This window comes from Triticum aestivum, chromosome 3A (genome assembly GCF_018294505.1).
Source record: "Triticum aestivum cultivar Chinese Spring chromosome 3A, IWGSC CS RefSeq v2.1, whole genome shotgun sequence".
Taxonomy (NCBI): Eukaryota; Viridiplantae; Streptophyta; class Magnoliopsida; order Poales; family Poaceae; genus Triticum; species Triticum aestivum.
In genome coordinates, this window is record NC_057800.1 from 649,939,403 (window position 1) to 650,082,392 (window position 142,990).

The window sequence follows — 142,990 nt, forward strand, 5'->3', positions numbered from 1 at the left end:
ACCCATGTAGCTCGCTACTTTATATTAGGGTGAAGTGCACCATATGTCTCTAAATTGTTTGGTGTTTTCTTTCTTTCTTTTGAGAAACTGATAGGAGTGCTACTTTATCATTTAGATGGAAGAAATGAATATGTATAAGAAGCCACTTCTTTTTATGGGAACGTGGCCATACACATCAAGAAACTAATAACAGAAATACCCACCATCGGCTACGCACTACCAAGAGCTAAAGCGTGATGGTTGATATCTTCAAAAGACAACACATCCACCTTGAGGCGCGTTAACAAGGTTCCATTGAAAATTCTCTAGTTTCCTTTTCTCCAGATGTTCCATAAGGTATGGAAAAAACTTCCACCTAGTCGCTTTTTAGTGCCCTTCACCTCAGAAGCAATTATATTGCCCCACCACTCCAAGACTATGTGTGCGCTCAAAAGGTAGATGGACAAGGGGATAGCCTCACCCAAAAAGTTCTTTACATGGGTTTAGACGACCACAGAGAAGGGGCAGCCCTTGAAAATATGGGCCATAGTTTTCGGTGCTAGTAGGAATAGCTAGCATCTGGAGTCATAGGACCATCGTTAAACATGAACTGGTATTCTATCTTTGATAACCAACCAGGAAAGGACTTGAATTTAGACCATATGTTTAATTGTTTATAGTGCCACAATTATATCTTGAAACTTTGAAAATCGGCATCCAAATCCCAAAAGTGCAATTAATGAGTATTCTAGGTCCAAATGTTTCTCCTATACAGGTTTTCTACCCTATATGGTGCTTCCTCTCTTCTACGAAGTTATTACCCCCAAATGTAGAGGTTTGTAGGCAATCAACAATTTCCCTCAAGTGGATGGCGTTAGGATTTATCGAACTAGTAGGAGTTCTTGACAATAGCCAATGATCAATATCTTCACACAACTACAATACTTGTCTTAGTCCCCAATGAAACTAATAGGACTGTCGGTCTCACTAGCCTTGCTAGTTACAAGGATTAACATAACTTGTGGTAGGAAGTGATAATTGCAACAATGAAAAAAATAACGGTTCAGATTGTAAACAAGAAATAAAAAGAGTGAACGAGGTTGAAAGCAATAAGGATGAATGGATCTGTATCCATAATTTCACTAGTGGCATCTCTCCATAAAACATAGCGTGAGTGTGGTGAACAAATTACAATTGCGTGTCAATTAAATTGCAGCTTTTATAACTGTGACTATACATGACATGATTACATATAGGCATGTCCGTACATCTATAAACTATAATATAATTGCATCTTTAGGTAATACGCCACCCATGACCACTATACAACATGCATCTCAAAGGTACCAAGTAAAACAAAGCATTGCTTTAAGCATGATGACATGATATAGATAATATTTTGTTACCCCTAGCTCCTCACATGTACAACCACTCAACTCTACTTTTATCCTTAGTGGCAATAATACAATACAATACAAGTAGTTTCCACTTTCTATCACCATGGTTGATTATTTGCAAGATTAAACTCATCTAACATACACAACTCCATCTTGGAGATCGCTCATCTAAACATGGTCAGTGCAAGAACAATAGACCGGAGAGAAGATATACCAATAAATTATGCATCAAAGAACTCAAAAGAATCAGCGAATAAAACATGTACAAGTCTCATCATAAAGTGATAATTCATCAGACTGCAACAAACACATCATAAAATTTCATCACATGGATCACAATCATGCAGGGAAACTCATGTGATCATTGTATTGAACAACAAAGGGAAGATTTCCATCTAGCTACTATTATGGGCGGATAGTCCAAGAAGGACTACTCACACATGGACATGGTGGCAGCAATGTTTTTGCAGGTGATCTCCGTGATGGATTTCTCCTCCTGCAAAGTACTGTAAAAGGCCTCCAAATTGGGTCTTTGTCTCAACAGAGAGGTGGCGGCGACGAAAAAGTCCTTGATAAATAAAATCAATGTTTTTGGTCAAATATAAGGCAAGGCGCGGGGAGGCAGTGGAAAGGCGTAGCAGGGGGTCAGTTGGCCCCACCACACGCCCTGGGCTGAGCTAACGAGCTACATGGAGCTCACAATCCCCCTAGGTGGGCTCAGGTGCCTCTGGCTTCGTCCTGTCTAGAAACTTCTCGTCATTTTTTTCAATTTTCTAGTCCTCGAAAAATTAATTTCATTGAGAAGTCCAAGAAAAGCAAAAAACAACAACTCACACTTGGAACTGAATTAATAGGTAGGTCCAGAAAAATGATAAAAATAGATGCCAAAACTATACAATTGCGATATGAACATAGTATGAAAAAAATAGATTCGCCTAGGACATACATCTTGAGAGTTAACCGCTGAAACTTCGGACAATGGGGGCTTGGTGGCATAATTCTCTCCAAATTTGTGTTTCTGCCATATCCATCTTGAGTAATGTATGTTACATCTAATGAAGCCCAACAAATAATTTGGCCTTTGTTTCTTCTATCCTCACCTTTGTGCGTTCTTCCTCATCGAGGAATCAACCTAGTGATTGGCTTTCCATTATAATGTTTTTCATATGTACATAGTTAACAAAGCAAGCCTAAGCTAGGGATGGCTCGTCGGCATGCGCTACAGATACAACTAGCTTCCATTCCAGTGAGATGTGGCTCTGCACTCTCCACATCCCATCGTCAATATTAATCAGACACCATCATTAAAAAAATCCCAAAAGAAAAGGAAAATAAAATCCAGTCCCTGGGAGTTCTTCATCTTCTCCATCCCAAACATGTAGATGGAGGACCTATATTGCCTCATCGGAGTTCCGCGCCGTCACCGGAACAAGAAATTAGCATCCATGTAGGAAGCTAGGAAGTCATTGACCTTTGTAGGGAAAAGTTAACGACGTCAATCCCAAAGGGTCCATAGCTTGGAGAAGAAGACGAAGTTCAGTTGATCACACCTAGACGTTTGCCCAAGTTGATGTGATAACTAAAATGACATCATTGTAGACGAAGCACCACATGGCCGATGAAGGCACATCCAACTCCCTGTAGGATAGATGGAAATGCAAGCATGCACACTAGATCTTATTGTTAGATTCTAAGGCGCACGCACCACCGAAGATGAAGGAGCCGAATGAGGTTTGATTGAGCAATACCACCACCACCGTAAGGGCGAAAGTGATGGACATCCAATCATACATGTCCAATCGGATCAGGTCCGGCGAGGTACGCACCGCTGGGGCCAAAGAAGAAGACGGAGAAACCATTATTTAACTCCACCGCCTCTACCGTGGGAAGGGCCAAAGCGGCAGACATGCAACAATATGGCATCATCCCTAGTCCTTGCTGGGAATGGGTGCAACAGGCTATGTGGAGAAACGAAAGCGGCATTGATGCTATGTGGTCACCCAAAGCGCGACAATGGCCAATTTTCCTCTAGATAGCATCACTGGTGGCTTGGATGCGTCGTCCAAGGCGGCTTGGGAGGCGATATGCTTCCTTGGGCCCTTTGATGTCCAGACGGCTGAAGATGGCAATGCGATTTAGTTGGATCCAAGGAGGCTTGGTTAAAGAGATTGTGGCGGCTGAGGTAAATGGGGGTGCAATGTGAGGAGCGGGGATGGTGCGGCTAAGGTTTGTGGTGCGAAATGGCGGTGGTAGTTGTTGACGTTGTGCTGGAGCGAGTTGTTCACCTCGCCTTTATCTGTTCTTTTTTTTCTATTCTTCTAAGTTTCGGCTAGTGCATCTTCAATGTTTTGACGCTTTGGATCGAGTTGTTGCATATGCTGCATGTAATTGCTATCAGCTTAATATATATTACCCTTTAACAATAAAAAATCAATGGAGTTTGGATGGTTTTCACATATAAATTATAATATTATACTCCCTCCGATACGAATTAATTGACGGAGCCTCTATACAATGACCAGAGTGAGTAACATATTAGACATAACGGGTGACACCAACTAGCTAAGTATCACTTTTATTGTGTCGTGCCCGTTTTGTTCTATCTCATACACAAGTCTAGGCCTCCTTTGGTTTAGAGGAATGTTATAGGAATTTCATAGAATATGATTTCTATAGAAAAAAATTCCTTTCGAGCCCTAGACTTGTGTATCCTATTCTTATGGAGGAATTTTTCCTATCCTTCATATTTCATAGGAAAATAAACATTAGGCTAGGCTTGATGGAAAAAAAATCATATGACGTGAATCAAAGGGCAACTACTTTCCTATTCCTACTCATAGAATTTAAGATACATATCATCTCATTTTCTATGATTTTTCTATTTTTCCCCTATTTTTTTCCTATTTTTCTATTTCTCCCCTATGAACCAAAGGAGGCCCTAATTCGTCCGTTTTCTTCCAAAAGTTCATCCAATGTTTATCCCACGACGATACCCTGAATACGACATGTTGTCCTTGCATTTGTGTCGCCGACTAGACTTTTTCCTTTTAGAACTGACATGGGTCACCAACAAGGCAACCAGGAAGCCGCAAGCTCACTTGGCGGTGGCTTCGCTAGCTAACGAGGACGTCGTCGCCCGCTAGAGTCAGATTTTTATAGATTTTTATATGGACGTGTGAATGGGATAACGGGACGGGGTAATGCTCTGCAGGTTTGGTCTGGGCGGGTCAAGAGCAATAGTCGCAGCGCCTGTCGATCAACAAAGAAAATACCTGTATGAACGGGTAGTGCTGAGCAGGTTTGGTCTGGATGGGTCTGCGTTTGTAATGTGTTTCACAAAAAAATCCAAAAGGTTTTAATAATTACCCAATGTATGAAATGTTGGATCATTCGCTGTTCTGTCAGCACTTTGTGTATGCTGAGGAATATTTTCTGAAGCACCACCACACATAAGGTAGGTGTTAAACGCGCCTCACGATTCTCCTCAAATGCAATTTTTTTCGCGGGAACTCCTCAAATGCATATCACTCTCTTTGTTTCTAAATATAAGCCCTTTTGAAGATTTCAATATGCACTACATACAGATGTATCTAGACATATTTTTAAAGTGTAGATTTACTTGTTTTGCTTCATACGTAGTCCATACTCCATATTGTCATCTCTAAAAGGTCTTAGGGCATCTTCAGCCGCGCCCCAGGAAGGCCTCCCCAGGCGATTTTTTCGCGCCGGCGCCAAAAAAACGGCCCAGTCGCGCCCCCAGGAGTCCGATTTTCGCTGGCCTGAGCCAAAAACAGTGCCGGCGGACCCTGGCTGAACCCGGCGCGCTGGGGGGCGCCCGGGGGCGCCGGGGCGAACTGTTTTGGCGCGAAACAGCCGCGGGCCCGCCGCGTTAGCGACACGGCGCCTCGTCTTCCCCCAACGGCCTCGGTTCTCGCGGGGAATCAATGGCAAGGCTGCCGCCGATCAGCCTTACCATTGATTCCTCACGGGCGGCGCGTCACGGGACGACGCGCCGACGCCTCCCCTCCCTCGCACGCGTACACACGGGTGCGGCGCGTTATACAGCGGGTGGCCTGCACTCGCCTGTGCCCACACCAGCCCCGCCCCTCGCCGCCGCCCAGCTCCTCCCTCTCCCTACCTCTCCCGAGCGCCGCCGCCCAGCCCCTCCCTCTATCTCTCTACCTCTCCCGAGCCCGTCGCCATGGCGGAACGCTACCCCGGAGACGAGGCGGCGGCCAACGGCTTCGGCCGCCGTTCGCTCCGACAGGAGTCCTGGCTCCTGTTCCAGGCGAACATCCCGGCGCCGCAGGACATGCGCGCCGGGTCGACGGGGTGAAGGCTCAGCGCCGGGGGAGTGCCCATTCCCCCGTTGCCCGATGCCGTGGCGAAGCCGAAGTACTTCGCCGAGGAAGTCGAGGTCGTGCGCGCCTCCCTCACCGACGCCCAACTCTCCCTCCCCCAGTACGCCGCCGACAACCACGCGGCTTGGGCGGCGTATTTCGAGCGCCGCCAGCAGCAGCGCTTGGCGTCCACCAACAGCGCGCCGGTGGTCGGCTGCCGGCAGAACAGCGAGGGGCACCACCTGTGGTGGGGCGTCCCCGGCCGCACACTCGAGGGCATGCTGACGTACCTCGAGGGCGGCAACGACCCGCCGTTGGCGTACCCGGCGAGGGCGGCCGCCCCGGCGCAACACCGACACGCCGGGCCATGGGCGCCAAGGAGGTTCGGGTCCTCCTCCTCTTCTTCCTCCTCCCGATCTTCATCGCACTCCTCCGGCACTCCGGCCCTGCTCGGCGTCAAGGCCGAGCCCGCGGCGGAGACGCCGCTCGGCCGGCGCACTCGCAGCGCCGGCATCGTCATCAACGAGGGCGGCCGGCGCGCCTACTCGTCGGCTCCTCCTCCACGCTTCGTCAAGCCAAAGACGGAGCCGGGGCTCGCGCCGGTAAAGACGGAGCCAGGGCTCGCGCCGGTGAAGGAGCCGGGGCTCGCGCCGGTGACGACGGAGCTCGACGACGACGACGCGGCCCTGGAATGGGCGCGCAGGGACTCCATAGCGATGGAGAAGGAGCGCCTGAAGAAGGCGAAGGAGCGCCAGCGCGCCGCCCTGCTTCGCTTCGCGGAGCGTCGACGCGGCCGCGACGAAGGCGGAGTCGTCGTCATCTGCGACAGCGACGACGACGACGACGATGCGCCGCCACTAGTCCGCCATGGCGACGCCGGGCAGGGGTCCAGTAGGGGCGCCCGCGTCAAGGAGGAGAAGGCCGACGACGACGATGGCGGCGACGGCGGCGACTTCAGCCAGTTTTTCCTTTAGATTAGTTTATGTATATGTGCCATGTAATGAAAATCCGCGAACTTCGCCGAAATGTGCCGAAATTTATCGTGTTTGGCCAAATTTTATTGTGTTTAAGCCGAACTTCGCCGAACTTCTTTTATTTTAAAACGTGCCCGGGGGCGGCCCTGCGGCCGGCGGCTGGGGACCAACTCGCCCCCAGACCCAATTTTCGCGCCGGCTCACCCCCACGCGGCGATTTTAGGCGCCCTCTAGGGGGCCAACGGCTGGAGATGCCCTTATACCCCTCCGTCGCATATTGTAAGACGTTTAGTGTCAAAGACCGCCTTACATTATGGGAGAGAAGGAGTATTTAGAAACGGAGGAAATATTATTCATAACTCTCGATACAATTCGAATAACAGTACCTGTACAAATATTATATTTACTGCATCTCAGAAAACATGCCAAACTGCTTCAAGTTTATGCTTTTACTTTAGCTTAGTCGGCTGGTTTTCTTTCTTCTTGGAATCGCTCGACTAATTTGATTTTGTAGGTTAATTTGACTTGATGGTGCTCGTCGAATACTAGGTCTTCATTTTAGGAAACAAAACATAATATAATATTCATTGGTTGTACTCTCTTCGGTAATGCCCTATCATCTAAACCTTCGTGGTATCTGGATGTTGTTCGCACTCTCTTCGGTAACAGCGGTCCTTTTGCCGTTCCTTTGTTGAAGGTGGTATCTGGATGTTGTTCACACTCTCTTCGGTAATGCCGTATCATCTAAACCTTCGTGGTTGGATCAAACAACGATAAGGGTGACACTCATAAGACTCCTTTGTTGTTGTTTTTCTGTTCTTTTAAATAACTGGTGCATTTTCGATATCTCAACCAACTCTCGACATTTTACCCCCGCAAAAGGCCGCCCATATTATTGTGACCGCTGGATATGCATATCAAGTAATCTCGTGACTCCCCCTACCCCCTCTCGCGACCGGGTCGTCCCCTCGGGCGACCGGCCGCGCCACCGTCCCCCTTCCTAGGGCTCCCCCCCCCCACTCTTCCCGCACCGTCGCCGACGTGCGGCGACGGCCCCCTACTTTTCCCCTCTCGGAGGTGCTCCTGCGTGGGGCGACGCGGCTCTGGGTGGTGCTTCTAGGCGACGACGGTCCAACGCGGTGGTGGGACGTCTTGGCGCTGGCGAGGGTGGTCTACAGTGCGACCGTTGGCGGCGGGGCTATGCGGAGGCGCGGGCTGGCGGCGCCCGCTCGGCGCAGACTTGGGCCCCATCTGGGCCAGGGCGCCCTGGCGGCTCTTCTGTCGATGGCGTAGCCCCTCGAGGTGGAGGTGGTGGGTCAGGATTCTGGGTGGTGGTGGCGCTATCGCCGGCTTGCTGCAGCGTGGCGGCGGAGGTTTTGCGGTCCTGATCTGGGCCTGGCCGGGCCCGGGAGGGCTGGTGTGCCCCTGCTGCCGCGTTCGGCCAGCTACCGCGACGACGCCGGAGGCAGTGACTTCCCGCATGACGACGGTGGAAGCAGTACCCTCCCGCACGGGCTCGGCGATGCTGCCCTCGATTCCTTGCGCTCCCATATTCCGTCCTCTAGGCCTTGCGATGGTGATATCAGTGAGACGACGAGGGTGGCATCAAGAACCGTGGTGGCCATGTTGGTGGGTGGCAAGCTGGATAGAAGGCTACGAATCGTGTGGGTAGTGGTTTTTTTGCGGTTGGGAGAAATCCTTGAAGGTCGTCGAATGTACTCATTCCTCACTCTCCTTCACGTGCCGGGAGAAATCCTAGGACATATCCGGGCACCAGTGTTGTTGTCGTCACATCTTTTGTTGAAGGTGTTTCTTGGTACGCGGCGTTTCAAAGTACTATGAGTACGGTTGGACGACTCCGGTGGGCGCAGCGGTGGCGAGGCATCTGTGTTTCGTTGAGCTGCCGTTGTTGGCATTAGTTTCTCTTTTCTTTTGAGTTTGATGTGCTGTTTACCCAAGTAGATGTTTTATGTGTGGTTGCTATATTAATATAGCAAGACGTAAGCCTGTTCCGAGTATTTTACCCCGCAAAATGAAAACTCTTGACATTTTGTTGCTGCACAGTTCGTGCGTACTTGACACCAGCTTGCAAGTCAGCCTGATGTTACCGCATCCATTTCAAATTGCTCGAGATTCTAGCTTTATTCTAAGCCAAGCACATCCTAAACCATCGAAAAAGTGAATGAAGAAAACCATAAAAAAAGGTCGAAATAGACATTGTAGCGTTCACATGCAGATAATCCACGTGTTTATATGTCCTCTCCTCTACCTCCAGCCCGACGACTCGAAATGGAGAACCGGACACGCTGTGTGCGTCGGATTGCTAAGCTTGTCTCAATCTATTGCCGGCCTCAAACATCTGTGCAATTTCTTGTTCTTTGATTTGGACGGCCAGCATGGCCGAATGGAATTTCCAGTGAATGGATAAGGAAATAGCTGACGCTGCTTCCTTCAGATCGAAAAAGGACGTCCCAACTTATTTTGCGCCTTCTACGCATCTCCAAAGCGAACCCGTAAACCATCAACATCTATTCAGATTGTGATGTCCGAACCATGGAAGACATTCAACGTGGTTTTGTATCGATCCACAGGGCGGTCCGGACGTGATTCCTTCCGCAAATTAGAGGCAAAGTGGGCGAGGTTTGTGGGAGTCCGCACACCCGAAACGTAGGACTCCGACAACTCCAGCCCACCCAATCCCCCCTTCCGGTCCCATTTTCGGACGCCCGCAACCAACACCTACACGCCCGCTCGCCTTTTATGACGAAACTGTCCACCCTGGGGCCGTTTCTACCCAGGTTTACTTCGCCCCCAATCGACGACCTCCATGGCAGACACCACGCCCGATAGGTGTTCGGTCAAATGCCATTGAGCTTATTTTCAAATGCTATGTCGCTTTTTAGAGTTCGAAGGATGGTGAGCTACTCAACCATGGAGGATGAGTTGTTGTGCGATTCATGGTTGCCATATCTGCGGATTTCGTAGGCAGGAGCAGAGAGGGGGAGGGGGGGGGGAGGGCTTCTGGGAGCAAGCGCATGAAAAATTTCACGCACGAAAGCACATTGCACCTTGCGACATGTATATCAGTCAACCACACAACGTGAAGTCATTGTCGTATCGCTGGCACGCTATCCAGATTAGCGTCACCATGTTTTGCGACATGGTTCGTCAGCTCGAGGCAAGGTGGCCATTGCACGCGGCAGAAGGCGAGATCGTAAGTTTTACTTCCTCTTGCCCAACTTGTTGATTGGTTCATTCACTCAATATTGGCCTACACATTATATGTAGCCGGCATACGCTGCAGTGGTGTACCACAGGACAGTGTGACGGGTATATACGTACACACACTCTTGGATGAAACCGAAGGGGCAGCATGTGTGGGACAACATGATCCATTGATGGAAAACTTGTTGGCCATCTGGTTAATGTGGTCGAATTTGAGATATTGTTGTACGAGACTTAATTGCATGCTACGTACAAATGATTTATACTATTTTTCTATCTGAACTTTGATGAATATTCGGCCGGTTTGTATGAGTTTCGTTCGCTTAGTTAAAATATGGTTTGAAATATATGCGGCTAAGGTTGGATGGCGTCCTCCCACATCCATGTGTGCAGACTGCGTTCCCCTATCCGTACACAGATGCGAGAGGAAATTTATGGATTGCTGTTGAAGATGTCCTTAGCAATAACTACCGTGGGTATTACTAGTGCACAATCGTACTATGAAGACACACCAATTGCACACTCTTAAACTAAAGTGTGTGTGATGTAACCGTCACAAACGGGAGAAAAATTGAACCGTCTGCCAGAAAAAAAAGTGTGCGATGGCCGATCCATCGTACACGATTTAGAAAAAAGATGCATGTATGATATGGGACACACAGTTTTATCAAAGACCTGAGTGCAATAAGTTGAAATAACACATATGATTCCACCACACAAACCATGTGTGCTGCCTGGCAAACAGTTGCGAGGAACCACTTATCTGCGATAACGGGAACATGGCAAACGGTTGCTAGGAACGACGCGTGATGGTGTAATCATCACACACGTGTTCTCGAGGTGAATCGTGTGCGTTGTGACTTGATTTGTCTACATAAAAATAATATACGCTTATAAAATATTATAGCATAACTAAACTAAACATCTATTACATAAGTGACTTAACATTACATTGCACATCTTGTTGCATAATTACATAAACTAGGAAACGATCATCATCTACTTCTTGGCGCGGTTGCCACCATTGTGCTGTGTGGGAAATATGCCCTAGAGGCAATAGTATTGTATTATTATATTTTCATATTCATAATTAAGAGTTTATATTATGTGATATAACTGTTATGATCATAGAATATGCGATTGAGTGGAAAACCCATATGCACATTTGGAATGATAAACGGTATAATAAGATTCCTAGTCTCGCCTCCAAGACTAGCTTAAGTGTTGTTAGTGATCATATTTTCTGGATCTTAGGATATCGTTAAGTGTAACGATAATCCTAAAATAACATTGAGAGTATGACGTCAGAAGAACGATCATATTGAATCGACCCAACTTTGTTTGTTATACTTTGAGATTATATCATCAAAAGTTAATTGTTATAATACAGAGTGTTAACGTGTGATTTAGTTCCTTAGACCATGAGAGTATTGTAGTCACTTCAGTGGGTTTGCTCCTCCGACGATAGAGAGATATTTTTAGGGACCTCTCGGCGTGACGACATCCATCATTGTCTGGCCAGACACAGGTGACTAGGTCACGGGGATGCCGGAACATGTGAACAAGAAAGAAGAGCAAAACCGGTAACGAGGAGACTGGTATAGTGAGTATGTGTATGACTCAAGAGGATATCTATATAACTCGCCTCAGGTTTTGGAAAGTACCGTGAAGAAAAGGGAATAGCACATGATAACTAAAAATTCCCTCGAATGTCATTCGTGTACTCATAGGAATCGATATGGACGTCCATGGTTTCGTTATCAGTCATTGAACGAAGGGGTTTTTGTTCATGATGAAAGCATTGACATGGTCGCCCACTCCACGTTAGCCACGCCCCGCCCCCACGATGACGAGGCTGACACGTCCATAGCGAGGAAGTGTAGAACATGGCAGGACGCCGGTGTTTGGGTCCCAGGAAGGTCACCGCCACCGTCTTGCCAGGCCTCATAGCCGGTGAGCTTGCCCGCTTCGCGGAGGCAGATGCCCCTATTCTTATCCTCGCGCTGAAGCTAAACTTGGTGGGCTCATTGCCGGCCGGTGTGCTTTCCCACTTCACAGAGGCAGAAGCTAGCTACTCTTCCCTTCCCGTTGAAGCTTCATTTTCTGGGACTCACGGTCGTCCGATGAGATTGTTGCTGGACATGGGGAAGGCATGTCATGAGAAACGGACGCCGACAATCATTTATGTGAGAATAGGGCTTAGTTGAAATATGTCAAAAATATAATAAATGTGCTCCAGTTTAGATGAAAATCATATGGTTTTATGTAAAAAATTATTTATCTTTGAATGAAAGTTGTTCAGTTTGTTTAAATTTGCATCAAATATGATCGGATGTTTGGGGCTAGCTTTCGATGGGGCTTCTGTATCAATGTCCGGACCGATCCACAAACGAATGTTGTGTCCACTATAGAGGTTTATGTTGTAGATGCCCTTAGTAGCAATGGGCTCGAAACCCGAAGGGTACCAATATATTCATCTCCTTGACTCCATACTGCTCTTCACTTTTCTCCAAGTTCTTTCATAAATATACCTTTTTATAATGGATGAATTTTGTTAACTTAAAATGAAACATTAAAAGGAATAAAGGATACATAACACAATGGACACACATCAGACCTCTAGATAGATAGGATGCACAAAGTTAACACCAACACATGAAAATACGCTAGCAAGTATATAAGAAGAAAATTGTGCATATGCGAGGAAAAAAGCCAAAGCAATCAGATACGTGATTAGCAAACTACAACAATGATCATATCCGCGGGAACCATTCATGACAACATAGACGATGAGATTCTTTAACAACAACGCCTTCATGGACTGACAAGCGTCACCGTCACCATATCCAACCACCAAGGCCAGAATCTAAGTTTTCATCTTGAAGAATCAATCTGAGCATATCCAAGCAATGCCTTCAACAAGATAACAACGTAAAAAAGAACATCCATTGGCAGGTATAACTAGTTTGGGTCAAACTTAGGTTTTCACTTTGGAGCTCAAGACCAAGTGCTCGAGTAACAACACCATCGGAGTCACTCAAGTGTTGTCGCCATCACTTTTTGCGATCCCAGCAACTACATGTGAATATGTGATGCGACCCTCGCTGCTGCATAGCCATCTCTCTGTGCCAAGCCGTGCATCTCATGTCAAAGCCAACCATTGGATCTTTCATATATACATAAATGGATAGAGAGCAATAACAACCAATTCAGCCTTGTCCTAGTTTTGGCTTGGCAAATGTTTTTTTTGATAGGTCGGTAACTCTGCATGACAATCTTGCAAAGTTGGGTTTAGGACATCTCCAACATTGACCCTCAACCCCTCCGCAACCGTTTGGACCGCGCAGTCTGGACGTGTTTTGCCATTAACACGATCCTACATCGGTTCGCTCGATGGTCCAGACGCACTGTTCCCCGTAAACCAAATACAAAGTAGGGGGGCTTTGTGGGCGTCCAAACCGCTTCACACCCGCTCCTGACTGCACTGGCCCAACAAAACCCTACTCCTCCGCCCGCATGCGTTCCCACCCGGTGCCACTTCCCGCATTCATGCCACTGTATAGAGGTCGCTCCGCATCAATGCCGGACCTGAGCGATGCGACCTCTCACTGGCGCCGGGCACTGAAGTGGCCCGCCAGCCAAGAGTGCCGCCCGCATCGCGTCCCCGTTGTCTATGCATGTTCAATCCTGGAGAGACATTTACCATACGGGATGGGACAGATATCTACCACACTCGTCCAATGCCCATTCCTCTGTATGTCGCCATTGAGCAGGATCGCCAGCCGAGGAACTAACTCCGGTGCCGCGCATTGACACAGCCGGACGCTTGGCTTCACTAGAATATGCCATTTAAAGGCGGCCACACCCAACTAAACTCCACAACACAACACATCCGCTCCATATCCTCCTTCCTTGCCCTCACGCCCACCATGACTGCAAGCTCTACAGCTATGTGGGAGAGCCTGTCGTCGGAGCAGAAGCACGATCGGGCCTCCCTTGCAGCCTCCTGGCAAAGCCGCCACGCCAGGCGGATCGAGCAGGGCATGTCGGCTAGCTCGCCCGAGGTCTCCGACGATGATCCTTCAATGGAGACGGGCTCCAACAAAGACATCGCACCAGATCCCGTGCCTGTGAATGGCGGTTTGACCATGCAATAGGCGCAGGTGCACTACGCCGCCGCCATGGTTGTGACGCCCCAATTCAATCGTACACTAATCATACACGCAAACGTGTACGATCAAGATCAGGGACTCACGGGAAGATATCACAACACAACTCTACAAATAAAAATAAGTCATACAAGCATCATATTACAAGCCAGGGGCCTCGAGGGCTCGAATACAAGAGCTCGATCATAGACGAGTCAGCGGAAGCAACAATATCTGAGTACAAACATAAGTTAAACAAGTTTGCCTTAAGAAGGCTAGCACAAACTGGGATACAGATCGAAAGAGGCGCAGGCCTCCTGCCTGGGATCCTCCTAAACTACTCCTGGTCATCGTCAGCGGGCTGCACGTAGTAGTAAGCACCTCCCGAGTAGTAGTAGTTGTCGTCGACAGTGGCGTCTGGCTCCTGGGCTCCATCGTCTGGTTGCAGCAATCGAGTATAGGAAGGGGAAAAGGGGGAGCAAAGCAACCGTGAGTACTCATCCAAAGTACTCGCAAGCAAGGAGCTACACTACATATGTATGCACTGGTATCAAAAGGAATAAGGGTATCATATGTGGACTGAACTGCAGAATGCTGGAATAAGAGGGGGATAGCAAGTCCTATCGAAGACTACGCTTTTGGTAACCTCCATCTTGCAGCAGGAGAAGAGAGTAGATGGTAAGTTCACCAAGTAGCATCGCATAGTATAATCCTAACCGATGATCCTCCCCTCGTCGCCCTGTGAGAGAGCGATCACCGGTCGTATCTGGCACTTGGAAGGGTGTGCTTTATTAAGTATCCAGTTCTAGTTGTCATAAGGTCAAGGTACAACTCCGGGTCATCCTTTTACCGAGGGACACGGCTATTCGAATAGATTAACTTCCCTATAGGGGTGCACCACATAACCCAACACGCTCGATCCCATTTGGCCGGACACACTTTTCTGGGTCATGCCCGGCCTCGGAAGATCAACACGTCGCAGCCCTACCTAGACACAACAGAGAGGTCAGCACGCCGGTCTAAATCCTATGGCGCAGGGGTCTAAGCCCATCGCCCATTGCACACCTGCACGTTGCGTACGCGGCCGGAGAGCAGACCTAGCAACCTGCATTACAAAGGAAGTTGCGTTACGCGGTCCAACCCGGTGCGCGCCGCTCAGTCGCTGACGTCACGAAGGCTTCGGCTGATACCACGACGTCGAGTGCCCATAACTGTCCCCGCGTAGATGGTTAGTGCGTATAGGCCAGTAGCCAGACTCAGATCAAATATCAAGATCTCGTAAGCGTGTTATTCTGAAATAACCATGGACGCCGACCAGGGCCAGGCCCACCTCTCTCCTAGGTGGTCTCAACCTGCTCTGTCGCTCTGCCACAAAGTAACCGTCGGGGGCCTTCGGGAACTCAGGCCCACCTCTACCGGGATGGAGCCACCTGCCCCTTCACCCCCCAACATCGGAATCACTCGCGGGTACTCCTACGAGCCGACCCGACTTTAATCACCACAAGTATCATATATTATGTATAAGTATATACCCGTGATCACCTCCCAAGTGATCATGGCCCGATAGTATAGCATGGCAGACAGACAAGAATGTAGGGCCACTGATGGTAGACTAGCATCCTATACTAAGCATTAGGATTGCAGGTAAAGGTAACAACAGTTGTAGCAACAATGACATGCTATGCATCGGGATAGGATTAACGGAAAGTAGTAACATGCTACACTACTCTAATGCAAGCAGTGTAGATGAGAGTAGGCGATATCTGGTGATCAAGGGGGGGGGAGCTTGCCTGGTTGCTCTAGCAAGAGAGGGGGTCGTCAATACCGTAGTCATACTGGGTAGCAGCGGCGTCGGTCTCGATGTCTAGCGAGAGAAGAGGGGGAAGAAACAATAAATGTAATGCAAACAAATGCATGACGATGCATGACATGACAAAGCATGATGCTAGGTGTGCCCTAACGCGGTACGAGGTGGTACCGGTGAAGGGGGAAAACATCCGGGAAAGTTGCGAGTTTGATATGTTAGGGGGTGTGGCGGACGAGCGGGCTGTGTATCCGGGTTCGTCTCTTCGTCCTGAGCAACTTTCATGTTGAAAATATTTTAATCCGAGTTACGGATTGAAAGATATGATTTTTTAAATATTTTATTAATCTCTAGAATTTAATTAATTATTTAAATTAAATTTGAAAATAGATTAATGACATCAGCATGATGTCATGCCAACGTCAGCAGTCAACAGAGTTGACTGGTCAACCTGACCAGTGGGTCCCATTGGTCAGTGACACATTTTAATTAAACAATTTAATTAAACTAATCAAAATTAATTAGGAGTGGGCCCACTGTCATACTAATTAATTAATTACCTAATAGTTTAATTAGTTTAGTTATTTGATTAGTTTAATTAATCAAAATTAATTAAATTAATTAATTCTTTAATTAATTAATTAATTAATATTTATTTATTTATTCTTATTATTTTTGTTTTAAAAAAACGTTCTGGGCAGGGCCCATGTGTCATAGGCCCAGGGGGTCCATGCGGGTTAGCGGGCGCGCGGGCGTGCGGGTGCGGATGATGGGGCGCTCGAGGTGCCCGACCCGGACGAGGGCCAGCGGCACGGAGGGGCGCCGGGCGCCGGAGATGGCACCGACGAGGCCACGACGGGGCAGCACCGGGGCTGGGCGGCGCAGGCTGGAGGGGGGTGGCGCGACCGGGCCGGTGCGGGGCAGCACGGAGATGCGGGACCCGAACGGCGCGGATGCGCGGTGAGCGGCGCCCGCAGCGGAGCAGCAGCAGCAGGGCTGCACGGTGGAGGGAAAGCAACGGTAGGGGCGGCCAAGGCGCGGCCATCACAAGAGTGCACGGGAGGCGTCGGGGCGTGGCCCGGGACGTGCAGGGGGAGGTCGATGCACGAACCGAGCGTGGGGAGTGAGGCGACGATGCGGGGCGAGGCCACCGTGACTCCGTGAGCGTGAGCCTCGGTGTCCAGAGCGGGGGGAAGGCGCGCAGGGCGTCGTGGTGCGCGCCGGCGCACGCACGGGAGTGGCGGACGGTGGAGCGCGGCCAGGGGAGGCGCCGACCACGGCGAGCAGCGACGCAGCGGGCTGCAACGGCAACAGCGGTTGCGGCCGCGAGGAGCGGGACGACGAGGCGCGCGGCCCAGGCAAAGCGGGGTGTGTGGAAGCGAGCAAGCGGGCGCGGGAGGGGAGGCGCAAGGCGAAGCCGGCGGGGCGCGCGTGTACAAGGGCAGGGGGAGAGGAGGCCGGGGGCCTCACCGGCGATCGTGGGGTCAGGGCAGTGGTGCTCGGGGGGGGGGGGGGGGGGGAAGACAAGGACGACGACGAAGAAGGAAGCAGGCCGACCAGGAGGTTCGGCGAGGTGGCGGTGCGCCGGCGTGAGGCGGGGCAGCACCAGGCGGCGTCGGCGTCGAGCCCCCGATCTCGATCTAGATCGGGGGAAGTGGGCGATGTGGGGGGGGGGGAGTGGGGTAGTGCGCGGTTAGGGTTACGGGGTGTGGGGGGTTATGGGCGCGGCTGGTGGGCCGGCCTGCTGGGTCGTGGCCCGGGGGGGTTCTTCTTTTCTTTTCTTTTTTCTGTCTCTTGCCTTTGTTTGTTTTGGTTTTCTATTTTTATTTTCTGTTTATTAGTTTTCTATTTTATTTTATTTTAATTTTAGTTTTATAAAATATAACTACGACTCCTAAATTAACGTTATAACTTATTCTACTACCACAAAAAGTTTGACACCTAGATAAAATAGTTTGTATTATTATAAATTTTTTAAAGGCATCTAATTAATTGTCATAGTTGTTGTTTTAATTACTTTAGAGTCTTTAAACGTTCTATAAAAGTGTGGTTTCTCCATCGGTATTATCCATGATTTATTTGACACATTTTGGACATCTTAGTTTTAATGTTTGGAAACTTTTGTTGTTTGACAATATTTAAATTTTGAATTTGAAAGTTTCGAACCGACGTGAGATTAGCAACAGCAAATCAAGGTGATGTGGCATCATTAGCAGAGGTTTACTGTAGCTTAATTATCCGGGCGTCACAATTCTCCTCCGCTACAAGAAATCTTGTCCCGAGATTTAAGAGGGGATCTAAGGAGAAAAGGTTTGGTTACAAAATTCTAACGAATCCCCTCGGTCTTGGTTGCTCTTCTTGAAGAGGTCGATCCATAGCGTTGATGTCTTCATTTCTCTACTTCAGGTCGTCATGATGAAGTCGTCATCTTTTCTTCGGAGTCTTCATCGTACGTACGAAGGATAAGGTGTAACTTCGGAAGAACGAACCGCAACAATGTTGCTTGTGTGGTAGATAACATCAGTGAAGGTGGCGGGAAGCAACCCTCGATTTGAAACTTAAGAAATTATCGAGAGCAAAGTAAGAAGGTGCACAATAGAAGTTTCAAGCGCATAGGCAATCGTTCGTTGCCTGATTACGAAATGCGAAAGGGAGTTCAGAGCAATGGGAAAGTATTGCGTCTGATACCAGAATAGACCACTAGGAAGGTGGCCCGTGAATTACATACGAAGCCAAGCGGTTGGAATATCTTTGGAAACAAGGTGTATAGAAGAGTCAGGTTTCTATCCTGTGGAACTGTGGGTTATGGGCCCACCATGTGGGTTAAAAGTAGGAGGAGCGGTGACATCTTTCATAGTCATGATAGCAAGGCATGTCAGAGGGTACCCTATCGATTATGTCAGCAACAACATCAGTACCAAGGGCGAGGGACGAAGAGAACCATTCTCCTGCTCGTTGAACGAGGCAGACCAATAGGCAAAGTTCTCGTCCATCGGTGGCTACCAGAATGTCATCAACAATAATAACAGGTTCTTACTGACAGAGTTGTACACTGAGGTTCTTACAAAAGCAGTGACTTATTACTGCATAGATCATATAAACCTCAAGGAGGTTAAACAAAACAATGGAAAGGAAAATGTGATTATCAGACTAAACAAAACAATGGAAAGGAAAATGTGTTTAAACACATTATTCAAGGGTATATCCTTCCCAAGGACAAGCAAAGCAAGATATCCATGACAGGGTAGTAAGTAGAAAACCATTTAGGCAAGGGGAGAGGAATTTCATGACGTTACCCAAACAACGGTGTTTGAATAAGTGATCAAGAAACAGTTAGTATTGCACCTCCAATGTTCTTAATGATGTTCGGAGTACCACAATCATGCTCTGGGATAGCATGGACATGGTGTTTCAAGCAAGATTGAATCTGAAGGTCTCAAGAAGTACAAAGGAACAATTCCAAGAATGTCAAGGAATGTAAGATATAACCAAAACATGTCCAAGTCTGTATTGGCAGGAAGTCAAGGATGGTGTCGAAGTCAACACGAATCATCGACGGACAAGGATGGTATTTCTCGTCAAGAATTCGATTGATGTCGTAGAACAAGGCAGTATATTGATGGTGATGACGACAAATTTTGTCGAGAGGCCCTATGAAGAAGCCATCAAGCAGCAACGACATCAAGCAAAAGGAATGATGAAGCGAAAGGTTATTGGAATCACGAGTACGACACAAACTTGAAATCAAGCTTGTTGTTCAAGGAGAAATGATTTGACAAGGAAGATCGACGTAAGCTTAGCTCATCGTTGAAAATTGTGCTTCGGGAAGAAGAACCAGGTAGCACAACTAAAATTTGGCACGATAGTGATATAGCCGATCATGCTAGGAATGACTTGAAGGATTATTAAACTCATAAGCAATGAAAATTACTTAGAGTTATTGAATCAGAGTGCGGAATCAATTCACTTATCGGTGTTCTCGGTTGACAAACAACCTAGAACCCATGAAGTGAAAAGAGAGGGTAAGGTAGTACTCCATCAAAAGTTCATAAGATGTAGTGCAATGGCATGATATCCTCGAGATACCAGGGGTAATACTCGAAGGTAGATCATAATAGAGGTTGGACAGGTGCAATGATCTGCACAAGACAAGTACTCAACTTGTCTGATAAATGGTATTAATGAGAAAATATGGTCGAAACCCTGATTGCAAAGGACCAAACATAGATACAGGATGAACTTATAACAAGGGGATTAATATCATTTACAAGAAGCTACGATGATAAGTTTCACTTCGGGTCCATGGGCATGAACGCAAGGGCTCAAGGTCGACTCCCACTTCTTCCATGCATAACCTTTCATTTTACTTCTCGCTTTTGATGAAGCTATAGTGTAGAAATTTTATCTAGCAAAATACCAGAAGAGTATGACTCGTGAAGACTTTCGAGTTCACACATAATAAGGAAGGCATAGGTTCAACCCATCAGGGTATCGTGGAAACATATTCCACAAGCTTCAATAGTAAACATCACCAGCACGAAAGTAGAGCATTGTTCAAAAGTAGATGATACAATTTACCAAAGGCATTATATACCCATGGAAGGCTCACAAGGTTATTCAATATGAAGGACACTGTCGGATAAAATCCAACAAAGGAACTGATGGTCCACAAGGGATCTGATGTGAGCATTGGTACTCAACCAAAGGAAGAAAATGCAAGGAGATCTGATTATAGAAACAACTGACTAATTCAAAGTTCAAATGCAAAGGAATTATGAATTCCAAGACAAGGGATCAGAAGCAATGCTCTGATTAAGGATGGATAAGTCGAATAGCCTTAGGGGTACAATCGAAGGCAATTTGATTGGTCGAGATCCAGCTCATGTTTAAAATGACGTCTGAGCTGGAAGGACGAAATGAAGGATCTGATTAAGGATTGTGAGCATTCACAACATATTGATTCAACAGACTCAAACTGATAATGACTAAGGATGCCAATAAGATTACCATACTTATGGGATCAATCATAATGCAAGCGAGTAAGAATTTCGAGAGTAATAGGTTGTTGATGATTTTCAGGAGATCGAATGGTATTTCGAAGACCTTTGTGAAACACCTGAACAACTGGGGATGAGCGGATAGTCGGCAAGTGCGAGGAAATATCCGTAGGGGTATTCATGTAACAAGGAACTGCAAGGCAGTAGGCACAAGGATTCTCGGAACAATGAGTATTTCAGGATAATAACAAGAGCAACTGGGGACTAAGGTAAGAATGGCAAGTGCATGTAGTTATCTATAGGGGTTGACGGTGGAAGGGAATTGCAAACGCAATGAGCACAAGTTCTCGGGATAACATCGGAGAGTATCTTCTGAATCTTCTGGTGTAGCAGGCGTTCATCTGTAATAAGGGGCTCTCTGGGAGAAAGTAGTTACGAGAACCTAGTGATAGAGTCATGTACCTAGGGTAGGGTCACAGACCTGATCTAAGTACCCTGCCCGAGGACACCCTTAGAAGAGATCACCTTCCAGTCGACCTACGAGGGACTCACTCGACTGACTTGAAGGACTCGACCACGAAGACTCACTCGACCACCAGAAGGTCAAGAGGCACTCTGCACTGCAACGGCCTGTAATTAAGTAGACTTTATGATAGTAAAGACACTTTATGTGGGGCGTTACCAGTAACGCCCCGGACTTAATGTACCTTAAACCCTTCATTACGTGGGTTGGCTGGGGTCCTGGCGCACTCTATATAAGCCACCCCCCTCCACAGGCAGAAGGGTTCGGCACCCTGTAATCCATATACACATAATCCACTCGACCGCCTCCGGGCTCAGAGACGTAGGGCTTTTACTTCCTTCGAGAAGGGCCTGAACTCGTACATCTCTTGTGTTTACAACCTCTCCATAGCTAGGACCTTGCCTCTCCATACCTACCCCCACTCTACTGTCAGACTTAGATCCACGATAGTTGGCGCCCACCTTGGGGCAGGTGTTTTAGCGATTTTGTGGAGAAGTTGTGATTCTTCCGAGTACTTTCATCATGGTAGCTGCTGGGGTTTTGGTCGAGGGTCGAGAGATTCGTCTCGGTGCTCTCACCTTCGTCGCCGACGACTCCGCCTGGCTCCAGGAGGCTCCACTCGACGTCGATGCGCTCCCCATCCGCGGTGCGACGCATTTTCGCGCATGTGTCTGCGGCGTTCTGCTGCGGCAACCGTCGACCCCATATCGGTCGACTCCCCTATCGACCACCCTCCCGGTCTCCCGCCAGCGCAAGCGCTCGGGTCGATCGAGGCTTCAGCGGTGGGTGAGACACGCGGTGGCTCGCCAGACGGCCACCACCCAAGTTGCGGCAATCGAGCCCAACGAATCTCTCTACGGCCTGTTCGATCTGTCGACTGGCTCCGTAGAGACTGCATCCGAATGCGATAGCAGTGATCCAGCGGCGGAAATCTTGATGGTCGACGGGCCTCGCAGCCTCCTTGGCTTTGCCCGTGATGGTGGGGCAGGCGACGGAGGCGACCCCGCACGAGACCACGAAGAGTACCAGCCTGAGCCACTCGACTCTCTACAAAGAGAGGAACTTCGCCGCAGGAACATGGATGCCCTGCATACTCCCATCACAGGAGAAACCCCCGAGGCTCGCGCCTTGGAGGAGGCACGTTTGGCCAATTTGGCCGAACGCGCTCGCTTGGAGAATCTTCAGCGAGCACTCGACGAGCACGCGCGGCAACGAGTTCCCGACGCCAGTCGACGTCAACTCTTCCCGGCGACTCAGGTATATCGAACCCCAATCCAGAATTTAGCAGCTGCGACCCGTATAGCAGAGTCCATCCAGCCCTCTCAGTCGGAAGATGGCAGAGGCTTGATGCAAATCAGGGATCTGCTCCGGGCAGCAGGAGATCAGAATTCAGCCGTGTCGCAGTCGCGCAACAGAATTCACAGTCGATCCGTCGCTGAGAATAGAGTTCAGTCGGCTCACAGTCCCAGATCGCCTCCGCGGCGTGAAAGGCGCGAGAATCGGCGAGATCAATATGGAGACCGACACGACCGAGATGATAGGCGTCGAGTGCCTACTTCCCCTCCGAGGGGTGGATCTTACGCTCCTCGGCAGCAAGATGACAGACGTCAGCTCAGTGCGGGGCAAAGAGTTCCAGTCGACCCCAGAGAACCATGCTTCAACGCGCGATCCATTATCGTGCAAGGCTTGGTCGACCGGAACAGAGCCCATCGAGGTGGACTCGACAGAGATGCGCCCACGAGCAGTCGAGTGCACGTTTCTGGTCCGGAATGTTTCAGCAGAGCTATCAGAGCCGCAGTGATTCCTCCCAATTTCAGGTTGGCAACAGGAGTCAGCAAGTTCACCAGTGAGTCTAAGCCTGAAACTTGGCTTGAGGACTACCGAGTGGCAGTTCAGATTGGTGGTGGGAATGACGAGGTGGCCATGAAGCATTTGCCCCTCATGTTGGAAGGTTCTGCCAGAGCGTGGTTGAATCAGTTACCTCCTAGCAGTATTTACACTTGGGAAGATCTGTCCCGAGTGTTTGTCAGAACGTTTGAAGGAACTTGCAAGCGACCGGCTGGATTGATGGAGCTGCAAGTCTGTGTGTAGAAGACCAATGAGACTCTCAGGGAGTATATTCAGAGATGGATCACTTTGCACCATACTGTGGAGAATGTGTCTGATCATCAGGCAGTCCGCGCCTTCAAGGATGGTGTCAAGAACAGAGAATTGAGTTTGAAATTTGGTCGAACCGGAGACATGACCTTGAGTCGGATGATGGATATTGCTACCAAGTACGCCAACGGTGAAGAAGAAGACCGACTCCGAAGCGGCAAGCACAAGCCGAGCCAGTCGGAGAAGGGAAACACCAGTCGGAAACAGAAGCGGAAGGCTGAACCGGCAGCTCCTGGAGAGGCTCTGGCCGTGGCTCATGGAAAGTTTAAAGGGAAACCAAAAGGATCCTGGAACCCTAAGAAGGTAAAGGATAAAGAAGGGAACGACGTGATGGATATGCCGTGTCATATCCACACGAAGAAAGACGAAGAGGGGAATATCATTTACCCAAAGCATACCACTCGCCAATGTCGACTCCTGATCCAGCAGTTTCAAGGGAAAGAGTCTAAGGACAAGGAAAAGGAGTCGGACAAGGCCGAAGACAAGGAGGACAGTGAGGAAGGATATCCGCATGTCAACTCCACTCTGATGATCTTTGCAGATGTGGAAAGCAAGAGTCGATTGAAAGTCATTAACCGCGAGGTGAACATGGTTACCCCAGCAAAAGCAAATTATTTGAGATGGTCCCAAACACCCATCACATTCGACCAATCTGATCACCCGACTCATATTGCCACCCCTGGGAGGCAAGCTTTGGTGGTCGATCCAGTTGTCGAAGGCACTCGACTGACAAAAGTGCTGATGGACGGTGGTAGCGGGCTGAATTTGTTGTATGCAGACACACTGAAAGGAATGGGCATTCCGATGTCCAGACTGAGCACCAGTAACATGAGCTTTCATGGAGTTATACCAGGGAAGAAAGCCGAGTCACTCGTCCAAATAGCTCTGGACGTGGTGTTTGGTGATTCGAAACATTTTCGCAAAGAGAAGTTGACGTTTGAGGTCGTGGATTTTCAGAGTGCATATCATGCCATTTTGGGGAGACCAGCTTATGCACGGTTCATGGCTCGACCATGTTACGTGTACCTCAAATTGAAGATGCCCGGCCCCAAAGGAGTGATCACTGTCACCGGTGATCGGAAAAAGGCAGAAGAGTGCTTTCAGAAGGGCTCAAAGATTGCTGATTCCCAGGTGACAGCGGTCGAGTTTGAAGAATACAAGCAAAACGCAGATCCGAGTGATTTGCCGCGATCCAAGAAACCCGCCACAGAATCTGCATTTCAGTTGTCCGGTGAGACGAAGCCTGTTCACATTCACCCGACCGACCCCGATGCAGCCCCGACCCACATCTCCACAACACTCGACCCGAAATAGGAAGAAGCGCTCATCCAGTTCCTCCTTGAGAACTGGGACATTTTTGCATGGAAGCCCGCTGACATGCCAGGTGTTCCCAGGGGACTGGCTGAGCATCGCCTAAGAGTCGACTCATCAGCAAAACCAGTCAAAGAGCATCTTCGGCGGTCCGCCGTCCAGAAGAGAAAAGCCATTGGTGAGGAAGTGGCTCGACTATTGGCGGCAGGATTTATCCGAGAGATATACCACTCCGAGTGGCTCGCTAATGTCGTCATGGTTCCTAGGAAGGACAAATCGCTCCGAATGTGCATTGATTTCAAGCACATCAACCGGGCCTGCCCAAAAGATCATTTTCCTCTCCCTCGCATAGATCAAATTGTTGACTCGACCGCGGGATGTGAGAGATTGTCTTTTCTAGACGCCTACTCCGGGTACCACCAGATCCGTCTGTACGGACCCGACGAGGTAAAAACAGCTTTCATCACTCCATTCGGGTGCTTCTGCTATATCACCATGCCATTCCGCCTCAAGAATGCCGGAGCCACATTTATGCGAATGATTCAGAAGTGTCTACTCACTCAAATCAGTCGGAATGTGGAAGCGTATATGGATGATATCGTCGTCAAGTCACGAAAAGGTTCCGACCTGCTCGCTGACCTCGCCGAAACATTTGCCAACCTCAGAAGGTATGATATCAAGCTCAATCCATCAAAGTGCACATTCGGAGTTCCTGGTGGCAAGTTACTCGGTTTTCTCGTTTCCGAGCGAGGGATCGGCGCTAATCCAGAAAAGATCGGCACCATTCTCCGAATGAAATGCCCTGTGCGAGTGCACGATGTCCAGAAGCTTACTGGATGCTTGGCCGCATTAAGTCGATTCATCTCACGACTCGGTGAAAAGGCATTGCCTCTTTACCGACTGATGAAGAAGGCAGACAAGTTCGAGTGGACTCCAGAAGCTGATGCAGCGTTTGCTGAGCTAAAAGCTCTGCTTTCCACCCAGCCGGTGCTTGCTGCTCCAATCAGCAAAGAGCCTCTGTTGCTTTATATCGCAGCCACAGGACAAGTCGTCAGTACAGTGCTTACGGTCGAGCGGGAAGAAGAAGGAAAAGCTTTCAAAGTTCAGCGCCCAGTGTATTATTTGTCTGAAGTCTTGACTCCATCCAAGCAGAGATATCCTCATTATCAGAAGCTTGTGTATGGAATATACATGACCACAAAGAAGGTTGCTCATTATTTCTCTGATCATTCCATCACAGTCGTCAGCGACGCTCCACTATCAGAGATTTTGCACAACAGAGATGCAACTGGTCGAGTGGCGAAATGGGCGATTGAACTTCTTCCCCTTGATATCAAGTTTGAGGCAAAGAAAGCCATTAAGTCCCAGGCAATAGCAGATTTCCTCGCCGAGTGGATTGAACAGCAGCAGCTGACTGAAGTTCACTCGGAGCATTGGACCATGTTTTTTGATGGCTCTAAGATGTTGAATGGTTCCGGTGCTGGGGTTGTCCTGGTTTCCCCCAGAGGAGATAAGCTAAGATATGTGCTCCAGGTTCACTTTGATTCCTCCAACAATGAGGCAGAGTATGAGGCCCTCTTATACGGATTGCGCATGGCCATTTCACTCGGCGTCCATCGCATGATGGTCTATGGCGATTCAGATTTAGTGGTCAACCAAGTGATGAAGGAGTGGGACGTGAGAAGCCCAGCCATGACTGGATACTGCAGTGCAGTGAGGAAGCTGGAAAAGAAGTTCGAGGGGTTGGAGCTCCATCATATACCCCGACTGAAAAATCAAGCAGCTGATGATCTAGCAAAGATAGGTTCCAAGAGAGGAGCCATTCCGAGTGGTGTGTTCTTGGAGCATATACACACTCCGTCGGTCAAAGAAGATCCTTTCACCGAAGAAGCTCCACAGCCCAAGAGTGCCACAGATCCGACTGAGGTTGAAGTCCCAGCAGTGGTCGACTTGGTCATGGAGGTCTTAGTGGTCATTCCCGACTGGACAGTTCCGTATATCGCGTATATCCTGAGAAAAGAGCTCCCGGAGGATGAGGAAGAGGCTCGACAGATTGTCCGTTGATCTAAAGCCTTTACCGTAATCAAAGGACAACTATATAGAGAAAGCGCGACTGGAGTTGGTCAGAAGTGCATAACACCAGAAGAAGGTCGAATCATCCTTAATGATATCCACTGGGGAACCTGTGGTCATCATGCGTCCTCTCAGACCATCGTGGCCAAAGCATACCGAGCCGGATTTTACTGGCCAAAGGCGAATGAGATGGCAAAGGAAATAGTGGATAAGTGCGAGGGATGTCAGTTCTACTCGAATATGTCGCACAAGCCTGCATCAGCTCTGAAGACCATTCCACTCGTCTGGCCTTTCGCAGTATGGGGGTTGGACATGGTCGGTCCTTTGAGAACAGGGCGAAGTGGCTTCACGCATGTACTGGTGGCAGTCGACAAGTTCACCAAGTGGATTGAGGCTAAACCAATCAAGAACCTTGACGCCGGTGCTGCTGTTAGCTTCATCAGGGAACTGATATTCAGATATGGAGTCCCGCACAGCATCATTACGGATAATGGGTCGAACTTTGACTCGGAAGAATTCAGGGATTTCTGCAACTCTCAAGGCACACGAGTCGACTACGCTTCGGTCGCCCATCCCCAGACGAATGGACAAGCAGAGCGAGCCAATGGCCTGATTCTCAAGGGATTGAAACCCCGACTGATGCGTGATCTCAAGCATGCAGCTGGAGCTTGGGTCGACGAACTTCCCTCGGTGCTTTGGGGACTGCGGACCACACCTAATCGGTCGACCGGAAGAACTCCATTCTTCTTGGTCTACGGAGTTGAAGCAGTCTTGCCGAGTGATCTTCTCCACAATGCTCCTCGAGTTGAGATCTACAACGAAGCAGAAGCTGAACAAGCGCGGCAAGACGCAGTCGACCTTTTAGAGGAAGAAAGGGAGATGGCTCTGATCCGATCGACCATCTACCAACAAGATTTGCGTCGTTTCCACGCTAGAAATGTGAGGGGTCGAGCCTTCCAGGAAGGAGATTTAGTTCTCCGAGTGGATCAGAAGAAACCTCACAAGCTTGCTCCTTCTTGGGAAGGACCCTTCATCGTCACCAAAGTTCTCCACAACGGGGCGTACCGTATTTACAACGTCGAACATAATATCGACGAGCCCCGAGCTTGGAACGCGGAACTACTCCGCCCATTTTACACTTAAGTTTATCACTCGGATGAGTTGCAATAAAGTACTCCTGTAGTTCATGGATTTCAAAATAATAGTGTCATAGTTCCTCCATGATTTTTGTCACTTTTTATTTTGTCCAATAATTTTTTTCCCTCAGTGGGTGACTTAGCCGCGAATCCGTTTCGCCTAAGTTTGTAAAAATCCTTAACGAGTGGTGAGCCAGACTCCCACTCGGAGGCTTAGCTGCGAATCCGTTTCGCCTAAGATTAAATAAAATCCTACTGAGTGGTAAGCCAGACTTCCACTCGGAGGCTTAGCTGCAGTCCAAGTACTCGCCTAAGTTATCAAAATCCTACCGAGTGAAGAGCAAACCTCTCACTCGGGGGCTTAGCTGCAGTCCAAGTACTCGCCTAAGTTATCAAAATCCTACCGAGTGAAGAGCAAACCTCTCACTCGGGGGCTTAGCTGCAGTCCAAGTACTCGCCTAAGTTATAAAAATCCTACCGAGTGAAGAGCAAACCTCTCACTCGGGGGCTTAGCTGCAGCCCAGTGCTCGCCTAAGTTATCAAAATCCTACCGAGTGAAGAGCAAACCTCTCACTCGGGGGCTTAGCTGCAGCCCAGTGCTCGCCTAAGATATAAAAATCCTACCGAGTGAAGAGCAAACCTCTCACTCAGGGGCTTAGCTGCAGTCCAAGTGCTCGCCTAAGATATAAAAAATCCTACCGAGTGAAGAGCAAACCTCTCACTCGGAGGCTTAGCTGCAGCCCAGTGCTCGCCTAAGATATAAAAAATCCTACCGAGTGAAGAGCAAACCTCTCACTCGGGGGCTTAGCTGCAGCCCAGTGCTCGCCTAAGATATAAAAATCCTACCGAGTGAAGAGCAAACCTCTCACTCGGGGGCTTAGCTGCAGCCCAGTGCTCGCCTAAGATATAAAAATCCTACCGAGTGAAGAGCAAACCTCTCACTCGGGGGCTTAGCTGCAGCCCAGCGCTCGCCTAAGTGGATTAAGGAATAAGTCGACTGCAGTGAACGTCTTGCTTTGAACCTGCAAAAGACATTTCAAGCCAAAAGCAATCATATTCAAACATCAAATTCAAGTTCGGAACGATACCTAAAGGAACCGAAAGTGCTCAGGCGCTAAGCCTGTTAAGGTTTATCGTTTACAACTCCACTCGGCATACCGAGGCAAATTTAAAGCGTCAAGCTTAAAAGAAGTTTTTTACCCCTCCTGTGGAGGGCTGGAAGGTGCGACAAACTCATCAAGATCAATTCCATCCGTGATCCGAGTGGCAGCAGCAATGAAAGTTTCCATAAAGGACCTGAAGTCGTGTTTCTTGGTGTTGGCCACCCGGAGGGCCGCCAGCTTGTCTTCTCGCGCATCTTTGCAGTGGACTCGGGCCAGGCACAGAGCAACATCTGCACCGCACCGAGCCAAGGATTTTTTCCACTCCTGCACTCGACCAGGGACCGTATCCCAGCGAGCCATCAGCGACTCGAGGTCGTTCTGGAGTGTCTCCCTGGGCCAGAGCGTCGAGTCGATGCGAGATGTGGCGACCTTCAGCCTTGCAAGATAGTCCACGACAGCTGCAACACGGGACTCCAGTCGGAAAACATTCATGGCAACTTCATCGTTCACCGGAGAATTGACGGGGTCAAGGTTTGGTTCCAGCCGGCTAGTCTCTTCTTCAAAGTCTTGACAAAATTCTGCAAGGGCGATCACCGAGTCAAGGCAATGGTCGAATGGAAAAATCACAGTTGAAAATGATTGTTGAGCGTAAAGGTTTACCTTCAAGCATAAGGAACAGCTTCTTGGCAAGACCACTCAGGAAGGCCTCCAGATCATTTTTCTTCCCAAGAGCAGCTTTCAGATTGGTATTTTCTTGTTCAAGCTTGGTGGCTGAAGCTAACTTCTCGTCAGCAAGCTTGATCTTCTCAGCCAGTTCAAGGTCTTTTTTCTGTTGGGCCTCCTTCACCTTACCTGCAAGTTACAGCAAGATCGGATTTTGAAACAAATAAAGGGAAAAAGCAGTCGTCGAGGTCTCACCAAACATACCTTTGGTCTCCTCCTTTACCTTCGTCAGATTCTCCTGAGCCAGCTTCAAATCCAGCTCGAGCTGAATGTGCTTGTTTTCTAGCTCAGTGTAGCGAGCCGCAAGGTCACAGGATCTCTGCGAAGAATCAATCGACTAAATGTCAAAGATAATTCACTTCCGAGTGGAAAAGGAAAAATCATGCATTTCTAAGACTACAGTCGAATACAAGTATTCGAGTCTCGGGGACTACACCCAGTGGGTGCACTCAGCGTGCCCCCACTAATCCTATTGAAGACAGAGTCGACCAGTCGACCTCAAAAAAAAGATGTATTCTTTAAGACTGTAATCGACTGCAAGCAGTCGACCACAGTCTCGGGGACTACACCCAGTGGGTGCACTCAGCGTGCCCCCACCGGTTTGCGAAATCCAGTCGCCATAGTCGAATGACGGAAAGACTGAACTTATAAAGCCTAAGGCCGACTACCCGCAGTCGACCTTAGCCTTGGGGACTACACCCAGCGGGTGCACTCAGCGTGCCCCCGCTAACACGGAGTTTAAATCGACACACCCAGTGGGTGATTACTATAAATTCTGGAAAGAAAAGTTTTTGATGGCATATCCTAACAGAACAAGCGGTGGTCGACTGACCTGAACGTTGCTTTGAAGGGCGGAACTGGCGTCGTAAGCTGCCTGGATTGCATCCCGGATGGTCTTCAACTGCTCCATCATGATCCCTGCTTGGCGTATCGCCTCCTTCGCGGCGCCAGCTTGGTCCTCTGGGACATGGTGCGTCGTGAAGAGGGAGGGCTGCAGAGCACTCGTCAGTGGATCTGCGAAGGATACAGTGTGTCGAGTGGTGTTCTCCTCCTCCGTGACCAGAGTCTCAGGCACCGTCACATCCTGGGGCACCCTGCCAGCAGACGCTTTCCTACTCCTTCTGTGCTTCAGCGGCTCCTCATCTTCATCATCATCAGGGAGAGTGATAACAACATTGGATGGAGCTACAGAAAAGAATCAGAATTAGAGATCATGAGTCAGTCGGCTGGAAACGGTGTTAAGAGTATAGTACTAGGTTTTGAGGTTGCTGCGTCCTCCATCTCATGGTCGTCAGCCCGGGCTGAGGTCTCAGAAGTAGCAGCACTGCAACTCCAAAGAGTCAGTCGACTAACTCCAGCGCCAACCAGAGATAATGTTCGCACAAAACAAGAAGACTCAAGCAGCATGATTACCCTGATATGGTGGGGATGGACACCTTCATCTTCGGCAGGAGCTTGGTCGGCTTTGACGGGGCCGCCCTGGGCTGCTTCGACGCCTTTTCAGTCGGCGTCGGAGAGGTGGTCCGAGGGCGCTTGGTCGACTGTGTAACAGTCGCAACCCCCTTGCCACGTTCAGTCGCAGGGTCATGGACAAGTTTCGACCGCCTTTCCGAGCGCGGTGGTGCGACCTCCTCCTCCTCCTCCTCCTCTTCCTCGTCCTCATCGTCATCATCATCATCGTCATCATCATCATCATCATCCTCAGCGGCGTCCGAGTCCCACTCCTCCTCCTGGATCTCGCCCCCGCTCGCTTCTCCCTCCTCGGTCGGAGCCTGTGCCATTGGGCATCGAGTACAGCTCAGTGAGGGCCTGATAGACATCAAGACAAAGATCAGTCGACCGATCGGCAGAGAAAACAGAAATAAATGTGACGAGAATACAATGGGAAGTGGAGCAGACATACCTTGTTTGGATCACTGTGGCAGTCGAGTGGAGGAATCCTTCTGGCTCCGCGAGGGTTATCCTTGTTCCCAGTAACAGCGGCCATCCACCTTTCCAGAGTGGCATCGTCGACTGCTTCTGGATTGACCCGAGTCACATCCTCAGTCCCGCAGTACAACCACATGCAATGGCTCCGGAACTGAAGAGGCTGGATACGACGCCTAAGAAAAACCTCCAGGAGATCCATACCCGTCACTCCATCCCGAACCAACTGAACTACACGCTCCATCAGCATCTTCATGTCAGCTTTCTCCTCCGGGATCACCTTCAGAGAGGAGGGCTTGTTCACTCGGCCCATGGTGAACTGAGGGAGTCCACTCGACTGCCCCGGCGTCGACTGATCCTGGCAGTGGAACCAGGTCGACTGCCAGCCTCTGACTGACTCGGGAAATGTCATGGCTGGGAAGGTGCTCTTGTTCCTCACGTGGATCCCCAGACCCCCACACATTTGGACAACCCGGGTTTTTTCGTTGCCTGGGCTCTCCTTCTTCACGGTCTGAGATCGACACGTGAATATGTGCTTGAACAAACCCCAATGTGGTCGACAACCCAGGAAACTCTCACACATGGACACAAACGCGGCAAGATAGGCGATAGAATTCGGGGTGAAGTGGTGGAGTTGCGCTCCAAAGAAGTTCAAGAAACCACGGAAGAAAACGCTTGGCGGAAAAGAAAATCCGCGGTCGACATGGGTAGCCAGAAGCACGCACTCACCCTCTTCCGGCTGGGGCTGCCACTCTTTCCCCGGAAGCCTTGCAGCTCCATGAGGGATCAGGCCCTCGTTGGCCATGTCGAGGAGATCCATCTCCGTGATGGTCGATTGGATCCAATCTCCCTGGACCCAGCCTTTCGGCAGGCGAGATCTAGACGAAGACCCGCCACGACTGGTGGATCTCCCCTTCGCCTTCTCCGTCGCCGACGCCTTCTTCGCGCGTTCCAGCGCCGCCGTCTTCTCCTTGGCCATGGCTGCCGGCGAGACGCGCGAGGAGAAGTTGTGCGGAGGCGAGAGCGAGCGCGTTGGGCGGAGACGAAGGAAGCAGAGAGAGAATGCTGAGGCACTGCTCAAAAAACCCTCGCCGGGCGCATTTATAAGATCCTTTCCGAGTGGATGACAGGTAGGCCCGGTTGATCTAATCATATCCTGAAACAGTTGCGCGGGCGTGATACGTGGCGAAAAAAGCGGCGCGGGGATCGAGGCGTCTATGCCCTGTCCCATCCGAGCGCCGCGGCCCGCTCCGCTTCGCGCGCTTCCCCAAATTTCGTATCCCGCGGAATCCGCGAACGGCAGATCGGTCTGCTAGACGCGGGATTTCCTGCGATCCGTCGCTCGGAGATCGGCGAAGTCCAAAAGATCACTCGACGAAGGAAAAGAATGGATCGAGTCGACTGAAGAAAAGTTGTTCACTATCAACAAAGAGATTTTTTGGTTCAAAACAACGCACGACCAGTACGCGAAGGCTAATCGGAAACAACATCAACTCCTTCATCACTCGAGCCTCAATCCATTCGGGGGCTAATGATGGATTCATGTACCTAGGGTAGGGTCACAGACCTGATCTAAGTACCCTGCCCGAGGACACCCTTAGAAGAGATCACCTTCCAGTCGACCTACGAGGGACTCACTCGACTGACTTGAAGGACTCGACCACGAAGACTCACTCGACCACCAGAAGGTCAAGAGGCACTCTGCACTGCAACGGCCTGTAATTAAGTAGACTTTATGATAGTAAAGACACTTTATGTGGGGCGTTACCAGTAACGCCCCGGACTTAATGTACCTTAAACCCTTCATTACGTGGGTTGGCTGGGGTCCTGGCGCACTCTATATAATCCACCCCCCTCCACAGGCAGAAGGGTTCGGCACCCTGTAATCCATATACACATAATCCACTCGACCGCCTCCGGGCTCAGAGACGTAGGGCTTTTACTTCCTCCGAGAAGGGCCTGAACTCGTACATCTCTTGTGTTTACAACCTCTCCATAGCTAGGACCTTGCCTCTCCATACCTACCCCCACTCTACTGTCAGACTTAGATCCATGACACCTAGAGTCAAATTTAGTAAAATCATTTAACCCGAATAGAAGAGAGTTCAGAGTCCCAGAGTAAGGATCGAGGAGTAAAAGATCCTAATACCAACCAATGGCGACATGGGCCCGTAAGACACACAGCCAAGTTAGTAAAAGGTTTTGCAATGTCTAGACTCGACTTCGGCCAAGGAGTGTGGAAGGGGGATTCGTACAGGCAGTCGGCTCTGATAACAACTTGTGACGCCCCGATTCAATCGTACACTAATCATACACGCAAACGTGTACGATCAAGATCAGGGACTCACGGGAAGATATCACAACACAACTCTACAAATAAAAATAAGTCATACAAGCATCATATTACAAGCCAGGGGCCTCGAGGGCTCGAATACAAGAGCTCGATCATAGATGAGTCAGCGGAAGCAACAATATCTGAGTACAGACATAAGTTAAACAAGTTTGCCTTAAGAAGGCTAGCACAAACTGGGATACAGATCGAAAGAGGCGCAAGCCTCCTGCCTGGGATCCTCCTAAACTACTCCTGGTCGTCGTCAGCGGGCTGCACGTAGTAGTAGGCACCTCCCGAGTAGTAGTAGTCGTCATCGACAGTGGCGTCTGGCTCCTGGGCTCCATCGTCTGGTCGCAGCAATCGAGTATAGGAAGGGGAAAAGGGGGAGCAAAGCAACCATGAGTACTCATCCAAAGTACTCGCAAGCAAGGAGCTACACTACATATGTATGCACTGGTATCAAAAGGAATAAGGGTATCATATATGGACTGAACTGCAGAATGCCAGAATAAGAGGGGTATAGCTAGTCCTATCGAAGACTACGCTTCTGGTAACCTCCATCTTGTAGCAGGAGAAGAGAGTAGATGGTAAGTTCACCAAGTAGCATCGCATAGCATAATCCTAACCGATGATCCTCCCCTCGTCGCCCTGTGAGAGAGCGATCACCGGTCGTATCTGGCACTTGGAAGGGTGTGTTTTATTAAGCATCTAGTTCTAGTTGTCATAAGGTAAGGTACAACTCTGGGTCGTCCTTTTACCGAGGGACACGGCTATTCGAATAGATTAACTTCCCTACAGGGGTGCACCACATAACCCAACACGCTCGATCCCATTTGGCCGGACACACTTTTCTGGGTCATGCCCGGCCTCGGAAGATCAACACATCGCAGCCCTACCTAGGCACAACAGAGAGGTCAGCATGTCGGTCTAAATCCTATGGCGCAGGGGTCTGGGCCCATCGCCCATTGCACACCTGCACGTTGCATACGCAGCCGGAGAGCAGACCTGGCAACCTCCATTACAAAGGAAGTTGCGTCACGCGGTCCAACCCGGCGCGCACCGCTTAGTCGCTGACGTCACGAGGGCTTCGGCTGATACCACGACGTCGAGTGCCCATAACTGTCCCTGCGTAGATGGTTAGTGCGTATAGGCCAGTAGCGAGACCCAGATCAAATACCAAGATCTCGTTAAGCGTGTTATTCCGAAATAACCACGGACGCCGACCAGGGCCAGGCCCACCTCTCTCCTACGTGGTCTCAACCTGCCTTGTCGCTCCGCCACAAAGTAACCGTCGGGGGCCTTCGGGAACTCAGGCCCACCATTACTGGGATGGAGCCACCTGCCCCTTCAGCCCCCAACATCGAAATCACTCGCGGGTACTCCTACGAGCCGACCCGACTTTAATCACCACAAGTATCATATATTATGTATAAGTATATATCCGTGATCACCTCCCAAGTGATCACAGCCCGATAGTATATCATGGCAGACAGACAAGAATGTAGGGCCACTGATGGTAAACTAGCATCCTATACTAAGCATTAGGATTGCAGGTAAAGGTAACAACAGTTGTAGCAACAATGACAGGCTATGCATCAGGATAGGATTAATGGAAAGCAGTAACATGGTACACTACTCTAATGCAAGCAGTATAGATGAGAGTAGGCGATATCTGGTGATCAAGGGGGGGCTTGCCTGGTTGCTCTGGCAAGAAAGGGGGTCGTCAACACCGTAGTCGTACTGGGTAGCAGCGGCGTCGGTCTCGATGTCTAGCGAGAGAAGAGGGGGAAGATACAATAAATATAATGCAAACAAATGCATGACGATGCATGACATGACAAAGCGTGATGCTAGGTGTGCCCTAATGCGGTACAAGGTGGTACCGGTGAAGGGGGAAAAACATCCAGGAAAGTATTCCCGGTGTTTCATGTTTTCGGACAGATGAACCAGAGGGGAAAAGTTGCGAGTTTGATATGTTAGGGGGTGTGGCGGACGAGCGGGCTGCGTATCCGGGTTCGTCTCTTCGTCCTGAGCAACTTTCATGTTGAAAATATTTTAATCCGAGTTAAGGATTAAAAGATATGATTTTCTAAACATTTTATTAATCTCTGGAATTTAATTAATTATTTAAATTAAATTCGAAAATAGATTAATGACATCAGCATGATGTCATGCTGACGTCAGCAGTCAACAGAGTTGACTGGTCAACCTGACCAGTGGGTCCCATTGGTCAGTGACACATTTTAATTAAACAATTTAATTAAACTAATCAAAATTAATTAGGGGTGGGCCCCACTGTCATACTAATTGATTAATTACCTAATAGTTTAATTAGTTTAGTTATTTGATTAGTTTAATTAATCAAAATTAATTAAGTTAATTAATTCTTTAATTAATTAATTAATTAATATTTATTTATTTATTCTTATTAATTTTGTTTTAAAAAAACGTTCTGGGCAGGGCCCATGTGTCATAGGCCCAGGGGGTCCATGCGGGTTAGCGGGCGTGCGGGCGTGCGGGTGCGGATGATGGGGCGCTGGAGGTGCCCGACCCGGACGAGGGCCAGCGGCACGGAGGGGCGCCGGGCGCCGGAGATGGCACCGGCGAGGCCACGGCGGGGCAGCACCAGGGCTGGGCGGCGCAGGCTGGAAGGGGGTGGCGCGACCGGGCCGGTGCGGGGCAGCACGGAGATGCGGGACCCGAACGGCGCGGACGCGCGGTGAGCGGCGCCCGCAGCGGAGCAGCAGCAGGGCTGCACGGCGGAGGGAGAGCGGCGGCAGGGGCGGCCAAGGCGCGGCCATAACAAGAGCGCATGGGAGGCGTCGGGGCGTGGCGCGGGACGTGCAGGGGGAGGTCGGTGCACGAACCGGGCGTGGGGAGTGAGGCGACGATGCGGGGCGAGGCCACCGTGACTCCGTGAGCGTTGGCCTCGGTGTCCAGAGCGGGGGGAAGGCGCGCGGGGCGTCGTGGTGCGCGCCTGCGCACGCACGCGAGTGGCGGGCGGTGGAGCGCGGCCAGGGGAGGCGCCGACCGCGGCGAGCAGCAACGCGGCGGGCTGCAACGGCAACAGCGGTTGCGGCCGCGAGGAGCGGGACGACGAGGCGTGCGGCCCAGGCGAAGCTGGGTGTGTGGAAGCGAGCAAGCGGGCGCGGGAGGGGAGGCGCAAGGTGAAGCCGGCGGGGCGCGCGTGTATGAGGGCAGGGGAAGAGGAGGCCGGGGGCCTCACCGGCGATCGTGGGGTCAGGGCAGTGGTGCTCGGGGAGGAAAGACGAGGACGACGACGAAGAAGGAAGCAGGCTGGCGAGGAGGTTCGGCGAGGTGGCGGGGCGCCGGCGTGAGGCGGGGCAGCACCAAGCGGCGTCGGCGTCGAGTCCCCGATCTCGATCTAGATCGGGGGAAGTGGGCTATGTGGGGTAGTGCGCGGTTAGGGTTACGGGGTGTGGGGGGTTATGGGCGCGGCTGGTGGGCCGGCCTGCTGGGCCGTGGCCCGGAGGGGTTCTTTTTTTCTGTCTCTTGCCTTTGTTTGTTTTGGTTTTCTATTTTTATTTTCTGTTTATTAGTTTTCTATTTTATTCTATTTTAATTTTAGTTTTATAAAATATAACTACGACTCCTAAATTAATGTTATAACTTATTCTACTACCACAAAAAGTTTGACACCTAAATAAAATAGTTTGTATTATGGTAATTTTTTTAAAGGCATCTAATTAATTGTCATAGTGGTTGTTTTAATTACTTTAGAGTCTTTAAACGTTCTATAAAAGTGTGGTTTCTCCATCGGTATTATCCATGATTTATTTGACACATTTTGGACATCTTAGTTTTAATGTTTGGAAACTTTTGTTGTTTGACAATATTTAAATTTTGAATTTGAAAGTTTCGAACCGACATGAGATTAGCAACAGCAAATCGAGGTGACGTGGCATCATTAGCAGTGGTTTACTGTAGCTTAATTATCCGGGCATCACAATGGTGGATGAGGAGCAGCTTGCGCTGGCTCCTATGTCAAAATTCCGGCAGACGCGGGAGGAGCAGAGGTACAACCTACTCCTCCAACCTCTGCTCCTCGAGCAGCACCGGCTGGCGGAGGGCCAAATCTACGGTGAGGGCGCAAACGAGGAGGCTGTGGCCGCCATGACACGGCAGATGGAGGAGCGGTTATCGATGGGAATACAAAGGAAGTGGACGACAGGCGCTCCCGTAGAATAGCTTTAGGGTCCGGCTGCTTTTTTAATGAAAAAATGTTCAAAATTATAATGAATTTCGTGCAGCTTATATAAAAATCCGCCGTATTTGTATAAATTTCTTCCGGTCAGTTAAAACTTGGATCAAAATGTATGCATGCAACGTTAAATGGCCGGTTCCCACATCCGTGTCCGCGGACTGGTCGTCCCTTGTCCTGTAGACGAATGCAGGAGCAAATTTGCGGTTCAGCACTGGAGATGCCCTTAACCCTTTTCTTGCAAATGTAATTGTTTGTTCAATCCAACTGTTCTCGTTACTGGTCTAAACTACTTATTTCTTAGTAGCGTTTGTGTCAAGTTTAGATGACTCTTCAGTCTTATTTGTAATTTTAGTTATTGGCTGATGTTTTTTTATGTAAAGGCTAGCGTTTTACTGTCGTTTTAGTTTTGCCAGGTTAATATGTACTTGACTTATACTATAATTTTTATAATATAAATGAGAAAATATAAATGAGAAACGTGTTACTATGAAGAAAAAGATTACGTATTATACATAGTGGGGACTCAGCATGTGCGACGGAATCAGCGGCGACGCCTGCGGAGTCGGCAGAGAACCTTGAGCATGGGTGGCCTCTCCCCGGGGTCCGGAATGGTGCACTCCACGCCCAGCCTGAACACGGCCGCCATCTCCTTCACGTGTCGTGCTCGGTCTGGGATCCGGATGTCTACGACGACTTCGCTGAAACCTCTACCGTCCTCCTCCTCGCAGTGCCTCCGTGCCCAGGTTGCCAAGTGGCCACCCGGCACCGCTTCGTTGGCCACCCGACCGGTGACGAGCTCCAGCAGCACCACGCCGAAGCTGTACACGTCCACCTTCTCCGTCACCACGGTCGCATACTCTGGAGCCGTGTAGCCGAATATGTTGGCAGCCGTGAGCTCCGAGGCAGGCACCGGGTGGTCCAGCCCGGCGAGGTTGACCCGTGCCAGGCCGAAGCCTGCGATCTTGGGCCTGAGGTCACGGTCGAGCAGGATGCTGGTAGAGTTGATGTTGTGGTGAACGATGTGGTAGTTGCTGCGTCCGTGGTGCAGGTAACAGAGCCCTCTGGCGACGCCGATGGCGATGGACCGCCTCGTCGGCCAGTCCAACTGCGACGTCGCCGTCTGCCGCCGCTCGGCCTCCGGCAGGGGGAGGGGAAGGGGGCCCGGGTGCAGCCACTGGTGGAGGCTGCCGTTGTCCATGTGGTCGTAGACGAGCAGGATGAAGGTGTCCCTCCAGATGGAACCCACGAGGTTGATGATGTTCGCGTGACGGATGCCGCCCAGCAGGTTCACCTCCGACTGGCACCGGCCGTCGAGATCGACGACGCCCCGTGCCGTCGACTCGTTCTCGTTCTGGGACAGCTTCTTGACCAGCACCGTCCTTGCGCTAGTGCCTCCGGCTCCGGCGTCTTGAAGCTGGACGCGGTACAGCGCCGACTGGTATCTGGATGTCGCACCGTTGCTGCGCATCGCGTTGTCGTCGCGGATGCTTCCAACTATATGTTGCTCACTGTACCGCAGAGCAAGGCTGCAGCTCCTTCGGCTGGTGCCGCGCCGGAACCATCCGTAGGGCGCCTGCGCCATCAGTCCACGGCCTGCTAATTGCCCTTGCCCTTGCATGAAGCTGGCGCGACGAACGACCTGCATGCGCGTGCGTTAGAGAGATGGATCAATTATGGTTTGAGCAGGGGCTGAAGCTGGACGAGGCGTCGGGGCGCGCGCGGGAAAGGAGAGCTACCGAGGTAGAGCAAAGCACCTTGCTCTCTCGATGCACAAATCTGCACCAGGATCGGCTCCCAGAAAACAAGCCTGGGATGCAGCCGCTAACTAAAATTTGCTTCATGAAATATGTTTGGATTCGCCCACATGATCGATCATATCAAAGTAGACGGACACGCACGCTAAAACAAACTCGATCCCGACAAAATACATACTCCTCATACATGTTTTAAGAAAAAATGCTTATGGGCATGCATGGCTTCAGTAGTATCAGTACACAAGCCGTACAATATGACAATGATTACAGCGTCGTTGTAATCACTACTTGCGGGCTGGCTTATATCTGGGGCGGAGCCAGGGGGGACGAGCAGGGGCCTGGCCCTCTCCAACGATTGATAATTTTAGTAGGAGTCATGAGTAATTACCAACGAGATTAGATCAATATACGTACTCAGCCTCCCCTATACTCGAATCCTGGCTCCGCCAGTTATCTGACGGGAAAAATCCCCAATATCCTTTCTAGACAGATCCCATGATCAGAGTTTTCTAGGCCTAAGAAGAAGAAGAAGAAGAAGATGAAGAGGAGGGAAGTGAAGAAGAATAGGATGTTTAACCTTTCAGCTTTTGTTTTGGATTTGGAGGTTGTTTGGACTTCGCAGTGGCCTCTAGTTGGTAGTGGGTGGGCCGATTCTGTCTAGGAGTGGTATTTATATGGAAATCCTCTGTGGCTGGAGCGTGTTTCCTTTTGTTGCATATAGGAAGCTGCATATGCAGGTGCGTATCATGACCAAACCTGGCTCCACCTGATAAATTACTCAGCTTGACTTGAGAGTAGACCGAAGTGATGGACAGATTCCTCTCTCCGTGTGTTCAGATGCGGCACGTGCTACAAACGCATTTGCAACCGTGTTGTTGTCACTGTTCGTTTATCTGAAATACTATGCTCACTCGCCTCCTCTCGCGGCTGACGATTAGGGTTCTCCGCTTTCATTGGCGTCATCTCTTACTAAACAGACTTTCGCCTTGCTTTATATATAACAACATCCAAACAAGTACACGGTCGAACAATATAAGATAGTGAGATAGCCCTCGTACAACGTGGCACACGCAGAAAACATGTGAGTACGCTACTAGCACCGAGCACAGGAAGAACTAAACACCCCCACGCTACGAGTCCACAGCGGACAAAGTCTTCACCCGGAGTCCTGACATAGAGAGAATAACCACAACAACGTCTTCAAGAAGAGCACGCTAACCACGGGTGTTGCGGTCATCGGCGCCAAGGCACGGAGCTATCGCTCGACAACTCACCCATGCCACCACGAGGCTGCCAGGAGGAGCGCGACGTTCTCGGATTCCCAGATCCGGATTAGGGCGCTGCCACTCCGAGAGAGAGAGAGAGAGAGAGAGAGAGAGAGAGAGAGAGAGAGAGAGAGAGAGAGAGAGAGAGAGAGAGAGAGAGAGAGAGGGCACGCCCAAGCGACCCACCACAACACCTCCTATTGCCCACACAACCCGGGAGGAGAGCCACCACCACCGCAATGATGCCCGCTGAAGAGCAAACATGCATGCGGACCGCCATCCGGGCCGCCGCCCCGGCATCCCCGTCACAAGATACCATACGCCGTTCACATCACAACGCACTCAACCATGATAGGAATGTTGGAAATATGCCCTAGAGGCAATAATAAATTGGTTATTATTATATTTCCTTGTTCATGATAATCGTTTATTATCCATGCTAGAATTGTATTGATAGGGAACTCAGATACATGTGTGGATACATAGACAACACCATGTCCCTAGTAAGCCTCTAGTTGACTAGCTCATTGATCAATAGATGGTTACGGTTTTCTGACCATGGACATTGGATGTCGTTGATAACGGGATCACATCATTAGGAGAATGATGTGATGGACAAGACCCAATCCTAAGCATAGCACTAGATCGTGTAGTTCGTATGCTAAAGCTTTTCTAATGTCAAGTATCATTTCCTTAGACCATGAGATTGTGCAACTCCCGGATACCGTAGGAGTGCTTTGGGTGTGCCAAACGTCACAACGTAACTGGGTGGCTATAAAGGTACACTACGGGTATCTCCGAAAGTGTCTGTTGGGTTGGCACGAATCGAGACTGGGATTTGTCACTCCGTGTGACGGAGAGGTGTCTCTGGGCCCACTCGGTAGGACATCATCATAATGTGCACAATGTGATCAAGAAGTTGATCACAGGATGATGTGTTACGGAACGAGTAAAGAGACTTGCCAGTAACGAGATTGAACAAGGTATCCGAATACCGACGATCGAATCTCGGGCAAGTATCGTACCGATAGACAAAGGGAATTGTATACGGGATTGATTAAGTCCTTGACATCGTGGTTCATCCGATGAGATCATCGTGGAACATGTGGGAGCCAACATGGGTATCCAGATCCCGCTGTTGGTTATTGACCGGAGAACGTCTCGGTCATGTCTGCATGTCTCCCGAACCCGTAGGGTCTACACACTTAAGGTTCGATGACACTAGGGTTATAAAGGAAGTTTGTATGTGGTTACTGAATGTTGTTCGCAGTCCCGGATGAGATCCCGGATGTCACGAGGAGTTCCGGAATGATCCGGAGGTAAAGATTTATATATGGGAAGTCCTATTTTGGTCACCGGAAGAGTTTCGGGGTTTATCGGTAACGTACTGGGACCACCGGGAGGGTCCCGGGGGTCCACCAAGTGGGGCCACATGCCCCGGAGGCTTGCATGGGCCAAGGGTGGTGAGGGACCAGCCCCTAAGTGGGCTGGTGCGCCTCCCACAAGGCCCAAGGCGCAGCAAAGGAGGAGAGAGGGGAAACCCTAGGCTTAGATGGGCCTAAGGCCCACCCTAGGGGGCACCCCTCTCTCCCCCTCTTGGCCGCCTCCCCTTTCCCATCTAGGGCTGCCGCCCCCTTGGGGTGGGAACCCTAGACGGGGCGCACCCTCCTCCCTCTCCCCTATATATAGTGAGGCCTGGGGCTGCCCATAACACGCGATCTGATCTCTGCCTGTTGGTGCAGCCCTCCCTCTCTTTCTCCTCATATCTCGCGGTGCTTGGCGAAGCCCTGCAGGATTGCCACGCTCCTCCATCACCACCACACCGTTGTGCTGCTGCTGGATGGAGTCCTCCTCGACCTCTCCCTCTCTCCTTGCTGGATCAAGGCATGGGAGACGTCACCGGGCTATACGTGTGTTGAACGCGGAGGTGCCATCCGTTCGGCACTTGGTCATCGATGATTTGGATCACGACGAGGTACGACTCCATCAACCCCGTTCACTTGAACGCTTCCGCTTAGCGATCTACAAGGGTATGTAGATGCACTCTCCTTCCCCTCGTTGCTAGTCTCTCCATAGATAGATCTTGGTGACACGTAGGAAAATTTTGAATTTCTGCTACGTTCCCCAACTGTGGTATCAGAGCTAGGTCTATGCGTAGATTCTATGCATGAGTAGAACACAAAGAAGTTGTGGGCGTTGATTTTGTTCAATATGCTTGCCGTTACTAGTCTTATCTTGATTCGACGGTATTGTGGGATGAAGCGGCCCGGACCAACCTTACACGTATGCTTACGTGAGACCGGTTCCACCGACAAACATGCACTAGTTGCATAAGGTGGCTGACGGGTGTCTGTCTCTCCCGCTTTAGTTGGGTCGGATTCGATGAAAAGGGTCCTTATGAAGGGTAAATAGCAATTGGCATATCACGTTGTGGTTTTGCGTAGATAAGAAACGTTCTTGCTAGAAACCCATAGCAGCCACGTAAAACATGCAAACAACAATTAGAGGACGTCTAACTTGTTTTTCCAGGGTATGCTATGAGATGTGATATGGCCAAAAGGATGTGATGAATTATATATGTGATGTATGAGATTGATCATGTTCTTGTAATAGGTATCACGACTTGCATGTCGATGAGTATGACAACCGGCAGGAGCCATAGGAGTTGTCTTTATTTATTTATGAGCTGCGTGTGAACTTAAACATCATGTAATTACTTTACTTTATTGCTAAAGCGTTAGCCATAGTAGTAGAAGTAATAGATGACGAGACAACTTCAAGAAGACACGATGATGGAGATCATGGTGTCATGCCGGTGACAAGATGATCATGGAGCCCCAAGATGGAGATCAAAGGAGCTATATGATATTGGCCATATCATGTCACTATTATTTGATTGCATGTGATGTTTATCATGTTTATACATCTTATTTTCTTAGAACGACGGTAGTAAATAAGATAATCCCTCATTACAATTTCAAGAATGTGTTCTCCCCTAACTGTGCACCGTTGCTAAAGTTCGTCGTTTCGAAGCACCACGTGATGATCGGGTGTGATAGATCCTTACGTTCACATACAACGGGTGTAAGACAGTTTTACACATGCAAAACACTTAGGGTTAACTTGATGAGCCTAGCATGTACAGACATGGCCTCGGAACACAAGAGACCGAAAGGTCGAGCATGAGTCGTATGGTAGATACAATCAACATGAAGATGTTCACCGATGACGACTAGTCCGTCTCACGTGATGATCGGACACGGCCTAGTTGACTCGGATCATGTAATCACTTAGATGACTAGAGGGATGTCTATCTGAGTGGGAGTTCATAAGATGAACTTAATTATCCTGAACATAGTCAAAAAGGGGTTTTGCAAATTATGTCGTAGCTCGCGCTTTAGTTCTACTGTTTAGATATGTTCCTAGAGAAAAAATAGTTGAAAGTTGATAGTAGCAATTATGCGGACTAGGTCCGTAAACTGAGGATTGTCCTCATTGCTTCTTAGAAGGCTTATGTCCTTAATGCACCGCTCAGTGTGCTGAACCTCGAACGTCGTCTGTGGATGTTGCGAACATCTGACATACACGTTTTGATAACTACGTGATAGTTCAGTTACACGGTTTAGAGCTGAGGCACCGAAGACGTTATGAAACGTCGCGAAACATATGAGATGTTTCGAGGGCTGAAATTGGGATTTCAGGCCCGTGCCCAAGTCAAGAGGTATAAGACCTCCGACGATTTTCTTAGCCTACAAACTAAGGAGAAAAGCTCAATCGTTGAGCATGTGCTTAGATTGTCTGGGTACAACAATCGCTTGAATCGAGTGGGGGTTGATCTTCGAGATGAAATAGTGATGGTTCTCCGAAGTCATTACCACCAAACTGCTAGAGCTTCGTGATGAACTATAATATATCAGGGACATATATGATGATCCTTGAGATATTCGCGATGTTTGACACCACAAAAGTAGAAATCAAGAAGGAGAATCAATTGTTTATGGTTGGTGAAACCACTAGTTTCAAGAAGGGCAAGGGCAAGAAGGGAAACTTCATGAAACGGCAAATCAGCTGCTGCTCTAGTGAAGAAACCCACGGTTGAACCCAAACCCAAGACTAAGTGCTTCTGTAATAAAGGGAACAGCCACTGGAGCAGAATTACCCTAGATACTTGGTAGATGAGAAGGCTGGCAAGGTCGATAGAAGTATATTGGATATACATTGTGTTAATGTGTACTTTACTAGTACTCCTAGTAGCACCAGGGTATTAGATACCGGTTCGGTTGCTAAGTGTTAGTAACTCGAAATAAAAGCTACGGACTAAACGGAGACTAGCTAAAGGTGAGATGACGATATGTGTTGGAAGTATTTCCAAGGTTGATCAAATATCGTACACTCTCTCTACCATCGAGATTGGTGTTTGCGTTGAGCATAGACATGATTGGATTATGTCTATCGCAATACGGTTATTCATTTAAGGAGAATAATGGTTACTCTGTTTATTTGAATAATACCTTCAATGGTCTTACACCTAAAATGAATGGTTTATTGAATCTCGATCGTAGTGATACACATGTTCATGCCAAAAGATAGTAATGATAGTACCACCTACTTGTGGCACTGCCACTTAAGTCATATCGGTATAAAACGCATGAAGAAGCTCCATGTTGATGGATCTTTGGGCTCACTCGTTTTTGAAAAGTTTGAGACATGCGAACCATGTCTATTGGTGTATATGCATGAAGAAACTCCATGCAAATGGACCGTTTGGACTCACTTGATTTTGAATCACTTGAGACATGCAAATCATGCCACATGGGCAAGATGACTGAAAGCCTCGTTTTCAGTAAAATGGAACTAGAAAGCAACTTGTTGGAAGTAATACATTTTGATGTGTGCAGTCCAATGAGTGCTGAGGCGTGTAGTGGATATCGTTATGTTCTTACTTCACAGATGATTTGAGTAGATGTTGAGTATATTTACTTGATGAATCACGAGTCTGAATTATTGAAAGGTTCAAGTAATTTCAGGGTGAAGTTGAAAGATCGTCGTGACAAGAGGATAAAAGATCTATGATATGATCATAGAGATGAATATCTGAATTACGAGTTTGGCACAGAATTAAGACATTGTGGAAATTGTTTCACAACTAATACAGCCTGGAACACCATAGTGTGATGGTGTGTCCGAACATCATAACTGCACCCTATTGGATATGATGCATACCATGATGTCTCTTATCGAATTACCACGATAGTTTATGGGTTAGGCATTAGAGACAACCACATTCACTTTAAATAGGGCACCACGTAATTCCGATGAGATGACACCGTATGAACTATGGTTTAGAGAAACCTAAGCTGTCATTTCTTAAAAGTTTGGGGCTGCGACGCTTATGTGAAAAAGTTTCAGGCTGATAAGCTCGAACCCAAAGCGGATAAATGCATCTTCATAGGACACCCAAAACAGTTGGGTATACCTCCTGTCTCAGATCCGAAAGCAATAAGGGATTGTTTCTAGAATCGGGTCCTTTCTCGAGGAAAAGTTTCTCTCGAAAGAATTGAGTGGGAGGATGGTGGAGACTTGATGAGGTTATTGAACCGTCTCTTCAACTAGTGTGTGGCAGGGCACAGGAAGTTGTTCCTGTGGCACCTACACCAATTGAAGTGGAAGCTTATGATAGTGATCATGAAACTTCAGATCAAGTCACTACCAAACCTCGTGGGATGACAAGGATGCGTACTACTTCAGAGTGGTACGTAATCCTGTCTTGGAAGTCATGTTGCTAGACAACAATGAACCTACGAGCTATGGAGAAGCGATGGTGGGCCCGGATTCCGATAAATGGCTCGAGGCCATAAAATCCGAGAGAGGATCCATGTATGAAAACAAAGTGTAGACTTTGACAGAACAGCTCGATGGTCGTAAGGCTGTTGAGTACAGATGGATTTTAAAAGGAAGACGGACAATGATGGTAAATGTCACCATTAAGAAAGCTCGACTTGTCGTTAAGATGTTTCCTGACAAGTTCAAGGAGTTGACTACGGTGAGACTTTCTCACTCGTAGCGATGCTAAGAGTCTGTTGGAATTATATTAGCGATTACTGCATTATTTATGAAATCTTGCAGATAGGATGTCAAAACATTGTTTCCTCGACGATTTTCTTGAGGAAAGGTTGTATGTGATACAAACGGAAGGTTTTGTCAATCCTGAAAGATGCTAATAAGTATGCAAAGCTCCAGCAATCCTTCTAAGGACTGGAGTAAGCATCTCGGAGTTGGAATGTATGCTTTGATGATGATCAAAGATTTTGGTGTATACAAAGTTTATGAGAAACTTGTATTTCCAAAGAAGTGAGTGGGAGCACTATAGAATTTCTGATGAATATATGTTGTTGACATATTGTTGATCAGAAATGACGTAGAATTTCTGGAAAGCATATAGGGTTATTTGGAAAGTGTTTTTCAATGGAAAGCCTGGATTAAGCTACTTGAGCATTGAGCATCAAGATCTATAAGGATAGATCAAAACGCTTAATGGTACTTTCAAATGAGCACATTCCTTGACATGATCTTGAAGGTGTTCAAGATGGATCAGTCAAAGAAGGAGTTCTTGCCTGAGTTGTAAGGTATGAAGTTAAGACTTAAAGCTCGACCACGGCAGAATAGAGAGAAAGGACGAAGGTCGTCCCCTATGCTTAAGACATAGGCTCTACAGTATGCTATGCTGTGTACCGCACCTGAAGTGTGCCTTGCCATGAGTCAGTCAAGGGGTACAAGAGTGATCCAAGAATGGATCACAGTACAGCGGTCAAAGTTATCCTTAGTAACTAGTGGACTAAGGAATTTTCTCGGTTATGGAGGTGATAAAGAGTTCGACGTAAAGAGTTACGGCGATGCAAGCTTAACACCTATCCGGATAGCTCTGAGTAGAGATACCGGATATGTATAATGGAGCAACAATTTAGAATAACTCCAAGTAGAACAGTTATTTGAAATGGCTCCAAATAGAGCGTGGTAGCTGCATCTAGGAGATGACATAAAGATTTGTAAAGCACACACGGATCTGAAAGGTTCAGACCCGTTGACTAAAACCTCTCTCACAAGCAACATGATCAAACCCAGAACTCATTGAGTGTTAATCACATAGTGATGTGAACTAGATTGTTGACTCTAGTGCAAGTGGGAGACTGTTGGAAATATGCCCTAGAGGCAATAATAAATTGGTTATTATTATATTTCCTTGTTCATGATAATCGTTTATTATCCATGCTAGAATTGTATTGATAGGAAACTCAGATACATGTGTGGATACATAGACAACACCATGTCCCTAGTAAGCCTCTAGTTGACTAGCTCGTTGATCAATAGATGGTTACGGTTTCCTGACCATGGACATTGGATGTCGTTGATAACGGGATCACATCATTAGGAGAATGATGTGATGGACAAGACCCAATCCTAAGCATAGCACTAGATCGTGTAGTTCGTATGCCAAAGCTTTTCTAATGTCAAGTATCATTTCCTTAGACCATGAGATTGTGCAACTCCCGGATACCGTAGGAAGTGCTTTGGGTGTGCCAAACGTCACAACGTAACTGGGTGGCTATAAAGGTACACTACGGGTATCTCTGAAAGTGTCTGTTGGGTTGGCACGAATCGATACTGGGATTTGTCACTCCGTGTGACGGAGAGGTATCTCTGGGCCCACTCGGTAGGACATCATCATAATGTGCACAATGTGATCAAGGAGTTGATCACGGGATGATGTGTTACGGAACGAGTAAAGAGACTTGCCGGTAACTAGATTGAACAAGGTATCGGGATACCGACGATCGAATCTCGGGCAAGTATCGTACCGATAGACAAAGGGAATTGTATACGGGATTGATTAAGTCCTTGACATCGTGGTTCATCCGATGAGATCATCATGGAACATGTGGGAGCCAACATGGGTATCCAGATCCCGCTGTTGGTTATTGACCGGAGAACGTCTCGGTCATGTCTGCATGTCTCCCGAACCCGTAGGGTCTACACACTTAAGGTTCGATGACGCTAGGGTTATAAAGGAAGTTTGTATGTGGTTACTGAATGTTGTTCACATTCCCCGATGAGATCCCGAACGTCACGAGGAGTTCCGGAATGGTCCGGAGGTAAAGATTTATATATGGGAAGTCCTGTTTTGGTCACCGGAAGAGTTTCGGGGTTTATCGGTAACGTACCGGGACCACCGGGAGGGTCCCGAGGGTCCACCAAGTGGGGCCACATGCCCCGGAGGCTTGCATGGGCCAAGGGTGGTGAGGGACCAGCCCCTAAGTGGGCTGGTGCGCCTCCCACAAGACCCAAGGCGCAGCAAAGGAGGAGAGAGGGGAAACCCTAGGCTTAGATGGCCCTAAGGCCCACCCTAGGGGGCGCCCCTCTCTCCCCCTCTTGGCCGCCTCCCCTTTCCCATCTAGGGCTGCCCCCCTAGGGGTGGGAACCCTAGAGGGGGCGCACCCTCCTCCCTCTCCCCTATATATAGTGAGGCCTGGGGCTGCCCATAACACGCGATCTGATCTCTGCCTGTTGGTGCAGCCCTCCCTCTCTTTCTCCTTATATCTCGCGGTGCTTGGCGAAGCCCTACAGGATTGCCACGCTCCTGCATCACCACCACGCCGTTGTGCTGCTGCTGGATGGAGTCTTCCTCGATCTCTCCCTCTCTCCTTGCTGGATCAAGGCATGGGAGACGTCACCGGGCTGTACGTGTGTTGAACGCGGAGGTGCCGTCCGTTCGGCACTTGGTCATCGGTGATTTGGATCACGACGAGTACGACTCCATCAACCCCGTTCACTTGAACGCTTCCGCTTAGCGATCTACAAGGGTATGTAGATGCATTCTCCTTCCCCTCGTTGCTAGTCTCTCCATAGATAGATCTTGGTGACACGTAGGAAAATTTTGAATTTCTGCTACGTTCCCCAACAGTGGTATCAGAGCTAGGTGTATGCGTAGATTCTATGCACGAGTAGAACACAAAGAAGTTATGGGCGTTGATTTTGTTCAATATGCTTGCCGTTACTAGTCTTATCTTGATTCCACGGTATTGTGGGATGAAGCGGCCCGGACCAACCTTACACGTATGCTTACGTGAGACCGGTTCCACAGACAAACATGCACTAGTTGCATAAGCTGGCTGGCGGGTGTCTGTCTCTCCCGCTTTAGTCGGGTCGGATTCGATGAAAAGGGTCCTTATGAAGGGTAAATAGCAATTGGCATATCACGTTGTGGTTTTGCATAGATAAGAAACGTTCTTGCTAGAAACCCATAGCAGCCACGTAAAACATGCAAACAACAATTAGAGGACGTCTAACTTGTTTTTGTAGGGTATGCTATGTGATGTGATATGGCCAAAAGGATGTGATGAATGATATATGTGATGTATGAGATTGATCATGTTCTTGTAATAGGTATCACGACTTGCATGTCGATGAGTATGACAACCGGCAGGAGCCATAGGAGTTGTCTTTATTTATTTATGACCTGCGTGTCAACTTAAACGTCATGTAATTACTTTACTTTATTGCTAAAGCGTTAGCCATAGTAGTAGAAGTAATAGATGACGAGACAACTTCAAGAAGACATGATGATGGAGATCATGGTGTCATGCCGGTGACAAGATGATCATGGAGCCCCAAGATGGAGATCAAAGGAGCTATATGATGTTGGCCATATCATGTCACTATTATTTGATTGCATGTGATGTTTATCATGTTTATACATCTTATTTGCTTAGAACGACGGTAGTAAATAAGATGATCCCTCATTACAATTTCAAGAATGTGTTCTCCCCTAACTGTGCACCGTTGCTAAAGTTCGTCGTTTCGAAGCACCACGTGATGATCGGGTGTGATAGATCCTTACGTTCACATACAACGGGTGTAAGACAGTTTTACAGATGCAAAACACTTAGGGTTAACTTGACGAGCCTAGCATGTACAGACATGGCCTCGAAACACAAGAGACCGAAAGGTCAAGCATGAGTCGTATGATAGATACGATGAACATGAAGATGTTCACCTATGACGACTAGTCCGTCTCACGTGATGATCGGACACGGCCTAGTTGACTCGGATCATGTAATCACTTAGATGACTAGAGGGATGTCTATCTGAGTGGGAGTTCATAAGATGAACTTAATTATCCAAAACATAGTCAAAAAGGGGTTTTGCAAATTATGTCGTAGCTCGCGCTTTAGTTCTACTGTTTAGATATGTTCCTAGAGAAAAATTAGTTGAAAGTTGATAGTAGCAATTATGCGGACTAGGTCCGTAAACTGAGGATTGTCCTCATTGCTTCTTAGAAGGCTTATTTCCTTAATGCACCGCTCAGTGTGCTGAACCTCGAACGTCGTCTGTGGATGTTGCGAACATCTGACATACACGTTTTGATAACTATGTGATAGTTCAGTTAAACGGTTTAGAGTTGAGGCACCGAAGACGTTTTGAAACATCGCGAAACATATGAGATGTTTCGAGGGCTGAAATTGGGACTTCAGGCCCGTGCCCAAGTCAAGAGGTATAAGACCTCCGACGATTTTCTTAGCCTACAAACTAAGGAGAAAAGCTCAATCGTTGAGCTTGTGCTCAGATTGTCTGAGTACAACAATTGCTTGAATCGAGTGGGAGTTGATCTTCCAGATGAAATAGTGATGGTTCTCCGAAGTCATTACCACCAAGCTGCTAGAGCTTCGTGATGAACTATAATATATCAGGGACATATATGATGATCCTTGAGATATTCGCGATGTTTGACACCACAAAGTAGAAATCAAGAAGGAGCATCAATTGTTGATGGTTGGTGAAACCACTAGTTTCAAGAAGGGCAAGGGCAAGAAGGGATACTTCATGAAACGGCAAATCAGCTGCTGCTCTAGTGAAGAAACCCAAGGTTGAACCCAAACCCGAGACTAAGTGCTTCTGTAATAAGGGAACAGCCACTGGAGCAGAATTACCCTAGATACTTGGTAGATGAGAAGGCTGGCAAGGTCGATAGAAGTATATTGGATATACATTGTGTTAATGTGTACTTTACTAGTACTGCTAGTAGCACCAGGGTATTAGATACCGGTTCGGTTGCTAAGTGTTAGTAACTCGAAATAAAAGCTATGGAATAAACGAAGACTAGCTAAAGGTGAGATGACGATATGTGTTGGAAGTATTTCCAAGGTTGATCAAATATCGTACACTCCCTCTACCATCGAGATTGGTGTTTGTGTTGAGCATAGACATGATTGGATTATGTCTATCGCAATACGGTTATTCATTTAAGGAGAATAATGGTTACTCTGTTTATTTGAATAATACCTTCAATGGTGTTACACCTAAAATGAATGGTTTATTGAATCTCGATCGTAGTGATACACATGTTCATGCCAAAAGATAGTAATGATAGTACCACCTACTTGTGGCACTGCCACTTAAGTCATATCGATATAAAACGCATGAAAAGGCTCCATGTTGATGGATCTTTGGGCTCACTCGTTTTTGAAAAGTTTGAGGCATGCGAACCATGTCTATTGGTGTATATGCATGAAGAAACTCCATGCAAATGGACCGTTTGGACTCACTTGATTTTGAATCACTTGAGACATGCAAATCATGCCACATGGGCAAGATGACTGAAAGCCTCGTTTTCAGTAAAATGGAACTAGAAAGCAACTTGTTGGAAGTAATACATTTTGATGTGTGCAGTCCAATGAGTGCTGAGGCGTGTAGTGGACATCGTTATGTTCTTACTTCACAGATGGTTTGAGTAGATGTTGAGTACATTTACTTGATGAATCACGAGTCTGAATTATTGAAAGGTTCAAGTAATTTCAGGGTGAAGTTGAAAGATCGTCGTGACAAGAGGATAAAAGATCTATGATATGATCATAGAGATGAATATCTGAATTAAGAGTTTGGCACAGAATTAAGACATTGTGGAAATTGTTTCACAACTAATCAGCCTGGAACACCATAGTGTGATGGTGTGTCCGAACATCATAACTGCACCCTATTGGATATGATGCATACCATGATGTCTCTTATCGAATTACCATGATAGTTTATGGGTTAGGCATTAAAGACAACCACATTCACTTTAAATAGGGCACCATGTAATTCCGATGAGATGACACCGTGTGAACTATGGTTTAGGGAAACCTAAGCTGTCATTCCTTAAAAGTTTGGGGTTGCGACGCTTATGTGAAAAAGTTTCAGGTTGATAAGCTCGAACCCAAAGCGGATAAATGCATCTTCATAGGACACCCAAAACAGTTGGGTATACCTCCTGTCTCAGATTCGAAAGCAATAAGGGATTGTTTCTAGAATCGGGTCCTTTCTCGAGGAAAAGTTTCTCTCAAAAGAATTGAGTGGGAGGATGGTGGAGACTTGATGAGGTTATTGAACCGTCTCTTCAACTAGTGTGTGGCAGGGCACAGGAAGTTGTTCCTGTGGCACCTACAACAATTGAAGTGGAAGCTTATGATAGTGATCATGAAACTTCAGATCAAGTCACTAGCAAACCTCGTGGGATGACAAGGATGCGTACTACTTCAGAGTGGTATGTGATCCTGTCTTGGAAGTCATGTTGCTAGACAACAATGAACCTACGAGCCATGGAGAAGCGATGGTGGGCCCGGATTCCGATAAATGGCTCGAGGCCATAAAATCCGAGAGAGGATCCATGTATGGAAACAAAGTGTAGACTTTGACAGAACAGCTCGATGGTCGTGAGGCTGTTGAGTACAGATGGATTTTAAAAGGAAGACGGACAATGATGGTAAATGTCACCATTAAGAAAGCTCGACTTGTCGTTAAGATGTTTTCTGACAAGTTCAAGGAGTTGACTACGGTGAGACTTTCTCACTCGTAGCGATGCTAAGAGTCTGTTGGAATTATATTAGCGATTACTACATTATTTATGAAATCTTGCAGATAGGATGTCAAAACATTGTTTCCTCGACGATTTTCTTGAGGAAAGGTTGTATGTGATACAAATGGAAGGTTTTGTCAATCCTGAAAGATGCTAATAAGTATGCAAAGCTCCAGCAATCCTTCTAAGGACTGGAGTAAGCATCTCGGAGTTGGAATGTATGCTTTAATGATGATCAAAGATTTTGGTGTATACAAAGTTTATGAGAAACTTGTGTTTCCAAAGAAGTGAGCGGGAGCACTATAGAATTTCTGATGAATATATGTTGTTGACATATTGTTGATCAAAAATGACGTAGAATTTCTGGAAAGCATATAGGGTTATTTGGAAAGTGTTTTTCAATGGAAAGCCTGGATTAAGCTACTTGAGCATTGAGCATCAAGATCTATAAGGATAGATCAAAACACTTAATGGTACTTTCAAATGAGCACATTCCTTGACATGATCTTGAAGGTGTTTAAGATGGATCAGTCAAAGAAGGAGTTCTTGCCTGAGTTGTAAGGTATGAAGTTAAGACTTAAAGCTCGACCACGGCAGAATAGAGAGAAAGGACGAAGGTCGTCCCCTATGCTTAAGACATAGGCTCTACAGTATGCTATGCTGTGTACCGCACCTGAAGTGTGCCTTGCCATGAGTCAGTCAAGGGGTACAAGAGTGATCCAAGAATGGATCACAGTACAGTGGTCAAAGTTATCCTTAGTAACTAGTGGACTAAGGAATTTTCTCGGTTATGGAGGTGATAAAGAGTTCGACGTAAAGAGTTACGACGATGCAAGCTTAACACCTATCCGGATAGCTCTGAGTAGAGATACCGGATACGTATAATGGAGCAACAATTTAGAATAACTCCAAGTAGAACAGTTATTTGAAATGGCTCCAAATAGAGCGTGGTAGCTGCATCTAGGAGATGACATAAAGATTTGTAAAGCACACACGGATCTGAAAGGTTCAGACCCGTTGACTAAAACCTCTCTCACAAGCAACATGATAAAACCCAGAACTCATTGAGTGTTAATCACATAGTGATGTGAACTAGATTATTGACTCTAGTGCAAGTGGGAGACTGTTGGAAATATGCCCTAGAGGCAATAATAAATTGGTTATTATTATATTTCCTTGTTCATGATAATCGTTTATTATCCATGCTAGAATTGTATTGATAGGAAACTCAGATACATGTGTGGATACATAGACAACACCATGTCCCTAGTAAGCCTCTAGTTGACTAGCTCGTTGATCAATAGATGGTTACGGTTTCCTGACCATGGACATTGGATGTCGTTGATAACGGGATCACATCATTAGGAGAATGATGTGATGGACAAGACCCAATCCTAAGCATAGCACTAGATCGTGTAGTTCGTATGCTAAAGCTTTTCTAATGTCAAGTATCATTTCCTTAGACCATGAGATTGTGCAACTCCCGGATACCATAGGAGTGCTTTGGGTGTGCCAAACGTCACAACGTAACTGGGTGGCTATAAAGGTACACTACGGGTATCTCCGAAAGTGTCTGTTGGGTTGGCACGAATCGAGACTGGGATTTGTCACTCCGTGTGACGGAGAGGTGTCTCTGGGCCCACTCGGTAGGACATCATCATAATGTGCACAATGTGATCAAGGAGTTGATCATGGGATGATGTGTTACGAACGAGTAAAGAGACTTGCCGATAACGAGATTGAACAAGGTATCCGGATACCGACGATCGAATCTCGGGCAAGTATCGTACCGATAGACAAAGGGAAATGTATACGGGATTGATTAAGTCCTTGACATCGTGGTTCATCCGATGAGATCATCATGGAACATGTGGGAGCCAACATGGGTATCCAGATCCCGCTGTTGGTTATTGACCGGAGAACGTCTCGGTCATGTCTGCATGTCTCCCGAACCCGTAGGGTCTACACACTTAAGGTTCGATGACGCTAGGGTTATAAAGGAAGTTTGTATGTGGTTACCGAATGTTGTTTGCATTCCCGGATGAGATCCCGGACGTCACAAGGAGTTCCAGAATGGTCCGGAGGTAAAGATTTATATATGGGAAGTCCTGTTTTGGTCACCGGAAGAGTTTCGGGGTTTATCGGTAACGTACCGGGACCACCGGGAGGGTTCCGAGGGTCCACCAAGTGGGGCCACATGCCCCGGAGGCTTGCATGGGCCAAGGGTGGTGAGGGACCAGCCCCTAAGTGGGCTGGTGCGCCTCCCACAAGGCCCAAGGCGCAGCAAAGGAGGAGAGAGGGGAAACCCTAGGCTTAGATGGCCCTAAGGCCCACCCTAGGGGGCGCCCCTCTCTCCCCCTCTTGGCCGCCTCCCCTTTCCCATCTAGGGCTGCCCCCCTAGGGGTGGGAACCCTAGAGGGGGCGCACCCTCCTTCCTCTCCCCTATATATAGTGAGGCCTGGGGCTGCCCATAACACGCGATCTGATCTCTGCCTGTTGGTGCAGCCCTCCCTCTCTTTCTCCTCATATCTCGCGGTGCTTGGCGAAGCCCTACAGGATTGCCACGCTTCTCCATCACCACCACGCCGTTGTGCTGCTGCTGGATGGAGTCTTCCTCGACCTCTCCCTCTCTCCTTGCTGGATCAAGGCATGGGAGACGTCACCGGGCTGTACGTGTGTTGAACGCGGAGGTGCTGTCCGTTCGGCACTTGGTCATCGGTGATTTGGATCACGACGAGTACGACTCCATCAACCCCGTTCACTCTAACGCTTCCGCTTAGTGATCTACAAGGGTATGTAGATGCATTCTCCTTCCCCTTGTTGCTAGTCTCTCCATAGATAGATCTTGGTGACACGTAGGAAAATTTTGAATTTTTGCTACGTTCCCCAATAGTGGTATCAGAGCTAGGTGTATGCGTAGATTCTATGCACGAGTAGAACACAAAGAAGTTATGGGCGTTGATTTTGTTCAATATGCTTGCCGTTACTAGTCTTATCTTGATTCCACGGTATTGTGGGATGAAGCGGCCCGGACCAACCTTACACGTATGCTTACGTGAGACCGGTTCCACAGACAAACATGCACTAGTTGCATAAGCTGGCTGGCGGGTGTCTGTCTCTCCCGCTTTAGTCGGGTCGGATTCGATGAAAAGGGTCCTTATGAAGGGTAAATAGCAATTGGCATATCACGTTGTGGTTTTGCATAGATACGAAACGTTCTTGCTAGAAACCCATAGCAGCCACGTAAAACATGCAAACAACAATTAGAGGACGTCTAACTTGTTTTTGCAGGGTATGCTATGTGATGTGATATGGCCAAAAGGATGTGATGAATGATATATGTGATGTATGAGATTGATCATGTTCTTGTAATAGGTATCACGACTTGCATGTCGATGAGTATGACAACCGGCAGGAGCCATAGGAGTTGTCTTTATTTATTTATGACCTGCGTGTCAACTTAAACGTCATGTAATTACTTTACTTTATTGCTAAAGCATTAGCCATAGTAGTAGAAGTAATAGATGACGAGACAACTTCAAGAAGACACGATGATGGAGATCATGATGATGGAGATCATGGTGTCATGCCGGTGACAAGATGATCATGGAGCCCCAAGATGGAGATCAAATGAGTTATATGATGTTGGCCATATCATGTCACTATTATTTGATTGCATGTGATGTTTATCATGTTTATACATCTTATTTGCTTAGAACGACGGTAGTAAATAAGATGATCCCTCATTACAATTTCAAGAATGTGTTCTCCCCTAACTGTGCACCGTTGCTAAAGTTCGTCGTTTCGAAGCACCACGTGATGATCGGGTGTGATAGATCCTTACGTTCACATACAACGGGTGTAAGACAGTTTTACACATGCAAAACACTTAGGGTTAACTTGACGAGCCTAGCATGTACAGACATGGCCTCGAAACACAAGAGACCGAAAGGTCAAGCATGAGTCGTATGATAGATACGATCAACATGAAGATGTTCACCGATGACGACTAGTCCGTCTCACGTGATGATCGGACACGGCCTAGTTGACTCGGATCATGTAATCACTTAGATGACTAGAGGGATGTCTATCTGAGTGGGAGTTCATAAGATGAACTTAATTATCCTGAACATAGTCAAAAAGGGGTTTTGCAAATTATGTCGTAGCTCGCGCTTTAGTTCTACTGTTTAGATATGTTTCTAGAGAAAAATTAGTTGAAAGTTGATAGTAGCAATTATGCGGACTAGGTCCGTAAACTGAGGATTGTCCTCATTGCTTCTTAGAAGGCTTATTTCCTTAATGCACCGCTCAGTGTGCTGAACCTCGAACGTCGTCTGTGGATGTTGCGAACATCTGACATACACGTTTTGATAACTACGTGATAGTTCAGTTAAACGGTTTAGAGTTGAGGCACCGAAGACGTTTTGAAACGTCGCGAAACATATGAGATGTTTCGAGGGCTGAAATTGGGACTTCAGGCCCGTGCCCAAGTCAAGAGGTATAAGACCTTCGACGATTTTCTTAGCCTACAAACTAAGGAGAAAAGCTCAATCGTTGAGCATGTGCTTAGATTGTCTGAGTACAACAATTGCTTGAATCGAGTGGGAGTTGATCTTCCAGATGAAATAGTGATGGTTCTCCGAAGTCATTATCACCAAGCTGCTAGAGCTTCATGATGAACTATAATATATCAGGGACATATATGATGATCCTTGAGATATTCGCGATGTTTGACACCACAAAAGTAGAAATCAAGAAGGAGAATCAATTGTTGATGGTTGGTGAAACCACTAGTTTCAAGAAGGGCAAGGGCAAGAAGGGAAACTTCATGAAACAGCAAATCAGCTGCTGCTCTAGTGAAGAAACCCAAGGTTGAACCCAAACCCAAGACTAAGTGCTTCTGTAATAAAGGGAACAGCCACTGGAGCAGAATTACCCTAGATACTTGGTAGATGAGAAGGCTGGCAAGGTCGATAGAAGTATATTGGATATACATTGTGTTAATGTGTACTTTACTAGTACTGCTAGTAGCACCAGGGTATTAGATACCGGTTCGGTTGCTAAGTGTTAGTAACTCGAAATAAAAGCTATGGAATAAACGAAGACTAGCTAAAGGTGAGATGACGATATGTGTTGGAAGTATTTCCAAGGTTGATCAAATATCGTACACTCCCTCTACCATCGAGATTGGTGTTTGCGTTGAGCATAGACATGATTGGATTATGTCTATCGCAATACGGTTATTCATTTAAGGAGAATAATGGTTACTCTGTTTATTTGAATAATACCTTCAATGGTCTTACACCTAAAATGAATGGTTTATTGAATCTCGATCGTAGTGATACACATGTTCATGCCAAAAGATAGTAATGATAGTACCACCTACTTGTGGCACTGCCACTTAAGTCATATCGATATAAAACGCATGAACAGGCTCCATGTTGATGGATCTTTAGGCTCACTCGTTTTTGAAAAGTTTGAGGCATGCGAACCATGTCTATTGGTGTATATGCATGAAGAAACTCCATGCAAATGGACTGTTTGGACTCACTTGATTTTGAATCACTTGAGACATGCAAATCATGCCACATGGGCAAGATGACTGAAAGCCTCGTTTTCAGTAAAATGGAACTAGAAAGCAACTTGTTGGAAGTAATACATTTTGATGTGTGCAGTCCAATGAGTGCTGAGGCGTGTAGTGGACATCGTTATGTTCTTACTTCACAGATGGTTTGAGTAGATGTTGAGTACATTTACTTGATGAATCACGAGTCTGAATTATTGAAAGGTTCAAGTAATTTCAGGGTGAAGTTGAAAGATCGTCGTGACAAGAGGATAAAAGATCTATGATATGATCATAGAGATGAATATCTGAATTACGAGTTTGGCACAGAATTAAGACATTGTGGAAATTGTTTCACAACTAATACAGCCTGGAACACCATAGTGTGATGGTGTGTCCGAACATCATAACTGCACCCTATTGGATATGATGCATACCATGATGTCTCTTATCGAATTACCATGATAGTTTATGGGTTAGGCATTAAAGACAACCACATTCACTTTAAATAGGGCACCACGTAATTCTGATGAGATGACACCGTGTGAACTATGGTTTAGGGAAACCTAAGCTGTCATTCCTTAAAAGTTTGGGGTTGCGACGCTTATGTGAAAAAGTTTCAGGCTGATAAGCTCGAACCCAAAGCGGATAAATGCATCTTCATAGGACACCCAAAACAGTTGGGTATACCTCCTGTCTCAGATTCGAAAGCAATAAGGGATTGTTTCTAGAATCGGGTCCTTTCTCGAGGAAAAGTTTCTCTTGAAAGAATTGAGTGGGAGGATGGTGGAGACTTGATGAGGTAATTGAACCGTCTCTTCAACTAGTGTGTGGCAGGGCACAGGAAGTTGTTCCTGTGGCACCTACAACAATTGAAGTGGAAGCTTATGATAGTGATCATGAAACTTCAGATCAAGTCACTAGCAAACCTCGTGGGATGACAAGGATGCGTACTACTTCAGAGTGGTATGTGATCCTGTCTTGGAAGTCATGTTGCTAGACAACAATGAACCTACGAGCCATGGAGAAGCGATGGTGGGCCCAGATTCCGATAAATGGCTCGAGGCCATAAAATCCGAGAGAGGATCCATGTATGGAAACAAAGTGTAGACTTTGACAGAACAGCTCGATGGTCGTGAGGCTGTTGAGTACAGATGGATTTTAAAAGGAAGACGGACAATGATGGTAAATGTCACCATTAAGAAAGCTCGACTTGTCGTTAAGATGTTTTCTGACAAGTTCAAGGAGTTGACTACGGTGAGACTTTCTCACTCGTAGCGATGCTAAGAGTCTGTTGGAATTATATTAGCGATTACTGCATTATTTATGAAATCTTGCAGATAGGATGTCAAAACATTGTTTCCTCGATGATTTTCTTGAGGAAAGGTTGTATGTGATACAAACGGAAGGTTTTGTCAATCCTGAAAGATGCTAATAAGTATGCAAAGCTCCAGCAATCCTTCTAAGGACTGGAGTAAGCATCTCGGAGTTGGAATGTATGCTTTAATGATGATCAAAGATTTTGGTGTATACAAAGTTTATGAGAAACTTGTGTTTCCAAAGAAGTGAGCGGGAGCACTATAGAATTTCTGATGAATATATGTTGTTGACATATTGTTGATCAAAAATGACGTAGAATTTCTGGAAAGCATATAGGGTTATTTGGAAAGTGTTTTTCAATGGAAAGCCTGGATTAAGCTACTTGAGCATTGAGCATCAAGATCTATAAGGATAGATCAAAACACTTAATGGTACTTTCAAATGAGCACATTCCTTGACATGATCTTGAAGGTGTTTAAGATGGATCAGTCAAAGAAGGAGTTCTTGCCTGAGTTGTAAGGTATGAAGTTAAGACTTAAAGCTCGACCACGGCAGAATAGAGAGAAAGGACGAAGGTCGTCCCCTATGCTTAAGACATAGGCTCTACAGTATGCTATGCTGTGTACCGCACCTGAAGTGTGCCTTGCCATGAGTCAGTCAAGGGGTACAAGAGTGATCCAAGAATGGATCACAGTACAGCGGTCAAAGTTATCCTTAGTAACTAGTGGACTAAGGAATTTTCTCGGTTATGGAGGTGATAAAGAGTTCGACGTAAAGAGTTACGACGATGCAAGCTTAACACCTATCCGGATAGCTCTGAGTAGAGATACCGGATACGTATAATGGAGCAACAATTTAGAATAACTCCAAGTAGAACAGTTATTTGAAATGGCTCCAAGCGTGGTAGCTGCATCTAGGAGATGACATAAAGATTTGTAAAGCACACACGGATCTGAAAGGTTCAGACCCGTTGACTAAAACCTCTCTCACAAGCAACATGATCAAACCCAGAACTCATTGAGTGTTAATCACATAGTGATGTGAACTAGATTGTTGACTCTAGTGCAAGTGGGAGACTGTTGGAAATATGCCCTAGAGGCAATAATAAATTGGTTATTATTATATTTCCTTGTTCATGATAATCGTTTATTATCCATGCTAGAATTGTATTGATAGGAAACTCAGATACATGTGTGGATACATAGACAACACCATGTCCCTAGTAAGCCTCTAGTTGACTAGCTCGTTGATCAATAGATGGTTACGGTTTCCTGACCATGGACATTGGATGTCGTTGATAACGGGATCACATCATTAGGAGAATGATGTGATGGACAAGACCCAATCCTAAGCATAGCACTAGATCGTGTAGTTCGTATGCTAAAGCTTTTCTAATGTCAAGTATCATTTCCTTAGACCATGAGATTGTGCAACTCCCGGATACCGTAGGAGTGCTTTGGGTGTGCCAAACGTCACAACGTAACTGGGTGGCTATAAAGGTACACTACGGGTATCTCCGAAAGTGTCTGTTGGGTTGGCACGAATCGAGACTGGGATTTGTCACTCCGTGTGACGGAGAGGTGTCTTTGGGCCCACTCGGTAGGACATCATCATAATGTGCATAATGTGATCAAGAAGTTGAACACGGGATGATGTGTTACGGAACGAGTAAAGAGACTTGCCGGTAACGAGATTGAACAAGGTATCCGGATACCGACGATCGAATCTCGGGCAAGTATCGTACCGATAGACAAAGGGAATTGTATACGGGATTGATTAAGTCCTTGACATCGTGGTTCATCCGATGAGATCATCATGGAACATGTGGGAGCCAACATGGGTATCCAGATCCCGCTGTTGGTTATTGACCGGAGAACGTCTCGGTCATGTCTGCATGTCTCCCGAACCCGTAGGGTCTACACACTTAAGGTTCGATGACGCTAGGGTTATAAAGGAAGTTTGTATGTGGTTACCGAATGTTGTTTGCAGTCCCGTATGAGATCCCGGACGTCACGAGGAGTTCCGGAATGGTCCGGAGGTAAAGATTTATATATGGGAAGTCCTGTTTTGGTCACCGGAAGAGTTTCGGGGTTTATCGGTAACGTACCGGGACCACCGGGAGGGTCCCGGGGGTCCACCAAGTGGGGCCACATGCCCCGGAGGCTTGCATGGGCCAAGGGTGGTGAGGGACCAGCCCCTAAGTGGGCTGGTGCGCCTCCCACAAGGCCCAAGGCGCAGCAAAGGAGGAGAGAGGGGAAACCCTAGGCTTAGATGGGCCTAAGGCCCACCCTAGGGGGCGCCCCTCTCTCCCCCTCTTGGCCGCCTCCCCTTTCCCATCTAGGGCTGCCGCCCCCCTAGGGGTGGGAACCCTAGAGGGGGCGCACCCTCCTCCCTCTCCCCTATATATAGTGAGGCCTGGGGCTGCCCATAACACGCAATCTGATCTCTGCCTGTTGGTGCAGCCCTTCCTCTCTTTCTCCTCATATCTCGCGGTGCTTGGCGAAGCCCTGCAGGATTGCCACGCTCCTCCATCACCACCACGCCGTTGTGCTGCTGCTGGATGGAGTCTTCCTCGACCTCTCCCTCTCGCCTTGCTGGATCAAGGCATGGGAGACGTCATCGGGCTGTACGTGTGTTGAACGCGAAGGTGTCGTCCGTTCGACACTTGGTCATCGGTGATTTGGATCACGACGAGGTACGACTCCATCAACCCCGTTCACTTGAACGCTTCCGCTTAGCGATCTACAAGGGTATGTAGATGCACTCTCCTTCCCCTCGTTGCTAGTCTCTCCATAGATAGATCTTGGTGACATGAAGGAAAATTTTGAATTTCTGCTACGTTCCCCAACAGTGGTATCAGAGCTAGGTCTATGCGTAGATTCTATGCACGAGTAGAACACAAAGAAGTTGTGGGCGTTGATTTTGTTCAATATGCTTGCCGTTACTAGTCTTATCTTGATTCGACGGTATTGTGGGATGAAGCGGCCCGGACCAACCTTACACGTATGCTTACGTGAGACCGGTTTCACCGACAAACATGCACTAGTTGCATAAGGTGGCTGGCGGGTGTCTGTCTCTCCCGCTTTAGTCGGGTCGGATTCGATGAAAAGGGTCCTTATGAAGGGTAAATAGCGATTGGCATATCACGTTGTGGTTTTGCGTAGATAAGAAACGTTCTTGCTAGAAACCCATAGCAGCCACGTAAAACATGCAAACAACAATTAGAGGACGTCTAACTTGTTTTTGCAGGGTATGCTATGTGATGTGATATGGCCAAAAGGATGTAATGAATGATATATGTGATGTATGAGATTGATTATGTTCTTGTAATAGGTATCACGACTTGCATGTCGATGAGTATGACAACCGGCAGGAGCCATAGGAGTTGTCTTTATTTATTTATGACCTGCGTGTCAACTTAAACGTCATGTAATTACTTTACTTTATTGCTAAAGCGTTAGCCATAGTAGTAGAAGTAATAGATGACGAGACAACTTCAAGAAGACACGATGATGGAGATCATGATGATGGAGATCATGGTGTCATGCCGGTGACAAGATGATCATGGAGCCTCAAGATGGAGATCAAAGGAGCTATATGATATTGGCCATATCATGTCACTATTATTTGATTGCATGTGATGTTTATCATGTTTATACATCTTATTTGCTTAGAACGACGGTAGTAAATAAGATGATCCCTCATTACAATTTCAAGAATGTGTTCTCCCCTAACTGTGCACCGTTGCTAAAGTTCGTCGTTTTGAAGCACCACGTGATGATCGGGTGTGATAGATCCGTACGTTCACATACAACGGGTGTAAGACAGTTTTACACATGCAAAACACTTAGGGTTAACTTGACGAGCCTAGCATGTACAGACATGGCCTCGGAACACAAGAGACCGAAAGGTCGAGCATGAGTCGTATGGTAGATACGATCAACATGAAGATGTTCACCGATAACGACTAGTCCGTCTCACGTGATGATCGGACACGGCCTAGTTGACTCGGATCATGTAATCACTTAGATGACTAGAGGGATATCTATCTGAGTGGGAGTTCATAAGATGAACTTAATTATCCTGAACATAGTCAAAAAGGGGTTTTGCAAATTATGTCATAGCTCGCGCTTTAGTTCTACTGTTTAGATATGTTTCTAGAGAAAAAGTAGTTGGAAGTTGATAGTAGCAATTATGCGGACTAGGTCCGTAAATTGAGGATTGTCCTCGTTGCTTCTTAGAAGGCTTATGTCCTTAATGCACCGCTCAGTGTGCTGAACCTCGAACGTCGTCTGTGGATGTTGCGAACATCTGACATACACGTTTTGGTAACTACGTGATAGTTCAGTTAAACGGTTTAGAGTTGAGGCACCGAAAACGTTTTGAAACATCGCGAAACATATGAGATGTTACTATTTTCATAGTGAAAAGTAACATAAAAGTAGTGTCATAGGTGGTTGTATTTATTAGCTTGTAGACTCATCTTGCCTTGAAAGTGTTATGTGATGATAACATATTATGTTACTCTAAACACCTCTCTCCTCATTAACTACATGCCACATAAGCAAATTTATCTTGGGGTGCATTAGGCTGGTCATAGTGGGGAGTAACTTAGACTAGTGTCATACATATGACACTAGTCTATGTTACTACTTTCATAGTGCAAAGTGTCATAGAAGTAGTATCATATATGGTTGCATTTATTAGCTTATAGACTCAATATTTTTTGAGAAGCGCTATGTGATGGTAACATAATACTCCCTTCGTTTTTCTTTTGTTTGCGTATAAGAGGAATACCGCATACCAAGGACAGCTGCTGGAGTAAAATTCTGGACTATTTTGCCCCTGACTTAGCATGCGCTGCATGAAGGAGTATAAATGCTGCATGCAGTTGAGTCCCGCGCCTTCTAATGTGTTGTGGCTGCTGATTGGCTGCCGTTTCATTTCTCCTCGTTCTCTCCCCCGCATGCACAACTCTTGAATCATGAAGCATCGCTTCCCTGCACCCGTAGAGCGCCATTTTTCTGGTTCAACGAAAACGCAAATTTTAGCTGTGCGCCAATTTCCATTCCCTCCAAAACTGTCTTGGCGCCATGGAATTTCAGCTATAGCGCCATGGACCTTTGAAACCGAGTGTAGCATGCTTATAAATTCGTCCACGCCATGGAAGAACTCTGCACTTTTTTCCTCTGTTTCTCACCTCCCCGGTTCCCTTCTCTGAGTATCCGATGGCTAATCTGGACCTCAACGTGCCCATAAACTGGGATGAGGTCGACGGGCAGTACGATGGCGATGCGGCTGACCTGCAGTATGTGTACGTCTTCGAAGAGAGCAACGACGTTAAGCTTCGTTTTGTACCAGTCCGTCCGCCCTTTTGATCGCAATGACCAGTGTCCCATTGTTTCATAGAGCACAATGGTGCGCATGACGGCGGTGCCCCTGGTGGAAACGAGAGTGGTGGCAGTGGCAGCGCCCCATGCGATGATGCGGACGACGTACTTCGCTCCCACAGACCCACACCACCATATCGCCGCCGTACTTCGCTCGCTTGTTGCCGCTGTCGCCACCGTCGGCGAGCGCATGCAACGTCCCGGCGAGCGACTGCACAGTATCAGCCAGCGAGTGGACAATACCTGCGAGAGCTTGGACGGCCCCGTGCGCCACATGGTCGCCATTGTCCGCCTGCACGTTCTGGCCATCCTCCGGGATGGCATGGCCGACGTCGTGGCCGTCCTCCGCGAGCGCCTGCAGGTGGCCATCGCCTGCCTCGTCGTGGCCTGCCTACTTCATCTTCTTCGATTAGTTGGCTCTCTCCCCACAAGCACGGGTTGAATCCATCGTTGGCCATGGGAACGAGCAGACTGGGAGAGTGGAGGGGGCGATTTGTGGAGGGGAGCGTAGTGAGACGAGAAGGCGAAGCGAAAGAGAGGGTTGCGCCTAGTTAATGCAGCGGCTGCGTGGGAAGACGAACGAGAGGGGTAGTATTGGAAAGATTGGGAGAAAAAAGCCTAGGCGCAGACTAAAAGCGAAAAAACAGTAAAAAGTTATATGCAAACAAAAGAAAAACGGAGGGAGTATGTTACTCCACCCACCTTTCTCCTCATTAACTAGGTGCCACATAAGCAAACTTGTCTCGGGATGTGTTATGTTACTAGCTAGGTTACTCCCACTATAACTAGTCTTAGGCTGGTCGTAATGAGAGTATCATAACTAGTAGGCAATTTAGATGATGTGGTATAGAATTAAATGAAGAAAGAGAAGGTTGAGTATCATATTATGATACCGTATCATAATAAATGCTACAGTACTATGTGTCATGCATGACAATAAATAAAGTCATCTATGATACTATTATATGATACTATGTATTAGGGAGGTAGTATCATACACTAGTATCATATGCATGATATTAACTTATGATACTACCCATTATAAGCAGTCTTATATTACTCCCACTATGCATTACAATCAACTAGTGATTTCAGGAAAGAAGGGAAAGACAGCTGCGAGAGCGTTGAATACTCAGCAGAGGTTTTGATGGCCGACACCGATAACGGCCCACCTGGGTTCCTTGATAGCCCAGATGGTAATGGTCGCAGGGTTTGCGCAGCAGCCGATGGCGCCTGAGCCCATGGGTCGGCAGCACCACTCACTCAGGAGCAAGCTGATGAAATCAATAGAGAAGCCGAGCAAACTCTGCGCAGTTTGCGCACGCCTTGGAGTGGGCACGCTTGGGCTTGGCTACTCTGGCCGAGCAGGCCGTCTTGGAGCAGGTAGAGAAGTCGTCTTTGGAAGATCGGATCCGGAATAACCCCAGTTCCAGTCGGAGTAGGAGGCAATTGTTTCTAGGCAACAATGTCGACAACTACCAAGTACTGTGCACTCTGGTCCAAAACTTGGCGGCCGCTAGACGGATTGCCGATTCCATTCAGCCGTCCGGTTCGACAGCAGGTGAAGGGATTAGGCAAATTCAGGCGCTCCTGAAGGCTGCATTGGCACAACGCTCTGCTGTATCCCAGTCAGAAAATCATATTCACGGCAAGTTGGCTGGGGCAGACACCACCCAGTCGGCTCACAGTCCCATAATGCCTCGGCGGCGCAGGGAATCACCTCCTCTGAGAGATGGGGCACACACTTGGCAACCTGAACGCCCTGTGCGGCACGATGATCAGTTCCATGGATGGGGATCACCCAGTCGGCAGCAAGATGATCGTTACCATGGTCGGATGAGCCCTCCGAGGGATGTCCCATACTCGGCCCGGCGATATGGAGACAGATATCACCATGGCGGCGACTGGAGGCATATATAATTGTAGCATGCATAAATATAGGAGAAAATCCAACACCAAAAAAAGACCAAGCATCAATAAACAACAACATTGTAAAAATAAAATAACTAAAAGTAATTATTTGGTGGATTGAATCATAGCCATTGATATTACCCATAAGTAAGAAGAAAGAAAATAAAGAAAAGCTCAAAGCAATTAATGACCAAATTTTCATAAAACTTGTATTGTTTCAGAAGATGAAATACAAACATATAAGAACTCTAAATTTCATACAATAATATGATTATGTACATAGGTTACATACAACTCGTATGTCTACATCCATATAATACTTAGAGCAACATTAGAAATAAGGGCCAGCTATTAAATAGGGCACCTATTTTTTTTTTTGTTCAGTCATATCGCTTCCATCACCCGATCGAGATCCAAAGGCTTCCTCGAGTCTTCTGTATGCTAAAACTAGAATAAAAACTAAATCAAAATAGAAAATAGAGCTTTCTAAGAATGAATGAATTAGTAGCATTTGTATTACCTTAAAAGGAGAAAGGAAATTAAAAAATGGCTCAAAATTGAAAAAGAAACATAAAATAAATGATAACAAAAGCTTGCACACAATTTGCACATTTAAAACTTCTAATAGTACAAGAATAAGCATATAACAATGTAGCAAATAAAAAACTGACTCAGAAAGGAAAGTAAATACACATGAAAAAGGAAAAAGAATTTTACTGAACCAAAAATAAAATTCAAGTAGTCCAAAACTAAATTGCACTTATGTCACGCACGAAACTAAATTAATCACCTCTTACCTCGAAACTAAATTGCACTAATGTCACGCACGCGTGTGCGCACACACTCACACTAACACATGCACACACAACAACCACGAACAATGAACAAACACACACACAAGCGCGCGCGCACACAGTTCAAACTAGCAGTGATCCACTGACCCGGAACGAGGTTACAGTCTAACCTTGAATAGTGTATTTGCTAACACGGAATCAAATAGTACCATGAATAGTGATGCATGGTTGTACAGGGTGCCGGCGATCCTGGAGATGGACTGCTCTGTGGCAGTGAAAGAATTGAATATGAAGAACGTTGTTTGATCAGAGTGTCACCCAATTGTTCCGTTTGAGTTCGCTTCGTATCAGGTTCAGGGCTTCAGGCTATTGGAAGGAACTAAAAATATATATATATTTTGAAACGAGGCAAAAGACTTGTCATTTTCATTAATTAAGAAGGAAGGTTTAGACAAAAGCCGCAAAGCGGCAAAATAAAAGGCTACTCTCGTGACATAATTGCACTCATGTGTTTGGCTTCCGCCAACGCCTAAAGATAGGCATCCTCTTTGATCTTGGCAGTGATAATAGTGGTCGGTGAAGCCATGTTGCGAAAAACTCTCGCGTTTCGCTCCTTCCAGATTTCCCACATGACAATCATCAGAACAGAGCCAATAGCTTTCTTGATATGCCCTCCCGTGTTGATCGTCTTCAGCCACCAATCTTGAACCGTGTCCTCAGAAGTGCGTGTCCTCATGGCGCCAAGTCAGCGGTGAGTGGTCCTGAATGCCAAGCCAGGTGACCACCTCGGTCCAGACGCGGGCAGTGAATCTACATTGGAAAAGAAGATGGACGGCAGATTCTTGGACTTGTTTGCATAGGGGGCAAAGTCCGCAGTTTGGCCAACCTCGCCGCTGTAACCGATCTGCCGTCCACACACGGTTTTGGATGATAAGCCAAGTGAAGAATTTGCATTTCGGGGGAGCCCAATTCCTCCAGATTGTGGAAGAGGTTGAGCTAAGAACTTGGCCCTCGAACTGCGCCGTGTACGCCGTAGCCGCCGAATAGTCGCCACTGGAAGTGAATTTCCAAGATATAGTGTCCCTCCTATCAGGATTGAGAGCAACACCATCAATCATCTCGCACAAAACCACAAACTCCTGGATGTGTGGCAATGTCAGTCCCTGAGTAGTGTCGATTTGCTGGATCCAGAAGTTGTTGTCAAGGGCCTTGTTAACCAAACATGCCTTCTTATTGGATACTTCAAAGATCTTTGGCGCGATGTCTTTAGGCCGGAGACCATTTAGCCATGGGGATTCCCAGAATTTAGCCTTTTTGCCATCCCCAATAGTCACTATTGTGGAAGCCGAGAACAAATCTCTGTCACTGTTTGAACAGGGCGTTTCCATCCCCAACCAAGTCTTAGGAGGGTCTGCCCATTCAAACCAAAGCCAGCAAAGACGAAGGGCGGTTGCAAACTTCTCGAGATTACGCACACCCAAGCCGCCAAAAATCTTAGGCTTGCAAACAAGATCCCAGTTAACCTTGCACTTTCCGCCCGACACCTTATCACAACCAGCCCAAAGGTAGGCACGTCGCAGGCTGTCAATCTTTTTCCAGACCTCAACAGGCAGCTCCAGCGGCGTGAGATGGTAGATCACAATGACCGTGAGGACCGCTTTGACCAAGACAATGCGCCCGAGGGTAGCAACATGCATAGCCGACCAAGACGGCAGTTTGCCCGCAATCTTGTCCTCGAGGTATTGAAAATGTATGCGCTTAAGTCTAGTCACCGACAGGGGAAGGCCAAGGTATCGCAAGGGGAAAGAGGTCTGAACCGCCGGGAAGGCTTGAAGAATGTCGTCAAGGTCAACGTTGGCACAATGAATGGGCGTGACCAAGCTCTTGTTGCAGTTGGTGACTAACCCCGTGACATCACCAAAGGCAGAGAGCGTTGAAGCAAGAAACTGTGTATCTTCTTTGATTGGAGCAACAAAGATGGCCGCATCGTCCGCATATAGGAAGGCTCGGATGGGGTTGCCACGGATGGGATGGAGGTTGCCTTGCGCAGTAGCCTTGGCTAGGATGTGGTGCAGAGGATCAATGGCGAGGACAAAGAGCAGGGGGAGAGCGGATCCCCTTGTCAAAGCCCACAACCATGCTTGATTAGGTCGCCTGCAACACCATTAAGTAGCACTCTAGAGGAGGCTGTGGACAGGAGAGCAGATATCCAATTGCAGAACCGGCTCGGGAAGTGGTGGTGGCGCAGCAAGTCCATAAGGTAATCCCATCTAACCGAGTCAAAGGCTTTCTTGATGTCCAGCTTGAGAAGCAAGGTTGGTGATTTGGTGCAGTGTAGACGGCGGGCCAAGTTGCGAATGTACATGAAGTTGTCATGAATACTTCTTTTCTTAATGAAGGTGCTTTGTATGTTGGAGACAAGCGCATGCATGTGAGGGGCTAGTCGAGTAGCCATCATCTTAGCAATGATCTTGGCAACCGCGTGGATGAGACTGATAGGCGGGAAGTCGGATATGTCCTCCGCCCCATCTTTTTTAGGGATGAGGACAATGTTAGCCGAGTTGAACCAGTGGAGGTTGTTGACATGAAGATTGGAGAAATTATTGACCGCAAGCATTATCTCCAGCTTAATGATATCCTAAATTCTTTGAAGAAAATGCACGTGAATCCGTCAGGGCCCGGAGCTTTGTCTCCTGGAAGCTCATGAATCGCAGCACGGACCTCCTCCTCGCTGAATGGCAATCCAAGGTCTGAGAGGTCACAGTAAGACGGCGGGATGCAGCCCCAGTTGAAGTCTTTGGAGCGCGGGGGGGGGGGGCTTTCCCAATGGGTTTTCTAAAGTGACACTGAATAATGTCTTTTTTCTGATCATGGCTCGTGACCCAACCATTATTGTGCTTGATGCGGTGGATGAAGTTCTTTCTCCGTCGGTGGTTGATTCGAAGGTGAAAGAAACGAGTATTTTCATCCCCTTCTTTGAGCAACTTAATTCTTGAGCTTTGTCGTTTCCTTGCCCTCTCAAGAACTGCCAGGGCCACAACCTTTCTCTTAAGATCCTTTCTCAGATTCCATTCGCCCGTCGACAGTGCCCTATGTTCTTGCGCGATGTCAAGATAGAGGATGATCTCAAGGGCCATGTGAAGTTGGATTTTGTGGTTCGAGAAGATGGACCTGCTCCACTTGCGAAGGCATTGGCTCGTCCTCTTAAGCTTTGTGGAAAAGCACCTGATACGGCTCGGAGTGGCTAGTTTCCTCAGCCCAGGCGTCCTGGACGATTTTCTTGAAGTTGGGCATTTTAATCCAGAAGTTCTCGAACCGAAAAGATCTTGGTCGTTTTGGTCCCTTGTCACTAGCCAAGAGGAGTGGACAATGGTCCGAGAGTGAGGATGAGAGCGCATGGAGAATGTGTGTGTCGAAATCGAGATCCCAATCCTCATTGCAGAAAAAGAGTCTAATTTTCTCCAGGTCGGGTTAGTCTGCTCGTTGCTCCAAGTGAACTTTATGTTCTGTAGATGGATTTCTTTTAGCTCACAGGAGTTAAGGGCATTCCGAAAGCGCACCAAGCGAGATCGATCGACATTTGCACGGTTTTTGTCTCGGGTACGATAAACTTGGTTGAAGTCTCCCGTCACGAGCCATCTAGTGCCCTGAGGAGGTTTTATGCTCACAAGCTCTTGAAAGAAAGAGTCTTTCAGATTACTTCTAGTAGGAACCAAAATGTTATGGCACATGAACTAGCAGCCCTTACTAGGAGACAGGGAGACCAGGAATTGATAGCAGACGTGCCTTTGTGCTTGTGTGAGTTGTTGGCTACGTATTGGACTTCTGTTTCAGGGTAACTATAAGTTGTTCTTCCACTAAAAGTAATAATTAAATATGATGAGATGAGATTATACATAGGGTGGACGGAATGACAGCGTATCAGAGTACAGAAGTCAAAGCATAAGTCACAATGTTTATTTACTTTCACTTTTATATTTTTAGTGGATCATTCAAAGTATATTTGTTTTCCCCTTTTGTTTCTTTCTTTCCTTCTTTTTATTTTATTCACTTTCACTTTGTTTATATTTTTAGACAACTGTTATGCATATATTTCAAAGCTTAAATACTTAAAAAAAGTCAACAACCATTAATTTTTAAAAATTACACGTATTAAAAAATTCAAAATTTTTGATTGGTTTCAAAAAAATATTTACAACACTTAAAAATGTTCACATGTTCAAAAATAATTCATGTGGAATTTTTTAAACATATTTATACATTGTGAGTAAATGCTTGCGTGATTAACTTTTTTTACCATTCAAAATAATTTACATTAAATTTTGAAAAATGTTCAGGCATTCCAAGAAATATGTCCGTGACATATTGTAAAAACAATACAATATAAAAATGATTTTTGTGTAGTTTTTAAATTTTAAAAAATGTTCATATGATTAGAAAATGTTTCAATGCGTGTTTTAGAATGTTTAACACGCACATGAAAAAGTGTTCAAAGCATGTGGTTTTAAAGATGTTAATCATGTGTTGAAAAATCTTAAGTGTATATAAGAAAAGTTTTAGATATATATGAAAAATGTACAATGTGTATTAGAGAAATGTTTAACACGTACTCGAAAAAATGTTCAAAGCATGTGATTGCAAAGATGTTAATCATGTGTTGAAAAATGTACAATGTGTGTAATAAAATTTGACATCAAAACATATATTTGAAAAACAATATTGATCGTGTACTTGAAAAATGTTAAACGTGTATAAAAATATTCCTAATGTATAAAAAGATGTACAATGTGTATGAAATAGTTAGTGTTTTGGAAATAAATAAATAAAAATAAAAATAGAAAACTATAGTATTGGGCCTGTGCAATAACGCTGCCATGTAGGTGAGAAGTATATGATGAATCGGCGGTACAAGGGACGGACGAAATCATTAATTGAGGAGTACTCCTTAGAAAGATCACTCTCACCTCCTCAGTTTGTGACAAGTGGCGCACTCGCAACCTGTGAGCTTTCTCTTTTTTTGTAGATTTGTTTATTCAAAATGTTTTATCTCTAAAATCATGCGTCCAAATCTTGAACCGTTCACTGTGGATTTCTTGCGTTGAGATCTTCAAAACTATATCTCATGTTCATAGGTTTGAGTGAACTTTCTTTAAAAAAAGAAGTCGAACGAAAAAAACGAACATGAACCGGGAGCACGTTTTTTCCCTTTCTGAAAGCCAAAACCGTGCCTCTCATGGAAAAAAAGGAAACACGTTTTTTTCGTTTCCGAAAAGCACATCCGTGCGTCTGATGAAAGCAAAACCGTCCCTCTGACGGAAGGAAAAAAACACATTCTTTTTTCCACTTTCAAGAGGCACGGCCGTACCTCTCACGGAAGCAAAATCGTGTCTCTCACAAAAGCAAAACCGTGTCTTTCACGAAAGAAAAAAACATATTTTTTCCTGCAAAAAAATCCATAAATTGTTTTTTTTTGAAAAGCTAGAAAAGACCAGTAAAATCCCAAAAAAACTAAAACCAGAAAAAAAACAATCTAAAAAACTGAAAACGCGTGTAAAAAAAATATTATTAAAAAAGCACTCAGAGCGTGATACGTAACGCCGGCTCACCCTCAAATGATTGTTGGGAGGCTCTCGGTGGAGCGCTCGCCAACTAATTGCCCTCAACTCAAGGACGGAGCTTTGGCAGCGGTCAAGAAAAATCAGCCGAAAACTTGGTTTTGGTCGCCCCCGCCCATTGCGCCACCTCGAACAATATTGGCCAAGCTCCGCCACAGGCCCGCAGCCAATAGTGGAAGCCTCAGGGGCAGTACGGTACTTTCGCAGCCCCTCGACCTCAACACCTCAACGGCTGTCGGTCTCTCGTAATCTCGCGGCACCGCTTTAAAACAGGCAGAGACAGAGCAGACCAGAACGAGCCCGATCGCCATTCCCCGCCTCCTCCAGCCTCTTGCCTCTCGCATCGCGTTCCTCCAGCCGAGGGATCCCCAACCCTAGCCCGGCGACCGTCCGCGCGGGATCAGCGGCGGCAGCGGCGATGGCGTCGTTCTCGGAGGCGCCCCCCGGGAACCCCGCGGCCGGCGAGAAGATCTTCAAGACCAAGTGCGCCCAGTGCCACACCGTCGACAAGGGCGCCGGCCACAAGCAAGGTGAGCGCCCCGACCCGGCCCGCCGACGTCGATCGCGCCTCGTTCCTGTAGCCCCGTGTCGACCGTGGAGTCCCATTCCGGGATCGGTTTTGCGGTTGGCGTCGGCGGCCGGTGTTCTGCCCTGACGCGAGGTCCTGTGTTTCGTTGGGGTTGTGGTTCAACTTGGACGGGAATCTGGGAGGGATGAATCACATCGATTGATCGTACCTGCGCGTTCTTCGCGTTTGGATCCCGGTTGTTCGGTCGGCTGCCGTGCGGTTCGTGAAATTGGTTGGTCCCGAACGAGTGTTGGTTGGTTCGTGAAATGGGTGAATGCGTCTGTCTGGGCTATGTTATTGGATCCGTGAATTGCCGGATGGTATGCTTTTCTTTCAACGTAGTAGATGCTAAGGCGCATTAGATTCATGACCATGATGATTTTCTACCGATAGCAAGTGATCTGAAAGAGGCACTTGAAATGAACAATTCAAGTCTTGCTGTATTTCGTCAAGAAAAAAGAACAATCCAAAAATATGCAATTTCTTACTGGTGTTAATCGTATGATTTAATAGAACAATTCAAAAACACGGCACTGAATGTATGTGTGTTCAGTGTTATAATTCAGTGACTAGCCTTGCTGACAGTTCGGCCTGTATTTATGTTTCTTTTTGACAAACAAGCAGAGCCCCCTACCTGAATATTTTTTCTTTTCTACTATTAATTAACAGTCACAAGAGAACGAGAGTTTACACAGCGAGAGAGAAAGAAAACATGATAGAGAGAAAGAGGGAGGTGGGGGGGATCATCCTATCACCCTAATTCAAAGGAGAACTGTCAATTCATTAAGGAGAAATAAGAGTGTTTACATACATTATTCAATGTTTATTTGTTTGTAGTCTTCTGTAGGCTTTCAGTTTTGTGTAATTTTCTGAGAAAACATCTCTAGTAATACCTGCAGGCTACATACCAGTTTTTACTTTTGAACTGACGATACACTGTTGGAACTAAATTCGTTTGCCACGTGTCGCCCCTGTGCAAAGCCAGATCTTGTTTAACCAAATGCCAAGTTAATGCCAGTCATGCTGATTTGCAGGGCCTAACCTGAATGGTCTGTTTGGGAGGAAGTCTGGCACAACTACTGGATACTCTTACTCTACGGCCAACAAGAGCATGGCTGTGGTTTGGGAGGAGAAAACACTGTATGACTACCTGCTTAATCCGAAGAAGGTATGGTTAATGTCTACTTCTATATTTTGTCATCAGTGGTCTGTGGGTATGTGAGAGCCGCTGCCTTGTGCTGTGCATTTGTAATCAGATACTTGGGCAGTGTTCTAGCATTCCCTGTTAGAGAGTGATTTTCTTTTTTAGGAATTGTTGTCAGTTCTTTTGAGAGGATTGATTATAATTGCTTCGTAGAGCTAAATTGTTGATAATCTCTATTCCCAAGGTCACACATTTCTTCATTTTGTGCTCTTCTAGTTTAATCTAGTTGCTCTTGAATTTACCTGATTATTTGATATCTCTGTTTAGCCGGGTTATAGTTATATGTACCTGGAACTCCTTGTCCTCTGCGTGGAGATGTTCGTTTCTTTAGAACTGTCTATTACTTCCTATCATTCATTCTGTTCATATTAGCAGGGACAATGTTTATGCTTTTTACTAAGAGCCAAAAGTGCATTCGGCTAAATAATGAACTGTATAAACCTGATTTGATATCAGAGGATGCCATAAATCTGGTTGATAGTCCTACCCTTGCGGGTGGTGACTTTTAACATTATTAGATTTTTCTCAAGGTAAGAACACTGGTAACTTTAATTCTCACTAGGCCTTTTTATGTAATAATTGGATTAATAGGCATGGCCTATTGAAATTTAAGATTTTTAATAGGAGCTTTACTTGGGGGAATAACCAGGATTCCCTGGTAGTACTTGCTACCATTGAAAGGATTTTTGCAACCCCGGACTGGGAGCAACATTTCCCTCTTAACACTACCTCTCGAACCTTATTCATGTCCTGGATATGTTAGCCATGATTGTTTCTTAGACTCGTAGAATGGCATTCATTGGTTTTGTATGATCTTCTGATAAAATTCCAATTACTATTCTCTTATGTGCAGTACATCCCTGGAACTAAGATGGTGTTCCCTGGACTGAAGAAGCCCCAGGAGCGTGCTGACCTCATCGCATACCTGAAGAGTGCCACAGCTTGAAAGGGCCTTGCTTTGCTGCCATTGTCCTAAAAAGATAATAAATATAGATATCGCCACGGTGTCACTCTGGTTTAACGGGGTGCATCGCCGGGACATTTAAAGACTTTGGTACTAGCATTTCTTCTTACGATGGTTTGTTTTCTTCAGCAAAATGCACTGCTATAATGGCCGCTTCTCAGGCCTGTTGTTGTTGGCGATGATCGTTTGTTTGGGCAGTAGATCTCAAGTATCTAGTGCACCACATACTCTATACTCCCTCCGTCCCAAATTAAGTGATCAACTTTGTACTAACTTTGTACCGAAGTTAATACAAAGTTAAGTCACTTATTTTGGGACGGAGGGAGTACTTTTTTTTGGCACGAATACAAATACCTATGGATTGTACGCACATACTAGCTCGTACTACGAACGAACACCAACTCAGACAATGAAATGGTACATGGTGGATGGGGTAAATTTAAGACCCTGCAGAACCGGACAGGGGCAAGCAGGGGCAGTGATGTGGTGTAGATGCGTTCCTGGGTCTGAAGTTTCCAATTCTGGTGTAAGATTCAGCCATAGCCACCCCATCAGCCATGTGAGTGCAGAATGCAGGGAAAGGAAACCAGCGCAATATTGCAACAGCTCACCATCATCTTCCCCTGTGACATGGGCCAGAAACCACAGCCATCATCATGAGCATGTTATCCTCCATTCGTCCCACAATTATCATCATGGTCTACATATATACTCCCTCCGTTCCTAAATATTTGTCTTTTAGAGATTTCAAATGGACTACCACATACGGATGTATATAGACATATTTTAAAGTGTAGATTCACTCATTTTGCTCCGTATGTAGTCACTTATTGAAATCTCTAGAAAGACAAATATTTAGGAACGGAGGGAGTAGATATTTTCATTTGAGGCTGAAAGTTTAAGGCAGTCAGGACTAGTTGGCTTATAACATGCACCTTGCATCTTCCACCTGCAGTGTAGAATGAGGGCAATTTCAAATAAATGTACAAGTAACAACTAACAGTAAAAGAACTGCGTCAGGAACAAGCTATCAATAGGATGTGACCTTTGATATAGCGCGACCCTGTTTTGCTCAAAGTACAGAGAAGCCTTCCAGCGTTTTAGCTTGCTATTATGGGATGTGTTGCATGTTTTATTCCTGTTTTCTGTTGACCTTTGATGCTACTTCATTCAGTCATTCTGCCTTGTGCTCTACACATTTCAAATTACCCTCTTTCCGCAATTTCAAATTGCCCTCATTCTGCATCACAGGGAAAATGATGCGCCATCAGTAGGCAGGTATACATTTTAAACATAGTTAATTTCTTGGCAGAGCAGCACTTAGAGTCTTAGACACAGAAACTTATACTACCTTAAAATATTTCTCTAAAACATTTTCCGGGGAAGCATCAAGGCGTGAATTAAGATCAGAAATCACAAGCAAAGCACTTGTCTGCCATACAGATGGGCTTGGTGTCCTGTCAATTCAAAAGCCACAGCACAATAAGCTCTCAAACAAAAGTCAAAACCTGAACCTGAAGTGAATAGTCCCATGTTGTTCTGTTCAGAGCATCTCCAACAGGCGCCCAAAAAGAGCTCCGCGCACTAAAAATTTATTTTTTTGGTGCCGAATAGCTCCAGGAGACGTTGTAGCGCTAAAAGATATAGGGTGCGCGCTGAAAAATGCTATCGCGCGCAACATATTTTGGGCTTTGAATTGCGCGCACTTCACAATTTGCACAGTCTGCTTTTTGAGCGTGCGTTTTTGGGCACCTGTTAAAGCAATGTTGGTCCCGGCGCATTAAAAATGCTACAGTGTCGCGCTAAAACTTTTATTAGGCGCGAATTTTTTGTGCGGGCGTTGGAGATGCTCTCACAGTGAAACTTATCCTTCTGTTCCTTGAGCTGTGTTGAATTTTGATCTTGGACTGTGCGACATGGTATATAGTACACGTTGTATAAGTATGGTGTATGAGCGTGATTTTTCTTAATAAATATCTTTTCAAGGCGCTTTGAGTGCTGAACTAAGGGTTTAGTGTACCAGTACACCTCAAAGGTGGTAGTGTACAACAGTTCCTTTTCCAACAACGGCCCCTGCAAAACTAGGATCGCACGAGGCGATCTAGTGAGGCGACGAGGGTTCCCTGCGCGCCGCCGGTGATGCCGCCGGTTCCCTCTCTTTCCGTCGGCCGCTCCGGTGGCGGGAGGGAGGGGAAACCTCGGGTCTGTTCGCTAGGCGGGTGTGTGTGGTAGGGTTAGGGTTGAGGGAGACCCTACCGAGGTCGTTGCGGTGGTGTAGCGTCGGAATAAGTTTCTCCGGGCTCCGTTCGCGGTCAGGCGAGGCTTTTGCCTTCGTCTAGGAGCCAGCGGGGTTGGGGATCCCCGGATCTCGTCGAGGTCGTGGGCTATGGTGGCTGGAGGTCCATCGGCAATGGCCGTTTGGGTCCTTAGATGGGCGATGGATGCAGGGAGACGAAGACCCTTCTTCTTCCTTGTTGGTGGGAGATCCTGCTTTGCCCGGGCGGATGGCCCGGCCGCGGTGCTGGACTGGTCGGATGACTCGAGTTCTCTTCCTTCCGGAAGGGACACTTTTCGCGGTACTCAAAGCCAAAGATGGCGATGGCTGTTGCAGGTGTGTTGGATTGATGTCCATGCTCTCTCAGCGCTGGTGTCAAAAAAGAAGGAAGCAGCGTGGCGGCAATTGTACCGAGGTCGAAGATGATGACCTGCTTGCGATTGGTTGCAGATCCTTCTGCTGCAGGGGTCTTCTCTTAAGATTCAGGGATGATGACCTGCTTGCGATTGGTTGCAGATCCTTCTGCTGCAGGGGTCTTCTCTTAAGATTCAGGGATGATGACCTGCTTGCGATTGGTTGCAGATCCTTCTGCTGCAGGGGTCTTCTCTTAAGATTCAGGGATGATGACACAGGGCTCCGGAGATCTTCTTGCGTTATGGTTGTCTTAGGGTACTCTAGGTGTTCATGGTCCTTTGTGTTTGGATTTCAGTGTGCTGGTAAGGATCAACTACTTTGTACTGATTCGTGATGTAAATGATAAAATTCTAAAAAAAAGTGGTAGTTTACCCCATATCCCTCCATGGCAGCCAGGGGTTGGGCATTTACCAGCATCTTAACCTGTTTCTTCTTCAGTTACTCTGGTTTGGCTCTGCGTAGAGAAAGTGATGACCCATAAACAGATACTTACACATCAAATATAATTACTTCCTCGGTAAGCAGCCTTAGAACACGGAAAATATCCAGTTACGTACACCACGATAATGCGCGGGGAAGAGTAGCTGTAGGCGTGTAGAAGAGAGTGTAGCCTGTAGGCGTCTAAACCACCAAGCGCTTGGCCCGCACACGACACAACCGAGCATGCATGGATAGAGCCATGTGAGCTCCAAAGGCTACAGCACACACGCCGCGCAGCTTGACGCCCTTTCGGTGTTCGCTGCCAGTAAAGCGAGGCCCATCTCGTGTGTGTCCTGCGTGCCGCTTCTTGCTAAGAAGTGGCAAACGAGACGTACGTGATGGGTGCGTATGTGTTGGTGCTGCGCAGTTACATCGATCCCAGCGTTCTACAAGAGATTCCTCGCCTCCTCCCACCCCACTCCAGCACAAGATTCCAGCCTCCTCCTCCTCCTCCCACCAGTGAGAGTGAGACTTAGACCAGCCGGTGGCCTCGCCCGTGCTCCATGGTGATCCTGCGCTCTCACAGGTAGGCGGCCGGTGCGGCGACCGGAAGGGAGCACCACCGGCTCGATCTGCTTGCTTTGACGTGTCGACTTTCGGCCGTCTTCTTGGCTGTTTCACCGGTCTGATTTTCCGAGCACAGGGACACGGAGACGGCGGAGATGGCGCAGGGCAGCCCGGACCTGGCTGGTTTCCGGTTCTACAAGCTCATGGCTGCCGGAATGTCCTGGGAGAAGCTGGTACTTAGTTCCGCATGCTCTGCTAGCTAGTTCACCAAGCACGAGCTCGTCTCTCTCTCATCTCTCTGCTTGCTTACTGTTTCTTGCCGCCCGTCTGAACTGCAGGTGCTGCCTGACAAGTTCGTGAGCGAGCTCAGCGGCCTTGAGCTCCGGGGCGTGAAGCTGCGGGTCGACGGCGGAGGGGCGCGCGCGTGGGACGTGGAGGTCGTCGCCAACGAGCACGGCGACATGCACCTCGGCAGGGGCTGGAAGGAGTTCGTCCGCGCCAACGGCATAGAGCTGGGGCAGCTCCTCGTCTTCTGCTACGACGGCGCCGCCCTGCTCACCGTCAAGGTGTTCGACGACTCCGAGTGCGGGAGACACTGCTGCCAGCGCGAGGAGGAAGACGACAGCGCCGGTACGTTCCCTTCCCTTGTAGTATCTTCCCTTGCAGTATATATATATCCTGGAACTGACAGTGCGCGGGTGAGTTGAGCAGAAGAGGAGGAGTCTCCGCCACCGGCGTTGCCAGGGAGTGGAAGCAGCAGCAGCGACGGCGTCGTCCATGGCGGCGGAGGCGGCGCCGCGCCGAGTCGGTTCACCGTGACGCTGGGGCAGTGCCACCTGGGCACCAAGAAGAAGCAGTACCTGGTGAGCCGTGGCTGTAACCTGTAAACGTGCGCCCCTCCCCGCATCTTTGGTTTCTGACTGTTTGCCGGTTAAGCAGAACGTGCCTGTGGAGTTCAGCCAGTCGCACGGGTTCACGGAGAAGGGCAGGGTGGTGCTGCGGATGCGCGGGCAGCAGTGGAGCGTCTGCCTCAAGCACAGCAACCGGCGGAAGGGCAACGCCAGGACCCGCACGGCGCTGAGGTACGGGTGGAACCAGTTCCGCGTCGACAACGGCCTCCGCGTCGGCGACATCTGCTTCTTCCAGCTGCTGCAGGACGCCGGCGGCGACGACCCGGTGCTCAGCGTCGAGGTGCGCAAGGCGGACGGCACCATCGTCCAGTGACTAGACTACTGATTCGGGTTAATTTGTGCCTTGAGCTTGATGTGATGGCAAATAAGCAAGGAATGGACTGTATGATGAACCACGATCTGGATGTTGGATGAATGAACTGCTTTTATTATTTATTATACTAGTATATATAATCTGCGATGAGCTGCTAACCATCGAGGAAACAAAAACCACTTGACCTAGGCAACCCACCAAGCGCCACCCAACTATGAACGAGTAATGTTAGACCTAGGTAAGGTTAGTAAATATTTTCTGTAAAAGGGAACGTGGTGAGGTGGGATTGGATGGATAGATGCAGCAAGGGCCCACCCCGTTAAAATCAGTGGGCCAGAGAGTGTTAGGAAGCTTTCGTAAATCTTCGTAGTGTGTTATATAGATGTAGGATTATCGAGTATGGACAGATGAACAAATCATGGGAGATGGCAGTGATCCAAACAATAGAAACGATAGTCGCACGAGGACTCAGGATAACAGATAACCCGGTGGCTAAATTTCGTGTTTTGACCCCTTTTTGAAACTTGATCAAGATTCGACCCTGCCTTGCAAAAATTTTGGGATCTTATTATTTTCTTACCGCCAGGGTCCATGGCGGCAGGGTATAACAGCCTACCGCCAAGGTCCCTGACGGTAGGGTTGCACGTCCAACCGAAAAATCTTCTAAGTATGAAACATAGTGCATGCTCGCACCTATTGCCGGGCACCTTGGCGGTAGAGTTGTACAGGCTACCGCCAGCCTGCTCAGTGGTAGGGGTGTTTTCTATCGCCATAGACCCTGGCGGTAGCAAAAGGGTCAGATCCCGAAATTTCGTGTTTTGACCCTTTTTTGAAACTTGATCGAGATCTGACCCTGGCTTGCAAAATTTTTGGGATCTTACCCTTTTCTTACCGCCAGGGTCCATGGCGGTAGGGTATAACAGTCTACCGCCAAGGTCTCTGACGGTAGGGTTGCACGCCCAATCGAAAAATCTTCCTAAGTATAAAACATAGTGCATGCTCGCACCTATCGCCGAGCACCTTGGCGGTAGAGTTGTGCAGGCTACCGCCAGCCTATTCAGCGGTAGGGGTGTTTCTTACCACCATAGACCCTGACGGTAACAAAAAGGTCAGATCCCGAAATTTTTACAAACTGGGGTCAGATCTCGATTAACTTTCTCGAAACACGGAATTTTGCCTCACCCAGTCGATACACAAGAATACAACTCGAACGTTTACTGCTAACCAAAGTTCAGACGACCCAACTTGTTTCTTCGTCGGTGCCAAAAACACTATACAACTAATCAGAGTCCTATCTACACTCACTCAACTGGCCTGCGAGGTTGCCAATGCTGGTGGCACATCTTGCTGCTCATCGCCAGTTGCATGAGGCTGTGCATTTCCTCCATGTGCCTGGTTGACATCGTCGCCTTCTGGAACAGAACCATGTCCTGCCGCAGGCTTGTTGTCGGCATATGCAGTAGCTTCAATTGACCACCATCATCTTCATGTAGAAGAAAAAGATTGAACGCACCAGCTAGTTCACCTCAAAAGCTCAATCTGGCAAGGGAAGGTGGGCTATGCATTTGACACACTCCCTTAGGATTTTTGCACATATTCGACGAACACGACGACTCCTTGCGGGATTTGGGGGACTAGCACGAACTGCGGAGATTTGAGATGGCGGAAGGAACTCTCAGAGGAAATGGGGAGAGAACGAACTGCATTTTCGAAATGGGAGCGGCGGGGTGGAGCGACGGAGAAGAGAAGTGGCGGGCGCTCAGTCAGCCGCTTCATCTGAAATTGGTGCGCTCACCAACGGCACCCCACCCTGACCGCGCGGCACCTGAAGCGCGTCGCGAACTGTCTTGAGCCCGACCGCACGACACCTGGACAATGCGATCGCCATCGGACGACGCAGAAGGGTGTGTGCCCAGCAGCTCCAAAAAGTGCAGCTGCACTTTTTAGAATGGGAAATGCTTGCCTTCAACCGCCTGATCACGTACGAGCGTCCATCATCTTTGTATCCATCAGATGGACTCTTGATCAGACGGTTGAAAGCAACCCCCTCTGTGTCCACGCTTTCTGCAACTCGTCGTCTGTTTCAGAATATCAGTCTGTAACTAGCCTTTTGTTACAAGCCAAACGCAGGGCACAGACCAGGGGCGACGGGGGCCGGGATTAGGGATGGTGTCGGCGAGCAAGTGCTCCGTCCACCCGGGTCCCTGCTACCCTTTCTCTCTATCTCTTCACACAGATTCAATTGGTGTTGGCCTCTAGATCAAGCAGCACCGTCTCTCTCTCTCCCTCCCTCCCTCTCTCTCTCTCTCTCTCTCTCTCTCTCTCTCTCTCTCTCTCTCCACATAGATTCAAGTGGTGTCGGCCTCTAGATCGAGCAGCACCGTCCTGCCATCACCTACCTCTGCGAGGCACGCCATCGTTGGAGCCTCGTCTGTCATCGCCCCTCATTACACATCACCACCGCCCTGGAGGAGCACCGACGCCCATGGATGTCGCCTCCTCGAGTTTCAGCCACAACCGCTGGTGTTGCCTCAACAACGGTTCTGCAACATTATCTCTGCTCTGTTGCAAAACAAATCTGAAAATGTTTCTGCAACACAACTTTTGTTGCAAATGTTTGTGCAACAAGACTTTTGTTGCGGAAGTAGAGGACGACGCCTCTGCCACTTGATTGAGGCAGATCTAACGGCTCATGAGGCGGTGGATCTTTTTAATAGATCCGCCGGCCGACGCGTAGCACACCCTTTTAGAATTTAGTTTTTTTAGAAGACCCTCTCATTTTCACAAGGTGTGCACAGCCAGCAGTCACGCTGGCACTTGTCGCGCCGGCCCATACGAGGCCCAGTTCCCGACACGGGCCCGTCCCGCCGTTCATCCTCCTCCAAACCCTCCACGCCTTCCAGAACCTTCCATTCCCCAAATGGCCGTCTCTCTCCTCCCCGCTCCCCGCCGCTCCTCGCTCCCTCGCCGCCGCTCCAGCCGCCGAGAGGAGAGTTCGGTCCCGTCACGGCAGACGCTCCACCGCAATCTTCTCCAGTAGGGCCCGCGAACAGAGGTACGGCGAGGAGGGTTTTGGTGTGGTCGCTTGGTTGGGAGGGTTCTTGGGGTTTGGGTGTATGGACCCAATGCCGAGTCTGGTCAAGGTGGAGGAGGAGGATGGCCATGGGACAGGCGATTCGCCGGGGGCCACGGCGGCACCGAGGCCGCTGGAGGGGCTGCGCGATGCCAAGCCGTCGCTTTTCCTGACAAAGACGTACGACATGGTCGATGACCGGAGCACCGACAACGTCGTGTCGTGGAGCGCTGGCAACAACAGCCTCGTCGTCTGGGATCTGCACCGCTTCTCCGCAGTGCTGCTGCCGAGGCACTTCAAGCACAGCAACTTCTCCACCTTTGTCAGGCAGCTCAACACCTATGTAAGCTACCAAGCCCGATTCCCTTGACCCCTCTTGCAAATTTGCAATGCAACTGATTTGTTATGCCTCGATGCGAGTAAATGTTGTCCCTTTTGCATGTTCTTGATGCTCCCAAATGCAATGCTGTGATTGTTACCTGTGAAATTGATGTGATTTAGCCATTGAGATTGTGTTGCCAAATTTGGTGAAGAGAAGTACAGAAAAAGAGAGCCAGTTACAACTGCAGAATACCATTGACTATTTTGGTTCAACAGTGGGGATATCATCTCTTGTTTAATATATGAGCGGGACATCTTGTACTTCAGAAAATTGGTGGTATTACACTAAACAAGTAGACCTGAATCCTAGAAGTGCATAATGACTTCAAAACAAACAAACAAAATCCTAGAAGTGCATAGGAATTTATGTACCTAGCCAGTTACATAATATTTATGTAGAAAATGCACAGGAATCCCTCGCTAGTAAACTTCAGTTAATAAGAAGGCAACACATTCACAAAACTTTTACTTGTTTGGTTGGATGTGCTGGGTAAAACTTTGGACTTTAACTGTTCTTGTTGACTACTGCTCCAACGTACTCCCCCTGTTCCTAAATACAAGACGTTTTGGCAGTTCAATTACGTCTTATATTTAGGAACAGAGGGAGTACTATATATCTTATGTCATCATTAAGACGAAAGAACTTGTTGAGAAAAAGGGTTATTCTGCCTGTTTCACGTGCATTTATCCTTACCCTGCTAGTGTATATTTTTCCAAAGATAATTTTTCGTGACATAATCAACTGCAACATTGTCTTGCATGTGTTGTACAGTTGTGTACTGCATGCCTTCGTATTAGAGCTTCCTCTTGCCAAATTAATAGCAGTTTGAATATATTCATGGACTACCACATTATTCGGATTTCTTTATGAGCATGTCCATGGTGCCATCTCAGGTCATATGTCACTGTGAAATGTTTATCTTCATAATTTACATGGCTGTTGCACTGTGCTGTTACCTACTTTCACAATGCAGTGGTTATGTTTGCAGTCTCTTTCCCTTTTTCTGCAATTTGGCAAAGTACATAAAAAAAGTTAGAGGTTGAAGATTGTTGTATTTCACTCGCTCCATATCACAAATTAGTGACATTTTAGACACACCTTCTGTCAAACTTTTAAAACTTTGATGAATAGATTCTGATTATTCCATTTGAAAATTTCAAATTCATATATTATATAGTTGTCTCGGAAGGTATTTCTGGAATATTATATTTTGTAAGGCTTGCACATATATTGTATTATAACTCAGTGGTCAAAGTTACATATTTGAAGACCATGTCAGTGTCTAGTGTCACTTATTTGTGATATGGATGGAGTATTAATTAGTCTGGTAGATAGTGTGGATATCAGCTCTCCTTTATGATTAGGGTGATCTGTACTACTTAAGAACATCGTGGTATTACACTAAAACAAGCAGAGCTAACTTCCAGAGGTGAATAGGAATGGTATAATGTCCTATGACATACTATTCTGCAGAAAAGCATAGGGAATGCCAAGCAGAAAAACTTAAGTTAATAAAGCAGCATATTGCCACGCTTTAATTGAATGGAGCTTCGCTGAGATATAAGTAAAGCTGTATTTTAACAATATCTAGTGAATTACTTTCCTAAGTTCCTTTTTCCTCATGTTACCATAAAAAGGAAATCAACATTCTGGTGAACAAAATGTTAAAGCCATGTGTTCACATTCATTTTTCTTTACCCTGCTAGTGTTATATTTATGAGAAATTCACTTGACGTTAGGTAAACTGATGCTTACTGCACATTGGACCACTTTTGCAACAACAAGCAGTTTGAACCATGATAGGGCCAAAATATTGCACCTTGCACCACCTCTTTTGTCCTTCGTTGCCTCTGATGAAAGCTGCAGTATGTGCCCCCACTTCATATTTCGTATAGCCGTTGCACTGTGCGGTACTGTTGTTACCGCTGTCCCCGTTTAGTGGTTAATGTGCATTCCCCCTCTCATTTTGGGACCTTTTCACCGAATAAAGGTTGTATTCTAAAATTAGTTCAACATCTTTTATTCTTCTATAAGAGTTGATATTTCTTTCTTTTTGAGTATTTATAAAAAAAATTCTCCTTCGAGAGAAAAAAAAAGATGAAGATTAAAGAAGAGTTTTGAATGAATGTAGCGAAGAAACAACTGAAATGATGCACTTAAACAGATACCCTGTTGCGGTTCCATCTCTTGGTACTGTTGCGCTTGCGGCTTACGTTCTAGAAAGAAGTAAAATGTAAATATAGCGTGTTGTTTTTTCCATGTTGAGAAAGAATTAACATGTTGCTACACACTTGCATTAGAAATCTCCTGGAAGTAATTTTTCCGTGGTATGTTGTTTGTTGGCTTGTCAGGGTTTCAGAAAGGTGGATCCTGATCGATGGGAGTTTGCCAATGAGGGTTTTCTACGGGGACAGAGGCACCTTCTGAAGAACATCAGACGTCGAAGACCTCCCGCTAATACTGCTCCAAATCAGCAATCTCTTGGATCATACCTTGAGGTGGGACACTTTGGAAATCATACAGATACCGACCAGCTGAAAAGGGACAAGCAACTATTGATGGCAGAAGTGGTGAAGCTAAGGCAGGAACAGCAGAGCATGAAAACGCACCTGAAAGGCATGGAGGAGAGGCTACATGGAACCGAGCGGAAGCAGCAGCAAATGACAGCATTCCTGGCACGTGTCTTCCGGAACCCTGAATTATTGAAGCAACTGGTTTCCCTGAATGGGGTGAGGAAGGAGCTCCATGACGCTATGTCAAAGAAAAGGAGGCGTAGCATCGATCAGGGTCCTGAAGCTGATGACATGGGTGCCAGTGGCAGCCTGGAGCAAGACTCACCTGTTCTGTCTGATCCACATGAGTCAGTGGAGCTTCTTGGAGAGGTGTCGGTGGAACTCCTTGCTGACGGCGTCCCATCTGAGCTGGAAAGTTCGGTGGCACTCCTTGCTGATGGGATCCCACCTGACCTGGAAGGTGCGGCGGAACTCCTTGTTGATGTGATTCCATCTGATATCAACGACTCAGGCGTCGACACTAACGGTGTAAAGCCACAGGATTTTGGTCTCGGTACCTGTGAAGTGCAGCAGAACAGAGCCCAGGGGGTGTTGCATGATGATTTCTGGGAGGAGCTGATGAGCAGAGCACTCAGCGATGAGGATGACAACCCGGTTAACGTGGACGGCATGGATGTGATGTCCGAGAAGACGGATCATCTCGTCCCAAACAGCCCGACCCGCGCAACCTAGTTGCAAATTTCATTCTGTTATATCGCTGTGGCTTCTGTCGTGTTTCATCCGCCCACCCTGCAGTCTGCACGCAAGGAATTCTGCTGTGTCCATGGTGATTCCCCTTCGTGTCTGTCTTCTAAACTCTGCAACGGGAAATGTTTCCATGAAACCGTCGTAGCCCTCCATATATTATGAGCGTTTCCTCCGACTGAGCTTAGAGTTCTGTTCGTTGTTTCTGGCAAAACATAGACTGTCAGTCTGTAATGCGGGACGGTAGTGCTAGCGGTTGAATGACGCATGTTTTGATCTGTACGGTGTAAGACAGTTTTCTGGAGTTAAAAGGTGGATCCTTATTTGACAATGTCTTAAAATCTGGTTCCTTATTTAACACTGAAAAAGTTTTTCTTTTTTATTTGACATTAGTCCTAAATTTTATTCTCTATACGACACTTCCGTCCATTTTGAGCCTAAATGACACCTGAAAAGATGATTTTGCCCCTCATGCGGTATGTGTGTGCGCGCGTGTGTGCTGTTGCATGTGTGGGTGCACACGCACATGTGTGCTGCTGCTGCATGTGTGTGTGCATGTGTGCTGCTGCGTGTGTACGTGCGTGTGTGTGTGCTGTTGCGTGCTTATGTGCTGCCTGCGTGTGTGCTGCTGATGCGTGTTTGTGTATGTGTGTGTGTGCTGCGTGCGTGTGTGTTGCTGCGTGTGTGCGTGTGCGTGCATGTGCGTTGTTGTGTGTGTGTGTGCACGTGCGCGTGCGTGTTGTTGCGTGTGTGCGCACGTGCGTGTGTGTTGGTGCATGTGTATATGTTGTTGTGTGTGCTTCTGTCCTCGCACTGGTGCTGCGTGTGTATGCTATTGCCCCTTACACAGACACAACATGAGGGGCAAAAGAGTCTTTTCAGGTGTCATTTAGGCTCAAAATGAATGAAAATGTCATATAGGAAATAAAATTTAGAACTTGCGTCAAATAGGGAAGATTTTTTTTTTTCAATGTCAAATAAGGAAACAGATTTTAAGATAGTATCAAATAAGGAATTTTCTCTATTGTGTATGGGGTAGGTTTGTTTACGATCGCTGGGCGTTGCAACAAAATGGTGACGAGACCTGATTTGGTCAGGGCGTCTGGTTATCCGACACATTATTTAGTTGCAGATGTGCGGGGAGCAGTGGCCCGTGCACCGGCGGCGGGGCAACGCTACGGGTGGCACCACTTCTGCGTCGACGACACCTGCCTACTCTTCACACTCCGGGACCGTCCAGTTGCCACTGCTTTGATGATGATCCATGCCGGCATCTCGCGGTGAGGACGACCCAGTGCTGAACGTTGAGTTGCGCCATTCTCCGGTGATCGAATGGTTCGCGCGGACGTGTTCTTCCTTGAGCGTTGGTTTGGATGTACTCCCTCTGTTCCAAAATAAGTGACTTAACTTTAGTACAAAGTTGAATCACTTATTTTGGAACAGAGGGAGTAAGAGCAATTTTAATGGGGTGACCCAAACGGACGGCGTATTTGTCCGCTTTTTGTTTGTTTCGGTCGATCGCCCGCCCGGCGCCCGCCTAATTTTGCATTTGGGTCGGCAGTGCGCCCAACGCGCCGACCCATGTCCGCATTCAACTTTTAAATAAAAAAGGCCCGCGGCCGATTATGCCAGCGGCCATGTCTCATGCCGGCACCATGCCAGCGCCGGCATACAATGCTGGCTTCAAAAAATACCACAGTTCATGCTGGCGCACTCGCCAGCCGGCCGATACACATGGCAGCACACAAAAAAGGGTGAGCACTTCCCGGAGAGGCGGGAGGCCTGCGGGTAGACGTGGAAGCCGGGGACCGGGTTGCAAGCCGACGCGCGGGGTGAGTCGGGCATCACCATCCGAGGAAACGCCGACGAGCCGGTGCTGGCCGCGGTGACGGCGGCTTGGAGGACGCTGTGCTGGTTAGGGTTTACCCCTAGCATGTAGAGCGCCTCCCTCGTTACCGCGGCAACGCGGGAGTTGGTGAACTCCTGTTGCGCGGCGGCGGCGGCGGCGGTCTCATCCCTCGCGTCCGCGGCGTGCCTCCGGCCCTTCCTCTTGGCCGACTCCCTTGTCTGCTGTTCGGGCGTCAGCGTCTTCTTCGGCTTGGTTGCGGCGGCGGTCTTGCGGGGGGCACGAGGCTTGCCTTTCCCGGAGGGGGCGACGGCGCCGGACGAGGCGAGGGAGACGAGGCCGGCGGCGGCGTCGAGGTCGAGGTCGATGGCGTCCTCCATGACTGGTTGGGGGGCGGGAGCGGGCGCGGGCGGGCGGGAGCGTTTTGGGGGAAAATGGGGGGAAATGATGGTGGTTGCCACCGACCGGCGGGCCCGGGAAGAGGAGTAAGCGTGCGCGCGCGTCCGTCTTGTGTCCGCGCCGACGCAAATCCGGCTCAAAATTGAGCCTGGAATTGGTCGCCCGCGGACGAAAAACGGACGCGCGTCCGTTTAGGTCGGCGCGTTGGGCCGTCACTTTTGTCCGCACCGATCCAAACGGACGCGGACGGACAAAATGGGTCGCCCCATTGGAGTTGCTTTAATAAATTGAATTTTGTGTGAACCAAGATGCTTTTCATTATCTAATGTTGTATGTATAACATGCAGTCCTCTTGCATGGTTGGTTCGAAAGAAGAAAAAAATTGTTCTATAGAGATGAAATGCTTTTATTATCTAATCTGCAGAGCTGCTTACCATCGAGGAAGCATAAACCACACGACCTAGCGTCAATCAATCACAAGCGCACCCATCCATGAACAGTACGAACTAAATCTTGGGAGATGGGAGTGATCCAAACGGCAAAAACGTTACAAGACTGATGCTAAACAGATCATCAAGTCAATACACCACAACCAAAATTCAGATGACCCGACTTGTTTCTCCGTCAGAAAAACATTTCCTCCTGTGCCAAAAACCCTATAGAGCTAACCAGAGTCTTATCTAGCTGACTCAATTGGCCTGCGAGGTGGAAGATGCATCAGGCTGCATGCTCATCGCCAGTTTCATGAGGCTCGCCTTCTGGAACCGAATCATGTCCTGCCGCAGACTTGTTGACATTTGCAGTAGCTTCAGTTGAGCCCCCGTTGCACCAGTCTTGATTAGTGTACACCCGCTGGGTCGACGGACCGGGCTGCATTCATCAGATTGTTAGCGACCGCCTGACCAGTGTACAATGGACGCTGCCCATAAACTCCGGGATGCAACCCTTGCTGTGGGTAGGCCGCAGCGGCATGGCTTGCAAGTTGCTGATAGTTTGCATTGTTAGCAACCGTCTGACCTGTGTACGCTGGCCGGGTCGATGGATACTGCCCATATACAGCAGGCTGCGTTCCTTGCTGCGGGTAGCCTGGACCGCCATGGCTCGCTGGCCGCTGATAGTTTGCATTGTTAGCAACTGCCTGATTGGTATACGCTGGCTGAGTCGATGGATACTGCCCATAGACGGCAGGCAGCATTCCTTGCTGTGGGTAGGCCAAAGCGACATGACTCGCTGGCTGTTGATAGTTTGCATTGTTAGCAACCACATGATCAGTATACGCAGGCTGAGTAGATGGATACTGGCAATAGACACCGGGCTGCATTCCTTGCTGCGGGTAAGCCGATGCAACATGAATGGCTGGCTGTTGATGATAGTTCGCATTGTTAGCAAACGCCTGATCAATGTAACCTGGCTGAGTCGATGGATACTGCGTCACTTGCTGGGTGTAGACCGAAGTGACCTGGCTCGCTGGCTGCTGATGACCACTTGAAGACTGCACGTACCCATGAGTAGCACCAGCAGTTGCACCATAGGGCTGACCATAACAAAGTCCTGGTTGAGGTGGCACGGTTGAGCTCTGTAATGCATATGGCTGCTGGGCTGGAGCTGATCCTTGGTGGTTTGTGCCTGGCATAGGAATACCATAGCCTTGCTGAGCTCCACCAAAAGCAGACTTTCCATAGGGATCTTGCTGTGGAGGGTAAGACTGGTATGCTTGCTGAAAATTCATTGACTGCTGCCCGTGGCACTGCCCATTATACCATTGCACATATGTAAGTTGGCCCGGGGCAGAGTGTTGGTAACTGCTAGTATAACCAACGGGTACTTGCGGGCTCCAGTTGCGGTAGTTTATTGGAGCTTGAGCACCAGTAGGACCTCTAGCCGAGTCGTACATTGGAGCTTGAACGACACTGGGAGGACCTCTAGCTGAGTATGTGTTGTAAGAGGCGTGATATTCGTAACAACCACCCTGATAAGGTGCCTGACCTGTACCGCCGCCTGACATTTGGTTCCAGCCAGTATCCATGCCACCTCTTGATGCAGTCTGCTCAGAATATACACCATCAAGATGGTACTGTGGGTTCTGACAATGCATACCTCCCGGGTAGTTATGACCATTGTTAGAACCCCATTGAGGCGTTCTACCAGGCTCATGCCCACCCATCTGTGAACAGGATATTGGAAACTGAACACACAAAACCACAAGATTATCAGATAGAGAAGACAGATTTAAACATAAGCAAGGGAACTGAAATACACCAAACTAATCTGCTGTAACTAGAAGGAGATATACTTGAATGAGCAGGACTCGCGATTATAGACTACATGAATCTACTTTGATAACTTGCAAAGATTAAAAATGAACAAACATTTACAAGATTTACACAACAAGTTATCATGCATGACAAACTCAAGAGATGTAGTAAAACCTCTACAGGCACAAAATAACCACGATAAAACATGAAGTGTTACTGAGCTGACAGAATAGATATCATTCCTCTAAAAAATAATAAATATATAATAAGCCAATATAGAAAACCCAATAGATGGGCATGTAAAGTTTCCATGGTGAATACTCCAAAAGGCAAGAACTGGCAAGAAGTTTACACAGGAAAAAAGAAGGTTGGCTTAGATTCACTTTATCTGATGCATAATGGAGACACGTAGAATGTCATGTGTACTTCCAAACATGACACAGAACTCTGCAAACATAAGGATGCCAATTGTCGGGTTAAAAATGATTATCAAAGTGATATGCCACTAATGTCACAAGGCATATATCACAGACGTAAGTGGCTTAGGTCTTACCACTGCTGAAGAACAAAGCCCGACTACCATCTTCTGTACAACAGTGGGTGATGGAGAATAATGAATTACTGAACCCAAACATATTATAGAGCTGTATCAGCAATGTGAACCATCATCTAGCCAAAAAAGAACTCTTAAAATAAAGCAATTTAGTTTTGGAATTTATCTTTCTAAGATCCCATGTCATGAACAACCAAAAACGATAAGGCCTTGACATTGTGATCACATAGTTGAAGAGCATACAACTTTCTGCACCGATGGATGGAAAAAATAAATAATACCTATCATATGGTTCATAGCTACCAGGGATATCAATGAAGGTTACAACAGTCAGATGCAAAACTGTCATGGAGATATCATACGATCAACATACATGATAAGTTACAATTTAAACTTATTATGCCTTACAATCAAGTTGGATAGCTAATGCCACGGTCTAATAAAACTCAAATATTTGCTCAATCATGGTAACATAAAAAGTGCAAGCAACATTTCAAAACATAAAGTGCATCTACTCCCTCCGTTCCTAAATACAAGTCTTTTTAGAGATTTCAAATGGACTACCACATACGGATGCATATAGACATATTTTAGAGTGTAGATTCACTCATTTTACTCCGTATGTAGTCACTTGTTGAAATCTCTAGAAAGACCTATATTTAGGAACGGAGGGAGTAGCAAACATGGTTTTTAACTTCATGCAGATCCTACATGTATAAGACTAAAAAAATATGCAGTTCCCCTTAAAATCTTCAAATAGCATACAGAGCAATGTAATAGATTATAGATACAGATATAGATAAGTATCAGAAGCACCTGACTGATGAGTTCTAGGACCATTGTTCTTGCAATCTCTATTTGATTCCAATTCCCAGTAAGTCGTATTTTTCTTTCTGTGAAAAGATCGCCTTCAGGGAGATGTTCCGGGATTAACTACAAAAAACGAGATTAGTTTTCATTTTGAAGTGAATAAAAAACATCCATGCATATAGTTATAGCACTAACCTGAATGTCAGCCCCGGACTTAGTTTTTAGAGCCTTAATGGTCTCACCTCCCTCCCCAATGACGAACTCAGCCTACATATTATGATAAAAGGAAATATATCAGGGCTCTTAAGTAAATTTTATAGCCGAGATATTTTGTTAAGGCTCACCTTGTCATTTGGGACATGGATGTCCACTTGCTCAGCACCAGATTGTGGAGTCCCAAAACTTCTAGCAGCGAGTGTAGATGAATCACCTACATCAACCTGAGAAAGGATATAATTTAATTTGGATCAGCTTCGTCATACTACACAATCTGGATTTTAGCATTTGAGGTGATCTGCAGGCATCTGATAGTTTCCGCAGATTTATCTTCCACATTCAGCTACCAGCTTAGCTTAACCAAATGCAGAACTGGTCTGAAAGTGAATGTCAATTAAAGCTTCTGGGGAATACATGCATAGAAATACCATCTCAATTTATATGACCGAATTCTTGCCTATTGGACCCAATGCCCGTTAAACGATTTTTTCAGAAATTTTGGGCCCAATGCAGCAACTAAAATATGTTTCGAATATTTTGGGCCCAACCAGCAACTAAAATATGTATATTCACACAGAAATAAGCACTGAACAGCATAACTAGGATAAGTAGACAGTACCTTGCTTTGAGGAATTTCAATTTTTCGCGTCACTTCTTGGGTAAGCGCCTCGGCACTCTGCTGTTCTGGTGAGGGCTCATCATCTTCTTGAGGAAGTTCTGAACATTCTTTTGGACCATCTACTTCAGAGCTGCACAGCATGCTTTCATCGACAGGAACCTCCCCATTCACCACTTCTGATGTTTCAGGTCCATGCACTTCAGTTTGAGTAATACCTGGTGCAGATAAGAAAAATTAAACAATCTTATTCATGATAACAATGTAATGTAATACGACAATTGTAACTCATATTCGCTACAAGTCAACAATTATGGCAATTACACAAACAACTCGATGGCAAAATTATTTTTTAACCCCTTTGATTGCTTGCAAAATTGAGCAACAGCACCATATGCAATCCTTGCCCATACCAACTCGACCCTCATTGGCATTGCTCCGAAAAAAATAGCGAATCAGCCTAGAGACAACGCAAAATCTATCACGCCTAGGCATATTGCAAAAATACTACGCGCATCAAACCGAGACGATGTAAAAAACAAAAACGGCGAAAAATATACCTGACCCGTTGCCCTCGCCGTCCCCGTGCGGCCGCTTGGACCCTGTCTCCGCCATCTCCTCCTCCCCTTCTCCTCCCACCCCCGCCCGATCCTCGGCGCCGCCACCACCCTGCTCCGCGTCCATCGGCAGCATCGCCTCCTCCCCTCCTGTCTCGCCAAGCTTCCTCTTATAATCGAGACCGGGTGGAGGCACCGCCCCCTCCTCCGCCATCGGCGTCGGCACGGTCCCGGCCGCCGTTTCCGTAGCCGTGACCGGCGCTGTCGCTTGCGGGGGCTCGCTTGTCCTGGCGCTAGCGTCGGTCTCCGCCATTGGTGGGGTTGGGCTAGGGTTTTGGTTTTGGCGGGAGGACGCGGGGGACTCGTGTAGCGGGGAGGACGGGACTCTGGAAGAGGGAGGCCAGGCGAGACGGGCATCGCTCGTGCCGGCTCGCTCAAGCGCGCGAGCATATGGGCTGGCCCAGGTTCGCGTGTACTACACTGCCTCGTTTTCTTTTCTTTTTTTCACATTTTTATTCCGTTTTTTATTCCATTTTTAAGTTTGTTTACACTGTCAAATACTCCCTCCGTCCAGAAAAAGTTGTCTCCGTGACGTTTTTGCAAAAAACTCCTCCCCAGACTTCCGACATAACCCGCACTCCTCGTCTTCTCCGGTCGACACTCCGCCGCTCCGACACAGGCGCATGGACGCCGGAGCTGCCCTGCGCCGCGCTGCTCTCCTGCTCTCCCGTGTGTCCTCCACCACCGCCGCAGCTGCCTCTTCCGCCGCTCCCTTCTGCCTCGCGCAGAATCCCTGCCTCCCTTGCCTGCCTCCCGAATCTCTCCTCTTTCTCCCCAAAAATCGTTTCTTCTTCCTCCCGCCGCATCTCCTGCTCGTGCCCACCCCGTCCGTCCTAGCGTTGATGGAAGAAGCGTGGCGGGCCCTTGGCTCGGCGGTCGGCTACGCTACCTTCCGCCCCCGCCTCCCCCCGGCGCCGCCGCCCCGGCACCCGTGGTGTGGGGTGCGGCCATGATGGCGCGCTGGGAGACGGTGGCCAAGGAGTCGTCCGTGCAGGCGGTGAGCCGGATCGTGTCCAGCTGCGCCAACTCGACCGGCCTGGCCCCCGTCCACACGTCGTCGACGCCAACGCCGTCATCTCGCTCGCCTCCACCGCGGGCCGGCTGGTCAAGATGCCAGAGGTGTTCGAGGAGGTGCGCGACGCCACAACGCTCTGGAGGCTCGCGCTCCTGCCCACCCCCGTCGAGACCATCGAGCAAGAGAGGTCGAATGTTTACTTTAGCCGGCCCAGACCCTTGTATTGCTGCTTTCATTTGCTGAATAGAGCTTAAACTCTGCACTTTCATGGACTGAAGTTCATTTTTCTTGATGCTCTCTGCATTGCTGTATTCAGTAGGGCCAGCTCGAACCGTGTGCACCAGGAAGAAGGCTAGCTCGAACATTGTTTGGTGAAGCAAGCAGCTGAGCTGGTTTTGTTCTTGTCGCCTTGGATTGTGCAGCGATTGGAGGAGGACTTGCTGCAGAGGAATGGAGTATGAGTACGGATGCTGCTTTCGTTGATCTCAGGTGAGCTTGCTAGACGAGTACAGATGCGTCCTTGGTGATTTTAAAACTACTCTTAGCCATGGAATTTGAGAGAGCAACCACACATTGAAACAACATTGGGCATACAGTATGCTTTGATCTCCAATGTTCAACTACTATTAGCTTGAGATGAACATACAGTATGCTTGACTGTATAACTGTAAATTTGCCTGAACATATGCTTAAGATGAACATACAGTATGCTTGACTGAAATAGTTGTTCATACACCTGGAAATGTTACTATGGGTGAAATTACCATTAAAAAAATGTATAACAATATTTGGAGTATTTATGATGATCAAAGTGTTTCTTACTCAAGTGTAATTGTTGCCTCATCCACCATTTAGTATTCCCTGCTTGACTCAAGCTCAGAATTTAGGAGTAGAATAGAGTAGGCTTCAATTTGTCAGAACTGAATTTTAGTCACTGAAAATATGACAGTGGAGTACTGTTCAAACTGTATTCACTGTCTAAATTTCATTGATGTCAAATTTTATTTATGTGTCAAGTTTGACATCAACTTGACAGATCAAAACCAGACAGAAATTGACAGGTTTTGGAAGAAAATGACAGGTTCTGAACATCAACTTGTCTGAATAATATAGTGTTAATTCTGATTGTTAACAGTAGAATAATACAGTTAATAGCAGTGTAATGGAGTGAGAAATCTTACTGTAAATTCAGTTACTGTAGTTACTGAAACTTCACTGTAAACTTCCAGTACACAAAATTCAGTTATCTTTTTAGTAGGAAAATTTCTGTAACAAATTTCAGAAGCTTGTATTTTCACACATATTGTGCTCTAGCTGATACATCTGCGTGTTCTAGCATTCTCCTTCCAATGCATACCGATATGAAACTTTCTTTTTGTTTAATTTGTTGAGCTATTGCTGCTGTGGTCGGACCCTTCCCCGGACCCTGCGCAAGCGGGAGCTACATGCACCGGGCTGCCCCTCTTTTTTTTATTGCTGCTACTTAATCAAACAATGCATACCGATCTGCTGCTGCTTATGTTTGGGACTTTGGGGTGCTGCATCAATGTGCATCAAACATGATTAAGTTTTTTTTGCTGTGATAATCCAAAATGCTTCAGACTGCTAGATTCAGTTTCTAGTGATAATCCAAAATGCTTCAGACTGCATAAAATGCTTCGTTTGCTGTGATAATCCGAAATGCTTCTTTTGAGTACAGTAGCTGTCAAATTTAGCCTATCTTGAGCTTGGGCTTGAGAGCTTCTTTAGCAAGATCACTGAATGCAGTGTACTCCGCTGGAGCTTCTTTAGCCTATCTTGAGCTTGAGCTTGGGAGCTATCTTGAGCTTGTGAGTATATTTGTACGTTTGCTCACAATGGTGTACTGAAAATTGCAAGTTATATAGTGTAGTGTTTTGTAAATTCAGACTAGATTTGAGCAAGATAAATTTTACTGTTATGATTGATAAAGAAAACTTTAGTGTTATTTAGATTCAGTGCAAGTAAAGGAAAATTTAATAAAAAAATTCACTGTCAAAACTGAAACATGCAGGATGTGGTATTAATGTAGTGTTATGCATTTCTTTATCAATCATCCTGATGCCGTCGTGTGGACATGTGGTAGCACTGAATAATGAATTTGTGTTAACAATGAATTTGAGGACATGTGGATACTGAATTTGTGTGGACATGTGCTAGCATTTTCTTTATCAATCATTGGTTCATGTAAGTACTATAGACCTTCTACATATAATCTGAATATATAGAAGCATGTCTTTATCAATCATTTTCTTCTCTAGAGGAGTAACATTGCCTCATCAATGGTGAGATAAACAGTGGTATTGGATATTTTCAGTAGAATCACTAATGGAGATAATGGATAGTGCAAAGGCCAATATGATCTTCTTATTTAACTAATCACCAAGACATCCCCTAGTTAGTCTTGAGGAATCTGGTGGAATCATATTGCTTGTTTCCAAAATAAATTGATTGATTGTGCACTAAAAATTGATTGATTTTTTTAGCAAATTTAGATATGTTTATTTGTTGTTAGAAGAATCTTTGACTAGTTGCAAGACAAATTCCTGATCTGTTATTTTTTAACTTTGCAAATAATCTATTTCATTTAAACTACAGTTGTACAACAATGAAGCAAATAATCTACTGCAGTTTGATCTACTGCAAATTACCGAATCAATTGACAGCTACTCCTGGTTATCAATTTGATCTTCATTTGCATAAACCTGGTTGGTGCTTGCACTATTTACTGAAAATAAACCATTATTTACTGAAGATAAACCTGGTTGACCTTCATTTGCATAAACCTGGTTTGTGCTTGCACTATTTACTGGAAATAAACCATTATTTACTGAAGTTAAACCTGGTTGATCTTCATTTGCATAACTTGGTTGAGTATTACAGAGCAATTGACAGCAAATTGATCTGGTTGGAATTCAGATAGCAATAGTAACAGTTAACTGAACTTCTTTTTTTGTAACATTTCTTCAGAGGACATGATCAATTGTGTTTCAAATTACAGAGCAAGAAAGGTCCGGCACTAGAGATGAAAAAGCAAGGAGCCTTGTACTTCTTCTCACCGACAGCAGCACGAGCAGGGGACCTCCGGCGACAGCACACCAGCAGGTGACCTCCGGGCGGCTACACGAGCAAGGGACCAGTAGGAACTTGCAGAGCAGCAGGGGAAAGAGCTCGAGCTTGAGGTCCAGGACGAGCTTGAGGGAGCTCGAGGTCCAGGCGCGGCCGGAACTCGCGGTTGAGGCGCTCGAGACCCAGGCGCGCACAGGTCCTGGCCGACGGCGGCACAGATCCTGGGTGGCGGAGGGGATATCGGCCGCGCAGGCCTGGCGGCGGCGGCCCAGGTCCTAGGTGGCGGAGGAGCACGTCCTGCGTAGCGGCGGAGCAAGCAATTGGGTGGTGCAGGTCCTGGGTGGCGGAGGACCACGTACTTGGCGGCGGCGGAGCAAGCAATTGGGCGGCACATGACCTGGGTGTCGGAGGAGCACGTCCTGGGCGGCGACGGAGCAAGAAATTGGGCGGCGCGGGTCCTGGGCGGCGGAGGAGCAAGCCCTGGGCAGCGCCGGCGTAGGCCCCCGGCGGCGACTTGCCCTGGCGACGCGCGCGGGTGACGGACAGAGGAAGAATGAAGGAAAAGGCGACCTGTTTGTAACAGATTTTAAGTTATGATGGCGTTTTTGCAAAATTCGCAGTACACTAAGTTGTGGACAACTTTTTCCGGACGGAGGGAGTAGTATAAACATATACTCCCTTCATTCCAAAATAGATGATTCAACTTTGTATTAACTTTATACAAAATTGAGTCATCTATTTTGAAACGGAGGGAGTATATTACAAAAATATACTTTACATAATATTTAGAAAAATGGCAATCGTGCATTTAATTTTTTTAAAGTATTTGAAAAATGTTGAACAAGTATTTGAAAAAATGTTAATCATGTATATAAGAATGTAGAATGAAAAAGAAAAGGAAACAAAAAAATCAAATAAATGAAAACCCAAAAATAGAGAAGAAAAAAGAAAACCAAATAGAAAATGGAGAAGAAAAATGAAAAAGCAAACAAAAAACAAAGAAAACCAAAAGAAAACTGAATAAAATAGAAAAAACGGAGGAGAGAAAAAAGCTCTTTGACCTCAAGTAGGTCGCGCCCTACAGTTCATCACGAACTCCACACATAGCGCAGTGGCTAGCGTCGCCATAAACTATCCCTTCGAACTCGCGTAAAGCGAGAAATAGCACTCGTGAGGCGAAACAATTGCGAGCTCGGAAGAGACGGTGGGTTTTGGGTCATGAACCAGTTGATGGCGGCAGAACTGGGCTTTTATTACAGAAAGTTGGACTGGGACGCAACTAAACGTGTCCTGGACATCTGGGTCCAGTTTACTTTAGGCCTAGTATATGACGGCCTTAATGTGGCCTTTGAAAAAAGAGTTAATTTATACCATTGTCTAAAAAAAAGTTATTTTGATACCGCCCTAAAATGGAGGTGATCCAAATTTCTATATTTAAATGGTTGTAGTGTGAAAAATTCTTTTATATTATGGGACGAAGGGAGCAGTTGCTACTAACCTATTTTTTAACTTGCAAGCATGTCACCTCATCCTTCGCAAAAAAACCATGACACCTCATCATGCATCATCCATATAAAAAGGAACACTTTAACATGCAATCATAAATAGGAAAAATCTCACCTCCATATGAAAACATGCATTAAATTTTTCATTCTATTATGCTATTTATACTTAACAAATATTGACGAATATACAAAATCAAACACAATAAATTATTTTTGTATTTTCCAGATTCTATTCTTGTATTATTCATGTTTCATATAATTAAATCCCATTCAAAATACTGCAAAATATCGCAATAACGTATGGAGTATCTTATAGTATACCTAAGTAGTTGATCCTCACTAAGTTCTATTTTATCTCAATATGCACACATGCCATTGTTGGGGAACGTAGTACACGCAAGATCATGGTGATGCATAGCAACGAGAGGGGAGAGTATTGTCTACGTACCCTCGTAGACCGGCAACGGAAGTGTTGACACAACGTAGATGAAGTAGTCGTACGTCTTCCTGATCCGACCAATACAAGTACCGAACGTACGGCACCTCCGAGTTCTGCACACGTTTAGCTCGATGACGATCCCCGGACTCTGATCCAGCAAAATGTCGGGGAAGAGTTCCGTCAGCACGATGGCGTGGTGATGATCTTGATGTTCTACCGTTGCAGGGCTTCGCCTAAGCACCGCTACAATATTATCGATGAGTATGGTGGAAGGGGGCACCGCACACGGCTAAGAAAACGATCACGAGGATCAACTTGTGTGTCTAGAGGTGCCCCCTGCCCCCGTATATAAAGGAGCAAGGGGGGAGGCCGGCCGGCCCTAGGGCGCGCCAAGGAGGAGGAGTCCTCCTCTTTCCTACTCCTACTAGGAGGGGAAAGGAAGGGGGAGAGGGAGAAGGAAAGGGGGGCGATGCCCCCCTTCTCCTAGTCCAATTCGGACCAGAGGGGGAGGGGGCGCGCGGCCCACCCTGGCCGCCCCTCTCTCTCCACTAGGGCCCATAAGGCCCATTACTTCTCCGGGGGGGTTCCGGTAACCCTCCGGCACTTCGATTTTCTCCGAAATCACCCGGAACACTTCTGGTGTCCGAATATAGCCATCCAATATATCAATCTTTATGTCTCGACCATTTCGAGACTCCTCGTCATGTCCGTGATCACATCCGGGACTCCGAACAAACTTCGGTACATCAAAATATATAAACTCATAATGAAACTGTCATCGTAACGTTAAGCGTGCGGACCCTACGGGTTCGAGAACAATGTAGACATGACCGAGACATGTCTCCGGTCAATAACCAATAGCAGAACCTGGATGCTCATATTGGATCCCACATATTCTACGAAGATCTTTATCGGTCTGACCGCATAACAACATACTTTGTTCCCTTTGTCATCGGTATGTTACTTGCCCGAGATTCGATCGTCGGTATCTCAATACATAGTTCAATCTCGTTACCAGCAAGTCTCTTTATTCGTTTCGTAATACATCATCTCGCAACTAACTCATTAGTTGCAATGCTTGCAAGGCTTATGTGATGTGCATTACCGAGAGGGCCCAGAGATACCTCTCCGACAATCGGAGTGACAAATCCTAATCTCGAAATACGCCAACCCAACATGTACCTTTGGAGACACCTGTAGAGCTCCTTTATAATCACCCAGTTACGTTGTGAAGTTTGGTAGCACACAAAGTGTTCCTCCGGCAAACGGGAGTTGCATAATCTCATAGTCATAGGAACATGTATAAGTCATGAAGAAAGCAATAGCAACATACTAAACGATCGGGTGCTAAGCTAATGGAATGGGTCATGTCAATCACATCATTCTCCTAATGACGTGATCCCGTTAATCAAATGACAACACATGTCTATGGTTAGGAAACATAACCATCTTTGATTAACAAGCTAGTCAAGTAGAGGCACACTAGTGACGTTTAGTTTGTCTATGTATTCACACAAGTATTATGTTTCCGGATAATACAATTCTAGCATGAATAATAAACATTTATCATGATATAAGGAAATAAAATAATAACTTTATTATTGCCTCTAGGGCATATTTCCTTCAGTCTCCCACTTGCACTAGAGTCAATAATCTAGATTACACAGTAATGATTCTAACACCCATGGAGCTTTGGTGTTGATCATGTTTTGCTCGTGGAAGAGGCTTAGTCAACGGGTCTGCTACATTCAGATCCGTATGTATCTTGCAAACCTCTATGTATTCCACCTGGACTAGATCCCGGATGGAATTGAAGCGTCTCTTGATGTGCTTGGTTCTCTTGTGAAATCTGGATTCCTTTGCCAAGGCAATTGCACCAGTATTATCACAAAAGATTTTCATTGGTCCCGATGCACTAGGTATGACACCTAGATCAGATATGAACTCCTTCATCCAGACTCCTTCGTTTGCTGCTTCCGAAGTAGCTATGTACTCCACTTCACATGTAGATCCCGCCACAACGCTTTGTTTATAACTGCACCAACTGACAGCTCCACCGTTTAATGTAAACACGTATCTGGTTTGTGATTTAGAATCGTCCGGATCAGTGTCAAATCTTGCATCAACATAACCATTTACGATGAGCTCTTTGTCACCTTCATATACGAGAAACATATCCTTAGTCCTTTTCAGGTATTTCAGGATGTTTTTGACCGCTGTCCAGTGATCCACTCCTGGATTACTTTGGTACCTCCCTGCTAGACTTATAGCAAGACACACATCAGGTCTGGTACACAGCATTGCATACATGATAGAGCCTATGGCTGAAGCATAGGGAACATCTTTCATTTTCTCCCTATCTTCTGCATTGGTCGGGCATTGAGTCTTACTCAATTTCACACCTTGTAACACAGGCAAGAATCCTTTCTTTGCTTGATCCATTTTGAACTTCTTCAAAATTTTGTCAAGGTATGTGCTTTGTGAAAGTCCAATTAAGCATCTTGATCTATCTTTATAGATCTTAATGCCCAATATGTAAGCAGCTTCACCGAGGTCTTTCATTGAAAAACTCTTATTCAAGTATCCCTTTATGCTATCCAGAAATTCTATATCATTTCCGATTAGTAATATGTCATCTACATATAATATCAGAAATGCTACAGAGCTCCCACTCACTTTCTTGTAAATACAGGCTTCTCCAAAAGTCTGTACAAAACCAAATGCTTTGATCACACTATCAAAGCATTTATTCCAACTCCGAGAGGCTTGCACACTTTGTTAGCTCCCTTTGGATCGACAAAACCTTCTAGTTGCATCATATACAACTCTTCTTCCAGAAATCCATTCAGGAATGCAGTTTTGACATCCATCTGCCAAATTTCATAATCATAAAATGCGGCAATTACTAACATGATTCGGACAGACTTAAGCATCGCTACGGGTAAGAAGGTCTCATCATAGTCAATCCCTTGAACTTGTCGAAAACCTTTTGCGACAAGTCTAGCTTTGTAGACAGTAACATTACCATCAGCGTCAGTCTTCTTCTTGAAGATCCATTTATTCTCAATTGCTTGCCGATCTTTGGGGAAGTCAACCAAAGTCCACACTTTGTTCTCATACATGGATCCCATCTCAGATTTCATGGCTTCAAGCCATTTTGCGGAATCTGGGCTCACCATCGCTTCTCCATAGTTCGTAGGTTCATCATGATCTAGTAGCATGACTTCCAGAACAGGATTACCGTACCACTCTGGTGCGGATCTTACTCTGGTTGATCTACGAGGTTCAGTAGTATCTTGTTCTGAAGTTTCATGATCATCATCATTAGCTTCCTCACTAATTGGTGTAGGTGTCACAGAAACCGGTTTCTGTGATGTATTACTTTCCAATAAGGGAGAAGGTACAGTTACCTCATCAAATTCTACTTTCCTCCCACTCACTTCTTTCGAGAGAAACTCCTTCTCTAGAAAGTTTTCGAATTTAGCAACAAAAGTCTTGCCTTCGGATCTGTGATAGAAGGTGTATCCAATAGTTTCCTTTGGATATCCTATGAAGACACATTACTCCGATTTGAGTTCAAGCTTATCAGGTTGAAGTTTTTTCACATAAGCATCGCAGCCCCAAACTTTCAGAAACGACAACTTTGGTTTCTTGCCAAACCACAGTTCATAAGGCGTCGTCTCAACGGATTTTAATGGTGCCCTATTTAACGTGAATGCGGCCGTCTCTAAAGCATAACCCCAAAATGATAGCGGTAAATCAGTAAGAGACATCATAGATCGCACCATATCTAGTAAAGTACGATTACGACGTTCGGACACACCATTACGCTGTGGTGTTCCAGGTGGCGTGAGTTGCGAAACTATTCCATTGTTTCAAATGTACACCAAACTCGTAACTCAAATATTCTCCTCCACGATCAGACCGTAGGAATTTTATTTTCTTGTTACGATGATTTTCAACTTCACTCTGAAATTCTTTGAACTTTTCAAATGTTTCAGACTTATGTTTCATTAAGTAGATATACCCATATCTGCTTAAGTCATTTGTGAAGGTGAGAAAATAACGATATCTGCCACGAGCCTCAATATTCATCGGACCACATACATCTGTATATATGGTTTCCAACAAATCTGTTGCTCTCTCCATAGTACCGGAGAACGGCGTTTTAGTCATCTTGCCCATGAGGCACGGTTCGCAAGTACCAAGTGATTCATAATCAAGTGGTCCCAAAAGTCCATCAATATGGAGTTTCTTCATGCGCTTTACACCGATATGACATAAACGACAGTGCCACAAATAAGTTGCACTATCATTATCAACTCTGCATCTTTTGGCTTCAACATTATGAATATGTGTGTTACTACTATCGAGATTTAATAAGAATAGACCACTCTTCAAGGGTGCATGACCATAAAAGATATTACTCATATAAATAGAACAACCATTATTCTCTCATTTAAATGAATAACCGTCTCGCATCAAACAAGATCCATATATAATGTTCATGCTTAACGCTGGCACCAAATAACAATTATTTAGGTCTAATACTAATCTCGAAGGTAGATGTAGAGGTAGCGTGCCGACTGCGATCACATTGACTTTGAAACCATTTCCCACGCGCATCGTCACCTCGTCCTTAGCCAATCTTCTCTTAATCCGTAGTCCCTGTTTCGATTTGCAAATATTAGCAACAGAACCAGTATCAAATATGCAGGTGCTACTGCGAGCATTAGTAAGGTACACATCAATAACATGTATATCACATATACCTTTGTTCACCTTGCCATCCTTCTTATCCGCCAAATACTTGGGGCAGTTCCGCTTCCAGTGACCAGTCTGCTTGCAGTAGAAGCACTCAGTTTCAGGCTTAGGTCCAGATTTGGGTTTCTTCTCCTGAGCAGCAACTTGCTTGCTGTTCTTTTTGAAGTTCCCCTTCTTCTTTCCTTTGCCCTTTTTCTTAAAACTAGTGGTCTTGTTGACCATCAACACTTGATGCTCCTTTTTGATTTCTACCTCCACAGCTTTCAGCATTGCGAAGAGCTCGGGAATTGTCTTATTCATCCCTTGCATATTATAGTTCATCACGAAGCTCTTGTAGCTAGGTGGAAGTGATTGAAGAATTCTGTCAATGACGCAATCATCTGGAAGATTAACTCCCAATTGAATCAAGTGATTATTATACCCAGACATTTTGAGTATATGCTCACTAACAGAACTGTTCTCCTCCATCTTGCAGCTGTAGAACTTATTGGAGACTTCATATCTCTCAATCCGGGCATTTGCTTAAAATATTTAACTTCAACTCCTGGAACATCTCATATGCTCCATGACGTTCAAAACGTCGTTGAAGTCCCGATTCTAAGCCGTAAAGCATGGCACACTGAACTATCGAGTAGTCATCAGCTTTGCTCTGCCAGACGTTCATAACATCTGGTGTTGCTCCAGCAGCAGGCCTGGCACCCAGCGGTGCTTCCAGGACGTAATTCTTCTGTGCAGCAATGAGGATAATCCTCAAGTTACGGACCTAGTCCGTGTAATTGCTACCATCATCTTTCAACTTTGCTTTCTGAAGGAACGCATTAAAATTCAACGGAACAACAACACGGGCCATCTATCTACAATCAAACATAAATAAGCAAGATACTATCAGGTACTAAGTTCATGATAAATTTAAGTTCGATTAATCATATTACTAAAGAACTCCCACTTAGATAGACATCCCTCTAATCCTCTAAGTGATCACGTGATCCAAATCAACTAAACCATGTCCGATCATCACGTGAGATGGAGTAGTTTCATTGGTGAACATCACTATGTTGATCATATCTACTATATGATTCACGCTCGACCTTTTGATCTCCGTGTTCCGAGGCCATATCTGTATATGCTTGGCTCGTCAAGTATAACTTGAGTATTCCGCGTGTGCAACTATTTTGCACCCGTTGTATTTGAACGTAGAGCCTATCACACCCGATCATCACGTGGTGTCTCAGCACGAAGAACTTTCGCAACGGTGCATACTCAGGGAGAACACTTCTTGATAATTAGTGAGAGATCATCTTAAAATGCTACCGTCAATCAAAGCAAGATAAGATGCATAAAAGATAAACATCACATGCAATCAATATAAGTGATATGATATGGCCATCATCATCTTGTGCTTGTGATCTCCATCTTCGAAGCACCGTCATGATCACCATCGTCACCGGCGCAACACCTTGATCATTATCGTAGCATCGTTGTCGTCTCGCCAATTTTATGCTTCCACGACTATCGCTACCGCTTAGTGATAAAGTAAAGCATTACAGCGCAATTGCATTGCATACAATAAAGCGACAACCATATGGCTCCTGCCAGTTGCCGATAACTCGGTTACAAAACATGGTCATCTCATACAATAAAATTTAGCATCATGTCTTGACCATATCACATCACAACATGCCCTGCAAAAACAAGTTAGACGTCCTCTACTTTGTTTGTTGCAAGTTTTACGTGGCTGCTACGGGTTTAAGAAAGAACCAATCTTACCTACGCATCAAAATCACAACGATAGTTTGTCAAGTTGGTGATGTTTTAACCTTCACAAGGACCGGGCGTAGCCACAGTCGGTTCAACTAAAGTTGGAGAAACTGACACCCGCCAGCCACCTGTGTGCAAAGCACGTCGGTAGAACCAGTCTCGCGTAAGCGTACGCGTAATGTCGGTCCGGGCCGCTTCATCCAACAATACCGCCGAACCAAAGTATGACATGCTGGTAAGAAGTATGGCTTATATTGCCCACAACTCACTTGTGTTCTACTCGTGCACAACATCAACACATAAAACCTAGACTCTGATACCATTGTTGGGGAATGTAGTAATTTCAAAAAAATTCCTACGCACACGCAAGATCATGGTGATGCATAGCAACGAGAGGGGAGAGTATTGTCTATGTACCCTCGTAGACCGGCAACGGAAGTGTTGACACAACATAGAGGAAGTAGTCATACGTCTTCCCGATCCGACCAATCCAAGTACCGAACGTACGGCACCTCCGAGTTCTGCACACGTTCAGCTCGATGATGATCCCCGGACTCTGATCCAGCAAAGTGTCGGGAAAGAGTTTCGTCAGCACGACGGCATGGTGACGATCTTGATGTTCTACCATCGCAGGGCTTCGCCTAAGCACCGCTACAATATTATCGAGGAGTATGGTGGAAGGGGGCACCGCACACGGCTAAGAAAACGATCACGAGGATCAACTTGTGTGTCTAGAGGTGCCCCTCTGCCCCCGTATATAAAGGAGCAAGGGGGGAGGCCGGCCGGCCCTAGGGCACGCCAAGGAGGAGGAGTCCTCCTAGTAGGAGTAGGACTCCCCTCTTTCCTACTCCTACTAGGAGGGGAAAGGAAGGGGGAGAGGGAGAAGGAAAGGGGGGGCGCCGCCCCCCTTCTCCTAGTCCAATTCGGACCAGAGGGGGAGGGGGCGCGCGGCCCACCCTGGCCGCCCCTCTCTCTCCACTAGGGCCCATAAGGCCCATTACTTCTCCCGGGGGGGGGGGGTTCCGGTAACCCTCCGGCACTCCGGTTTTCTCCGACATCACCCGGAACACTTCCGGTGTCCGAATATAGCCGTCCAATATATCAATCTTTATGTCTCGACCATTTCGAGACTCCTCGTCATGTCCGTGATCACATCCGGGACTCCGAACAAACTTCGGTACATCAAAATATATAAACTCATAATGAAACTGTCATCGTAATGTTAAGCGTGCGGACCCTACGGGTTCGAGAACAATGTAGACATGACCGAGACATGTCTCCGGTCAATAACCAATAGTGGAACCTGGATGCTCATATTGGCTCCCACATATTCTACGAAGATCTTTATCGGTCAGACCGCATAACAACATACTTTGTTCCCTTTGTCATCGGTATGTTACTTGCCCGAGATTCGATCATCGGTATCTCAATACATAGTTCAATCTCGTTACCAGCAAGTCTCTTTACTTGTTTCGTAATACATCATCTCGCAACTAACTCATTAGTTGCAATGCTTGCAAGGCTTATGTGATGTGCATTACCGAGAGGGCCCTGAGATACCTCTCCGACAATCGGAGTGACAAATCCTAATCTCGAAATACGCCAACCCAACATGTACCTTTGGAGACACCTGTAGAGCTCCTTTATAATCACTCAGTTACGTTGTGATGTTTGGTAGCACACAAAGTGTTCCTCCGGCAAACGGGAGTTGCATAATCTCATAGTCATAGGAACATGTATAAGTCATGAAGAAAGCAATAGCAACATACTAAACGATCGGGTGCTAAGCTAATGGAATGGGTCATGTCAATCACATCATTCTCCTAATGATGTGATCCCGTTAATCAAATGACAACACATGTCTATGGTTAGGAAACATAACCATCTTTGATTAACAAGCTAGTCAAGTAGAGGCACACTAGTGACGTTTAGTTTGTCTATGTATTCACACAAGTATTATGTTTCCGAATAATACAATTCTAGCATGAATAATAAACATTTATCATGATATAAGGAAATAAAATAATAACTTTATTATTGCCTCTAGGGCATATTTCCTTCAGTCATATCATCAAAGGCCCATCTCAACATACATGTGAAAAGTTTTTTCATTATTAGTTGATCCCACTACTTCTCTCAATATGCACACATTCCACTTCATGACACATGCCAACTCATAAAAGGGCCACCACAACATGCATGGAAAATGTTTCCATCATTATGCTACCTATACGAATAATCAAATACAATATATAATAAGTATTTTAATATTTAGTTTATATATTATTGATCCATATATTCATGTTAATACAATCAAATGTCATTGAAATATGTTGCTGACAATATCCTCAATAACCCACGGGGTACCATCTAGTATAAATTATGTTTAAAGTCAAACGGTTCAATGTTTGACAAAGTTTATAACAAACAGAGGCAAAAACTACTATAAAAATGGTATCACTAAATACACTAATAAAGTAAATGTTTATATTACATATAGTTAGTAGTATAGTAAAAATTTATATTATGTATATTTAGTAAAAAAATAGCTTGTAGTATTATAGTTATTGGTTGTTTTTCTAACAAGCTTCGTCAAACTTTGAGCCATTTTACTTCAAACAAAATTTAATGATCCCCATTGGGAGACAGAGGGAGTAAGAAGCATAGAGCTTTGTCGGTACCATTTGCGTAGTTTTGACAGGATATGTTCGGTATAATTAGTGGGAGGAAAGAAGAATAGTGTTGAAACAACCCAATCAAGAATATTTTTTCTAGATTATGAAAGTGAACAAAGCATAATAGACAGCCGAGGATTTGAGGGAAGCGGTTGAGCTAGATAAATACTTTCTAGGCCCGGGGGGCTAAAAGAAATATGAGGATCCGACGGGGAGATGCGTTTTCCCATTTAGGCCACCCTGATATATTTACCATTCGCATTTGTTTCCAAATCTTGAGGAGGGGGGCAGTTCCCCCCTTGGCATGCACACAACTTCGCTAGTGAGGATGATTGTGGATTGGTCGTGACCTGGGCAACTTTCCTTCGCTTTAGATGCTTTGAACGATTGAAAGGGCATGCATGCATGGCCAGTGTGCTCGTTGATTGGACCTAGCTTCCCCTTTGAACATTTTTGGCCTCAAGTATTGACACGGTTGCCCAAGGACAATCGATCTTAGGAAAAGATGGTGTGACATGGGTCGGCATGTTGTGTTATTTTGTGGCATACGTGTTCTCTTCTAGTATGATGATCGAAGTCATGTTTCGAAAACTCTTACCGTGACACATTTTTTCAAGGAAACCGACTATAAGCCACCAAAAAACCGCTCAAATTAACCTGCAGCACAACCTATGTGTTTGTTCTCCATAAGCCCCCGCCATGGCTAGGACCACCTCTGCTTCTGGTCGTCCTCATCCTTTTGCAGCCCATGCACCCACCGGGATGTCGTCAGAGCTCTCATCATCGTGGTCACTATATGAAACAAGGGAGGGCGAGAGCGAGTTTCTCTAGTCCCACTACTAGTTTTTGTTGTTATGCTTACTTAGTAGTTTTGTTGCATGCCTCTAAGTTTATCTAGTTCTACTAGTAGATTTTTCTAGAACTGCTATATTTGTACTCCCTCCGGTCCTTTTTACTTCGCATATTAGATTTGTCCGAAGTCAAACTTTGCTAACTTTGGCCAAATTTATAATAGAAACTATTAACATCTAAAATACCTAATAAATATAATATAAAAATATATTCGAAGATGGATCTATTGATATTGGTGTTGTTATGTGAATGTTAATATATTTTTATCTATAAACTTGGTCAAACTTTAAAAAGTTTGACTTCAGACAAACCTAATATGCAGAGTAAAAAGGACCGGAGGGAGTATCATGTTATTCTTTTGTTTTACCGAATTATTTTGTATTTATAAAGAATTAATTAAAATCTCTCATTCATCGCCACTCCTTTGGTCGATAATTTTGATCCTACACTTTGCGATGTGGGTTTGGTCGACGGTCATTTGCATGAAGTTGGAGTCGCTTGCTCAGGGAGAAGTGTTGACGATGACATCAATGTGCAACCTCAACAAGACTTTTTTGTTTGTGTGTGTGTGTGTGTTTGTGTGTGTGTGTGTGTGTGTGTGTGTTTTTGTGTGTGTGTGTGTGTTTAAGTATGCCAAATCAGCGGGTTATGCCAGTTTTTGCCCGACTTTTCGTTAATTAACCAGACAAATCTCTTCTTCTTAACTAATAGATGAGGCAAATAGTTATCGCCGTCTCTAAATAAATAAAACTAACATGATTCAAGCGTCTCACTCATAGAAAATATTATGATACCAACACCTATAACTTACCCAAGTTTGCATAGGCTCCGTGAAAGCACATTCCAAGTAACCAGGTTCAATATAGCTATCCGGACCTGCCGCCCAATGAAAGCATACTCATAATGCAATAATATATGCATCCGACTCAAAAAATCAATGGCACACTTCAAGAACTAAAAAAATAAAACCTCCCACACATGAAAGTGAAAAGAAAACTAGCAAGATGTCCTATCCCACATCTATACGATTAAAAAAGCATAACCCGGTAGAAATCCAACGAAGCTAAAAGATATTTGTCGAACACTTCCAACAAGACGAGCTCAAAGGCATTGCTCCAATTATCAAGGGGGCTATGGGCAGGAGTTATCGACATTGATGAAAAACTTTAGTGCGTGGGAATTTACTTGCATAGCGTCATTTCAGCGATAAAAACATGATGAATAGACTGAGTGTGTGTTGCGAGTAACATTTCCACACTAGCATTGCCTTGTTTGAATTCTATCGGATAACACGAACGAAGTGTCTGATTTACATATCAATTTCAATAGAAAGAGTACTCCTGCCATGCATGCCGGAAACACCGTAAGCCCTACCTTCGCGCTTACGAAGGAGAGCTCCAAATTGCAAAATCTCCTGGCTACATGATGCGCCTTCTAGAATACACATGCATTTACATAAATTTAGTTGCACAACTGTTCGTTAAATACTCCCTCCGAAAATACTTGTCGGAGAAATGGATAAATTTTCGAATGGAGAGAGTAACAATGATTTTACGCAAATATATGTAAGCACCGTTTCACATTTTTAGTACTCTGTTGACACGGGAGGCATAAAAGCAGAAAACTCATACTACAGAATTCATGTTCGATCGAACAAGGGTGCTCACGAAACCGATAGGATCCAGTTATCCAGGCAACGGAATTAGTAGGACTAGTCGAGCGAGCATTTGTTTTCACCGGATAGCTTTACAAACTAGATGATGCCTCAACGCGTTGCTGTGGGAAATTTGCTAAAAGAATGCATAAAAGTTGCTACAAAAACATCTATGACTAATGAGAAGCAAATCTAAGCTTAAAAATGAAAGTGAAACACAAAGGGTATACAAAGAGAAAAAATGAATTTTAATTAGAAGAATATCATTTGTAACAAAATATAATATGAATGTGAACTACATAGGTATGATGCAAACGATCAACACATATATTCTCAAAACAAAATCTAATGAAAAAACTAACTTATGATAACATGCATGAATTGATGATGTGATGCATGCATGCATGCATACACTAATGCAAAAACAATGTAACTTGTGACTTGCATGGCATACTCCCTCCGTCCGGTGAAGAATGTACATCTAGCTTCAAAATTTATTCACAAAAGAGTGTACTTACTACTATATCTTTCCAATGCACTTTAAAGTAGGAAAAATACTTCTCTCTCTTCACACGGTAATCAAGACCAATAGCAATCTACGAATGGTCTTCTTAATTTCTACACACACTTAGCTCATTGAGGGTTAAGTAATTAAAGATGAGAGAGATGGTGGCTTGCACCTTTTCAATGCATTTTTTACTCAAGTCCATAATTTGTCCAGTTAGTGGGTAGTTAGGGCATCTCCAGCCGCGCCCCCAACAAGCCCCCCCAGGCCACTTTTTCGGCGCCGGCGCCGAAAAAACGGCCCAGTCGCGCCCCCAGGATGCCGAAAATCGCCGGTTCGGACCTTTTTTCCGCCCGGCGGTCACAGGCCGAACCCGGCACACTGGGGAGCAGTTGGGGGCTCCGGCGCTAGGGAAAAGCACGTCTGGCCCACACCGACAGGGGAAAAGTCAAGGTTTTCTTCCCCCTACTCGCCTCGCACCCCTCGCGCCCTCGGTCACCACTAGCTATATCCCGACGACGGCCGCCGCCCTACTCCGCTAGATAGCCATTCCCCGCCGGAAAATAGCAGCGCTTCGCCGCGGCAGCCCCTCCCACAGCAGCTGGGCGTTTCCAGCCGCCGTTTCCGGCCGCGGAGGCGCGGTTTAACGGCGGGTACACGCCCACCGAGCGCAAGGTGTTCGGTGTTTTGCCTGTCTCGGCGATGGACTCGGATGAGGAGGAAGAGCTCGCCGCGCTGCTGGAGGAGGAAGCCGCGGCCGACGTCCAGGAAGAAGAGCATCTCATGGTGCTCGCGCGCCCTCGCCCAGCTGCTGGCGAGCAATGAAAAGCCGCGGCGAGGTGGCTCGGCGCCGGGGCGGGTGAAAGCAAAGAACCGACATCGTCTCCAAGGCCACTGCATGCTCTACTCCGACTACTTCGCTGATGCTCCACTTCATGGCGAGAGAACATTTCGGCGCCGTTATCGGATGAGCCGAAAGCTCTTCCTCAGGATTGTGAATTCCATCCGGGAGTTCGACAACTACTTCAAGTGCAAGATGGATTGCACTGGCGCTCTTGGATTCACCTCCATCCAGAAGTGCACGACAGCGATGAGGATGCTTGCATATGGAGCTCCCAGTGATTCACTCGACGACTATGGGCGCATGGCCGAGTCCACCAGCATAGAGTGTTTCTATAAGTTCTGTCGGGCAGTGGTGGCAGTGTTTGGGCCACAATACTTGAGAACACCCAATGCGGAAGACACTGCTCGGATCCTAGCCCAGAATGCAGCAAGAGAATTTTCTGGGATGCTTGAAAGCATCGACTGCATGCATTGGAAATGGAAGAATTGCCCATTTGGTTGGCAGGGGATGTACAAAGGCGCCAAAGGCGGTTGCAGTGTGGTGCTTGAGGCGGTAGCCACACATGACCTTTGGATTTGGCACTCCTTCTTTGGTATGCCAGGAACTCACAATGACATCAGCGTGCTGCAGTGCTCTTCTGTTTTTGCCAAGCTCGTTGAGGGCCATTCTCCTCCGGTGAACTTCGAGATCAATGGGCACCAATACAACAAGGGGTACTATCTAGCTGACGGCATCTATCCGAGATGGTCGACATTTGTGAAGACGATCTCAAACCCTGTGGCAGGAGGCAATAACGCCTTGTTTTCGAAGCTTTAGGAGGCTTGCAGGAAGGATGTCGAGCGGGCATTTGGTGTGCTCCAATCTCGATTTGCTGTTGTTCGGTACCCCGCTCAGACCTGGTCCAAAGATCAAATGTGGGAGATTATGACTTGCTGTGTCATCTTGCACAACATGATCATCGAGAGCGAGCAAGAAGACCCAGTGTTTGACACTGAACCATACTACAGGCAGGGTCCTCTAGCCGAAGTTGATCACCAGCTACCGGCAACTTGGACTGCCTATCTCAGTATGCGTCAGGAGATCCGAGACCCACAGGTGCATCATCAACTGCAGAAAGATCTGATTGAGCACCTATGAAGGCTCAAGGGGGACGCCGTGTGATGAAATACGAGTTTTTATTTGTTGAACTATATAATTTGTATTGAACTATTTGTTGTTGTACTATTTTGTTGAAGTATTTGATTTTTCTGTGATGAAATATGTGATAAGAAATAATTGTGTTGATAATTGAACGCCGAGACACGGCGAAACCACGCCGAATATGTGCCTATTCTCGCCCATATGGGCCGTTTATTCGCCGAAATTGGACTGCAAAGTGAGCCAATTTCGGTGCCTGGGGGCGACGACTAGGCGCAAAACCGCCCCGAGCGCCGATTGTATCGCCGGCTCGCCCCCAGGGGCGATTTTTATGCGTCCTGGGGGGCCAACGGCCGGAGATGCCCTTACATTTCTAGAAAAAATAGCTAGTGGGTTGTATCTATTTAGAATAGTGGGTTGTACCTATTTAGGAATAGAAGATATCACTATACCAGTTCAGCTGGTGCAAGATTTTTGAGCCCAGACCGGGGAGAAGAAATGTGGGGGCATCTTTTCCAGTTCGATCACAGATTCCGCTGCACCAATCACAGACCACGCGCTCAGGTTTCGGAATCTCAGCAGCTCTGCTGGCTTTCGGCCACCACGGAACGGCAGACGGCAGAGAGCAGAGCAGCGACAGCGGGCCCGCGCCGCAGCCACCGCGCCCACAATCCACATGCCGCTCCCCGTTCACTCTCCAGCGCCTTCCTCCCTCCCCGTTCTCCCCCTCCCCTCTCTCTCTCCCACGCCTCTTATCGCTTCCGAGCTCTCATGGCCGCACACCCCGCGCGCTAAGCAAGCCTGACAGCCCGACCCCATGAGGCAGCCGCACCTCCTCTCGCCGCAGCGGCTCTCCCCCTCGCCCGTCCTCTCCCCCCACTTCTCGCCGCCCTGCGCGGCGCAGGGCGGCTCGCCGTGGCGGTGGCGCCACCGCCGGGCCTTCCACCCGCCGCTCTCCTCGCTGCGGGAGTCCGACAAGGGCACGCTGCGCAAGGCCTCGCCCAACCTCCCCTTCCGGCTCGGCGGCGGCGGCGGCGGGGGCGGCCGCAGCCCCGACGACCGCCGCTCCGCCGCCGACCGGGAGAAGAAGGGGAAGGAGAAGGAGGAGGAAGAGGGCGAAGGGTTCTCGGGGGCCCTCACCGGGACGCTGCTCGCCGGGGCGGTGCTGGTCGGGGTCGTAGGGGGGTTCGGGGCCGCCGGGTACGTGTACAAGGACCAGATCAATACCTTCCTCACGCACTTCTCCGGGTTCATTGAGGGTAATGGAACCAACAATCCAGCTGTGCTCCCACCTCTGCTTGCTTTGCACTACCACTTGTTTGGCCTAAGCTGTGCTCTTAGTAGTACTGAAATTAGTGAAATGTCTTGCGAATTCTGCGTTCAAATATAGCTAGTGATTCTGGTGCTTAGATAATACTACATACTACTCCGTAGTGGCGCATGATAGCAAGACCACTGGGTCGCAGAACTAACTATTCACATATCTGCTGATTCTTGTTGATCATTACGAAATCTTTCAAGTAAACGCCTTCCTTGGACATTTTTAGTTAAACTTCTATATTACTTTGCATGAACAGGCTATGGCACTGCTGGGTACGCGTTGTTTATACTTGCCTATGCAGGATTGGAGGTACGTTCTTCAGTTATCAACCTTAGTCATCTACTCCCTCCATTCCAAATTACTCGTCGCGGAAATGGATGTATCTAGAACTAAAATACATCTAGACACATCCATTTCTGCGACGAGTAATTCGGAACGGAGGGAGTACCTTCTTGTCAAGGTGTATGCTCATTTCCACCTAAACTAGCTATTCCACTACAGATGATAATACAAGGTTGCCTTATCAGCACGACAGTTGGGCAGTTGTTCTGAAATGTTTACACAACCTAATGTTCACGATAAGCTAAAAATGCATCAATGCTCCTTGTGTATGCAGCTGTCACATAAATGCCTAGGCACTAGATCATCTTTATGACTTTATTTTTTGGGGGTTGGTGAAACAAAAATTGGTGGGTCCACATTTGATCCTTTTGGCTATGAATCTTAGACCTTTTGCATAACATCAGGGTTGCAACTTTGGATTAATACTAATGATAGTGTTTGTTCGATTCAGGTTCTTGCAATTCCAGCAGTACCGTTGACCATGTCTGCAGGTCTATTATTCGGTAGTGTTACTGGTACTATTATGGTTTCAATCAGTGGGACAGTAAGTAACTTCAACATAAAGAACATTTCTGTTTTCATTCTGCCGTTGTGCATTTTCTCATTGAACTTTGTTGACTGTATAGCTAGCTGCCGCTGTGGCCTTTCTCATTGCTAGATACTTTGCCAGAGAGCGTATTCTTAAGATGGTTGAAGGAAACAAGAAGTTTCTGGCGATTGATAAAGCGATAGGTGAAAATGGTTTCAAGGTTGTGACTCTGCTTCGCTTGAGTCCCCTATTACCTTTCTCCCTTGGGAACTACCTGTACGGTTTGACTTCAGTCAAGTTCTTACCCTACGTGTTGGGCAGGTTAGTTTCTGCTCCCACTTCCTTATATTATTTTGGCATTCTCCGTGAATCTAACAGAAATAATGAAGTACATATTCCTGCACACAGAAAAACTAAGTACATGGCCTTAAACTTCTATTCCACAGAGCAAACTGCACTCATTGAGAAATTTAGCTGTTCTTAACGACCTATTAACTTAAAAGTTTCATATGCATGATTCATGATGCACTGTAGTAATGTTATTACAGACGCATGCGATTTACAAAATCAAAGGAGTAGCAAATACCATATACCTGGTTAAGGGACTGACAACTTTCTGATCCACTACAAATTGAGCATTCCTTTGTGAAGGAATATCACACAGAAAATTTTGCCATCAGTATATATTTTTCCTATAAAGCAATTTTACCTCAGATATTGCTTTTGTACGTATGCAGTTGGTTGGGTATGCTTCCAGGAACATGGGCCTATGTCAGTGCTGGTGCATTTGGGCGAGCTATAATCGTAAGTTCGTAAACCGTTGATCTTTTCTGAGTTCACCTTTTCTTTGCAAACTTGCTTTTGTTGCTACATCAGGGATACTGCTCCACAATACAATATATACTCTTTCAAGCCATCAAAAATGCTTTACATACTGAGGTGTTTGGTTGGGTGACTTTTGCCCGTCATCCGGTTACAGCGTGATCTGAAAACTTTACGCGCATTTGGTAACGCGGCGCCGTAGTCGGCTACACCGTAAACGAGTCTCGTCACGATCTGTTCCTAAACAGGCCAAATCCCTCTCCATGATTCGTTTATTGCTCTAGTTAATCGTCGCCAAGATCATGTTACTTGTTCCTGGCTTCGATTCTGCGTGATTTTTTGCCTTTTTGCAATCTGATTACTTAGCAGATCCAAACACAGTTGTAACTTGATTCCTTTACAAGCATGAAACAAACAGAAGAGCAAATGCTCCTGTTACGCCATGATCCCACCGATACCTGTTTCCGTTACCAGTCCCGTTACCTTTGGTTGTACCAAACATCTCTATGTGTTCTCTACTCTTATATAGAATAGTACTACTAACTTTAAACTAATATAGGACGTTTTAGAGACTTGTGTCATGTGTCAAGTCTCTAAAACGTCATATATTACTTTACAAAGGGAGTAGCTCATAAGAACCGTCTCCATCCCATGGATATGGGGGTGTCTTGCAGCATGTCGACGTTATGTCTGCTTTCTAGTGAAGTGTCCAGAATGGAATATCACTTGTATATATCAAAATGCGGACACCTTAATCCAACTCAAGGCACCCCTTAGTCTATAGTGTGCTTTGATGTTGCTGGTAGCAGCTCAAATATTTCAGCAAAGTATTAGAACATGGTGTTTCATTTGGTACTTTGAAAATTCAGTTGTATGTGTAGTCAGGACGGTTGAACTATAGAGGCACCGGAGTTCAAACCTAATAAAAATAAACTTTCTTGAGTGAAACAATGATGAACTCATAAGGTTGATGAGATCTTTTTTTTTTTATCAAGTGGCTTGAATACTTGGAACCATGACATGGCTCCCTCGTTTTGCAGCAAGATGAGACGGAAATCGGTTTGGGAGGAAACAACCAGCTATTGACACTGGGCATAGGGCTATTAGTTACAGCCGTTGCTGCTACTTATGTAACACGGCTTGCTAAGGTAATTAAGCTTTTGTGGTATATGTATATAACAGTAGAAATCAATCACTGAGATGTGTTATTTTCTTTTTGTCAACCTCGGCTACTATTGCTAACTGCTTCTCCCCTTTGTTTTCCAGGATGCTGTAAAGGATATTGACGACGAATAGAATGGTAGGATTACATAGCAAAAGGGCCATTCAAGTAGCAACGTAGCACGAGAATGTACAACACTGGCATCTTTTGGTGCAATCTAATCTAGAAATACAAGCGATTGTCAGACGGAAAATATTGTCTCTTCTCAGTGTCCTCATCCAGCTCTCCCATACACATCCCTACGCTGGATCTGTCAAAAATCAAAAATGAGGCGAGGATTGTTTTTTGCTGTACCTACTCTGCCAGCGCCGAACTTACCAGTAGTCGACACGCACAATCCTTCATATGATGGAAGCAGTTGGCGTCCCTCAGTATGATCTCCCTGCCGTACGCCTCGGTGACCATCTTGATCGCGGCGTGGCAGTCGCCGCACACCCGGAGGTTCTCCTTGGGCTTGTAGCTTAAGCATCTTCCCTCAAGAATATTAGGACGTGTTTGGTAGTCTGCATGAGGCCTGGCCTGACTTGCGCGGGACGAAAATAGACCGATTGGTTGCCTGCTTTCATTGTTCGGCCCGCATGGCACGAAACTTAAAGCACTCCTGGGCCTAGCTCCCTGGGAACGCTTGAATCGGTAGTTTCTCCAGGGCCAGACCCGAGCGGTGCACGTGGGCGGCGGCGGCTGCACGCGTGCGGCCACGCTCGAGAAGCCACGTTGCTTCCCAAAGCGCCGGCAGTTATTAGGCTCATTGCTCCCTCTCCCTACTCTCCCCCACTCCCCCAACTCTCACCGGCGACGGCGGATCGGAGCAGAGCAAGAAGACCATCAGACTCCATCACCGGCGAGCGGATCATCACTTGGCTCGCGGCAATGGTGGTAAGCACTTCTCTCTATTCGACATGCAGAATATTTTCCCGTTCGATCTGGCGATAGATTTGATCCACGACGGAGGGGAATAGGGAATAGAGGTAGATAAGCATGTAGAGGTAGTTCATACGAGTTTATAGTACTTCAAACTAGTTCATGCAAGATCGGAATAGAGGTAGATGCAGATGCAGAAGGGGGATTGGGGGTACACAACAGACACCGGCTCACCGCGGAGGCCATCACGGGCGTGCAAAGCGACAGGTCGAGCCACTGGCCTTCATCTTCTTCTTCATCGCCGTGCGGGCCGGCGGGTCGTCGTCGTCGTCCTCGGCGGAGTCGAGGTCGATCTGCCAGGTACGATGGCCTGGCTCTGGCGCCCTCGCTGGCATCTGCACCGGTTCTTCCTCCTCCTTAGGCTCCCCATCGATGACCGCCGGCGGCGCGATTGCCGTCTCCTAGTACACTGCGACACGACGGTCATTAGGAGCCCAATAGTTCTTGTACTGGCACCACTTCTTCCTCTGTTTAGCATCGTTGGAAACGGCCTGATTCATGGCCCAACGAATGATGTCAACTGCTATCGCGCCCTTCGTTGGGTCAGGAATCAGCGTCTTCAGCTCTTGTGCAGTGGCCTTCATGAGCACTGCATTAGATTCCTTCTGCATGTCAGGCATGGAGCCTGTCGGTGTCAAAACTGGCGGATCTCGGGTAGGGGGTCCCGAACTGTGCGTCTAAGGTCGATGGTAACAGGAGACAGGAGAACGATGTTTACCCAGATTCCGGCTGTTGAGGCATATCTCTCTCAAGGTAGTTTTGGTGATTGATGACAACATGTTTGCGGACTAATCATGTGCTTTGAGTAGTTCACAGATTCATCCTTGGCACGAGATGTTTTCTTCCCTTCGGAGTGTCATTTAAGACGGTGTAGCTTTTTCGTTTCTCTCTCGGTGGACTAGTTGCGTAGAGGGCACCGTTCTATCAAGAGGGGGTCCGCTGGGGTATTGCATGGGTGGAATCAACACGTACACATCAGCTTCTCACCCTCCGAGCTCTTCCACTTCTTGGAAGAGATCTCTCCTCTTTTCTATGTCCTGTCTGGGTTCCAGTGGTAGTACCACGCAACCCAGCGGTAGTACCGCTAAGGAGTCACAAGCGGCAGTACCGCTCCGCAGTGGTAGTACCACCCGTGACTCCACAACAGTAGTACCGCTGGGGTGCCTGGCACCACCGCCTCGTCCTCAGCCTCTATGGAGAGATCCTCTCTCTCTTCTGTGTCCCAGCGGTAGTACCGCCGAAGGGTCACAAGCGGCAGTACCGCTCCGCAGCGGTAGTACCGCCCGTGACCCCGCTGCCATAGTACCGCTGGGCTGTCTGGCTCCTACCGCCTCGACTCGAGGGCTCTTTTTCTCGTGTCGGGTTTTGCGGCACTAGTTGCGGTTGTAGAGGCGGTAGTACCGTTTCAGGAGCGGTAGTATCGCCCTTACCACCGCGGTAGTACCGCGCTGGGTCCAATTCCCTACTAGTCTTCTCTGCGCGGCAGTACCGCTGGGCTAGCGGTAGTACCGCCCCCTCTCAGCGGTAGTACCGCCCTGTGCGGGGCTGGTTGGTGGGGCAACGATTGGTTTGTTGCCCCCACTATAAAAGGAGGTCCCCTTCTTCTCCTTTGACCCACCTCTTCCCCCTCAAGCTCCATTAATGCTCAAGCTCCATTAAATGCTCCAAGCTCCATTTTCGCCCGATCTATCTCTCTAGCCAATCAAACTTGTTCATTTGCTCGGGAGTGGTTGAGAAGGCCCCAATCTACACTTCCACCAAGGGATTTTCGATTCCCCCACTCATCCCTAGCGGATCTTGTTACTCTTGGGTGTTTGAGCACCCTAGACGGTTGAGGTCGCCACGGAGCCATAGTCCATTGTGGTGAAGCTTCGTGGTTTTGTTGGGAGTCTCTGATTAAGTTGTGGAGATTGCCCCAACCTTGTTTGTAAAGGTTCGGTCGCCGCCTTCAAGGGCACCAATAGTGGAATCACGACATCTCGCATTGTGTGAGGGCGTGAGGATAATATGGTGGCCCTAGTGGCTTCTTGGGGAGCATTGTGCCTCCACACCGCTCTAGCGGAGACGTACTTCCCCTCAAAAGGAAGGAACTTCGGTAACACATCCTCGTCTTCACCGGATCCACTCTTGGTTATCTCTTACCTTTACTTGTGCAGGCACTTTAGTGTTACTTCTCTTGCTTGCTTGTATGCTTGTTGTTATTGCATCATATAGGTTGCTCACCTAGTTGCACATCTAGACAACCTTCTTTGATGCAAAGTTTAATTTGATAAAAGAAAAGTTAAAAATTGGTAGTTGCCTATTCACCCCCCTCTAGTCAACCATATCGATCCTTTCAATTGGTATCAGAGCCTCGTCTCTTTATTAAGGACTTTACCGTCCAAAGAGTATGGTTGATACCGTAGACGGTGTGGAGGAACACTCCGGTGTGAATCCGACCTCGTCTACGGGCGATGGGGGAACCTCGGTCTCTCGTGAGGAGTTCAATGTGGCCTTGGAGACATTGAAAACCTCCATGACGACCGAGGTTGAAAGCATGTTTACTAAATTTCTTGAGGGGCTTAAACTATCCACCGCACCGTTGAAAGTGGGTGACCCCACCGACAAGGTGACGGATGCTATCCCCGACAAGGGGGAAGCTAGTAGTGAAAAGGCTCCTTCTTCTAGTGGTAAAAATGGCACCGCATCTTTGCTCATGTGGAACCACCACTTGTTTATGGTGGACCGGTTCCTTCTACTCATTTGAATCATGCCGGTCCTCCCCCTAAGATTGTGAAAAATGAGGACTTTGATTCTTGGGTTTACCGCTTTAAACGTCATTTAAATCATGTGAACACTAACCTTTGGAGAATCATTGAAGAAGGTTTCTATCCGCATGATCCAAGCAACTTCACTCCTCGAGAAGCCGCGGATAATCAATTCAATGAGAATGCTCTCTTCATCATTCAAGATGCAATTCCACCCGAAGACCTACCTCATCTTCGTCCCTTCGCCTTGGCCAAAGATGCATGGCATTGTGTTGTCTCTCTCTACCGGGGAAGCGCAAGCATTCAACGCTCCAACTATGAAGTGGTGCAAGATGAGGCCGATGAGTTTGCTATGAAAGAAGATGAAGAACCTCGTGAGCTTTATCGGAGAGTAACCAAACTCGCGGTCTCACTACGAGATCACGGGAGCAAGGACACGGATGACAATTGGATCAAGCGCAAATTCCTCAAGGCAATGATGCCCTACCACAAGGCCATGTCCTCCGTCATTCGTCAAAGACCGGACTTCCACACTTTGACCTCAAGCGAAGTGTTGGATGAGTTTGTGGCCATGAACATTTTGGACAAGACCGCCGACAATGCGGTGCTCCGTTCTCAACGGGCAAAGAAGCCTAACCTTGCATTGAAGGCCAAGCTCACCGTTGAAGAAGAAGAAGAGGAAGAAGAGGAGAGCAACCCCGAAGATACGAAGTATGCGTATCATGAACACATGGCACTTGCTTCAAGGCAATTTTGGAGCAAGAAAAACTCGAGGCCAAACTTTAGCAAAAACAACTCAAGTGGCACGAAGAGCAAGCAACGTGTAAGGACTTGCTACAATTGCGGCAACGTGAGTCATTTTGTTGCGGAGTGCCCGTATGAGAAGAGGGAAGACAATGGTGGCAAGCTCATCCGAAAGGACAAGGCCAAGTCGTTCCCCAACAAGAGCAACTTCACCAAGAAGACTCCTCCCAAGGCATTGGTGGTACAAGAAGAGTACAATGAGGATGATGACGATGATGAAGGTGATGAGTCGGTTGCCATGGCCTCCGTTGCCATTGCGACGACTTCACGGGTGTCTCTCTTCGACTCACCCAATGAGAGCATCACCGCCAAGTGCCTCATGGCTAAAGCCACCAACAAGGTAACCCCAACATCAAAACTACCATCATTAATCATCCTTCTCCGATGGATAGCATTAATGAACTTGAGGGAGCTAATGTGGAGGCTAATGAGTTTGAGGCCTTTATGGGCAAACTCAAGGGAAAATCCAAGAAGCACTTTGTTGCTCTCTTGGAACAACTTGGTGAAGCCAATGACATGATCGAGGCTCACGAAGACACCATCACTAAGATGGAAGGGCATAGTCGTGACTATGCCGATGAGATTTCGGATCTTTCCAATGCTCTTGAGGAAGAGCGTGGTCTTCGTTTGGCTCTTGAGGAGTCACACAACGTTGATCATGCTAAGTTAAAGAAAGATTATGATCATGTCCTCATTGTTTCTCATGTGCTAAACTCCGAGAAGGCCGAACTTGAGGTTGATCTTGCTAGACTCAAAGAGGAGTTTGATCTACTTGACAAGGCTCACAAGGTCTTGAAGGGTGCTCATGCTAGCCTCAAAGAGTCTCATGATCAACTTCAAGTAAAGCTAACCAAGGAAAAAGCCACTTTCCCTCGTATGATGTTAATTGATAATGCAAATGCTACTAACCCGTGTTGTGAGCATGTGCATCTCGTTGAGGAGAACGCTAAGCTAAAGGGGCAACTTGAGAGAGGTCTTGCGACTTGCATACAAGGCAAGAAGAACCTCAACGATCTCTTGATCAACCAAAAGGGAGTTGTGGCCAAGGAAGGGGTTGGGTACGTGCCCGACTCCAAGAACAAGAAGAAGAATGACAAGACCAAACGACCTCCTCCTCTCATGCAAACCTTTGTGAAGGAGGGAGAGAGTGCCTCCGAGGAGAAGAAGAAGAACAATGCAAAGGGTGGCAATGTCAAGAAGGGCAATGCCACCCCTCCCAACAAAGCCGGCGATTTTAATCCTTCTTATGTGTTATGCCGTGCTAGTGATGGGCATGTTTATGCCAAATTTGTTGGTTCTCTTCATGAATACATTGAATGGTCTATTTGGGTTCCAAAGACCCTTGTTACTAACATCAAAGGACCCATTACAAAATGGGTACCTAAAACCAAGCATTAATCTCTTGTAGGTGTTTGCTTCCGGTGGGGGATCATGGTTGCTCGATAGCGGAGCTACAAATCATATGACCGGAAGCAAGGACTTGGTGGTGGACGTGCACAAGATTCCATCTATGCCCACCAATGTCGAGTGGGGTGACGCCTCATCCTCCAAGGTATTGGGACTTGGCAAGGTGGTCATCTCTCATGATCTCACGATCGAGAAGGTCATGCTTGTTGAGTCCCTTGCATACAATTTACTTTCCGTTCGTCAACTTGCAATCATGGGCTTTGCCACTTTCTTTGATATCGATACCGTGGCCCTCTTGTGGAGCAAGACTCTTAAAGTAGCCTTTGTTGGGCATGTCGAGAACGGTCTATATGTGATTAACTTTTCGGAGCGACCCACTAAGACCGCGACATGCCTAATGGCTAAAGTTGATGTGGGATGGCTTTGGCATCGCCGTTTAGCCCATGTCAATATGAGATCTTTGCAAAGTCTCCTCAAGGGGGACCATGTCCATGGACTAACGAATGTTAGTTTTGCTAAAGATCGTGCTTGCAGTGCTTGTATCGAAGGAAAGCTACATGAGAAGGCTCACCCTCCCACGACTATCATTTATTCAAAGAGGCCTTTGGAGCTCCTTCACATGGATCTCTTTGGGCCTCCATCCTTCGATAGTCTTGGAGGTAGGAAGTATTGCTTGGTGATTGTGGATGACTACTCAAGGTACACGTGGGTGTATTTCTTCAAGAGGAAGAGCGAGACCCAACAAACCGTCATTGACTTTGCAAATGAAGCACAACGTCAACACAATGCAAAGATCTTGACAATAAGAAGTGACAACGGCACCGAGTTCAAGAACTACACCTTGGATGAGTTTCTTAGTGATGAGGGGATCAAGCATCAATATTCCGCACCTTACACCCCTCAACAAAACGGTGTTGCAGAGAGGAAGAACCGGACGTTGATGGATGCGGCAAGGACCATGATGGCGGAGTTCAAGTCTCCGTACAACTTTTGGGCCGAAGCCATCAACACCGCGTGTCATGCATCCAATCGGCTCTACCTCCGCAAGGGCTTGAACAAGACTCCATATGAGATACTCACCGGTAACAAGCCCAACCTCAAGTACTTCCGGGTATTCGGGTGTAAGTGTTTCATTCTCAAGAAAGGTGTTCGGTTGTCTAAATTTGAGGCTAGAGCTTATGAGGGCATATTTGTTGGTTATGCTACAAACTCTCATGCTTACCGTGTCCTCAATAAATCCACGAGACTTATTGAGGAGACGTGTAACGTGGAGTTTGATGAGAATAACGGCTCCCAAGTGGAGCAAAGTGGCACTTGTGATGTAGGTGATGAAATTCCTCCCCAAGCCATAAGAAGAATGGGTGTTGGCTTTATCCTACCCATTGAGGAACCCCTTGTGGCCGAAGGATAAGGACAAAGCTCCACTCAAGTGGAGCCATCACCAACCCAAGGCCCACACGCTTCCGAAGAACAACATGAAGGCCCTCATCCTCAAGGACATGACCAAGGGCAAGATCACGCTCAAGACGATGTTGACACATCGAGTGATGCCCAAGGTCAAGTTCTCTCCTCCGAGCAAGTTCAAGAATAAGAACAAGCCCAAGACGACGCTCAAGATGATCAAGTGACCTCTCCTCGTCTCACCCCCGAGGAGGAATTAGAGCGTCGTGCCATCAAGGTTGCTTCTAAGCTCTCCACCAAGGATCATCTCATGACGAATGTGCTTGGAAGCTTAAGAAAGGGGGTAAGCACTTGTAGACAATTAGCAAATTATTGAGAGCATCACGCGTTTGTCTCTTGTGTGGAACCCCACAAGGTCTATGAGGCGCTAGAAGATCCGGATTGGCTCAATGCCATGCATGAAGAACTCAACAACTTCGAGCGCAACAAAGTGTGGAGATTGGTGCCAAGACCGACCGGGAATCACAATGTCATTGGAACCAAGTGGATATTTAAGAACAAGCAAGATGCCCATGGGATTATCATTCGCAACAAGGCTCGTTTGGTAGCACAAGGCTACTCCCAAGTCGAGGGTATCGACTACGGTGAAACCTTTGCTCCCGTTGCTCGTCTTGAATCCATTCGCATGTTGATTGCATATGCTTCTCATCATAACTTTAAGTTACAACAAATGGATGTGAAGAGTGCTTTTCTTAATGGTCCTATTAATGAATTGGTTTACGTCAAGCAACCCCCCGGGTTCGAGGATCCCTACTTTCCCGATCATGTGTATCAACTCGATAAGGCACTCTATGGCCTTAAACAAGCCCCACGTGCGTGGTATGACCACCTTACCGAGTTGTTACAAGACCGTGGTTTTGAAGTTGGGCTAATCGACCCCACTCTTTTTACTAAGAAGGTCAAAGGGGAGTTGTTTGTGTGCCAATTATATGTTGATGATATTATCTTTGGTTCATCCTAACAAAGCTTTCAATGAGGAATTTGCCGCTCTCATGACCTCAAAGTTCGAGATGTCCTCCATGGGAGAGTTGAAGTTCTTTCTAGGGTTCGAAGTGAAGCAAAGAAGAGAAGGAACCTTCATCAATCAATCCAAATACACTCAAGACATGCTCAAGAGATTCAAGCTAAGTGACGTCAAGCCGGCTTCCACTCCAATGCCCACCAAGTGCCAACTTGACTTAGATCCCAATGGTAAAGTGGTGGATCAAAAGGTATATCGCTCCATGATTGGATCCTTGCTTTACCTTTGTGCATCTAGACCGGATATCATGTTGAGTGTGGGAATTTGTGCACGGTTTCAAGCCGCACCTAAGGAAAGTCACTATGTGGCGGTCAAACGAATCTTTCGATATTTGGCTCATACCCCAAACTTTGGCTTATGGTACCCAAGAGGATCAAACTTCAAGCTTGTAGGGTACTCGGATTCCGATTGGGCGGGAGACAAAGTGGATAGGAAGTCCACTTCCGGAGGGTGCCAATTCCTTGGTTGCTCTTTGGTAAGTTGGTCTTCCAAAAAGCAAAGTTGTGTGTCTATCTCGTCCATCGAGGCGGAGTATGTAGCAGCCGGTAGTTGTTGTGCACAACTCCTATGGATGAGGCAAACTTTAAAGGATTACGGTGTCACTTGTGACAAAGTGCCTCTTTGGTGTGACAATGAAAGTGCCATCAAGATCTCTCTCAACCCGGTGCAACACTTCAAGACGAAGCATATTGAGATTAGGTATCACTTCATCTGGGATCACATTAGGCGAGGGGAGATCGAGCTCAACTATGTCAACACTCATGACAACCTTGCAGATATTTTCACGAAGCCCTTGGATGAAGCAAGATTTCGTGAGTTAAGGCATGAGCTAAATATCATTGATTCGAGCAATGTGGCTTGAACCCTTGCACACCCCACCACACTCAATTTGCTGTCTAGTTTAGGTGTAGGCATGGACATAGGGGGAGTGTTGTTCTCTCAATGAACTCCCCCTCCCCCCATTATGCATAAATTGATCAAGTCTTTCACTTTAGTCATTGTTGATGGTAGTTGTAGTTCAAAGACGAGTTTTGGTCATGGGCCCAAGGTTAAAATCTTCGCGGCGCCATACCTCTTGACTCAAACATAGGTGGCCTCGGCCACCGCCCTCTCTTGAAGAGGTGTGTCTTGGTCATTTGTTGGTGTGCTCTCTTTTCTTGCCGTTTTGTTTTTCCTCGAGCTAAGCCGTGTTGTTTGGTTGCCGTGGTGTACTGGGCGGTACTACCGCCCCCCAGCGCGGTACTACCGCTGAGGGACGGAACCAGGGGGTTATATCGGGGCAGGGGGAGGTTTCTTCTCCCCCATACCCATTCACTTTGCCCCCTCTTTCCTCTTCCTCTCTCCAGCCTCCTCTCGCCGCGGGAGGGCTCCGGCGGATCTCTGTCTCCGGGGCGTCCCTCTCCATTTCCTTCGGTGGAGTCAATCCCCACCTCGTTCTCTTGCCATGGATGTCGGTATTGCCCCTGTTCCTTCTCTCCTTTTGTCTCGTTTTTGAGATCTTGTTCTTAGGGGCAATGGTGGTTGCATCTCTAGATTTTTGGCTAAATCTAGGCTTGAGTAGGTTGGAGAAGGCAACTAGACTATCTTGATTAGAGTTTGGTAGGAATATTTTTGAATTTGGCAGGCCGGTAGTGCCGGATCTGACCATGGTAGCAAGAAACTGCTGTTTCTCCATCTCGAGCGGTACTACCGCTCTCTTTGGAGCGGTACTACCGCTTGGGCGGTACTACCGCGAGCATGTCACGGTACTACCACTGCCTGCCAAGCTCCATCATATTCCTGCCTTTTCTTTGATCCTTTTTGTTGTGTTTGTTGGCTTATGCTCGTTCTTTCTGGTTGTTTTGCGTGTTCTTGTGTTTGGCTCCAGGTGATGAACATCCTGAGCATCAAGCTTGCCATATCAACCCCGGCGTGCAACATCAAAACGCTACTGCACCTCTGAGCCAGCCGGTGGTTCCTCTAGCACGCAACCGCCTCCAGCAAGTGCATCCGCAAGTGTTCCTCCACCTCCTCAGCACTCGAAGAGATCCGCCACCAAGCCAAAGGGGAAGACTGTGACTGAGATGACCAACAAGGAGTTTTGGGAAAGGCGTCGCCGCAATCCCTATGAGGTGGACCAAGAACCCACTTTGGTCAACCGCCCGTTCTGGAACCGATTTCAGTTTGCCATCTATTTTGATGTGATCAAGGCCAAGAAGAATCTCTTTGTTGATGTTCACTCCATTGACACTGATGCTATGGAGAAGGACCCGGAGTACTTTGGCGAAGCCCTTCAGATGTGCACTCAGCTGAACATTCTCAGGATCATGCAATTCAACAAGGATTTCGATGCAGATTTGGTGGCTCAATTCTTTGCCACCGTTCATCTTGGGACGGATGTCGACAGAACTCTGACATGGATGACCAATGGCAAGCTGCTTTCCGTCAAGTGGAAGGCTTTCATGGAGTTACTTGATGTGGTGGATCACGGGCTTGAGACTCTAGTCGGTTTCCGCCCTCACCGCAATGCTACGTCCACCCACAAGCAAGCCGTTTGGCCCTACTGCACTGTGAAATTTCACCCAGTGACTGAGAAGAAAACCTATGAGCTGTCTCCATATCTGGACATTCTTCATCGCATCTTCCATGAGACTCTCTTCCCATGAATCGGGAATCTGGATATGGTCCACTCTTATCTCATGGACATGCTTCTTTTCTGTCAGCATGAGAAGGAAGCAAACACTGGAGAGAGCCTGGATATTTCTCATGTCATGTGGTCTGAACTTCTCTCTGCCGCGTCTGAGCGCAAGTGCCCGATATATGGTCCATTCATCATGAGGCTCATTGAGAGGGCCTGGGCACAGATCTATCCCAGAGTGTTGCTGGAAACTGGAGACTTGGTTTCCCATGAGATCAAGCGTCTGAGGAAGAAGGACAATTGGGTCACCCCAGCACCTCAATCCGGGGGTCCGTCTGCAGCTGCTGCTGCTGCCATGGAGACCGAGGGTGGGGCAGCCACTGATGATCACGAGGAGGATCTTGGGCCCTCTAGTGCTGAACCCTCGTGGGCGAAGAAGCTTAAACACAAGTTGAAGAAGCTTTTCTGCATGGAGTCTCATGGTCAGTACATGACTCATGTGGCGGAGAAGCATGCCAGGGTGCGCCACAAGGAGCTCATGCGTTAGATGGGAGCGACAGTTGTCAGTGGATCTGAGGGTCAGATCACTAAAGAGGAGGAGTGGATTCATCAGCATTGCCCTTGGACCAACTCCGACGCAGAGCAGTTTTCGACCAACGACGGAGATGCAGACGATCACGCTGAGATATGATGTTCGAGATCCTCAGCTTGCCATCACCTAGAGTCGTAGCGTCGCTCTTTTCCCTTTTTGGTGTCTCACTGCCAAAGGGGGAGAGAGTGTAGGGATTTGTGTTGCCGAGCTTTGAGTTTGTCGTCTTGCCGTCTTGTGTTTTCTTGTGTGTTCTCTCGGTGTCTTTGTTTGGTTTGGTTTGGTGCCCGTGAGACCTAAGGTCTAGACATATGGTGTGAGACATATGCTCCCTATTGCTACCTTATTTCTTATGTCTATTCAGTACTGTAGTATATTATGAGTTGCATGCTTGTCCTGTTATATACTCTTCTCTCATATATATTGTGCTTAGAATTGTTGGACTATAAAATATAGGGGGAGTGTTGATCCGGATGTGTGTGTCTTGCTTTCCTTTTGCTCCTCTTTCTAGGTGCACACATTCTGGGGGAGCCCGTCTATATTTTGTAGTTCTTAGTTTTCTTACGTTTATATCTTTTCCTTGTGCAAATCCCTAGTTGTCATCAATCCACCAAAAAGGGGGAGATTGTTGAGGCATATCTCTCTCAAGGTAGTTTTGGTGATTGATGACAACATGTTTGCGGACTAATCATGTGCTTTGAGTAGTTCACAGATTCATCCTTGGCACGAGACGTTTTCTTCCCTTCGGAGTGTCATTCAAGAAGGTGTGGCTTTTTCGTTTCTCTCTCGGTGGACTAGTTGCGTAGAGGGCACCGTTCTATCAAGAGGGGGTCCGCTGGGGTATTGCATGGGTGGAATCAACACGTACACATCAGCTTCTCACCCTCCGAGCTCTTCCACTTCTTGGAAGAGATCTCTCCTCTTTTCTATGTCCTGCCTGGGTTCCAGCGGTAGTACCGTGCAACCCAGCGGTAGTACCGCTGAGGAGCCACAAGCGGCAGTACCGCTCCGCAGCGATAGTACCGCCCGTGACTCCACAGCAGTAGTACCGCTGGGGTGCCTGGCACCACCGCCTCGTCCTCAGCCTCTATGGAGAGATCCTCTCTCTCTTCTGTGTCCCAGCGGTAGTACCGCCGAAGGGTCACAAGCGGCAGTACCGCTCTGCAGCGGTAGTACCGCCCGTGACCCCACTGGCGTAGTACCGCTGGGCTGTCTGGCTCCTACCGCCTCGACTCGAGGGCTCTTTTTCTTGTGTCGGGTTTTGCGGCACTAGTTGCGGTTGTAGAGGCGGTAGTACCGTTTCAGGAGCGGTAGTACCGCCCTTACCACTGAGTACCGTGCTGGGTCCAATTCCCTACTAGTCTTCTCTGTGCGGCAGTACCGCTGGCTGGAGCGGCAGTACCGCTGGGCTAGCAGTAGTATCGCCCCCTCTCAGCGGTAGTACCTCCCTGTGCGGGGCTGGTTGGTGGGGCAACGGTTGGTTTGTTGCCCCCACTATAAAAGGGGGTCCCCTTCTTCTCCTTTGACCCACCTCTTCCCCCTCAAGCTCCATTAATGCTCAAGCTCCATTAAATGCTCCAAGCTCCATTTTCGCTCGATCTATCTCTCTAGCCAATCAAACTTGTTCATTTCCTCGGGAGTGGTTGAGAAGGCCCCGATCTACACTTCCACCAAGGGATTTTTGATTCCCCCACTCATCCCTAGCGGATCTTGTTACTCTTGGGTGTTTGAGCACCCTAGATGGTTGAGGTCGCCACGGAGCCATAGTCCATTGTGGTGAAGCTTCATGGTTTTGTTGGGAGCCTCCGATTAAGTTGTGGAGATTGCCCCAACCTTGTTTGTAAAGGTTCGGTCGCCGCCTTCAAGGGTACCAATAGTGGAATCACGGCATCTCGCATTGTGTGAGGGCGTGAGGAGAATACGGTGGCCCTAGTGGCTTCTTGGGGAGCATTGTGCCTCCAAACCGCTTTAACGGAGACGTACTTCCCCTCAAAAGGAAGGAAGTTCGGTAACACATCCTCGTCTTCACCGGATCCACTCTTGGTTATCTCTTACCTTTACTTGTGCAAGCACTTTAGTGTTACTTCTCTTGCTTGCTTGTATGCTTGTTGTTATTGCATCATATAGGTTGCTCACCTAGTTGCACATCTAGACAACCTTCTTTGATGCAAAGTTTAATTTGATAAAGAAAAGTAAAAAATTGGTAGTTGCCTATTCACCCCCCCCTTAACCATATCGATCCTTTCACGGGCCCTCTCTATGGAGGTAATACCCTACTTCCTGCTTGATTGATCTTGATGGATATGAGTATTACAAGGGTTGATCTACCACGAGATCGTAATGGCTAAACCCTAGAAGTCAAGCCTGTATGACTATGGTAATGAGTATATGTCTTTCTGGACTAAGTCCTCCGGTTTATATAGACACCGGGAGGGTCTAGGGTTACACAAGGTCGGTTACAAAGAAAGGAATCTACATATCCGGTCGCCAAGCTTGCCTTCCACGCCAAGGAGAGTCCCATCCGGACACGGGTGCAGTCTTCGGTCTTCGTATCTTCATAGCCCATCAGTCCGACCCTTGGCTAGCAGGCCGGACGTCCGAGGACCCCTTAGTCCAGGACTCCCTCAGTAGCCCCTGAACCTGGCTTCAATGACGAGGAGTCCGGCGCGCAGATTTGTCTTCGACATTACAAGGTGGGTTCCCTTCTTTTCGAACTCCAAGATAGTCTCCAGACACGATGATTGTATTCGGACCTGTTACACACCACAAACAACCGCAGAGAGAATATAATACTCCACGAGTCCAACCCGCTGACAACTTTTTACAACGTGACAACACGTCCGTCCGATCATAATTTCGGACCGTTTTGTGTCTGCCGTTTCACGTTTCGAGACGCGGTTGCCATTGGCACGTCTTGTCGAAGCAGAGATCGTGTCCCCTTATTGCGGGATTCTCATCAATACGAGTATGGATAACCCAACCGTGTTGTTTACATAGCCCTTGGGAATAGGCGAGTTTTAAGGCGAGTGAGGAGGCGCTTGATATTTGCGACCCTTTATAAGGGGATAAGAATTCGCCCTTGTCTACTCACGCCTTCCCCTTCCTCTGCCCTTCCATCCTTGAGCTCCAGCGCCCAAGTCCCCATCTTTCTCCATCTCTGAAAAGCATCCGACCATGTCCGGATCCGGAGGTCAAGGCAAATGGATGGTCTCCTCCGTCAAGGAGAAAGACATTGTCGAGCTTCGGGCGGCCGGGTATTTGGCGAAGGAAATTGCCCACCGCCTTCCGGCCTAGGGGCAGGTCGTCCCCACCCCGAAGCCTACTGAGAGAGTAGTTTTCCTCCCTCACTTCGTCCTAGACTGGGGTTTCCACTTCACCCCTTCGTCCGCGGCCTAATGTATTATTACGGCCTAGATTTCCACGATCTGGCCTCGAACTCTTTCCTCAACATCTCGGCGTTCATTGTTGTGTGTGAGGCCTTCCTCCGCATCCACCCCCACTTTGGGCTGTGGCTTAAGGTCTTCAATGTGAAGCTGAAAGTGGTGGATGGCCAGCACGCGGGGTGCGGGGGCGCCGTGGTGAGAAAGCTGGCCAACATCTCCTGGCCAAAAGGCACTTTAGTGGAGACGGTAAAGGAATGGCAGAAACAATGGTTCTATATCACAGAACCCCACGGCGCCACCTGGGCCGCGGCTACCGAATTCAACTCCAGCGCTCCCATGCGACTTACCTCCTGGGTCGAGAAGAGCCCGAACTGGTGCTCGCCAGATGAGCTGACAGCGCTGCAGACGTGTGTTCAAAGCATGGTGGACACGGATGTCAAACTTTTCAATGTAATCCAGGTGATGCTAGTTCATCGGATTCTCCCGTGCCAAAGCCGAAGCCGCCCTCTATGGAAGTTCAACCCGAAGAAGCACCATACCTTGAAGAGGCTCTTCGAAACCACTCATGAAGGTGCCTGGAATTTGCTCTTTAAGGGCAACGAGAAACCGCTGGCCACAGATTCGGACCACGGGCATGATATTAACCACCTCGCCAACGAGGTATGTTATTTTTAACGCATCCCCTACTTGCTTGTTTCAAGGGTGATGTCTGAGATTTTATTATCATTCCTTCTTCAGGACTGGATGGAGAGGGTGAAGCGGATCCAGTGTTCAGCTCCGCTGCCTGAAGAACCAATCATCCCGCGTTTAGCAAAGATGCTGGTGTCGGCGCCCTATAAGGCGCCGGAGAAGAAGGCCAAGGGGGTCAAAGGGGGCCCTCGTCATAAGGGTACTTCGGACGTAACGTCCGAAGACGAAGAGACCCGTTCCTCCATCCCTGAGGACGACGACAAGGAGGAGGAGGAGATACCTCCCCGTGATGAGGGGAGGGAGAAGAGGGCGACCTCCACGAATCTGTAGGTGGGGACGCTCAAGAAGAGGAAGGGCTCCCTTGCGGATAACTCCGTATGGGATGTCGATAGTAGTCCGGAGCGCCGCTCTCGCGCTAAGCCTCGGGCCGCATCGTAAGTACTACGATTCATGCATATCCATATATCCAACCTCTTCTCCTCATTGTATTAACATAGTTAGTTGTATTATTTCAGTCCGGCCCACGACAGCTTCCAGCAATCCTCGTCAGGCGGTTCGCTGGACTCCAAGGAGATGGCCAGCATGTTACCGCCGACCGCTCACTCTCCCAAGGCCATGGACGACATCGAGGTGTTGTCCCAAAGGACCGCTCCAGGCCGAGGAGAGGCTCCGGACGCTGTCAAGGGGGCGCCAGAGGGCGAAACCTATACAGCTGGACACACGGGGGAGCAAATCCCCACGGCGAGTGGCGAGGAGGGCCGTATTCAGTTCGTCCCTCAGCCAAATATGATTACAGAGACCCATACGGCTCCGGAATCCGGAGAGTGACCTCCTTTGAAAGAGGGGGGTGCGCCCATTCCACCGATGGCCCCTGTCCAACCAGGGGCACCGGATAATCTGATGGAGGCGCTTCGAGGTGCCTCCATTGTGGACGAGCACCGTATCCTTATGAGTACGGTGATTGAGAGGATCCAGTCCGCCAAGAGCGGACCAACCGAAGCCTGTAGCAGCCTACTGACAAGCTTTGAGGTAAGCGACGTAAAAATCACGATATAGTCAGTAGCCCCTGAGACACTGTCCGGTGTTCGGAAAGAAAAGCCAGACAGAGGGTCGATCCTTACTTGTAGGAAACTAACTAAATTTGTCGGGAAAGAATATGCAGGCGTCGCTGTTGTCCATGGCCTCACATGCTGCCGAAGTCTCCGAACTTAAGCGGAGATTGGAGAAGGCCGAGGAGGAGCTCGACCAGGTGAAGAGGCAGCTCCAAGAGAATCAAGGTATGTAATAACCCAAGAAGTATTCAGAAAGAGTAGGATGATATATATTGACCGAAGTGTCTTGATATGAACAGGAGCAATGGCCGAGGTCGAGGCCCTGAAAAAGGCCCTGGGTGAAGCCGAGGGGAAGGCCGTCAAGGAGCAGGCTGCCCGTAAGAAGCTAAAGGCCCGGGTCAACGAGGTCCAACAAGAGCTCGATGACGCGGTGAAGAAGTGTGAGACCTTGGAACATGACGTGTCGGCTAAAGAGGCCGAACTCTCCAAGGCTCGTCAGAGCACGGAGACGGCCCGGAACGAGGCCCAGGGCGCCCTCCAAGAGATCCAAGAGGCGAGGAAGATCGCGGCGGGTAAGGCATTCAGTATGCAAAGCAAATATGCAAAGAAAAAGTATCTTTTACTAACCCGGATTCGGAGTACTCCATGGGCTTTTGCTGATCTGCCGCAAAGTGTGTCCGACGCCGCGGAGTTCTTCCGAGCCGAAGAAGGGAGCTCCACGGAGAAGCTATTCTGGTCGCAATATCTTGCACCAGAGCATCCCGTGCCCATCACCGATCAGCTGAAACAGCTGGTGGAGCTGCATAGGGTGGCCGAACTAGCCATGAAGGATTTGATAATCCAGCTATGGCCAGCCGAAGCTATGCCCGGTAGCTACTTTGGACTCGTGAGGCGGATGGTGAACGCCTGTCCTTGGCTAGACATTGTCAAGCGATCGGCCTGTATTGAAGGTGCTCGTATGGCCTTCGCCCGTTGCAAGATGTGGTGGGCGAAGATGAACGCCGTCGAGCTGGCCCGGGGGCCGCCAGAGGGCAAGGAGCACCGCACACCCGAGCACTATTTTGTGGATGTCCTGGAGGGGTCTCGCACTGTAGCAATGCAGTGTGGGCAGGACATTATTTTTGAATGAATACATTCGCCTTGTATGGTGAAACAAAGTGGGTTTGTAATATAATGATTGTTATGTTTTTAATTTCACCTCCTGTGCGGCCGTGTTTATATGAAATATGAGGGCTGGCCAGTCGTCGGCTTCTGCCCCCACGTAGGTAGTATGGAGGTGTTCGGGATGGAATCTAAACAATCTTGATCCAATTATATGGTCCTTGAAGGAGTTGTTTAGCACAACGAACCAGGCAACTAGACTATTCGGCTTGAACGCCCTCACTTAGCCATAGGAGTTCGACAATAAAACATTGACACAACCCCTAGTTTCCGAACTAGAGTGCTATAAGCGTCTGGTCGGGAAGTACCGATCCTTCGTGCAATGCAGAAGAAATCTCCAACGATTTGCAACCTCCGAACAGCTGACCGGCTCTCGCTGCATCATGACAGTCAGTTTCAGCTTTCTCTACTGAGGCCCTCCTTTGGATAAACCAGGGCACAATCACAGTAGTTCTCCCTTTACTACCTTAGCCGATATAGCGGAACGTAAGGTAGCAAGCACAGGAGCCGGGCAACCCAACTATTGACCAAAGACATGATTCGGAGCCAATGCATATAATGCTAAATTCGGGGTGCCGAACTATACTATGAAAAGTGTTCGGACTTTGTTGCCGTATTGTAGGGCGCCTGGGAGCCCCTGGCAAATATGAAACGTACCAAAGTGTACGGGTGCTAGAAGATAAGTTATTAAAGGAAAACAGAAAGAAAGCAGAGGTGATATCTTGAGCCCTTAAACTTGAGCCACAAACTGTTTCCATTATAATTGGGTTAGTGCGTCAAAGCGCATTGATACAAATAGTGCGATAAGCAACCGGCTATTTAACAAGCCATCACCAAAGGCGAGCTGCGTGTGAGTCCTGACAACAGGTAGGGTGTCGTTGAATTGACCTCTAGAGCTTCCCCTGTACGTCTTTGCTTCTTGCCATCCTAGTGTTTTTTATCCTTTGACAGGACCGGTAGTCGGGCCGTCGAAGAAGGCCTATGTAAAATAAACCTGGAAAAGGAAAAAGGAAATATTGACAGTATATGTGTGTCCGGGATCGGTCGAGCCGAACTGTGGATCACAAGCTAGCTATGCCTCCGTCGATGCCCATGAGATTTCTAGTGCGTAGTTATGCACACATGTTACGAATGCCACTACCTGATCGGGGCTGGGACGGAGGACAAATTGCTAGTCGAGCTCTTGATGAGCCGAGCTGTCCTGTTGTAGCGTAGTCCGGACCCTCTTTACGATGTCCAGGGGCTCGACAGCGGGATTACAGTTCTGTTTGAGAAGGCCGCTCTGTACTTCTGCTGCTAGGGCGGCGGTGTGCTCCTCTGTGCGGAGGGAGCGTTCCGTGTTTCCGTTGACCGTTATGACGCTGCGTGGACCGGGCATCTTAAGCTTAAGATAAGCATAGTGCGGGACCGCTTTGAACCGAGCGAATGCAGTCCGTCCGAGCAGTGCGTGATAACTACTATGGAATGGGACAATGTCAAAGATTAACTCCTCGCTTCGGAAGTTGTCGGGGGATCCAAAGACAACCTCTAGTGTGATTGAGCCCGTACAATGGGCTTCTACACCTGGTATGACTCCTTTGAAGGTAGTCTTCCTTGGCTTGATCCTTGATGGATTAATGCCCATTTTGCGCACCGTGTCTTGATAGAGCAGATTGAGGCTGCTACCACTGTCCATGAGGACTCGCGTTTGGTGGAATCCATCAATGATTGGGTCCAGGACTAGTGCGGCTGATCCGCCATGCCGGATATTGGTCGGATGATCCCGACGATCAAAAGTGATCGGGCATGATGACCATGGGTTGAATTTTGGGGTGACTGGCTCTATCGCATAAACGTCCCTTGGTGCGCGCTTGCGCTCCCTTATGGGGATGTGAGTAGCATATATCATGTTCACCGTTTTGACTTGAGAGGGAAACTTGTTCTGCCCCCCTGAGTTCGATTGCCGGGGCTCTTCGTCATCGTCCTCACTTTGTGATCCCTTTTCCTTGTTCTCGGCGTTTAACTTGCCGGCCTGTTTGAAGACCCAACAATCCCTGTTGGTATGATTGGCTGGTCTGTCCGAGGTGCCATGTATCTGGCACGAACGATCGAGTATGCGGTCCAAGCTAGATGGTCCCTGACCGTTCCTTTTATATGCCTTTTTCCGCTGACGGACTTGGAGCCGCTGAATCCGGCATTAACTATAGTGTCATCGGTATTATCACCATTGCTTCGGCGCTTGTGTCTGTTACGCCGAAGCTTGCCGTTGCTGTTTTTGACCTCGGAGGGGCCTGCCTCGCTGGCTGTGTTTTTGCTACGAGCCAGCCAACTGTCCTCACCCATGCAAAAGCGGGTCATGAGTGTCGTGAGGGCTGCCATAAATTTGGGCTTTTCTTGTCCGAGATGTCGGGTGAGCCATTCGTCGCGGATGCTATGTTTAAAGGCCGCTAGGGCTTCAGCGTCCGGACAGTCAACGATCTGGTTTTTTTAGTTAGGAATCTAGTCCATAATTTCTTGGCTGACTCTCCAGGCTGTTGGACTATGTGACTTAAGTCGCCGGCGTCTGGTGGCCGGACGTATGTACCTTGGAAGTTGTCAAGAAAAGCTTCTTCCAAGTCCTCCCAGCTGTCGATGGAATTTTCAGGCAGGCTGTTTAACCAGTGTCGGGCTGGCCCTTTGAGTTTTAGTGGAAGGTATTTGATAGCATGGAGGTCATCTCCGTGGGCCCTGTGAATGTGGAGAATAAAATCCTCGATCCATACCGCGGGATCGGTTGTGCCGTCGTATGATTCAATATTGACGGGTTTGAACCCTTCGGGGAATTCATGGTCCATTACTTCATCGGTGAAGCAAAGAGGGTGTGCGGCGCCTCTATATCTGGCTGCATTGCGCCGTAGCTCCGGTGGAGTTCGTCTGCGGTTATCGGCTCGGGTGTGACTAGGTTTGTCACACCCGAATAGGCAGCCGTCATCGCGTATCAAGGGACGTCCTTGTGATCTGTAAATTGATCGGGTATGTCCTGCTCTACTATCCAGGGTCTGCCGGAGGTCGTATGTGTGACCCCAAGCTGTTTTGTCTCTATTTTTACGAGGCGGTGGGGCAGGCTACTGTTCAGCCTAAGCTGTCGCTCTATGCTGACCACGTGGTGGTCGGTCTGCCGCACTGTCCCGACCGCGTGGTGGTTGATCGGCCGTGTTGTGCGAGGGGGGTATGAGCTCCGGCGCCTCTTCGTCGAACTGGGGAGCAGCCTTCGCTTTGGGTAACTCTTGGCTGGGCGTCTGAGGCCGTATTCTTTGGCTGCCAGGACATCGGTCCATCTGTCGACGAGCAGATCTTGGTCAGCTTGAAGCTGCTGTTGTTTCTTTTTTAGGCTCCTCACCATTTCTATTAGCTGGCGCTTGAAGCACTCTTGCTCGAGAGGTTCCTCAAGCATGATGAAATCTTCGTTGCCGAGGCTTTCCTCATCCTCGGAGAGCGGACGGTAACTACCGTTCTCCGAGTCGTTGGGCCTGGCCTGTTCGTCGGGGCTGGCTTGCCTGTTTTCTTGCCCCTCCTACTCGGATGTTACCTCAGCAAGGTCTTCATTGTTTTCGGTATCGTCCAGAGTATTATTTTCACCGGTGCCAGCATTGCTGTCTTTTGAACGACGTGACTTAGAGCGGCACCGAGGACACCGGCGTTTTTGCTATGTCTCAGGAGGTTTATTCTCGACTGGATTTTCTTTGTCGTCGTCGTTGGTTGTTTTGGGTGTATCCACCATGTACACATCGTACGAAGAAGTGGCCGCCCAACGCCCGATAAATGGCGGGTTTTGGTCTTGCTCCTCATCGGCATCGTCGTCCATACCGTTGATGTCTTCGGAGTCGTAATCAAGCGTGTCGGTTAGGTCCTCGACAGTGGCTATGAAGTGGGTGGCAGATGGGAAGCAAAATTCTCAATCATCAGCCCCCAGTCCGGACAGGACAGAGTTCGGCTGTGAGTCCCCCGCCAAGGATAGGCTTTTTAATGAGTTTAGCATATCGCCCAAAGGCGAGTGCAGGAAGATGTCTACGGCGCTGAATTCAAAGATCGATGAGTGATCGAGTTCGGTGTCCGCAGGCTCACATGGTTCGGAACTTATAACCAGAGACGAGTCCGGAGTTCCGGTGATACA

General features: G+C 47.4%; 7 protein-coding genes across 10 annotated transcripts; 5 read left to right on the forward strand and 2 right to left on the reverse strand.

Moving 5' to 3' along the window:
* Positions 1-38,839: 38,839 nt before the first annotated feature.
* Positions 38,840-40,759, reverse strand: LOC123058938 (receptor-like protein kinase 7). 2 transcript variants are annotated; one of them, XM_044481608.1, is made up of 2 exons: positions 40,705-40,759; positions 38,840-40,012 (listed from the first exon to the last, which is right to left on the reverse strand). In XM_044481608.1, exon 2 carries the CDS (start codon positions 39,989-39,991, stop codon positions 38,915-38,917), a length of 1,077 nt encoding a protein of 358 aa, XP_044337543.1. In that variant the 5' UTR covers positions 39,992-40,012; positions 40,705-40,759; the 3' UTR covers positions 38,840-38,914. The 2 variants fall into 2 exon arrangements, with proteins under 2 accessions (XP_044337543.1, XP_044337542.1); XM_044481607.1 differs by lacking the exon at positions 40,705-40,759 and having other exon boundaries at positions 38,840-40,018.
* A 25,633-nt stretch (positions 40,760-66,392) lies between these two features.
* LOC123058939 (cytochrome c) lies at positions 66,393-77,818 on the forward strand. Of its 2 annotated transcripts, XM_044481610.1 has the most exons (6): positions 66,393-66,503; position 67,094; positions 69,954-70,010; positions 75,237-75,404; positions 76,477-76,610; positions 77,500-77,818. In XM_044481610.1, the coding sequence occupies exons 1-6, from the start codon at positions 66,393-66,395 to the stop codon at positions 77,590-77,592; spliced, it is 564 nt and encodes a 187-aa protein (XP_044337545.1). In that variant the 3' UTR covers positions 77,593-77,818. The 2 variants fall into 2 exon arrangements, with proteins under 2 accessions (XP_044337545.1, XP_044337546.1); XM_044481611.1 differs by lacking the exons at positions 66,393-66,503; position 67,094; positions 69,954-70,010 and having other exon boundaries at positions 75,129-75,404.
* A 3,175-nt stretch (positions 77,819-80,993) lies between these two features.
* Positions 80,994-82,632, forward strand: LOC123062927 (B3 domain-containing protein Os03g0212300). The gene is made up of 5 exons (XM_044486622.1): positions 80,994-81,305; positions 81,423-81,519; positions 81,625-81,916; positions 81,998-82,149; positions 82,226-82,632. The coding sequence occupies exons 1-5, from the start codon at positions 81,283-81,285 to the stop codon at positions 82,508-82,510; spliced, it is 849 nt and encodes a 282-aa protein (XP_044342557.1). The 5' UTR covers positions 80,994-81,282; the 3' UTR covers positions 82,511-82,632.
* Positions 82,633-85,311: 2,679 nt separating this feature from the next.
* LOC123062926 (heat stress transcription factor A-2b) lies at positions 85,312-89,553 on the forward strand. The gene is made up of 2 exons (XM_044486621.1): positions 85,312-85,926; positions 88,317-89,553. The coding sequence occupies exons 1-2, from the start codon at positions 85,627-85,629 to the stop codon at positions 89,208-89,210; spliced, it is 1,194 nt and encodes a 397-aa protein (XP_044342556.1). The 5' UTR covers positions 85,312-85,626; the 3' UTR covers positions 89,211-89,553.
* Positions 89,554-91,943: 2,390 nt separating this feature from the next.
* Positions 91,944-96,953, reverse strand: LOC123062930 (uncharacterized). The gene is made up of 6 exons (XM_044486624.1): positions 96,478-96,953; positions 95,921-96,135; positions 95,430-95,525; positions 95,281-95,352; positions 95,092-95,208; positions 91,944-93,652 (listed from the first exon to the last, which is right to left on the reverse strand). The coding sequence occupies exons 1-6, from the start codon at positions 96,785-96,787 to the stop codon at positions 92,306-92,308; spliced, it is 2,157 nt and encodes a 718-aa protein (XP_044342559.1). The 5' UTR covers positions 96,788-96,953; the 3' UTR covers positions 91,944-92,305.
* Positions 96,954-97,031: 78 nt separating this feature from the next.
* LOC123062929 (uncharacterized) lies at positions 97,032-101,415 on the forward strand. Of its 2 annotated transcripts, XR_006429959.1 has the most exons (3): positions 97,032-97,736; positions 97,866-98,038; positions 100,569-101,409. XR_006429959.1 is itself a non-coding variant. In XM_044486623.1 (2 exons), the coding sequence occupies exons 1-2, from the start codon at positions 98,017-98,019 to the stop codon at positions 100,913-100,915; spliced, it is 369 nt and encodes a 122-aa protein (XP_044342558.1). In that variant the 5' UTR covers positions 97,749-98,016; the 3' UTR covers positions 100,916-101,415. The 2 variants fall into 2 exon arrangements, 1 of the variants encoding a protein (XP_044342558.1); XM_044486623.1 differs by lacking the exon at positions 97,032-97,736 and having other exon boundaries at positions 97,749-98,038; positions 100,569-101,415.
* Positions 101,416-117,463: 16,048 nt separating this feature from the next.
* On the forward strand, positions 117,464-121,198 carry LOC123062931 (TVP38/TMEM64 family membrane protein slr0305). The gene is made up of 7 exons (XM_044486626.1): positions 117,464-118,028; positions 118,347-118,399; positions 118,884-118,976; positions 119,059-119,282; positions 119,699-119,765; positions 120,824-120,931; positions 121,050-121,198. Exons 1-7 carry the CDS (start codon positions 117,587-117,589, stop codon positions 121,077-121,079), a joined length of 1,017 nt encoding a protein of 338 aa, XP_044342561.1. The 5' UTR covers positions 117,464-117,586; the 3' UTR covers positions 121,080-121,198.
* Positions 121,199-142,990: the final 21,792 nt, after the last annotated feature.

What these genes read in the sequence shown, in the direction of transcription:
- LOC123058938 (XM_044481607.1), bottom strand. Translation starts at nt 40,018, where the DNA reads ATGCAGGTCGTTCGTCGCGCCAGCTTCATGCAAGGGCAAGGGCAATTA.
- LOC123058939 (XM_044481610.1), top strand. Translation starts at nt 66,393, where the DNA reads ATGGCTAATCTGGACCTCAACGTGCCCATAAACTGGGATGAGGTCGAC. An exon ending in GGGCGCCGGCCACAAGCAAG is followed by an intron (nt 75,405 to 76,476) that starts GTGAGCGCCCCG and finishes GCTGATTTGCAG; the next exon opens with GGCCTAACCTGAATGGTCTG. An exon ending in ACCTGCTTAATCCGAAGAAG is followed by an intron (nt 76,611 to 77,499) that starts GTATGGTTAATG and finishes TCTTATGTGCAG; the next exon opens with TACATCCCTGGAACTAAGAT.
- LOC123062927 (XM_044486622.1), top strand. Translation starts at nt 81,283, where the DNA reads ATGGTGATCCTGCGCTCTCACAG. An exon ending in GTGATCCTGCGCTCTCACAG is followed by an intron (nt 81,306 to 81,422) that starts GTAGGCGGCCGG and finishes TTCCGAGCACAG; the next exon opens with GGACACGGAGACGGCGGAGA. An exon ending in CCAAGAAGAAGCAGTACCTG is followed by an intron (nt 82,150 to 82,225) that starts GTGAGCCGTGGC and finishes CCGGTTAAGCAG; the next exon opens with AACGTGCCTGTGGAGTTCAG.
- LOC123062926 (XM_044486621.1), top strand. Translation starts at nt 85,627, where the DNA reads ATGGACCCAATGCCGAGTCTGGTCAAGGTGGAGGAGGAGGATGGCCAT. An exon ending in TCAGGCAGCTCAACACCTAT is followed by an intron (nt 85,927 to 88,316) that starts GTAAGCTACCAA and finishes TTGGCTTGTCAG; the next exon opens with GGTTTCAGAAAGGTGGATCC.
- LOC123062930 (XM_044486624.1), bottom strand. Translation starts at nt 96,787, where the DNA reads ATGGCGGAGACCGACGCTAGCGCCAGGACAAGCGAGCCCCCGCAAGCG. An exon ending in CGGCGAGGGCAACGGGTCAG is followed by an intron (nt 96,136 to 96,477) that starts GTATATTTTTCG and finishes TATCTGCACCAG; the next exon opens with GTATTACTCAAACTGAAGTG. An exon ending in TCCTAGAACTCATCAGTCAG is followed by an intron (nt 93,653 to 95,091) that starts GTGCTTCTGATA and finishes TTGTGTGTTCAG; the next exon opens with TTTCCAATATCCTGTTCACA.
- LOC123062929 (XM_044486623.1), top strand. Translation starts at nt 98,017, where the DNA reads ATGCTGCTTTCGTTGATCTCAG. An exon ending in GCTGCTTTCGTTGATCTCAG is followed by an intron (nt 98,039 to 100,568) that starts GTGAGCTTGCTA and finishes TTCAAATTACAG; the next exon opens with AGCAAGAAAGGTCCGGCACT.
- LOC123062931 (XM_044486626.1), top strand. Translation starts at nt 117,587, where the DNA reads ATGAGGCAGCCGCACCTCCTCTCGCCGCAGCGGCTCTCCCCCTCGCCC. An exon ending in TGGTTTCAATCAGTGGGACA is followed by an intron (nt 118,977 to 119,058) that starts GTAAGTAACTTC and finishes TTGACTGTATAG; the next exon opens with CTAGCTGCCGCTGTGGCCTT. An exon ending in ATGTAACACGGCTTGCTAAG is followed by an intron (nt 120,932 to 121,049) that starts GTAATTAAGCTT and finishes TTTGTTTTCCAG; the next exon opens with GATGCTGTAAAGGATATTGA.